Consider the following 136,777-nt stretch of genomic DNA (forward strand, 5'->3'; position numbering starts at 1 on the left):
CAGACCCTTAAAATCTCTACGAAACCGCTGAGCTTAGATTAAATATTTAAAAACATATCTTTTGGGGTTTCTTTTTCAATTTTTTTCCTTCCACCCTTCTCGGAAAGGTTAAAATAAAATAAAAAATGGAAAGATAATTATCTTTGAGGACGATTTTTAACTGATTTTTTTTTTTTTTTTTTCCAAGTCGAGGGACAAATTTTTTCACCCAAGAAAGCGTTTTCTTTTTTATTTTTCTTTCATGAAGGTCATTTTATAACCCCCGTTGAAAATAATCGTCTGCAGATTGTAGGAAATCAAAACGATTCAAGTTCCACGCGATTATTCATCTACTGTATTATATAATTTATCCAAATCTATATACATATACTCTGAAGTAGAAAAGAAAATTCGAATTTACTCCAGTGAGTTTTCATGATACCTACAATATATATGTATAATATTAGCATAACCTTACACAGATAATTTATAAAAAAAAAAAAAAAAAAAACACGCTATTGTATAATAGTGAAATTATTCAGCCTATAAAAACAAATCACAATCTTAAGGCTTAAATAAATTTTCACGAATACCTAACTATAAATTGGTCCTAATCACTGATAATTCGTTTGCGTTGATAGATCGTAAAAATGCAGTTTAATCGTGAATATTACACATTGCAAAGTGGATTAATCGTTGTAACTATAAATGAAAAAAAAAAAAATAATAAAAAAAGCCTATAATATTTTACTGAAAAGGGCCTGGATGTCAAAATTTTGTATACATCCGAACTGTGTATATATAATTATATACATATATATATATATATATATATACATACGTGATAGATGATAGAAAGTGAATAAATTAATAAATCGATTAAATATATATATAAAAAAAAAAAAAAAAAATGAATATTAACCGATAAATTATGAATAAATGTAAAACGATTTTTAAAAGCTGCGGTGTAAAAGACAGATATTCTTGAAGGAAATAAAACATGGTACGTTAAAAGAAATATACGTGAATTAGAATAAGAGAAAAAAAAAAACCCAAAATAAAAACAAAAACAGAACGTAAAAGATAATGAATTAAATAATTAAATAAATAAAATACTTAAAGCATAGATCGTGAATCGCGTCGTTTAAGCCACATTTGTTTTACGCTACGTATGTATGTACGTATGTAATATTTAAATGAAAATTATAAACGCGTAGGTGTAAAAGTTAAGCAAAGGTTACGTTCTAGTAAGTAATTAAAGCGAGAAAAAAAAAAAAAAAAAAAAAAAAAAAAAATATGATAAACTACCTAGTGCACGCGACAATATACTTAAGCACCGTTTTCAAGTTGGAAAGCAGGTAGGAGGAGGACGACGAGAATAAAAAAACAGAAAAAAAAAAAAAGAAATAGGAACGAAGCAAGAAAAAAAAAGAAAATCAAGGAAATCGAAATGAAGCGAGAGTGAAGAATGTATGAGAAAAAAAAAAAAAAAAAAAAAATCGAAGATTAAGAAGAAGAAGAAGAGAAAGGAGAAGAAAAAAGCTTTGAAACAGAAAAGATTAGGGAAAAAAAGTAACGTTACATCGCGATATATAAGTAAATACATATGATATATAAAACGTAAGGAATGTGAGGTCAGGTTTAAAAATAGAAAAATTTCCAACCCGCAATATGTACTATATATATAACAACACACGTGGTACACCTATTCAGTAATTGCGCGCTTTGCCTTTGACATTTTCCTTATTTGTCACTGTACGTATACGTACAGAATGGCGTGATATTATCAGCAAAAAAATTTTAAAAATAACAACAACAATAATAATAATAATAATAATAATGATTCTCCCTCCGACATTTTCGCATGTAATGTATAATATAATCCCTTGGACACATTGACGTCAGCGTTATAATAATATCTACTTATATTCACTATATTCCGAGCTCTGTAAAAGATTTTTACAACCGCAATGCCATGCGAATGCGTTGAAAGAAAATTAATCATCGTCGTTTATTCCGGATTCTCGTAAAGAAATTTTGTTTCCTACCATCGTAAATTATTATTATTATTATTATTATTATTATTATATTATCATCATTTATGAACGACGTATGAAAATTTTATAACCACAATAAATAAGGTACAGCAAGAATATGAAAAAATACGTTCAACCGTGTAATATTATGTTATATATATATTTAATACAGGCAGAGGTTTAAATGTTAGTTATTATATTGAAATTGTGAGTGAATATGCTACATGTGAATTAAATAATTGCTTAAAACGCGGAGGAGAATTGATTGGTGAAAAAGTCTAAGATTCTCTTGGCTTGTATTGTACGAGTTAAAATCATTTCGTGTTTTTTTCTAAAATTCTACTCGGTAAAAAACGAGGACCTGAATTTTTTCAAATCTTTTGTATTAAACCGTTTATTTTTTATAAACATATCAAGTCGATTGCGACTAGTTATTCACTAGTTATTTGTGAATTTATTTTCAGATTTGAAAAAAAATGGGCATTCGCCATCGACTTGAAATATTTATGAAAAAAAAACAAAAAAAAAAAAACGATTTAATAAGAAAATTTGAAAAAAAAAAATTCAGGTCACATTTTTTTACCGAGTAGAATGTCAGAAAAAAATGATGAAATGATTTTCAGATGGAGAGAAGAGAAAATAGAAATTAAGAAGACTAGAAAAAAAAAAAGGTAAAAATTGTATGAGATAAATGAGTGAGGGTGGGTAAAATGAGGGTAAAAAAAAAAAAAAAAAAAAAAAAACGCACTTCTCCTCAAAGTGAATTAACACGCGGAATTGAATGACACAGAAAAAAAATGGCTGAATAATTACTAAACACGCGACGCAATGGCCGAATTTCATCGCGAGTGTATATTACATTAATTATTATTATATTAGACGATATTAACAAATATATATATATAATACATATATATACATATATATTTGTGCTGTCAAATAACGATGCAATCCGCGAATGCATATCAATTATACGATAATCAGAATATTATATTTTATCCTCACGATTTAATTATATCACACCGAGTTTTTACTTACAATAATACCCACGTTAATTGTAATAAATTATTATTATCATTATACGCGAATTTGACCGCCTAGTTTGCTTGTGAATTATATATTAATAAAAATAAATTGCTAAAAGACGGATGATAAGATAGAAAAAAAAACAAAAAAAAACAAAAAACAAAGTACGTGAATACGTTTCGAATTACGATACGTGAAAAAATGAATAAATAAAAAAAACACACACACACACACACACACACAAAAATAAAAACAAACACAGTAGGATCGACGCGAATCCAATCTTACAACAATCGCGTGTAAAAAAAATTAAACAAAATAAAAATAAAAATAAAAATAGCAGAAAGAAAAAAATGTAACGAGTCGACGGATGCAGAGAAAAAAATCCGGACGGAGTAACCGCAGTTTCAATCATCGATCGCGACACGGGCACTGCCAGAACGCTAAAAAATCAAAATATCCTCTCGACGGCGAATCAAAATCCAATCAAAGCCGCTTTTCAGTTAAATTGTGAAATTGGAATTAATAAGAGTAATATTTTGGCGCTGAGCGCCACCGTTAGATTTTCACCTCTGACCAATAATGTTCAAACGATTCAACGTAGTAGCTATCGAATAATAATAATAATAATAATAATAATAATAATAATGGTTATTGGATGAAACGAAACGAATGGGGGAAGAAAAAAAATAAAATAAAGAAGTAAATAAGTTAAAAAAAAAAAAAAAACCTAAAAGTGGAAGAACAAATTAAACAGTACATTGATAAACAAATAAACACATACCAACAAGCCCGCATCAAATGAAAATAAGATAAATAAATAATCGATCTAGCCTAAAAGAATTAGAATAAAAATTCTATGAATAATAATACGTAATAGACGTACCTATAACTATATTGTTATACAACAAACCATATACATACCATAATGAACGTTGACGGTATAACAAGATATTCTATCAAATCGACTGAAAGTGAAGAAAATAAAAATAGAGAAACCGAAACTAAGTAAAAAAATGAATTAAAAAAAACAAAAAACCCTGAAAATTATAGTATAAAATGAAAATAAAAGTTCGAAGCAGTGCAAAGAAGTTAACCAAGTTTGGAACACGTTCAAGAGCGATACACGAAATATTTACGATACGTCAAAAGTGTAATAATTAAAAGAATAATCAATTTAGAATATATATATATATATATATATGCATCTATACTTGTGAGAAATTATACCCGTATGATAACACATGATATAATGTATAACACTCGCGATTATTATTATATATACCTATACAATTATTATTTGTATAGTAACCCGATGATAACAAGTTTAGCTGGTCTAAATGACAGGGGATTGTTTATATACATATATAAATATATAATATAATATAATATAAATGAATAAACAAATAAAAAAAAATATATATAAAATATACTATATATCAGACATACGTTATTATTACCATTCAATTATGTTCACACGATTCAATGATTTCACAGCGTTTTTCGTTCTTTCCTTTTCCCTTTTTTTTTTTTTCTTCTTTTTCTAAGCAATTCCAGTAATGTTATTAAGTATTAATTTAATACGAAAGTTGATAATTATTCTTTTCACTTCTATTCTTTGTATTCTTTATTTCTTTTTCTATCCTTTATATTGAAATAGTATGCAAAGAATAATTTTTAACGCTTACCCACTTACGTATAATGATATTGAAAAATTGTCGTTAATGCGTGTTTAAAAACTATAAATATTATATGTTATACGCAAGTTGTGTGTTATGATATATAATTATTAAGGAAAGAAAATATTTCATAATGTAGGTATAAATGTAAAATTTAATCAAGAAATGAAGACACGCGTGATCATCGTAGTTATATATATACATATTATGCTGTTTAAGCCTGTGAATTCAATTAAACGATTTCACTACGTTTTATCACGTTACAATTCTCCGTAAAAACATAATGAAACTCTTTAATTCTGCGTCACGCGAAATTGTTTTTTTTTTTTTTTTTTTTTTTTTTATTATTCGCAGAATCGTTGAATACGCGAAAAGGATTTAAAATTTACTTTCCACGGATCAAGATAATTGCAGAAATGAATTTAAAACTGATCGTTGGTTAAAGACGAGAGAGAATTAAGGAAAAAAATGTGAAACTGCAGTCGAATTTATTGCGAATTGATGAGTAATTTGCGATAAATTAATATATATATATATATATATATATTTTTTTTTTTTTTTCTGCATATACCGATAACACTTACGTTTACACTTCGTTTCAATAATAACATTTCCTATTAAATATCTATTACGTGCGTGGATCGTACATTGTTGAATTGAATATTATTATTTTTAAGAAAAATGTGAAATCGATAAATAAATAAATGAATAATAAATAGAAAAATATTAAAAATACGAACGGAGATAGATTCGACGTTACATTATTCATATACCTACTGTGCGTAAGTGAGATTTATATAGAAAATATAATATTCGCCGAGATGATGAAATATATATATATATATATGTATATATATATATATATATAATATATAGATATACCTGTGAATTGACCCTGATCTATAGCATAATAATACTAAGGAATAATATATAAATAATAATTTAGCAAACGACAAATGATTCCTGATTTTGTAAGCAGTTGCGAGTTATTGACTAAAATAATAATAATAATAATAATCAACATAAAGTTAACAACAACAATAATAATAATCATAATAAAAACGACGGTGTTTTTAATAACGATTTTCACATCTTATATTTCATTGTAACCGTTCCTGCACCTTTTCAATTATTTCGCTGTTCCAGAATCTAAGGTGGGTATAAAAATCTTTATTTGTTATTCAAGGTAGCCGATGTGCGATTATCTCGAAATACCTACGGCGTGGATGTGAAAGCAACCGAAGGTATTTGTGCAGCTGTTTACCCACGTGATTGGAGAAAAGTGAGAAAAGTAGAGAAGATAGATGGAGGAGGGAGAAGAAGAAAGAGGGTCGATTACTACGATTTGAACGGGGGTTTCATTTCTCAACCGTGTAAAATTGAACATGTAGAAAATTTTCTCGGCGCCATTGGTGAAAAAAGAAACAAAAACAAGAGAAAAAAAAAAAACGATGAAACATGAAATTTTTTAAAGTAAAATAAATAAGTCTAGATAGTTAAATTGACAATTGAATAAAATGGTCTCTAAATAAACAGACTAATAAGATTTCATCCTTTTTTCAACTAACCTGGTAAGTTTTTGTTTGATAGATTTTAACGTAAAGTTTTTTTAATTTTGACTTTGTAGATGACGACAGAGAGTTGATTTTGACCCTATTTTTTCTTGCGATTTATTTTTCCTAACTTTTAGAGCACCGCGATACCGCGAGTTTCACGTATAACTGAATTAATGTAAGTGTAATGCAAAATTATTACCTTATTTTTCTCACATTTCATTCCTCTTTGCATGATCTATTTTTGGAAAAATTTCTTTTTTGAATAAATTTTCTAGTGTTCCAGGACCGAATTATACATCGAATTATATATTAGTATTTTTATTCTATTTGACAAATGACAACGAGAAAATTTTCTCCAACAAATAATAAAAATCTTTTATGTTTTTCTTATCCACCCTGTAACGTGAACCTCCTGCAAAACACCCTTTCAACAAAGACTCATTGTCAGCGACTCATGCAACGCAGCTCGTCATCAATTTACCTACATTGGTTAAGTGTTTGCTTACGTATAACATATTTGCAGGGGTGTGTCTCTCCCTCTCTCTCCCTCTTCCGCCTAGGCACGACCCCCAGTCCTGCGTTCACCCTTGGGCGCGGTACCTCTTGGTGAATGAGACGGCGATCTATACCTAACACGCTTTTGCCCCTCGGCGAGGCGCCCACCCTTAGTACCAATTCAAGTTGATAAGTCGGCCCGATTTCAGCTGCGGGATGCGCCAGAGGAAGAATAAATAAAATTTCGAATCGCACGCGTGTGCATTTTTTTTTTGTTTTTTTTTCTCGTTTTTTTTTTTTTTTTTTTTTTTTTTTTTTTTTTTTTTTTTTTTTTTTGCTTCGTTCGTTCAGGTGGCGAAAAGTTGAATGGCCACAGGATGTGGAATCTCAAAATCATTTCAAGTTTTTTTCTAACATATTCTACTCGGTAAAAAACGTGAACTGAATTTTTTTCAAATTGGTTTTACTAAACAGTTTATTTTTCAGGGCTTAACACTGGTCGAGTTGATGGCGTGGAATACCCCATATACTTCGGCTTTCGAAAATCTTCTCCAGAGTGGTCACAGAATTTGGATTTAAAAATTCACGATACCAACTTTATTTTCACCTTCTTTCGTATTCCAAATTTTTTTTTTTTTTTTTCTTACGTAACTTATTTCAGATATCCGCGGCATTGAAAAATCGGCGAATCCGAGGCGATTCGTGACCTGCATTTATTAAAATCTATCCGACAATCATACAATCGCGATGAAAATTTCTCTGACGTGATTTGACGTGACGTCGAAAATTGATGATTCTTATTTAATTTAAAATTCTTACGGAACGTCATCACTCTCTCTCTTTCTCTCCCTCTCTCATTTTATTCGTACTCTCGTCCGACCGGGAGCAAAGGCCTTGAAGGGATTGATCGGAGCCGACATTCGCGGCTAAAGCTGAGTCAAGGCAGGCAGCGTCCCGACGCCGCGAAACTCCGTCGGAACGCCCGCGTTTATTATACGGTGGCGAGAATTTCCATCGGTTCGAATGGCGGAAGGGATGGAGATGAGAAGAGAAGGGAAGCGACGAGAGGTAAGCAAAAAAGACATGAGAAAGAATTTTTTTGTTTGTTTGTAATTTTTTTATGTTTCAGAGTGAATCTTCAATTTTTTTTACACATTTTTACGATTTACACGATTCTAAGTTGAATGACAAAAAAGTTTTTTTTTTACACCCCTTTGGCATTCGCGATATTTCGTAAAACCATCGTGTAAAAATTATTTGCCAGCTTTTGGGGCTGTGGGAGAAAGAAGAAAGTAAACAATATATAAAGATGTGGAAAACGAAGGCGATTTTCGGTCCTCGAATGAAGCGCAGGAGCTGAAGAGGAGGGAGGGTGGAAGGGGATCCGAGAATCCTGATTTCAATTAAACGAAGCTCGTTAATAAATTCACTTCGTTAATCTAATTGCTTTACCTCAAAAGCTTTCGCTTCGTTGTCAAGAAAAGCTTTACAGTCGGTCTCGAAGCGTTTGTCGATGCCCGCATCGTGAGATCTGAGCTTACTTATGTTTATAAAAGTAAAACAATTAGCACGGGATTGCAATGCTTAATTAACTCGTCAGAAGTTTAGGTCCATCAACGCCTGGCTCTGAAGAAGATAAGAAGGGAAGTTCAAAATAATCGGAGTTAAAGCTCATAGTTGTTGGGGAGAGTGAAATTGATACATAAAAGTTTAGGCTGTTCAAGTTATTAACGTGAGCGTAACTTGTCATTGGGGGTAAAAAAAGTCACCACTTTTGCAATTTTATAGCGACTTATCGAAGTAACTGAATTTACAAAATATGAATTTACTGCATTTCAGGCAGTCCGAAAATTTGCAAACAGCGCGATTATTCCAAAAAGTGAACTATTACGATGTAGATTTCTACTATCGACACTTATCGACACCTTACGCAGACTCAAACCCTGCTCTGCGATTTTGACCTTCGGGTCGGTACGGCAGAAGGTTGATCGCGGTGACGTCATCGTGAAGAAGGAATTGAGTCTGGGTAAAATGTCGATAAGAGTCGATAATAGGAATCTGTATCCAGAACCAGCCTCACATTACTTCTAATCATGAAAAAGTATAACCTGCACACTTCAGGTACCTAATGGCGTAACTTTAATCATTTCCATAAACGTATAGCGGAGAATTAATATTCAGACTTACCTCAAGTGATTACAATCGAAATTTGAGTCAAAGGAACCTGACACGGGGGTAGTAAAAAAGAAGCTTATGGGGTGATGAAAATCTGGCTAATTTCTTCTTCGAGTAAAAAATTCTTATGTATATACACATAAATATTATACTTTGGTATAAAAACGAGCCGCCACTTGATAACGAAGCGGAATTACTCCCGGAGTATAAAGCCGCCCGGTGCGAAAACTGTAATTAAACTAAGCTCAGCCAAAGACATTTTGCAAGAGAGAGAGAGAGAGAGAGAAGAGGAGAGAGGAAGAGAGACACTGTGGCATGCGCGATATAACGATAATAAAATTTGCTCTTTCTATCTCTTTGAAGCAGCGATAATTGCTCGACGCGGATGCAGAAGCGTCGATTATTTTCGCAAAATCGGTTCGCGAAACGAGGAAGAAATTCGATCGAGCATCGCTCGGTCTCAGGGTATCGAGCTGCGGCCTAATCTGCACGAGGTTGTACGGAAAAATGGGGCAAAGTGTGCTTTGACGGATATGCATGGCAGGAAATAGCTCTGACCTGAATCACCTGCATCGGTTATCGCAGGTTGTTTGACCCCCAGCTACACCCTATCGGCTTCGGTTATCTGCTGCTGCTGCAGGTCGCCGAAGTGGTTCGCGGAAAAATGCAGCCCAACAATAAAACCCTGGGAAAATATTAATTGAATTGCAGTTGCAAATAAGCAGTTTTTCTATATACTTATAATTGTGCAGCACCTATATTATGATACGATCTTCATTGTGGTTTGTCTCATTACTTATAGGGGATGGTGGGGCAAAGTGGGCACCTTAAGAAAATAACGCCTAAAATCAGAATAAAATGTTTAGTTTTTTAATTTAATTATACTCGAGTAAATAATTTCCGAATAATTTATATTTGATCAAAGTTTCAGGTGGTTAATTTTATTTTATATACCCATTGTGTCGGGGTTTATAGATAGATCATGTTGTGAGATACACGATGTAATATTACTGCGAAACTGAAACTTGAATACCTTTGGAAAAACGTGGTAGGTATTCCGTAAACCGCCCCTCGTATTCCGGCCGGATTAAACAATCAAGGGAAATCCTGAGGCGGGATGATGGGGCGGATTCAGTGTGCCTAAAAAATTCAGCATCACCGGGTCTCGCTTTTCCTCCCCGGGCAAACTGCCAGAGCAATCCAACTGCAATAACATTTACATAAGCTGAATTTACTGCCCGCGTGAATGACACACGTACTACACGCGCATGAATCATACGTCAGGAACGTGAGAACGGGCTCGAGGAAGGGGAGGAATTCACCCCTAACAACGTAAGCTCGGGACATCATAGAAATCCTCTTCTTCTTCTTTGCTCTCCTCTCCGATCGCGCGAATCGATAGATTTTCACGCAAAATATTCCAAGAATTTTTTACGCACGGACAAGCAAAACGGCGTTACATTACGATCTATGATCCAACATCAGAAGGACGATGGAAAGAGAAGAGGGATGGAAAAAAGTGGAGACCGGAAATCGTATTTTGCCTGAACGAAATAGCGATCATGTGTTCAATGTCCGTGTGAAAAGCGTTTCATCTGTACCGGAAACTGGAAACGATGATCTCAACCCTCTTTGTTCCCTTCTTGCGGCTGTTTTTTATTCTTGTTTTTCTTTAAACACTGACTGCGAGAAAATTGTTTCAGCGCCCCGTTTGCGGGGCAAACTTTTGCTCTAATGATTCCGTTTGGGCTCTTCGCGTTCCTGACACGGATCTACAAGACAAGCGGAAAAGTTTCTTCTGCACGTTTGGTACAGCGCACGCTATTCGGCCATCCAACCCCCTCGATTAGGGTAGAACTGCTGCCGGTAATTATCACCCTGACATCGAAACTCGGCACGACGACGACGGTTAAGGGGTAGACCCCAAGTGACGAGCAAAAAAGAGGGTTTTTTCGAGAATTTTTTAAATAAGTCTTAACTGTAAATATTAATATAAGCTTTGTTAGGCTTAATAAATACACTCTAGAATTACATGAAGAAAAATTTTTTAATCGTTTTAATCACTTTGTATATACGAAAAAATCAGTTTGAAAAAAGCAGGTCTGCGGTGTTGATGATTTCTCGGAGATGGTTAACCTGAAACCAAAAAATCGGACGGTTTTAGATTCAGCATGTTAATGGTCTTGGAATGATTCATACGTTTTTTCAAATTTTGATTTCGACTGCATTTTTTTTTTTTTTTTTTTTTTTCTTTTGCAAAAAACGGCAAAAAAGCGATCTTTTTCAACTTTTTAGAAAAATTTCCGGCATTTTGTTAATTTTGCAAACATCAAAAATCGTCTGATTCATTCCACGGCCATTGGCATGCTGAATCTAAAATCGTTTGATTTTTTGGTTTCAGGTTAACCATCTCCGAGAAACAATCAACACCGAAGACGTACTTTTTTGAGTAATGATTTTCAAAAACTCAGGAATTATCCCTCGTTACGTGGGCAATTTTTTTAAATCAAGATAAAAATATTCAGAAACTACAAAGAAAAAAAAAAAAAAAAATCGCAGGTAAAAAATGCGTTAAAAACGAAATCGTCGGAACTGCTTCGTTTGTTTACTTTGTTTCAATTCCGATTATGACTGACGTGGCCAAAACACGCGTAGAGTTATAGAAACGAGTGGTAGCTCCGGTTCCGCGTTTACAGTATTTTTATATACGGCAAGGGAGAATTTACGGCCACGCAACGAGCGCAATTATTGCACGGACACGTGATTTACAACAATTTTCACCGAGGGTTTTCACAATCAGGTGGGTCGGCACGCACCGCGTTACAGGCTGCATCATAACTGCGAAATGAGTGAGGAAAGCCGGAAGGTTAATTAAAATTTTCCGCACCCTCCCTCATCGAGGCTACAAAGTTACGTTTAATCTTTGCGCTGAATAATTGCAGCTGGCATGATCTGTGCGAAGAATGGGGGAAAAAAAAGGAAAAGTTATCGCTGAAGTAAAGAAGAGAAAGAAATAAATAAAAAAAAAAAGCAAAGTATTCTATCGATAATGAAATTCTGCTAGAAATTTTTCAAGTTTATTTTTTCCCATCCTTTTCTACCCTATTGATGAAGAAAAACTCCCCGAAGTTTTTCAAATTTTTATACCCAACCAAAAAAAAAAAAAAAAAAAAAGTATTTCGTGGAAAATTTACAACTTTTTTTTTCCGCCGGTGGAAAAAATTTGAAAAAATTCTAATACACGTTTTTCATAGGGTGGAAAAGGATTTAAAAAAAAAAAACAAAAAAACTTTCAGTCAAATAGAAAAGAGATCGGGTTCGAAAGTTGTCGATTTGGCGTGGAATGCCCCATATGTATATTACAAGGTAAAAGGAGAAAAGGGGATTTTTTGCCGAGTTGTGGGTCTTTTGCCTTGTAACAAAAGCCTCGATTGGCACTAGAAAATCCCGAGGAGGGTAGGCATGCCTTATACATATAATGTAGGCGCTGAACCGGACTGAATGAACCACTTATATGCCGCGACGCCGGCGCGATTCCATCAAACCCATTAATCAAGCCCTCCTTCAAATTCCCTTCGAGCCTCCCAACGTCCGTTTGAATTTCATCTCGAATTACAATATCGTTTTTCAGGCTGTTTGAATTCGGTGTTTTTTCCTCTTCTCTTCCCCTCTTATCGAACAGCAGCCCTTTCAATCAACTCTGGAGTGATAAAATTTTCAGTAATATCACAGCCGTCAAGTCAAAGTTTGAGAACTTCCTGCAAGCATATTGGGCACAAATACTCACGACCCTAATCGACTCTCGCATCGATTCACACAGCGACGCTCGTTAATTTTCCGTTTTCAAAAATCCCGCCCTGACGGCAAAAATTCGTTAAACTCAGACCGCGTACTTGATGCTTGGTCTGATCATACCGCTGCCGTTACTACTTACAAATAATACGCAACAGCACAAGCTCACGCAAAATGGGTGAAGATTTTTCTACTTGTTTTCTCTCTACTCAAGTCTGAATAAACAAGTTCTAGTAGGGGAAACTGGGGCTAGAAGTGACGGGGGTAGGTTGTTGCAATTGTTAAAGGGGGGGTTAAGGGTTAAATACTCTCCCCGTGGCCCCATCTTTCATAGTTTAGAAATCGTGTTACTATCATTCCAAAAGGGTGTATCTCAAAATATACCCCCTTTTGACTCTGCAGAACCAAATGGGGTGTATCAAAAAAGTTGTTTTTTCTCCAATCAACTTAAAAACGTGTACATAATGTATAAATCTGTGGAAAAAATGGACAAATCGTTTTTTTTTTTTCTCTTTTGCCATTCCATTTTTTCGAAGGTTTACACATTATAAAATTTTTCTTACAAGAAAAAAAATTCTTAAAGCCAAAAGGGCGTATATGAACAAGAAAAAAATGATTTTTTTTTTCAAATTTTGATACGCCCTTCTCGTTCTGCAGAGCCAAAAATTCTTTTGGCATTAGTAACGCGAAATAATAACCGTTTTAACAATCTACCCCTGTCATTTCTAGCCCCGGTCTCGCCTACATAATAATTTATTTTTACTCCGCCAGAGATTGCCTCGTGTGATATTAAAGATAATTATAATCTTGAGTCAACGTTAGCGACTCAGAGTGAATGGAATATCCGGAATTGAAGATGATTAGTCAGCCACTGTACATAGTGAGAGACTTAGGCCGGGATGCTCTTATCCGGAGTTCCTCTCTTTGGTTAAAAGTTGCCCCGAAGCCTTTAGAAGTTGAGTCTCTCTTAGGAGAGCCAGGTGTATATATATGTATGCATGAGGTGGGTTAGAGGACGAGTGGATCAGAGGGTTGCGCGTGACGCGCCGGTGGTAGAAAATCAGATTACATCCGTCTTTTTCTTTCACCCCTTTTCATTTTTTCCTCCTCCTCCTCCTCCTCCTCCTCGTTCACCTTCTTCCGCTTCTTGTTTTTTGCTTTTTCTTTTATTCTTTCTTTTCTTTTCTTTTCTCTTTTCCCCGCTCCGCCTCCTCTTCTCGTGTCTTTCCTTCCTTCCTTCCTTCCTTCCTTCCTTCCTTTCCTTCGGAGAGAGGAGGGCGACTCGCTGCGGGGTCTGGAAAAAGAGGAAACGAGGGATCGGGGGTTGAGGGTTGAGGGGGCGTTGAGAAGAAGTCGCGGCGAGGTGGAGGGTGAGGGTGAGGGTGAGGGTGAGCTGACAGGAGTGTCGCCCGAGGCCGTGAGCCTCGGGAAGGAAATATCGACCCGATATATACTTACTCTATACCTTATACGTAGTCCACTATAGTCTATGAATTGTGATGGTGTCCTGGTTGCGCGACCGCGTGTCCGCAAAAAAATCCCCCTCATCCTAAGGACGGACCCTCCGATACCCTTCGATTCCTCGGCAAATCCTTTTCCAGCCTATCAGACTCACCGGGTGTTATAATAAATATAAATATATATATATATGGGGTATTCCACGCCAACTCGACGAGTGTTAAACCCTGACCATCTCAAAATCATTTCACGTTTTTTTTTTCTTCTGACATTCTACAAGATAAAAAAGGTGAATTGAATTTTTTTCAAACATTTATAAGAAAAAAACGGTTCGAAAAAAAAAATTCATGTCACGTTTTTTACAGACTAGAATCTTAGAAAAAAAAAAAACATAAAATGATTTTCAGATGGTTGGAGTTTAACACACTAGTCGAGTTGGCTTGGAAACCCCCCTTATGTATATATACGTTGTTACGCTAATTTGAAACCGAACGTGTTGCCGGGAATTATTCCGTATCACATAGAAGTTTAGATTCTGCGGTGAAATTATCGGTTAACGTAACAACACGTCACATCACAATTCCTCCTTATATATATATAGTGAAAACAAACATGCGACACGACGGGTAACAACCCACGAATAGGTGGAAGGTATGTATTATACCGAATACTGTATACCTACCGACCCTACCGTCGGTTCGATAATTACCAGAGAATATGACGTTTCTGATTAATACGTTTCTCCTACTGCCTAATTGCCGAGGAACACGATAACTCGGCACAGCTGCTACACGTTCGACTGGCATCGAATCATCGAAACGCGTGTGCGGTTGTTACACAAAGTTCGGCAATTTAAATTGAAAATTTGCAGAAATCGGGGTTAAAGAATGGAAAACTGTGAAGAAAAGTTAGGAAACTTGTGCTTTAATGGGATGACCTGGTCAGTTTTAACGTTGTCCAGGGTGTCCAAGTTATTTGTGATAAGAATCATTATTTTATCCAGTTTCTTCTCATGTTGACAATAAATGATAAACATTTGTAAGAATTGGCTAGCTAGTACAATTTTTAAGAAGTCAGGGCTTCGTTGAAAGTAAGATTGATTTTTTCTCGCCAAATTAGTAAATTTTCATGAACCTAGGATAAAAATTATTATATTCCAAGTACGACATAAAATTCCCTGAGATTTCCACCTTTTTTTCTCTCATTCCATAATTTTCATGAATATCAGATATCAAAGTCCACGTATTTTAAACGCAAAGAGGGCTTTAACAGTCCCATTCTATACACAATTCTGAACAAAAAAAGACTCAAATCCATTTTTATTTCATGCAGAAATAAAGAAATGGCAACATACGTAGGGGGGGGGGGGGGGGGGGGGATTTAATCGGGGTAACGATTTGTCCGTTTCGTCGTGTAAGCCATGCCCTCACCTCTGAGTTGTGAAAAGCAAATTTAATGGTTGGAAGAGAATTTTTTCGACGTCGTGTGACTGCCGGCGTTGCATGCTGGGTATTATAATTCGTCGAGCCCCGGGTGATCGAAATTTAACCAAACACCAAGTATCACGTATACAATAAACATTACACGAGTTAAATTATACTTGCGTGCGATTCGTTAACCTGTCGTCGAGAAATCAGATCTACGTCGTGGAACATAGTAATTAAATAATTACTATATATTAGGGTGGCGCAAAAAAACCGACAATTTTTTTTTTTTTTTTTTTTCGAGTCTCGTGTGGCAAAATGTTAGTTTTTGATGTTTTAAGAGCCCACTCCAAAGGAAAGCTCGAAAAAAAAAAATTTTAAGAAGTCGCTCCAAATTTTTAAAAATGTCAAAAATCGTCAAAACATTAAATTGAAAAAATTATATTTTCAGTATTTTGTTTGATTTTTAATTCATGTCGTGGTGTATTGTTATCGATTCTTTCTTACTTAACGAAAGAAAAAAAAATTATGAAATTTTAATATGAATGTTAAAAGGTCGCTCGAAAAGATCTAAAGAAATGCACGAAAAAATTGAAAAAAAATTATGAGCGACCTTTGAAAATTCAAATTTTGAACTGAAACTTTCGGGAACTTATTTTTTTTGGTCTATAAAATTATACCGTAACGAGAAAAAAATTGAAAAAGAAAAATAATCGATTTTTGACGATTTCCGACGCTTTAAAAAATTTGGAGCGACCTCTTAAAATTTTTTTTTTCAGCTGTCCTTTGGAGTGGGCTCTTAAAACATCAAAAACTAAAATTTTGTCACACGAAACTCGGAAAAAAAAAAAAAAAAAAAAAAATAGTCGGTTATTTGCGCCACCCTAGTATACACGTATAATTCTTTTCGTTTGAATAATTTGAGTTTATTTATTTGTATTTATATTCTTTATCCGCTCGATCCGGATTACGAATGTCAATCTCGCTGAAATCTGCATGAATAAAAATTTTCAAACTGCGTGAAACTAACCGAATCACTTCGAGTTTGATTTTCACGCAGTGCACAACGTCGCAACCCCTACTATTGTTAGGGGTGGGGGTGGTTTCACGCATTCCGCTAGCGTCATTGATACGTCTTGTCTCTGCATGGAATCGATCCGGATCCAGGAATGAAAAATGTACTCCGAACACGCGGGTGTTTTAATAGGAAACTCGTTTTGTTCGCGAATATTGATATTGTTGTTGCTTTCTCACTCGGGACTAGAAATAATATTCAAAAATTGCCATTTTTTAAAATATGGAGTGACCTGTTAAAAATTTTTTTTTTTAACTGTCCTTTGGAGTGGGCTCTTAAAACATCAAAAAATAACATTTTGTCACACGAGACTCAAAAAAAAAAAAAAAAAATAGTCGGTTTTTTTGCGCCACCCTAGTATACACGTACAATACACCTGCGTGATATAGGTATAATAAATATATATATATATGCGATTCATGTCAACGAGAAAGTCCGGATTAAAAATTGACCGTAATATTTTATTATGACAATGTTCATATATAATATTTATTTTATTTGTGTTTTTCTTTCTTTTTTTTCTTTTGTTTTCGCTTCTCTTTCTCATCCTCTTCAATTCTTTTATGCTTAATTCGCTCTTTTTCGCACTTCTTTCATCCTTCATACACGCCATTTGTACTTTTGCGATATATGTATGTATAATACGCGTGTACGTAGTGTTAATCTTTTCTCCTCTCTTCCCCTTCTTCTTTCCATTAATAATAATACGATATAACAACAGTGATATACTTACAAGTGTTTATATATAATAATAATAATAATAATAATAATAATAATAATAATAATATACATTTATACCTATCTTACAGTAATATTCATTTCAATTACGAACAATTATCGATATTCGATAGATTCTTGTTGTTTCTGTTCTTTGTTCTTTTTTTTTTCCTACTTTTGTTTTTTTTTTTTTTTTCACGTCCTCCCACTAATCCGTATTATACGAATAAATCAGGCGGAAAAATTTAAACGCGGCGTGTATCAGATTCTTACTCTTTGTCTTTTTATAATAATTATTATACACATTTTTTTTTTATTAATTTCACCCACTTGAACTATTATTTTTAATATTGTTGTAGTTTTCGTTATCATTATTGTTACGTTATCACTTTCACTGCTGCACGTGTAAACCAAACATCGTTATAATCAATTATTTATTAATTAAGTTTACGAGTCTCTTATTATTAATATATCTACATGTAATATATATATATATATATATATATATATATATATATATATATATATAAAGGGATTGATTTATGCATAATGAAAAAAGTGAAAATATATTCAACACTGTATCGATTTTGTAGAAAAATAATAATGATAAATTCATATTATTAAGTATTAAATGACGGCTGAAGGGGTGGGGGCAGTGGAATAAGAAAGTTAACCTAGACTAGTGACATCATTTTTGAAATTTTTGTTGATTCTCTTATTTTCCCTTCATTCTCTCTCTTTCTTGTTTTCGATTCGCCATTACACGTTTTTATATGAATAATCCTATGTATTTGTTATTTAACGTTTTTCTTCTTTTTTCTTTTCTTTCATTTCATCTTGTTTATGTACTATACAACGCGTATTTGAGTCAACTTTCTCAGAAATTTTCTTACTTATATATATATATATATATATATACCATCTATACTACGTTAATTACTATATAATATTTTACAGAATTATGTACAACGTATTGTTTGTTTGTTTGGTTTTTCTTGGTTTTTTTTTTTTTTTTTTTTTTTTTTCGGAGTTTTGATTTTTCGTCATTTAAGTACCGATAGAAATTTTCACGCGTAACGATTTCACGCCGACGACGTGACCTGACGTGAGGATAGTATAAAGGGTGTACAGAATAATACGTACGTACCGTACATTTCCTATACGCGTTATCGTGAATTAAACTATATTATATACGCGATATTACATCACCGAGTATCGCCATTTCGTCGCGATATTTACTCGTGTAATTGTTTTTTTTTTTAACACAACATAATAACGTCATTATAATTATACTAATAATAGTAATGACATATATTATTATCGTACGTAAATTTTCTTACTCCCTGCATATATATATATATATATATATATATATATATATATATATATATATATATATATATATATATATATAATACAAAAGATTATCACTGTCAAAGTTGTTGTTGTTATTATTATTATTATTATACGTATCGAATAGTATAATATTTTGCGGTTACGTTTTTTGTACATACATACATACATACATACAAACAATATAATATAATATAATATATACGTATAATACGAAACGTACAGATACTTACACCGTAAAAATTCGCTTCGAATTAGCCAAAAATGATTTCCCTTCCTTCGGTTTCCCCTTAAACTAAATATTTGTTACGTTTCATTTTTTTTTCCCCGCAACGCGTTTTATATACCCCGCCATTTTCGCTACTCAATTAAACTGTTATCGATTCGTTTATCTATGTATGTATGTATGTATGTATGTATGTATGTATGTATGTATCCATTTAAATATACGTGTATATACGTATACACATACATATATACATACATATATAGGTATTGTTGTTTGAATTTACGAAGGACGTTGGGAAATTTTCGATAGCGGGACGCGCAGACGTGAATCCTATACGGCCGCTCTATATATAATACATATATATATATATATATAATATTCAAATTGTCAGGCACTCCGTTGAAAATATTCCAACAAGAATAGTTGATATTATTAATTCTTAATACCGATATTATTGTTAGTGTTACTATTATTGTTATTATTGTTATTATTATTATTATTATTTTGTTGATTTAACCTTAATTATCTTTGGTACCTCGAGTTCATCTCCAATCGATATTTCCACCATACGCGTAGAATATAGTTACAATATCCGCATACGTGGAGTCCGTTATATAGGTGAAACATTTTTATACGTACATGAATTTTTCCTAATTCCGTTCAATTTCATTTCATTTCATTCTCAGCAGTTTATTACTTGATTTAAATCCAAAGTTTGTGTGGTTTTCTCAAGGATTTTGTAACGATGTAAAATTTTCTTTTTCTTTTTTTTTCATTTTTGGCCGAATGAACAAGATTCGTGAGAAAGTGACTACGTATGTGTCAATGAAAGAAAAAGACGGACAATTAAGTAAATTGTATTTAAGAAAAATTGATACTTTATGCCAATCGTTGCAAAGATCTGTATATAACTATATACCTATTGAAATAATAATACATAGTTAGTAAAGATAATTACCTTATAGATTCATACAACTATCGAAAGAGAAATTCATGGCACAAAATCGGTCAAAGTTTTTTCAACTATTTTCATCACCCTCGCCTCTCGATACGCGAATAAATTTCCTCATCTCCGGATTTACACCTTAAATTCTAATATAGTATACATACTTACGTATATATATATATATATATATATATATATATATATATATATATATATATATATATATATATACTTGATTTTATTTACAAATTGATATTCTATAATTATGCTTGAATATTTTTCTCTTTTTCTCAGCTTCACGTGTGAAAACACAAATGAAAGATAAAGTAAAAGCTCGCACTGACGTAGCGCGTTTATATCATTATACCAATGCTGACGTTTTGCGATATATGTATATTCGATCGAGGAAAAACTGCCCAACAACAGAGAAAACGTTTCTGGCGTCTAATTTTGAGTAATAAGCGAAGAAATGAATACAAAAAAAATTACCAAAAAAAAAAAAGAAGAAAGGAATGGCAAACGCAATACCAAGAATCGATCGCTGAACTAATTTCCTCTTGAAAAGTTATTACACGCGTGTATGTTTGTCGGTATTATTATACACATATATTATTTGAGAAAGTAAATAGGTAATACCTACGTAGCTCGGCCGATAAGAAAGATCAATACAAAGCGTGAAAGTCCGGAAGCTTGTATAATCTCCATAAGAATATCCCCAAAGAAAGAGGAGAGAGAAAAGAAAACGAGAGAAGCAAAAAAAAAAAAATAAAATCATAATAATAATAATAATAATAATAATAATAATAATAAGCTAAGAATTTTCTTTCATCAGTTATACACGATCGAACGATCAGAGAGAACTAACTATATATAGTCGGTATGAAATTTGGTGAAAAGAGCTGTTAAATCCATTCATCTCGATACATAAATTTTTCTCACATAAAAACTTGACGGTTTAAAGATTATTAATAATAACAAAATGTTTAGATAATTATTTACAGTTATTATGTATAATAACAAAAGAACGAATCGTCGTTAGAAGAAGAGGAAGGTGGTGGTGGTGGTGAAAGGAAACAACAATTCAACCCCAACGAGACTGACGTCACTCACGACGACGAAGACAATGATCGTATATATATATATAATATATATATATATATATATAATATAATATAATATAATATACGTATGTATATCTAGAAACAGTACTTCCGAGTGGTAACTTCCGGTACCGGACTCAACGTGGGGGGCCTCCCCTCGCGGAGGGCTGCCCCCTCTTCTTGTCAGCCGTAGTAGTAGCTCTTGTTGGTCATCGTTCTTGGGTTTTCTGACGATCGGAGAATCGTGTGAAGGCTATCGGTGCCGACCATGTGATTGCCGAGGTCGATCCTGACGCCCCCGTGATGATGATGCTGTTGCTGCTGCTGAGATGTGGCGTGGATCGGCGGGGTCCCCATCAACCCCATCCTACCGTCCGAGTAGTAACGTTCCCCGTGAAGACGCTCGGCCAGTTGCGTTTCCGGAATCCTGTACAGGGGTTGAAACGGGGCTCAACGATTTCCGAAAGGAATCGATTTCTCATGATTTCTACCCGATTTCGAATCTAATCTTTAGTTATTCGATGAATCGCAAAAATTAAGTCAAGGTTTTAGGTTTAGAGGACCTTTTTATGTAGGAAATTAAATTTGACTTAAAATTTTTTGGTAAATTTGATTAAACGATTTTGAAGATCGTTCAATTCTGCTGAAAATTTCGACCAAAAACAATGTGATAGCATAAAATGGCACTGAGTTATAGAATTTTTAAATAAAGAAAAAAAGGTTTTTGCCTTACGTGTATTTTATATAAAAAATATTTTCACGCCCAGGGAAATTACTTAACATTAATATTAAGGGTTGTAACCTTCGAGATTTTTTTTTTTTTTTTTCTTGCCTTTTCGACATATCCAACAAAATTTTAGGTGGAGACAGAAAAAAAAAATTGACTAGATGAATACAAATCAGCTTGCTTGCTTGGAAAGAGGATAAGTGGATTGCCAGTGATTCCCGAAATCACGTGATTTTTTTTTTTTTTTTTTTTTTGCTCATTCCTCATGATTTCGTATACATTTTGAAAAATCGTGAGGAAGGCTGGTATCGAAAACCCTACGAGATAAAATATGTTAACGTAAGATTGTACCTCGAGTCCTGCATCGGAACGGCTACAGGAGTTGTGAGATCGATATCGGCGTCGATCTCCGAGATGTCGTCTGTGAATCCGTTCGGCAAGGCGTCGTTATTGGCGTGAAATTTAGCGTCTCTTTTAGCCCGATGTCGGCTGACCAATAATCGGCCGATAACCAGACCGAGGAACAGAAGTATCCCAGCCGTTACCGAAACGATTATGTAGAGATAGAATTTCTCCTGGTTTTCTGAGAGGGTTTGGAAAAAAAAAAAAAAAAAAATCGAAGAAAGAAAAATTAATAACGCATTTTTGGATAGTGTTATAAAATTTATGACGTTGATCAAGAGACTTGTTATTGTATCTGACGGGAAAGAAGACTCTGAAACTCTGAAAGGTATATATATATATATATATATATATATATATATATATATGTTGAGAATATGAATTCCTCATTATCGTTCAAGTAGACAAAACGAAATACGGAATACTCGTAAAGTATGCATAATCACTTGAGTGAATAATTCAATTATTAATATGACGATACAGGTATGTATGTATGTATGTATGTATGTATGTATGTATGTATGTAATAAAGAGACATTAGACTAGTTTCAAAATTCAAACACATGCATATAAAATCTACCAACTACTGAGAATACAAACGTATTATATGCTTATGTAATATTCACGTAACGTAATCATATAGAGTATATGTATAATAATAATAATACTGTAAGATGCATAACAGCAAAAATGCAAGCCAGATGTTTTTTTTATCTTGTTCTGCTTTTTTTTTTCTTATTTTTTTTTACTACCCGCATTCCTGATGTATATATAGAGGAGAAAATTGATCAGAAGATTCTACTAAAAGTATAACAATTTGTGAATAAGAAAAAATATACTTTCAATCGATATTACATCCAGCTCGGTGGATGACGAAGCGTGCGTATAAATTACAAACAACCCCCCCGTTGGAAAATAATGAATTCCACGTAAAGGAGAGACCAAAGGCAGTAACCACTCTTGGTTAAAATCAGACGACTTTCTTCCGATCTTACCGACGGTCGGTAAGGAAGTTCGCGACCGGTAACAATGGTTTATTCGCGACTCGTGGGCTAGGGGTTGTTTTGAAAATAGATCTTTTGATACTCACTTGATATGAAAGCGTAGGCATTGATCCACTCATTGAGATAGCCAACGACAACGCGTTCCTCCTCGGGAATGGCGTAGATAACTGTCGTGCAGTTTGTAGGAAAATCAGAGCCTGCGTCCACCGCCTTACTACTACCGCCCCTGTCCCCCAACATCATTCCGGGGGTGTCCTCGGTCGGCATTTGGTTATGGCTATGCTTGCGCTTTTTCTCGTGTGTACCGACCGAGCTCGTTACCTTCAATCGCGAATCCACTATCCCGCGACCCGACAAGGAAATGGAGAAGAGAAAAATAAACATAATCCAACAACTCCGATATTAACAAACATCTCTACGAGTTTAGGGTCTATTATAATCTTACATTATATTCTCAAACACATCAACTAAACGTCTACGTCTTTTTTTCAGGGTTATGTTAAAACTATATCCACCCTATATATATATATATATATATATATACTAGTCTGTACAGCTGATTTACAACTCAATTAGACGAATATTCGAGGAAAAATGATTGCTATTATTTGTTCAATGAGTAATAATTTTATGATTCCTATACGTGAATTAGAAAAAAAAAAGATCAGATGTGCGGTAAATTAGGTTCACTGTAAAATCTTTCGGTGCTTCGAAACGTTGCTAATAATATTTGATCGAGAGAAGCAGGAAAAGAATTTTGCTTGATTGCATTTAAATAGTGCGACAAATGAATTCATCGTATATGTTAAATACCTGTGAAAATGTCCCAGAATTGCAGAGGATTTTGGTCCGAAACATTCGAATGTTTTCTTTTCTTTTATAAGCGAGTATTTTCAAAAACTATTAGATTGTTTTATCTAATTTATTTCGTTCACAGGCCGAGTTGGTGCAGCGAGAGACGGTCGGTTTCACGTTCGTTTCTCCGTAGAAATACGCGAGGACAGAGATTACAGAGAGCCGTAGTAAGCAAGCCGTTATCTTCCCACACGTGAGTATAAATCAAGTCAATTAGTACCGGAGATAACAACCAACCACATTTGACAAACCAATTATAAGGCTTTCTTCCGTCTATCTAGTGACGACGGTAGAATTATTAATATTCTCAACCGAGATATTATATAATTATGAGCTCGTAATATCCGATGATCGAGGAAAAATCTTGACGCCGTTTATTGCTATTGTACATTTTTCATCGATTTATATACTTGGAATTTGTCCCTTAATTTTATTATACGACATGATTTTAAGACACGTCCGTCGACTCAATATTCACCGATTATACGAACTTCTTGTTATTCAATCGGAATCGAATTTACCGTTACGTATTGATTATTTAAAAATTCTTTGCCCTCCAAAAAGCACTGTAATTAATTGTAAGCCTGATACAGAAAATTTAGTTGCAATCGAAAACGGAAAAGCACAAGTGCGAAAAGTAATTATTATTGCGTAAGAATTTTACGCGGATGCAAAAAATTCATGCAAGGTTCGTGATCCCAATGACATTACATCACACCACAATGAGAAAAAATGGTTTCCACAATCTGCACGGATATGAAATTACGAATTGAAATGGTCACCTGCCTGCCACCAAGAAAGGAAGAAAGAAAGGAAAAAAAAAAATTCTCCGACAAATTATTTCTTCACCCGTGAAAGTACGACTGAGGAATTTTCGAGAACGCCTGTGAATCTGACCGTTTGACCATGGTACGTGCGTATCCATGGCCAAAGTCTGGCTGTCGGCCTCCGGGCAGACTTTTACATGAATTTGGTGGTATGGCGATTGATCGATTGATAGCCCGCAGGTGGAGAGTTCAAGAGGCTTCTGAAACAGCTGGAGTACGTTTGATATTGTGTTTGCCAGTATTTGGTTGAAATCCCTACGTTCGTTTAAACCCGGGGAATTTTAACGAGTTTCAGCCACTCGCGGATCGTTCATCATCGTCGCCACGTCGTCGCCGAGAACAAGCAGCTCCGAAGAGCGGGAAAGCGGGAAATGTTTAAATGCGAAAAAAATTGATAATACTACGACAAGACCCAAAAATCAGTAGTTTCCGAGGTACAGGCTTAGGACGAAAGGTGTTCAGATTTTTTGATATCCATGGATTTCGTGATTTTCGTGAATCATGCGGCTTCAAGAGAACTTGAAGTCGAACAAATCACTCAAAATACTGCGCGGCTGATTCTCAACGATAGGCAGAAAGCTGTGATTTATTCCATCAACGCATCGATTCCAACCATGAACTCGCTGGTTTACCGGAAGAAGGTGCGACGTCGGATTTGGTCCAAAGAACGAGACCCTCCGACTCTTGCGATGATCGACTTGCCCTGTTTTTCAGGCGTCTGCGGAGTCTCCGCGAATCGGTTGTGCAGTTTTTGAGTGATACATTTGATTTAAAGTCGCCCTCGAAGCTTCGTAATTCGTAAAAATCGCGTAATCCATGGATATAAAAAAATCCATGCAGCCCCTTCCGAAGTCTGTATCTCTGTATCTCGAAAACTAATGATTTTCGGGACTGGAGTCCTTGAGAACTTTTGATGAAAGAATAAGTACTACAAGATACTGAAAATCCAGGCAATTTGACCGAGAGCCAATTTCCACAAGGATTCTGCGGGGTCTTTTCTGATCGGCTTTGGCGAAGTAGATGAATGTGATAATAAAATTATTTAACTACACATACGAATATTACCGCACGAGTGTAACTTAAAGATGAGATTCAACGGAGAGGTTCGTTAAGGGAGAAAAATAATTGGAAGTTTGTCTCGAATTTTATTACATTTTTTACATCGAACCAAGCTCTCTTTACGCATATGCATTTTGTGAAATTAAAATTAGCTTCACTTCTGCACTTATTTAGTTAGAGTAAAAGATCAGAAGAAGAAGAAAGAAATCATAAATAAAAAGAAAAATAAAAATAAAATAACAGAGACGCGTGGAATTAAAAGACGTCACTTTATATCGCGCCTTGATGATATTCAATATCCCCGAGTTAACAAAAGATAAAATACAGTCAGACGTGTATAAAATCGTGCAAGTATATATGCACAGTGAGTGAATCCCCATTTCCCAAAGCCACGTGGATATTGATACTGCAAAACTCGCTTGCACCAGCAGCAGCAGCAGCAGCAGCAGCCGGTATTCATTCTCTTTTTCCCTCTCATCTGATTTAATTACCACTCCACTTTGATTAAACGCGCAGTGCAATGGTGAATTATTCAAAAGTTTGCTCAACTCGACTGGCCACCACGGCGGGCGTCTGCAGAGATTTTCCAGGACAAGAAGAGAGAGAGAGAGAGAGAACGAGAGAAACAAGTGAGAGAACGAGGGGTGAAAGAAAACTTACCGAGAGTTTGCAAATGGATGTATACTTAACTGGTGTATAACCAGGTATTACGTGCATATTATATATATATATATATATATATATATAGGGGAGGGGGTGCAAAAGGGGGTACTTAAGTAAACACTTATTTTTTCGACGAGTCAAATACGCTAGATCCTGTTTTTTTATTTATTCTTGAATTGTAACTAAAGAAAATAAAAATGATTTTCAGACGTCAGGGTGAGAAATATTTTTTTTTTTTAAAACATTTCAAAATTCAAAATAACGCTCAATAATGTTTATAGAATTATAAAAATATATGTATGTATATGGTAATGTGTATAAAAAATGAATGACTGAGATTGTGACTAGAAGAATTTACGTTAAGGAGAGAAAAGAAAAGAAACTATCCAGGGAAAGCGGGAAGAATAAGAACACGAAGAGAGTGTTCTCACAAATGAGAGAATCAAAAATTCACGTAGCGAGACCCTCAGCGCTTATTTGTACTTTGAAATTACAATTGCATACGTATATAACGTCTGTCGTCGTGAAAGAGAAGACGAAGACGGAAAAAAAAAAAAAAACAATCCGAAATAAAATTGAAATTTGACGTTATATTGTTTATTTTCATAATCCAATTGGAAAATGATGTTGATGTTCAAAAATTGAAAAAAAAAAAAAAAAACAACAGAAAAACTAAAACAACGTGCAGAAAAGAAAAATATTAAGAGCGAGTAAAATTGAAATCATTCAAAGTTGTAATTAAAAGGTCCGCCTCGCGTTCATCGTACCGATTCTCTTTCTCTCTCTCTCTTTTTCTCTCATTATCTCATTCTCTCTTTCTCTCTCTCGGGTGTTTCAGGAGTTAGACGTGAATTACTTGAGCCCGTAGGGCACTGAGGAATTCAAAGTTTAAACTAGAGAGTATCAGAAGGATCGAGTCGTTCCCGAAGTAAAAACCGGGCAGCGTTCAGAAGGGGTGAGTTTATTATACCCTTTTCAATCGGCACGAGTTGTGCGCGAAAATAGACGCGAAGAAAAAAGGAGTCGAAGAAAATAAATGGCAAGGAAAAATACGGGAAAAGAGTTGAAAACTTTGATAAAAATCCAATCCACTCGTAAACCCAACGATGAAATTAATCGTACAGGGGATGAAATTCGACGCGTGTTGTATAATAAGGTGGAAAAAAAAAAAAAAAAAATTCGATACACGCGAGCAGATCTCAAATTGAAGCCTCCTCCTCCTTCTTTATATTCTTAGGCAATTCAATAACGCCGAAATGACAAATGGAAATAAGTGGGACGGGATTAAAGTCACTGAATAATAAGGGGATTAAAAATCTCATTAATTTTTCCGGAATTAGCTGACTAACGGTTTCCGTTGAGCGAAAAACCTGCGTTAATAATAATACCCATAGAGCTGTGGGGTAAAAAATCGCCTTATCTTCCTCCTCGCCTATTCGAAACATCCAATATCGTTCTGGCTATAAAATTTTGCAACTCAATTTCATATCTTTGACGATGGATGTATATATATATATAATTATATTGTTATATTATTATATTATTATACAAAGGTATAAAATATATTTTATCGGTCTTTTCAAAACTTGCGTATTACCAGTTATATGTATATGGGGCATTCCACGCCAAATCGGACGGTTTGAAATATTTTAATTTTTGATTTCCTCAATTTTTTTATATTTTTTAGTACCCATCAAAAGAGCCTCTCTTATAAATTTTGAGATTTTTTTGATAACTTGTTAAAAAAGTATCAGATTACAAAAAAAAAACGCTCTTTGTCTAGTTTTTTGTTCATAACTTTCTTGATAATGGTCCAAATTTAATTTTTTTTTCTAAATTCTTTGTTTTTGGATGACCTTTACAGAAAAAAGTACAAAAAAAATATTCAAAGTTTGTTTGGTTGAGATTTTTGAGTTTTAAGTCTTGAAGCATAATTTTGACTTTTTTTGAAAACTTGATATTTTTTTCAACAAGTAATCAAAAGAATCTCAAAATTGATCAAAAGAGCTCTTTTTAGAGGTATTAAGGAATATAAAAAAATTAAGGAAATCAAGAATGAAAATTTTTCAAACCATCGGATTTGGCATGGAACGCCCCATGTGTACTGTACACCATCCCATTCGCTTTTATACCTATGCCTATCTCGTTCACGTCGTATTATTGTACGTATCGAAAAGAAAATTGGCGATCTGGTAGTAAATGAGTTTTCAGAGGGAATCAATCAACGTCTACGTCACGTTTTTCTTCTGCTTATGTCTAACTTGCATATTATCTAAACACAGGCACCAAAATCTTACATCGCAGAAAATCAATAGAAACTCGAACGAGGCAATCTAGCCCACTTTCGAAACTAATCAAAAATCCTGAATTATGATTAATCTTTGAAGAGGATGATTTATGCTAGCGATACTTGACAGGAAAGACAAACCTAATTGGTAAAAAAATGATCAGCAGCTGCGTCTGAGTTACGATAGTAATCATTGGAAAAAAAAAAAAAAAAAAACGGATGAATATTATGATTACAAGCAAATAATAATAATAATTATATTAATAAGAAGAATAACAGTAGATACAGGAATAAAAGTAAGTACGACGGAGAAATTGCCTCATAAATATTTCATTGTCGCAGCCAGCGTATGGCGGAAGGCTACACATATTCGTTTTCCGGAACGACGAGATCGTCGTCGTTGTTGCTGATGCGAGTAAAATGAGAAAGATGAGAAATACGAGGAAGATAAAGTGGGGCATAAGAAATTGATGCATCAAGGAGTAGACGAAGAATAAGGGAGAGGGGCGCGGAAACTGAGAATCGAATACACGACGCCGCACGAAAATAACCCGACAGTGAAGAATCGCGTCGAAGATGCTTCCGGAAAGTCCCCCTAATTTCTCACTCGAATCCGGATATATTTTGGAATTGAACCAAAAAATGGGCTGACTGGAAAAAAAATTGTGTAAGTAGCGATTTTCCTTCGGAAATCGTTGGGGATGGAGGTTACTGGGATTTGCACCCCATCGCTTAAACCTCCATTTTGAATTTACTGAACAACTCGTTTATTTTAAATTTCACAAAAAAAAAAAAAAAAAATGTTAATATCAATTTGATCGATATCAATTTTTCCCTATAAGAAATGGCGTAAAAAACTATTTTGGCTTGAGGTTAGAAAAAATGGTGGCAGTTTAGACCCTTGCGAAACTAAATCGATCCGAGCCATAACCCGGGGTTAAAGTGGAGAAGACCATGGCAGAATGAGAAGGGAGAAAAAGTAGAGATTTGTTCCGTTAAAAAGTGCAGCAGAAAATTTTTCCGGTTAGTCGTATAGCAACGTTCTTGAATTAAATCTCCGAGTCTTGGAGAAGAGAGATTCTCTTCCATTCCGCCTGCCTGCCTGTCGTTTTGAACAGATTATGCGCGAGGCTCACTGAAAGATTTCGAAATGCAAATAAGCAGCGAGCAGCAGCAGCAGCGAGACGAATCTGTGTAGGTGAAATTGTACAAGTATTTAACAAACAGAGTAGCTTTCGTAAGCCCTTTAATTGGCCAAGAGGAAAACGTATAAGCTCCCCGGATTCTCCTCCAATCTTCCGGTCGGTGTGAAATGAAGAGCCTAAATACCATCGTCCCCTACCTCTGCTTCGGCGTGGAAATTTTTTAGAGGAAGGAGATTTTTTTTTTTTTTGTCCTTTTTTATTTTTTTATTTTTCTTGTTGTTTCAAAAGATGGAGCAAAACGGAGTATCGAATACGAAACGGTAAGTTTGCCGGCGCGGCGCGGCGCGGCGTTTCCGTTATCGATATAATCGGAACATTATTTCTCGTATAGACGGTGAAATGGGATGCAGGGTTGGTGTCCTAACTCGCTCTAAATGCATGACGGTATCTTCCAATTTTACCAGGAAGATAGGATCGCGCGCAGCTCGGCGAGGCCATATTGGCGAGAACCAATTGGAGGCTATTTTCTCGCTTTAAAATCACCCTCTGTATATAAACATATGTGTACCTGGTATAGGTGGAGGGAGAGAGCCATAGAGCTAAAGGCCGAGAGGAATATTGATCATGACCATAACGATTGTCCCCCTTTGCCCGCATACACACATCGTGATATGGAAATGATAAAAGGAGATAAACGAGATAAAACGAAAAGCGTTCAAAATTTAAGATACGTAAATAACATAATACATGAAATATTAATTGTCAGTTATGGTGCGATATATTTAAAATCAAATTAAACCGCGGTGGCGATTGTATACGAAAGTGAAAGAGCCAGCAGAAAGGAGAAGAACCGAAAACGAAGGGAGGGGGGGGGGGGGGGGGGGGGTTAAAAGAAAAAAGAAAAAAAAATCGGAAAAAAGGGTAAAAGAAATTCAGAACGACGCGACGGCTGCGGAATCCGCAGGATGCTTCGCGTAATTGCGTAGAGATACAATGAAATATGAGCCAACAATATAATATACTATACTGTATACACTGTAGCTTGTAACTATGTATATATATCACAGCCACTCTTTCCGTGTTCAGGGTGTTTAATTAAAGCAATGAATTAAAAACCCGACTCTCTCTCTCTCTCTCTCTCTCTCTCTTGGTAAAAGTTGCCTTCTAGTATCCAATCTATCAGGCAGAAAATTAAGCTTCAGAATCACGTTGTATATATGACGTATATATTAATTTAAACGTCAAATATAAGTCAAATGATCATCTTTCGCGAAAAAAAAAAATTGTCCAAGTGCAGATTGGGATATGTATATATATATATCCATATTAATTAATGACAAACGACGAGACAGCTACTATAGGTATACAAAACAATGACAAATGACAACAACGATTAATCGTCAAGCAAACTCAGCGCATGCATGCATGCATGTATGTGTTCAGCCATAAGCCACGAGCCACAAGGATCAATCCGACTTTTAGACCCATAGAGCGAGAAGAATTAGATAAGAAGAAGAAGAAGAAGAAGAAGAAGAAGAAGAATAAAAAGAGGAAGATGTAACATAAGAAAAGGATATAATCCTCGACTTACCGTCATTGTTAGTTCTCGCCCTCGGCGGAGAAGAACTGACAGTCGGTCCATCCCTGGAACTATTATCTCTCGGCTGAGGCTGAGGACCTTCCAAGTTCGGACTGGGACTAAACTCGGCCCGAAAATCTGCCCTGTCGTAACCCTCCTCGAACTCGTTCACAAGATCCGTTTCGTCGGCTTCAACCGCCCCCTCGTACTGCTCCCGTAGCACTTTGCGAGGAACTGCGTGAGAAGAGTTATAAGAAAAAACATCGACGAATAATTATTATGATAAAGAGAGTCTCGTTGGTATGTAAGATAATGAAATACCGATACGAATCGGTTACGATTTAATTTAATATATTTCATTGTCACCCTTTGGGTCTGGAATGAAAAGTAGGTACCTAACAAGGAACATCGGTTTGGTATCCCCTTCTGATTTCATTGAGACTCGTGTATGTTGTAGAAAAATGAAAACCATAAGACACTAATTTTTTTCATCTGCGAAAAAACTTGATGAATTTCAATGAAACGAACCAACGCTAAAGTTTTCCTATATTCATTAAAGAAACATTTTACTCTTGGATTTCATTCAAATCATTATTGAAGCACGTCAAGAAATCACACCGTTGATTTTTCATTTTTGGGGGTCATTTTCATCCCCCTAAACAGTTTTGCCACAGATAAAAAAAATGTCGTATCTCTTAGTTTTCAATAAGTCTCAACACAAAATCAACGTAGGACACCAAACTGATATTCCCTCTAAGAAGAATATAAAAGATTATTTTCATCGATTGAAAAAGGTTGAATGAAGGATTACACATATAGACATATAAACGAGCCAACGAAATCTTTTGAGGAAACATCGCTTGAAAGGTTTAAAATGTGGTGGTGGTGGTGGTGGTGGTTCTAGCCTTTGCAGAATGGCGGCTTCCGCTACGATTCGCATTTGCATTGTTCATGTAGGTACACATATAGAGCCGGGCAGTAAATATGGAAAAGGAGCTTAGCCGATGTTCGGTAATTCGAGAAGCGGTTTAGGATATTAATACGATGATGTGGTTGAGGGGGGGGGGGGGGGGGGGGAGGAAGGACGACGAGGGGATGGGATACGAAGAAGATGAAGAAGGGCAGGGGGGTGGGGGGGTGGGGGAGGATCACGAGCGAGTTGATGCGACCGGTTAACGGGAGGATATGACGTCATGTATGATAGCGAGGCGATTCCGCCACCGCCGCCGCGCCGGATGACCACATCAACTATGAACCACTAAATTATGCCACGTACCTGCCGAGCACCCCTTAAACCCTTTCCCCAAAAACTCGTCTGTAGGATAATCTGATGGGATGCGATGATAATGATAATAATAACAAACGGGGGGTGGCAGCCACCCGGGAGTTTGATAACGTTTCGTTTCACGTAAACCTCCCCCCCCCCTCCCCCCCACCCCTCCAGTGGGGTGGTTTTCTTAGGTGGGTTTAAAGGTATAACTGCCGCCGTGCCGCTGCGGAAAACTAGCCAAGTGATATAATTCCTAATTTGGGGGTCGTTTGGTTAATGACGCGGGGACGATCAAAAGTTGTTACGGAGATATCTCGGGGGGCGTTAAAAGCCTCTCGATCCTCGCGAGCCAGGGAATCGCGAAATCGCGAAATCGTACCGACTCTGAAAGTCGCATCGGCCCGAAGAACGTCTGCAAGTATACAAACCCCGAGGTAAGACGACGGTGGTAGGTATATAGCTATATAGAATTTATTTATTATACGCATTTATCGAGTTCGTTTGATTGCAGGGGAAAGTTAAGCGGAAGCTAAAACGCCGCTGACTTTCTACGTAATATTGGTATCCTCTTTACGGAGTTCGGTTAACTTTGCAAATTGAGGAAATACCGAGCATCCCTTATACTTTCGTCGATTTTACTTTTCCTCTCTTGTGTATTGTGTCTATAGAAAATAAACGAAAATCAATTATTCGAAAGGAGTGAGAATTTCATCAAATTTCTGTGAAACTTTTTTTTTTTTTTTTTCTAGCCGCTTGAGACAGAACTTTGCAAGTTTCAAAGTTTACACAGAGGTCAACGGAGAAAGAATTTTTTCTTTTTCTTTCATATTTTCAGTTTATTACCAATTATTATTATTGAATAAAAGTAATTTAATTGTAAATCTGAAGTTTCTTTAATTGTTATTTGCAATGAATTTTGGAAAAAAAATGAAGAAAGGAAAAAAAAAAGATAAAACTTTATGCAATAAAACTGTTTTTACATTCATTACTTGCGTAAAACAAATCAAAATTTGTCACCTAGAACCACGCAGACCGAAAATTCGTGTTCACCGGTATTGTCCACAGCCGCACACCTGTGTCGGAAGTATCGATCGAGCCGAAAAAAAAGAAGAATCTCTTTAGGCCAGTTCGATGGGCAAAAACGATTTCCAGGTCCGCGTAAACGCGATTTTGAAGCCACCCTCCCTCCCCTCCCAAGCGAAGGATGCTGGACGAGGAGACACGGGCGCATGGCTTTGAGGTAACGGATGAAATTTTGTGCAAATTAGACTAGAGCGACACATCAAAAGCTTGAAAGCTTGAGAGATAGGTGCAGGTAGCTACGTGCGAAATAGAGAAGGACGGCAGCACCGACCGCAGTTTGGAGGGCCAGGAGTGTGTAGTTGGGCTAGCTATAGTAGGTTGGGGTTGTTACCTTATATATATATATATATATATACGCGCATTGCCTCTATTACTTCCTTCAAAAAATATATTGCTGTGACTATAAGGTGATTTGCATATGGGGTATTCCACGGCAACTCGTCATGAAATGAAATAACAAATCTGAGGTATAAAGCAAAACTGCAGAAAGGGTGAATAACGGTGACGAAAATTCAGATCGGGGTGAGAAGACGAGGGAATGAGAGAAAAAAAGTGAAGAAGAGAACGAGAAAAAAAAAAAAAAAAAAAGAAGAAGAAGGAAATCTTGAGGAACGAAATGAATGTAATAATCTTTGGTTTAACAAGATTCACGAGGTGCTCGAAACTCTCCGAGGAAAAACAAATAAAATAGAAAATAAATGTAATACGAAGGTACGAAAGGTAATAAAAGAATAAGAAAAACGTAAAGATCCCAGAAAAGTGTGAGTGTGAGAAAAAGAAAAAATAAAGGAAAAGAGAAGACGAAAAAAAAAAAAAAAAAAAAATCGTCGAGTCTTCGGAGGGAGGATGACAAAGTTAAATGCCAAAACATTTCCGTTTTTCTCACCGGAATAAGGTGAAAATGCGAGAAAACGATGAAGGGAATGAGAGGTGTGTAAGGGAGGAGCTTTCTAGGGACGGTTAAAAATTTAACAAATAAACTGGATTCAACGGAGAAACTTATTTTCACGTTACGTTAAACGTCGCGTGTCGCTGTGGGATGATAAAAAAAGTATAATACGGTTGATATATGTAAAACGTAACCGAGAAGAGTCAGAGGTGAAAAACAAGATTTTAATATCACGCGACTAATGGCATAAAGTCGTATGAGCGCCATCTTACAACTTTTTTAATTATGCGTTTTGATAATATTCTGAGCAAACGGTGAAATAAAAGATTTTTAAAAAAAACCGAAAAAAATTTTACACTCCTTTGCCATTAAAATTGCATTTTTGGGTTGCTTTTACACCCTTATGCCATTAGACACGCGATATTATTGACTATTTTTCGTTAGATTTTTTTGAAACGTATAAAAAAAAAAAAAAACCTCGTCGCGCGACGTCAAAATTTTACATTCATACGTCGGTCGCCCTTATTGTCAAAGAGGCCCTTTCAAGTAGCCGAGATAAAATTTGCATGTCTCGTGGACAGAATCGCGACGTTTCAATGTACGAAAAGTTGGTAGGCGTAGGTGGCACGAAAGCGGCGCAAAGTTCTAACCACAGAGTAACACGGCTCAAGCTCAGAGAAAGATAAAGAGAGGAGAGAGAGAGAGAGAGAGTGAGAGAGAGAGAGAGACCGCACTGCGTCGATCCGCATCCGTGAAGACGAGGAAACTTTCTTCGGTAGAGGGACATTTACTTAAACTTGCAAATATTCGCCCCTTATTTCCGTAATTTGCGTAATTCAGTTGTTGCCTGTCCCTCCCACCCTCCCACCCACCTTCCATCGTCGAAACCCGCAAGCAGACCGCAATTCGTTCCGGGGTTAAAACCGCGAGTTATAAAACTTTATTTTATTCTCTCATCTCCTCGTTCGCATAGCATTACCTCGCCGTTAACCTTTTCGACGACGATTTTCCCTCCTAATCCGTCGTTCAAACAACATCGATATATATATATATATTATTATCATCGCATTTATTTACTGTGAATTAACGTGGATTGACCGAGATATGGACCGGTTTCAGTAAACGAAATCATAAGTATCTTTCGTCCTCTCGAGAATGAATCGTTAATCGCCCCCTTCCCCCCTCCCCCAATCATCCAAAAAGCTATCGGCACCATAAAACGCAGAAGCTCCGGTCGAAGTCCGTGTCGAATTCGTCGAGATGAAGAGGGTCTTCATCTCCTAGATACGCGGCCAGCCATGGCGGGTCTCGGGTCTAAGGTCGAGAGATAGGGGGTGGCACGCGAACCCGAGAAGGACCCTGAGCTGTTATAATTATTCCCCGAAGTCCCATCAGCGAGAGATATCGCCGGGTGAAGCGGACCCCGCAGGTTCCAAGGGAAACCCTAAATTCGGGAGCCACTCGTGCTTTCGTTGATGCTATTCGCGCGCGGTAGCATGAGAGAAAAGCGCAGAGACCACTCAGCCAGACAGTGCGGAGCGATAAAGCCCGGAGATTCCGTCCTCGTCCTGCGGTTAATACTAGCGTGAGAAGAGAAAGAGAGAGAAAGAGAGAGAAAAAGGAAAAGAGAGGCGGCTTTAATCAAGGTCGAATCTACTATACATGGTCTAGCTGGTGAGTGAAAGGAATTCATTGACGAAAGAGCGGAAAATGACCGAGTGAATGACGAATTAGAGAAGTCGAATAGCTTGATGCGGTGCTTCGGGATCTGCGGCGCCTCCGCAACGGCTCCGCATACGTTTTATACGATCGCAACTCAGCGGTGCCGCCTTCCGTCTGACCATATGGGTCGCTGGTCCACTTGGAAGCTCGCGTCTCGCGTCTCGCGTCACGTCGCGAGGCTCGTCCAACTCGTCCGCGTCTCTTCCGCAAATAAAGTCCTTGAATAGGTTATCGATTTGCTATTTCGCGAGCAGTTTAAGCCGGATAAGGATCCCCCGGAGGATAGCCGACACGCGCGCAGGAAGCCCGTCGAATTGGCGGCCTGGAACATACCTTGTGCACCTTGTATATATATATATATATGTTGTACCGTACCTACACAGCGATGCAGCGGAGCAGGACTTTGGGACCAGCCTGCAGGGAGAGTAATAAAAAATGGAAAAGGAACCGAGACTCGAAGGATGAAATCGTGATTGTTTTTCGCGTACCAATATTCCGGCAGGATGGCGTTGGTGAAAAATGGAGTAAGAAAAAAGGAGAAAAGTGAAAAAAGATAAAGCAAAGGTAGTCCCGGTGGGTTCATAACTCTTAATTAAAATCCCCGATTCTTTTGTCTCGGGTCGAATATTCCGGTAAGTTGTAAGGAAGGTGGGTAGGTAGGGTGGGCAGCTGGGTATCCGCCCGTTTAATTAACCGGTTACACCTATATCTCATTGACGTGAGCTTTTGGAAGAAAATTAGGTCAGACGCGCGGAGCTTTTCCCCCGCACGTGATATAATTTTCGCGCGATATTATTGCAGACCTCCGCATGCCATCCAAGCACACACACACACATATGGACCAAGCGAAAGCACAGATTGTGTGTGTAAAGCATTTCACAGTCGGCGAAGAGAATACAGGGTTGGAGGGTAGTTTTAGTCTCATGCATTTCCAGTCGCCGCGCCGCAACATAATAAATAGATAAGAGAGTTGAGTTGAGTATAGAGTCGAAGCTTTCCCCCATGGCACCTGGTTTTCCATGGAAGTTTCGAAGGCCCGTTGCACCTCGACTTCCCCTCGGCAACACGTGTTTGCACACATTGTGTCCTTTTTACTGCAGCGTGCAGCGAGCCTCGCGTATATACATATATGGTACATGCTAGGCAAGTACGAGTGTAAGGTGTATTATATAGGGGTTAGACTCGACATTTACATTCGTATAATGTAATCTCCGTGATATTACGTGTCGCTCTGGGCACCTATTCGCGTACGAGGGGTGCGAGGCTCTGTTCCGGAATGTCGTCTCGTCGACTGTGCAGAATCAGATGGCGAAAAACTTTCCTGCGATAATTTCGATCATGTATATCGTATGTGGAATTCGTAATACGTGTACACATTATTCATTTGTTTAATGTTTGAAAAAACGAAAAAACATATAATTCAGATAAGTGGGTATGTAGCTACTCTAACGTTTCTCCTTCCCTTGAAATTCGTTTGATCGTAACGTTTGAACTACAGATACGTAAATATTCCTTAAGGTACTTCAAAAGTTTCGTATTTTCGCAAGGAATTTATGATAAAAATTTCATGAAAATTTCATGTGACCAACACCGTGAAAAAGAAAAAAAAAAAAAAAAAGAAAGAAACGCGCACTAAGTCGTCAAAAAATATTTACTTCCATTTCGCGTACGTCGCAAAGATTTTTATTATCAATAATTTTCAAGTAAACGACAAACAAAAAAGAAAAATGAATAACTTTGGAGCAAATTTGAAGCAAGATCGAAGATCGAATTGTCACGGAATGCCCCGTATACAAAATTGACACGTTCTATTGGGTAACGGTGGATTGTTTCCCCGTGTGAAATGAAAGGGCGACGCGACATCGTTTGGGGCGCATATTATACGCCTAGTTAGCCGGAGGGCGCAAGCTTCTTTGATCGAGTCGTGTTTCAAGTCTCTCGGTAGTCATAGGCGGTTGGGCATAAACATCCCCTGTGGCTATCGACCAGATCACATGACACGCGCGGTTAAATCCCCCAGGCCATGGTCACGCCGATTACCGCAGCGATTCAGAGACATGGGAGGAGGGGTGGTCGAGGGGGAGGGGGGGGGGGGGGGATGAAAAGAAGGGATAGACGGGATAAAAAGAGATACGCCGATCAGGGGTTGGGGAGAGGGAGGGGGATGAAGGGAGCAGGTGCAGCTGGCCAGAGGCGACGAGCCGCGTGAGAGTGATAATCAACTGATCTCCGGGAAGGCAGACACTTGAGGAAGCGTCGTGTGCACTGGCTAGCGAACCCATCCACCACCCATCGCTCGATTAATCATTTCGATTCAATTAAGCACGCTGGGTATATACATGTATATTAGGGTGGCGCAGGAAAACCGACTATTTGTTTTTTTTTTTTTTTTTTTCTTGAGTCTCGTGTGAGAAAATGTTAGTTTTTCATGTTTTAAGAACTCACTCCAAAGGACAGCTCAAAAAAAAAAATTTTAAGAGATCGTTCCAAATTTTTAAAAATGTCAAAAATCGTTAAAAAATTATATTAAAAAAATTATATTTTCAGTATTTTCTTTGATTTTTAATTCATGTCGTCGTGTATTGTTATCGATTCTTTCTTACTGAATTGAAGAAAAAAAATTTATGAAATTTTAATATGAATATTAAAAGGTCGCTCGAAAAGGTCTAAAGTAGTGCATCAAAAAATTGAAAAAAAATTATGAGCGACCTTTCAAAATTCAAATTTTGAATTGAAACTTTCGGAAACTTATTTTTTTTTTGTCTATAAAATTATACCGTACCGAGAAAAAAAAAAAAAAAACGATTTTTAACGATTTCTGACGTTTTAAAAAATGCGGAACGACCTCTTGAAATTTTTTTTTTTTTAACTGTCCTTTGGGGTTCGCTCTTAAAACATCAAAAACTAACATTTTATACTAGGTAAGCGCTTTGAGTCGTAGTGACGTAAGTATTCTTAGCACTTAATATTTTATATCGATTTTTTTGGACGTTTTTTTTTTTTGGAAGATCTATATCGTTAACCGAAGGCTTGATTGATGTACCAAAGGGGTTGTTGTTCCACGAGCGGGGTATTATAACTCAAAATATCGGTTGGTACGTCGTCGGTAAGTATCTATCCAAGTTTCTTCGATACTTATCGCCCTACAGGAGTAAGGAAATTTATGAAGTTTTCGCTGCAAATGGTTGTGTGCATGGCGGCCCGGTGGAGCCTGTAAACGGCGATATATTAAGCAGCCAGCTACTCCCTCGATACCACCCTTACACTGACTACGCGCCGATATATTTACTTTGTAGAGGACTCTCGCGACTGGCGCAGCTCTTTCTTCTATTAGCCACCGAAAGAGAAAGAGAGTCTGGCGGTTTATAGATCGATCATCAGGGTTTACGTCACGCTACCCCTGGAAAATGATACTTTATTAACGCCCGGATATATATATATATATATGTATATATTAGGGTGCTGCAAAAAACCAAATATTTTTTTTTTCTAGTCTCGTGTGACAAAATTTTAGTTTTTGATGTTTTAAGAGCCCACTCTAAAGGATAGTTTAAAAAAAAATTTTTAAGAGGTCGCTTCACATTTTTTAAAACGTCAGAAATCGTCAAAAATCGATTTTTTTGTTCTTAAATTTTTTTTCTCGTTACGGTATAATTTTATAGACAAAAAACAAATAAGTTTTCGAAAGTTTCAGTTCAAAATTTGAATTTTGAAAGGTCGCTCATAATTTTTTTTCAATTTTTTGATGCATTACTTTAAACATTTTCGAGCGACCTTTTAATATTCATATTAAAATTTCATAAATTTTTTTTCTTCAATTCAGTAAGAAAGAATCGATAACAATACACCACGACATGAATTAAAAATCAAACAAAATACTGAAAATATAATTTTTTTAATTTAATTTTTTGACGATTTTTGACATTTTAAAAAATTTGGAGCGACCTCTTAAAATTTTTTTTTTAGCTGTCCTTTGGAGTGGGCTCTTAAAACATCAAAAACTAAAATTTTGCCACGCGAGACTCAAAAAAAAAAAAAAATAATCGCATTTTTTACGCTGCTGGTAAAGCAGAAAAAAACACCCCCACAAATCTCCTAATAATTTTACAGTCGATCTTGTTCTTTCTTTATCTGCTTTTCCGCTTAAAAATTTATATAAGTACGTTGAGTCAATCCCCTCCCTTCGCCTCGATTGTAAATCACCTACATCTTTTTCTATTTACATAAATTGGATTAAATTTCTACCCGCGACGATGCTAATGTCGGATATATTATTGACACAGAATTTCCATTCTTTTTCTGCTTGCGATTTTTACGGTTATAGTAATGACTTTCGGACGTATAACGATTCCGTGCTGTCTAAACCCCCGCAAGGGTGGTGAAAAGTTTATAGGTTTTTCGAATTGATCGAATCAAATTAAATCGACAGTTTAACAATCTTGAACCGTCTTTTTTTTTTAGAACAAATTTAAACGCAGGCGACCCTCCGGGCAAAGACGATCATAATAATCCGAATTGATTCAAGAACCGTCGACGCCCCTCAGAAACGCCATGAAAATTCTGCGTATCGGGCCTGTCAACCTGTCTGAAAATCAACAGCATTCAAGTTTCATTCTCAATAATTTTTACGCGGCTTCGAAATTTCAAGCGAAAAATTCTACCGCGCGTTTCCCAATCAATTTGCTCATATTTCCACTTCCGATGATATTGAAATTTTCTTCATCTCTGCTGACAACCGTGCACAGCTGCAATATTCGTGGGACAGATTTGATTTTTTTCATCAATACGTACGGGAAGGCGTATTTTTATTTATATATATTTTTTCATTTCGTCGCTACCAGCCTTGAGCTTACACGCATGAAAGAAATTCAATTCAATTCAATTCACAAGTCAAGCAGCAGAGAATTTATTGTCCAAAATGAGATCGTAGCATAAATTCCAAAAGATATTTTCTCCTATTTCCTTTTCTTTATCCTGCAACCATGAAAGTTCCGAAGAGTTTTTCTACGGTTCGAAGCTTGCGGAAATTCTTTTTTTTTTTTTTTGTATCGTTGTTACTTCTAAACCTATCAAGTATCGATTCTTTCCTCTATATTTCTCCGTTCAACTCATATTTCATAAAATTTTTCAATATTACCCAAGAATCATTCCGTTCGCCGTAAAAGAATATTCGATAATTACTCGCGAGTTCTTGCACCTGCACATTGCAATTACGAAGCGAAAATTCCTTTCCTCCATCCCGAAAGAAAGGGAAATGCGAAAGAACCTTATACTATATTCTCTTTTCTTCTCTTCACTTCTCCCTCTGCAGTATTCAAGTCCGACGGAGTTGGATTTAATTCAAGAGTTGAAAAGCTTTCGGCGAGTTTTAAGCACATCCCGCCTCGAAGTGGTGAGCAAACAACCGATGGTCAATCGAACAAGTCAGTTCATTCTAGCATAACGACCAACTACTTTATAGAGCCTTTTTCGTTTTTATCGCTTTTCCTTTTCCATGGTAAAAAATGTCGGAAAAACCGTATATGAAAGCTCAATACCATGCAATTTCGATCGAAAGTCAAATAACGTATCTCGAAAATCACAGAGTGTTTTAATGAAATATGAGACTCGATATGAACATCCCGAATTTTTTGTACATCTTGCATTACGGATAAAACGTATTTGATTTGATTTTATTTATTTTTTTTTTACCTTTTTCTCGCCGAGGGAAGCAAGGAATAAAAAGCGCGACGTCTGCCGACTGCGAGTGGTTCGTAAATTGAGAGGAAATATTTGCTTCTCGTTAGCCACGTTACACAAATTTGATTTCACGAGGCCACCACATCAGCGAGCGAGAGAGCGAGTCTACGGAACATCCTGCGCAAAACTGTACATATACGCTTGTTACGCGAAGTAGAATATTATAATGATGGATTCTTGGCAAGAAAGGTTAATGCAAAGCGGCTTCCGCTTACTCGGGGTGATGGTATAAGGTGCTCTGTATGTATATAGTATACGTACCCCTGTTAATACAACAAGCTTCTAACTCGGTGTAACAATTACAAACTTAATCACAATTAATCACCCTCCAGGATCTAACAAATCCAGGAATTAAAACGACCCGTACAATGTTGGTCTACAAATGTGTAGATATATCAAAGACCTGAAGCAGAGTCAAGAAGCGATTAGCTGACACCATGTAACAACGTTATTCTAAAAAAGTATTTTCCTTTCTCGCCAAGAGGAAATAAACAGATAACTGGTTTCGTATAGTGAATGGATAATACAGATCCACTATAGTCCGACTTTATTGCCATTAAATCGCTGCGAAATACTCGCTGACAAGGTAACCCGATAGATACAGATACGAGGAATTGGAATTGTTACCTGAACTCTCGACGACTATCGAGTCTCGCAGACTCCTGGAATCGCAGACGTTGCCTATAAGGATGACTACCGACTATACTCACTTAAATACGACAACGAATGAACGAAGCTACAACTCCCTCTTGTCGTCGAATCTTTACGCGCCGAGTGCGAGTAGGTAGAAAGATGTATACCTAGATCCTAGATCCTAGAGCCTAGAGTCTAGACCTTGGATTTATAGAGAGGAGGAATCTCGCTGAGGGTCTCGGGGAACTACATTTCCCGCTCATAAAAGCGAGAAACGGTTTCTTTTCTACTCCTATTTGGTTTCGTCTTTATCGCAGGTATACAGAGATAAAAGAAAAAGATCTGGATGAAGATGAAGACGAAGACGAAGACAACGTAGAAAAGAAAAAGGCGGAGTAGTAAGTTTTTTTCTTCTTTCTCCGAGCCGGCATATGTCGTCGAGAGAGACAATCCGAGCGTTATGTACCAGCAGTGACGTAAAGGATTTTCTCCACTAGACGTTCGTGGAGGCCAGCACGCAGCAATGATTGGTGGGAACTGAATAGCATTCGGAAATGATGAGGCGGAAACGGCGAGTCTCACGGTTAGTTCTAGAGGCCAATTAGAACCGGCTTCGGTCTGGTATAGTTACAGGTCAGTGGGTCTTGATGGTTTCAATTCCCAACGCTAAATGAACGCGATAGTCTAGCCCTTCTCCTTGCTCCCTTCTCCGTCCCCAGGGACCGACCGGGATCAAGGTGCAGGAATACCCGGATCCAGGGATCGTGCCTGATGGAGGAGGAAGAGAAGCCGGCAGCTTCCGGACGGCGCATCTTCGTCATTAAGGTTGAAAGACAGAAAAGGCTTTACTTAACCCCTTCTTCTTCAAGAAGAAGTGTAGATAGTGCTCGACGGCAGGTTAGCCCGTTCCGCAGAGAGATCAACCGAAGGGTTTTACGACCGTCTCTACATGAAACCACCGCACCACGCCGCCCCCGATTTACCCGGATGATATCTAGATCTGCTCCCTCAAATTGGCAAAACTCCAGGATATTCGCCCCGCTTTCTATACCCCAGCAATTTTTACTCCAATCATTTCTTTTTCTTTTCTTTCTCTATTTAGTTTTCTTCAACAAGTTTATACATTCATTTCCATTCGCCCGTCGGTTCATTAGTCAAGAGCTTGTTCCATCCCTTGCAGTGCTCCACCTTATTCAACGATTCGAAAAACAATTCAGTAAAAAAAAAAAAAAAACAATGCCTCCAAAGATTTTACCGACCGGATGGAATTCCTCTCCGAGAGTATCTCGTCAACCCTGATAAACATGGATAAACCCAGTGTCCCAGGGCAGCTAATTGAGTTTGGAATGTCGAAATTTTGGTTACACCGGTTGGTATAAGAGGACTGCCGGAGATCTTGTGCGTGCCGAGTCAAGTTGTCCTCCTCGAAATAGGCAGGCAGGTGGACCCCGCCAGCGTGCCATAGTGAGGGTATATCAAAGAGCAATCAAACATCGGTCTGCTCGGTACCAAAGGGAAATATCTTAATTATGCAAAGCTGATTACGGTACGAAATATCAATGCGCATTGGTGAACCAGGGTCGAAGCGAGATGAGCTTATGTACGTATGTATACGTATACTTGGCTTGATATTGCGACTCCGCGTGGGTTGAACGGATTTGCTTCGGTGACCTGGTCCCGAAATCGTCCAACACTCTCTACAAGTTTGAAACAGTGATCAGCCGCATCTCGTTTCCGTCTCTCATTCTCATCGGACGGTATATTCTCGCCGTTGAAACGATAACGATGAGGAAGATGCGGAAGAAGCACGTAGGTAGGTGGGTACACTGATAGGAGAACGGGGATAAGAGCTTCCGTCTTTCGAGTGTCTATCTCAAAATGGTTGGATTCCGGTCAACGGATATATGAAGACTCACCGCAAGTGTAGACGACCTTGAGGTAGACCTTGCTGTCGGCCCTGCAGGGGTTTCCAAAGGTCTGACTATTGGCGGCAAGTAGACACCTCCGTTTCCCATGGCAGAGGTTCATCACCCTTTCCGTAGCGTGGCTCATCAGGCAGGCTGAAATTGATTACAGAACATGTAACGGTTATTAAGGAGACTTGCGAAGGTAACCGCGAACGCAAGCTCGTCGAGATGAAAGCATGCAGCCTGCAACGTCGATCGAGTTGATTGTGAGACGAAGAGGAAAGGAGAGAGGGAGGGAGGTAGGCGACATGGACAAGCAGTCCGGTCCCAGAGCGAAGTCACCGACGATTGGAGGCCACCAATTGAGACTTGACTCCAAAGGACCATTAGGGTGACTCGATACCGAGTACGGTCCATTGTTCCTCATTGTCGTGGATCTTGAGTGTCCTCGGCGGTAAGAAGGTGAGGAGAAGTGAGAACGGCTTCGTCGAGATCCTACCTCGAAAGAGTTCGTCGAGGGTGAGAGAAATGGGGCGAGAAGAAGGAGTTGCCGGGTAGCCGGAACAGGTAACAAGGTGCCCACCACCCCGCAGCACCTTCCTTTGGTTCTCCTTTGTCAAAAATTGATCTCACGCTACCCTATCCCTGGCCTCGGACTCTCTCGATTGCACGCTACCATGACATCTAGCCATGGTCGTCCGACCACATAGTGGTTCCAACTACTTACTTTCATCTGGGACACCAAGTGGCTGTGGACACTGAAGAGACTCGTACTGGGTCCTGCCGTAAGCTGCACTGTAAATGGCTACTCTGCTTCCGGGGTTGCAGACAAGGTTCACAGCGTCGTTTTCGCAGGCAACTTTGCTTCTGAATTCATCTGTAACGAGTAAAGGGCGAATGGATTTTAGTGATGAGATCGACTTCTACAACGCATATACGGTGACAATTCGCAGAACGTATTTTGGTATTTATGCATAGTCGGTTTACGATTAGCCTGTACATCTGTGGTTACAGCTTTTTGCTTATAAGACAGTCTGTCGGGAGCCGCGTCGTGTAGACTAATTTTGAGTTCGTTCTTGCGAATAACGTACGTCTGCAGTGACGTTGGCAGCTATAGCGCCGGGATTATAGTTGCCTGAAACACTCGGCTGAACCACATCTGCGTCTATTCCAACGCGTGTGTTTACGTCTAATACACGACGACGGATCAGGGGTTGGCGTAGCTTACACTTCACTTCACACGTGACAATTTTTCCCATTTTTATCCTACTTTGATTGTCTGAAAACTGCGACACAGGTGTCCAACCCCCTGGGATTACCAATACAATATTCAATAAATCCCAAGACAAGACATAAGAATGATTATAAAGGCAATATAAGAAATGAGAAAAAATAGATTGAAAACTTGAGTCTCTTCTCCCTCCCTTCTTCGAATCCTCGTTGATCCCTCTCGCCTAACGACTCGAGGAACGCGAGTCGTAATTTCGAGGCCGTGATTAGCGATTGGTAATTAAACATTGTCCTGCAGGGTGGAATTGGTCGAGCAGTTGTACGGGGGGCACGAAGCTCTCTCATGGCGTAGCAATATGTCAGCGGGTGAGCAGACGTGCACCCGGTGTTGTACGTGTCAAAGTTACCACCAATCCTGTGGCTGGTAGATGGAGAGGTGAGCGGCGGCTGCCGAGGGCAGACCAAAAGCCGGACGGTTGACATGACCACCGCAAATTCGTTACATCGTCAGAGATCGCCTCGATACATAGCACAGTCCATATGCCGTATGAGGCATTCCACGCAAAATTATCAGCCGACGTACCAAAAATTTTTTAGCATAACGTTCGTCAAGGTCTCCGATTTTTTTTCACACTACTTCTTTGAAAAAAAAAAAAAAACAAAAAAAAAACAGCACACGATAAGGGGGTCTCAATATTTACTTTTTTTTTTTTTTTAAACTCGCAATTTTATAATTTTTATACAGTTTTATAGACTGCTCATGATGATTCGTAACTTGACAGTAATAATTGTCCGCAATTGTACGACATACTTACATGGTCGACACTTGTAGGCGATTTCGATGTACTTCGGTAGACCGGGGCAAGGATCACCCTGAAAGGTTTCCGGGCTGGTGTTGAATTTGCACTGGCGTTTCTTCTGACAGGCTTCCACGACAGTCTGCAACAGGGAGTACTAACGCGTCACTCAGACCACCCGTTCAACTGGCTTATCGGTTCATATACGCGTATCGTTAATTGAACAATATATACGGCCAGTGAGGAATTTCCAATAAAATCCCTTACTTCTTCTTTTTTACTTTTTTTTTTTTTTTTTTATTGGCAAAATAAAAATCGCCTTCACCGGCAGCGAATTACGTGAAATAATATTGGATTAATTAACTTTGCTATAGGCATGCACAACGGCGGTTTGCGCCCGAGGGTGGAAAAACAGTTATATTACAATTCTGCATAATGTGTAATTATTATGTTTAATTGAACGAAACCACCGACGTTGTTCGATATTGGCAAATTATTAACGAGCAGCGTGAAATCCGCTTCTGATTTTCAATTTCATTAGCACGTAGGTATAACCAACACAACCTCGTGTATGGAAGTCGACGTCACATGCACACAATTTTAATGCTCACTCAAGTGTATTATTATACGTTCCGACATTATATTACCTGGTACATATATAATGAGTACACCCATGTTGGTACGCGTGTAACGAGAGTAGGTACCTTTATAACAGGATGGAAAATTTTTCCCTCAGAAATTACAATACTTTCTACAGCACGTTTGACAGGTTATATTTCGCATCGTCTCGATACGATGTCCATGCTCTGATAATTTTTCGATAAAATTTATATTTTCATTTATTTAACCAACGTACATCCACCCACGTGTAAGAGTGGTGCCTTTGATTTGTTTTCATCTTTTTCTCGTCACGTTCGTTTGATCAGGACGAGAGAGAAGAGCACTTTAAAGCAGTGGAAAAATTGGTGAGAAAAAAAAAAAAAAAAAAAAACAACGAGGTATGAAACAAGGGAATAATGGCGAGTAGTGAAGAGAAGCTGCGTAGAATTCTGTTTGAAAAAACTTTGAACAACAAGCCAATGAAAAATAGGCGTGTATATGTGTGCGTGTATATTTAGCTGGAGCACAGCAGCTGGCTTTACCTATCGATTTCGCTTGAACCTCCTTCGTCTCCGTAATCAAGGAGGTACTCGAACCTCTCTTCCGGTATTCGAAAGCTGTGGTTCTACCCTTAAAATTTCTCGATAAAGTAAACAAAATTAGAACAATCAGAGCGTGTATTTTTTTATATAACCAGAGATGTTTTAAAGCATCCGGAGAAAATGAGTGAACGTGTAACTCGATACGAATTGGAAAACTTTTTTTTTTTTAGATATAATTGGCCCGGGAATTTCTGCCTCCTCGATCACGATGAGAGAGAGGCGATAAAATTATACGTGGAAAAATGTTTCTTGCATACAGGTGAAAAAAAAAAACAAAAAAAAACGAATAAGCCGCGTGGGTGTAATTCAAATGAAATACTTTCCATTTAGCGTTATCCAAATTCAAAACAACGCGAAAATCTACCCAGCGGGAAATATCTGGTTAATGATAAAACAACATCGTTGAAGCGAGAAGAGCGGATGTAGAAACGAACAGGCAAAGAACAGACGCGTGGATTCGCCATTCGCTCAATAATGCAATTTGATAGCTTGTAGAGTGACCAAATATGCACGCAAACGTTCCCCCTGAATTCCGGGGTAGGTTTTAACCCATTTACATAAGATATTCATTCATCCCTATGCCTTCTAGATCGCGCCAAGTAGATCTTAAACATCGAAAATGTCTGCGCATGGCTTTGCCTTACTTTTTCACTAAGAACACTTGAACCAGGTGAAAACGCTGACTTGTATTATTGAGAAATGTATATTCAAGCGATATATCGCTAAAAGAGAGGAGAAAATTATCGAGAGGAATGGGAATGGAAATCCCGAAACATGAATGATACCCGCGGGCTTTTAAGCGAGAGAGATCTCGAATCGAGCTCGTCGACACGTTTCGGTGTAAAAACAGAAATGCGAGAGAAGATGTTACGTGACGAAATTGCGAGGGAGTGAAAATCGAGTTTTCATCGTTATATCGCTTTCCTCCTTTCCAAGGACTACGCTATAATTCTTCGATCGGCTAGCTGCTTTACGCCGGATTATACCCCAACCGAATTTCTTGTCTTTCTTTTTTTTTTTTTTACCTTTTTCTTTTTTACTTCATTTTTGCCAAAATTATTTCCTCCGAGGTATGAAGGTATGTAATAATGATCAAGGCTTTCCAAGGGCACAGAATTTATCGGACAATGCTCGCCTTTGGACAGCATTGAATCGTGAAATACGAAATTGAGCTTTCTATCTCTCTCTCTATCTTACTCTTTCTCTCTCTCGACAGATAGACGGTTCAGTGAATTCCATTGTACGGTATTCTATCAGCTATGTATGTCATATATAAATTGTTACGTATATAGACACAGTACAAGAAAATCTCTATAATATATAAACGATAAAAAGCAAGTTCTCTGAACGAAGAATAAAATAAAGGAACTAGGGAGAGAAATTTTTTACACAATTTTCGAAAACGCGAGTCGCAATTTGTATGAAACTAATAATCACCCCCTTCGATTTAACTTGTTCGAAAGAAATAAACAAAAAAAAAAAAGAAAAAATTACAATAATAATAGTAATAAAAACGGAAATGAGAGAACGAAGAAGTTGCCCGATAATAATAACGAGACGGAGATTAAACTTGACGATAATAATAAGATTACGAAGAAAAGGAAAAGGAATTCACATCGATATCAAATTAAGTTTTTGCTACCGATAAATCGTTGGATGAATGAGGAGAGAGGAATAGGTGGAGAGAGAAAGATGACTGAAGTAAAAGTGAAAAAAGTTCGACAAAAATTTACTCTGCAAACTCTGCGAGGATTGTCGAAAGCTAAAAAGAAAATCAAATATCGAAGCAGTTTGTAGAGTTCGTAGGAAGCCTCGAGTTTATTGATAAAAAATGATCAATAGAAAGGCTGATTGAGTTGTGCAAATAGAGAATGAAAAGTCAAAACAAAATTGGATAAATCTATTCGAGATGGGTATAATTCAGCTGGATATTGTCAGCGTGCAAAAAATGGACGATGAAAAAAAAAAAAAAAAAAAAAAAAAAAAAACAGCTAAATCAAGTTGAGTAAACAACAAGAAAATTCTACAGATCTAGTCTTTTCTAATTTGCTCAAGACGCAATGAGATTCTCTAGAGTGTATTTTACATACGATCCTTGAAATAATCAAGTCGAGCAGGGTGCAGAAGTAATAAAAATGAAAAGGGATGAAAGAAATTTCTCTCCACGTAACCGAAGAAAATCGTTTCAACGGTTCTTTACAAGCATCCTGTTTTTTTCCCAAATATAAATAACATCGAATCGATGAATCTTGCGAAACCTTCTTCATAATCAATGGGTTAATGCTCGCTCCTCCACTGACAATAAAAATTCGCCAGAAGCTCGCTTTTCGACGAAACGATCGAGGCCAATGACCGTCGTCCGGGTCAGCCGAAGGATCTCGCGTTATTTGTTGTAACAGAATTTATAAGGGTTCGAATTTACAAGGGTCTTCCCTTCTGTTCTCTGTATCGTCGAGAGAACTGTACGAAACTAGCACGCCTACGCATCCACCATATCTGCCAATGTGGAGATTTTCATCCGACAAGAAAAGGCCCTCTTGTATATACCCAAGACTAGAGGGTAGAAAATTTATGAACATCGAACCCTTCGGAAATTAAATTTCCCCAACAGAGCGCAGGTATAGGATACATTCTGGGAAACAATAATCCACCAAACTCATCTAACGTTGAAAAGTTTTTTTTTCTAGAAAATTCTTCAGATTCTCCCCCCCCCCCCCCCCTCGCACTCCTTTCCTTCAAAATCGAATTGATTGAGAATATTTTTTTTTTTCACAAGGAGGACATATTCCGTACACGAGTTGCGATGGCAAGTAGGTATATACATATATATATGAGGCCAGTTCTATGTACAGATTCCGATACCGACATCTTACCGACACAGCTTAGACACAAACCCTTTTTTCGGGTTGAGGTTATTCTGAGACTAGTCAACTTTATCGATTACCATAATTTATTTTATCATCAACGGTTACTTTTTACTTTTATCTACTGTACCTTTATAAAAGTGTCGAGACGTGTCGATCATAGAAACTATAGTAACGTATATTTTTCCGATACTCGGAAAGATTGAAAAAAAGGGTTTGCTTCTGAGCTGCGAAACGGTTAAGAATGTCGGTAAATGTCGGTAACGCGATCTGTACGCAGAATCGTCCCTCCGTAGGTATCTACTACGGTGAGAATTAATGTAAGAATAATATATGCACCGCCATGAGACTTACCTCCAGTGCTTGGGGCCAAAGGCAGGTGCGAGTCGGTTCCTTTTCCACAGCCTGCGGACTCGGTGTGCTACATTTAGTGATACTTGCCACCCCTGCTCTTCCGTACTGAGCCAGCGTCACTGATATCGTTGTTCCCGGAGGGCATCTCAGCGTCATTGTTTCTTCGTCGCATGCCGCCCGTTGGTAGGTCTTCAGTGTGCCTGATAAAAGGGCTGCTCGGTTATAAAGTGACGGGAAAACGTTTTTTATTAACGTATTGGTTGTTGTTTTTTGTTTTTTGTGTTTTTTTTTTTGTCGTTTACCCAGCGAAGCAAAAGATAAGCCGGCAATCGTTTCGCGTCAGCGGTGATGAATTTATTGTATGTAGTTAGTTTGTTAGTTAGTCGGTAACAATGAGCAACAATTTAATTACAAGGTATATTGGGCGGTGAAAAAATTGGTTGAATAATTTTATTCCCAATGCGTAGCGGACCGTATTTTAACCCAGGGGTGAATGTTTGTTTGTTTTTTTTGTTTTTTTTTTTTATGCGTTCGGGACGGGAGTGTTTAAAAACCCCAGGGGTTGGAAAAAAAAAAACAGAGGGTCAGGGATTATTCGATGTATCGTGTTGAGATTAATTGTATACATCAGACCATCACCAATCGTTGACAATTTCACCATCACCAAAGTCACAGGACAGACACAGAGAGAAAGACGATCACGTTGTCCGTTTCCCAGGATGATGAGATACATGAAAATAAAAAGAAAGAGAAAATTGTAATTAGTTTATGCGTTTGTATACGGCTGCGGCTGCACACGGCGCAGGATCTTGAAGGCTGAAAAATTTACCAAGTTAACAATAACTATACACATTCCCACACATCCAAACACACACACACACACACATTAATGCTGGGTCGGAATAGGCTTTCTCTTTCGATAATTCAACTTTAACTGACAAAACTGTGTAAAGAGAGAGTGAAAAAAAAAACAATTATTTCCACGCCTGCATGAAAAATTGGGCCTTTCGAATTCAGATGCGTATATAAATATATATATATATACATAAGTTATAATAATGTAATAAACAAATTCCATTATAACTTGGGCAAAGTTACGTCATGTATACATACGTATACATGTAGTAGTGTATAGAGAAGTGTAAGAAAGTTATATGGTAAAAAGTACGAGGGTTGCTTTTATAGAGAAAATAACTTGTGAGAATTCTACAATAATATTTCTACTATATTTTCATCGCCAATTTACAATTCCTTCTCTACATATTATTTTTGCAATTATCATGTCTACGATGTTAACCGTTTTTTCATTTGTTTTTATCAATGTATAATTGGATTATTATTTATCAACGATATATCGTATATATATATATATGTATTAGGGTGGCGCAAAAAAACCGATTATTTTTTTTTTTCTGAGTCTCGTGTGACAAAATGTTAGTTTTTGATGTTTCAGAAGCCCACTCCAAAGGATAGTTCAGAAAAAAAAATTTTCAAGAGGTCGTTCCACATTTTTTAAAACGTCAGAAACCGTCAAAAATCGATTTTTTTTCTTTATTTTCTTTTCTCGTTACGGTCTAATATTATACACAAAAAAAAATTAAGTTTCCGAAAGTTTCGGTTCAAAATTTGAATTTTGAAAGGTCGCTCATAATTTTCTTCAATTTCTTGGTGCATTTCTTTAGATCTTTTCGAGCGACCTTTTAATATTCATATTAAAATTTCATAAATTTTTTTTCTTCAATTTAGTAGGAAAGAATCGATAACAATACACCAAGACGTGAATTAAAAATCAAACAAAATACTGAAAATATCATTTTTTTTATTTAATTTTTTGACGAATTTTGATATTTTAAAAAATTTGGAGCGACTTTTAAAAATTTTTTTTTTAGCTGTCCTTTGGAGTGGGCTCTTAAAACATGAAAAACTAACATTTTGTCACACGAGACTCAAAAAAAAAAAAATAGTTGGTTTTTTCAGAGTCTTCCAAGGTGGAGAATCGCGAATTATTTTATTCCCTTGACGGTCTAACATACGCTTCGTACGTATACCCTCGAGTGATTCTCGCTAGGATTTCCGCGCCTCTTCCTAAAAGGGAATATCAGGAAACGAAGACGAGTTTCGGTTTTCAAGGGTTCTCGGCTGAAGCAATAAACACGAGAATACACGGAGTAAAGAAAGAAGGCGCATGTTTCTAAAAGTGGTGTTTAGTTATCCAGCAGAGGGAGCATAGCGGCCCTTTCGTGTATACAAGCGCCGTATGAGTTACGGCTGCCAGGGACGTCCGTAAAGCTCGGCAAGCCCCGGGCAGCTTTCGGATAACGCGTCGAGTCACGAGGCGAGCTTACATCCGCCATATTATTAAAATCCCGACTCTCCACTCGACCTTTATGCACGTATCGCATGTATTATACCTTCCCGTAAAAGATTCTCAATGGAAGGTCACTAATAATGTCGAAATCCTTTCGAATCTTTCAGCCTTGAGGACCCCCCCCCCCCTCAGAAACGCGAATACTATTTAAACACCATGTGAGATAAAATTGTTACCGGAAACACAGGGTGTAAAAAAAAACCAAAAAACAAAAAAAGTGTCTGGTCAGAAAGTCCTAAGGATAAGGAATTTTGTGAATTGGGATATTACTGGCGCAACGAGTTTCTTTTTTTTGTTTGTTTGTTTGTTTGTTATTTATCCCCATCGCTCTTCTTTTTCCCGGCTTTACCTCAAATTCTAAACTTCCCCACACGACAGGAGAGATCAAGGATGTGGAAAATTCGGGGCAAAGGCAAGTGGCTGAGCATAATATGTCCCCGTTTTATACGTGAGTGCACGCGCAATAAAGTAAAAGCATTAGGAAAATGGCAGATCATTGAATTTCGGTAGACCGGATCGTTTCACGTTGCGCGTTATTAGTTTGCATAATTGGAAAATAATTATTGACTGGAAGAAGCTGAGAGAAAGAAAATTTTTTATTTATTTATTATTTTATGTAAAAATAAGTTATATTTAAGGCTTGATATTTATTCGATACTCGTACGCAATCATAAATAGCAGCGTTTGACCAATAATCTTTAGTTTCCGCGTTACTTTGTTCGTTTATAATTTTCATAAGACCGAAAATTTCATTTTCCACGACAGCTTATCAGAGTATAAATAACGCGATTAAATTCACTTTCACCTTTATCGTAGGTAGGTACGTTTAGTACCAAGTTAATATACCTACATCTATAGCTATACACCCAGGTTTCAACGCGACGTGAACTTTGAAGTTTGTTGTAATATAAATTATGTGGCGGGATGCGCGCATTGTGTGCCAGGCTACCTCGCACGGGGGTTGTAAATACAAAGTATACACTTTCCGTCACGTTTATCAGCATCGGAAGTGTGCATATCGCCTCTGCCTGTGGATCGATATACCAAGAACGGTATTGTAACGAGAATTTCCTCATGTTTTTAATTTTTTTTTTGTTCATTTTCATTTATTTTCAACCCCCTTATCGATTCAATCGATACCCACTCACGCGACTGATTTTCGATTTTTAAATCTATTACAGCTGTACGAGAATAAAGAGTAAAAATTTTGTTTCTTTTTCTGCTTTGTGCGCCGCTTGTTTCAAACCCAGCTGATTTGAATTTGAATTTCGCACACCGCAGAGCGATTCAAATTTCGTTCCCTATATAAACGAGACAAAAGAGCCAAACGATTTCGAACTGGTAATTGGATTAATCGAGGCTGTATCGCCGTGGGGTGGGTAAAATAAACTGAAACCCCTTCTCTCGATCCTTTTGGTGGACGAGGAGGGTGCGAAATTATCATCCCCTTCACCCCTCCGCGTTTGTATCAATGTGAATAGCCTGCAGTGAATAGGCCGATTACGCGAGTGCATAAATGTTATATTGCAGAGGAATAATAATAACGAAAACTTTTTCTGTATAAAGTATTTTTACTTTTTTTTTTTTTTTTTTTCAATGGTTTTATGTGTATAATCTATATGATGCATATATATATATATATATTTTCTACACAAAGTAATAAAACTAACACGCTGTACGTACGCGATGCTTCCCGTTTTACGATATGCAATATCCTTAGTAGGTAAGTCACACGTATAATTTGAGAATATAACGAGAATATTGCTGGCTCTACACTGCAAGGAAATATCAGGGGTGAGGTTGAAATTCCAAATTTGAAACGTTCGGAAAAGTGCAAGATTTAGAATTTTTTTTGTGGCAAAACTTACACGGTAAAGAAATCAAACAAAAAAATCTGACGAAGCATCTAAGTTTCGAAAGTGCGAGAATGAGAAAATATAATTTCCTGTTTCCTAATATTTTGATTTCCTTACTTCAAAATTTCACTATACTTTTCAAATTTCGAACTTTAATCTCGCCCCAATTTTCACAACCCACTGAATCCGAGTGATTCGACAGGCGATTTTTTATCCTCCGAACACTAATTAACTCCTCGAAATGACAAGTACGCCGTTAACAAAATTTTTTTTTTTTTTTTTTGTTATTTTAATTTTACTCCTTTCACTTAATAAAAAGTTTATACTACAAAATGAAAAATCTTAGGACATTCTACGTATAATTTTACAGATAACGACTTAATTAAAACTGTGTATATGACACTGAAAAAATTATTATTAATTTTCATTATTATTAGTTATTAGTAGTCTAGTAAGAAACAACAACAACAACAACAGCAGTAACTTTTCCGCATAGTTTATTATTTTATCAAGTTTCTTTTCCCCCTCCTCACGGGGTAATTGATTTATCCTCGTATACAGGTTCGGTAAAATTAAATTTCCCACATCATCCGATAAATATCTCGATAATCGAAATAGAGAGAAGCGTTATTAATTCGAGAGCGAGATAAAGACAAGCCAAAAGCTTCTGCGCCACTGCAGTTTGGCTAATTCACAGTAAACCAGGCCTGCAATCATAATTTCGTTGCAATTTAGCCTTAAAAAATATCGGCGTCACATCACGGCGTGACGAAATTTATCGCTCTGACTTTCCACAGTGTCAAAAATTTCTCCGCCTCAAATTATACACCCCCGCGGATGGATTCAACCCGAAATAAATGCGACGAGTGAAACGAATTTTCGGATTATACGTACACCTGCACGAGCCGGTTTGACGCGCTGATTTATGAAGCAGAAAGCAAAGAATTGTCGAAAAATTTCGTCACCGGTATTACAGTTGCAATTTTGAAAAAGAAAATATTATTCACCTGCTATTAGATTTTCAAGGTACAAAAATTTTTTCTATTTCTTAGTTTCTCTGAGTTTAAAAAACACGATGACCATACTAATTTCCATTCACAAAAACTTACGTTTTATCAAACTTTTATCTCACACGTGATGAAATACAACTAAAAATCAATCCGATCCGTGCGAATATCGTTAGATACTAATACCATCAATACCGGTGATCTATTTACTCATCCCCAAGTGAAACTTGTTACCAAAGCGTGCATAGAACCCGTTCTCAGCGCAAGCCCTGATCGGTAACGTATTTAGTTGTATCCGGTCGTCGTGGGTGGGGGATGGTAGAGAACCTGGTTCATCGAATTATTGGAAATTTTGCAAATACGAAGCGGGTGGCTGACGATGAATCCTGCATCAGAGATATATTGATCGAACAGGCATACGTATATAAGCATAGACTTGATTTTCAACAAATCAAATTTGTTACACGAATTAGAAATTGCTTCGTGTCAAGGTGTGAATTCCGCATTTTGCTTATTAACGATAAAGCTGAGATCGGAAATTAAAAAGTAGCAAAAGGACAAAAAAAAAAAAAAAAAAACATCCCCCCCCCCCCCCCCTCCTGCCCCCAATTATGCAATTCACCTTCACATTTCCGCCGCGTAATCATTTCCGCTCCGAATACGTGCATTGTTACATCTACATCTACACCTACTCGTCGCTCATTGTCAGCTGCACAAATTAAAACAATTAGATTATTATTATACACGTTCGTTCTATTTCTCTCTCCTTCTTTCGTTCTCTGGCTTGTCAAGAGAGAGAGAGAGAGAGAGATAGAGAGAGAGAGAGAGACCGAGACAGAGAGATTGAGAATTAAAGAGTTTTTGCCGCGATTGCAGCGGATTAAACGAGTGACGTCAGTGGACCGTTAATTATATAACACGTGGGATGCGAGAGTCTGCGGTGAAATATGCATTGAATTTTTTGTTTTTACTTTTCTTACAAGGTATTTTAGAGTCTCGTTCTCTATACGGACCAATTATTTAAACGTTTCATTTATTTTTTCTTGTTTCTTTTTTTTTTTTTTTAGAGCATCTCCGACTGCGCACAATATCGAGGTAATTTCTGTATTACCTACCGTCGGTAAAACAGCGGCTAAATACTTAGCTCAAGACTTAGCAGCATCTGGTTATAATGGCACAAGAGGCTGGTATATAGGTATAGGTGAGGTGCAGGCTAAGCACATCTTTGCGGGTTCGTTAGCTCGGTTTAATATTTAACTCTCTTGTGACTTTTGACCTGAGTCGTCTGCATGCTGTACAGGCATTACACGTAATACCCGCATGTGCGGGGAAAGAGCTGAGAGACGATGCAGAGAGAAGGAGAGAGAGAGAGAGAGAGAAAGCAAAAAAAAAAAAAACCTATTTCACATCAACGCGATGCACCTGGAAAGAAAATTATAACAATAATCTGCAATGTCGGAAAGATTGTAAAACTGTTTAAATAGCGCGCCTGTTACACGTAAATGAAATAAGAAAGTAGGGAAATGCAAGTAGTGTAAGAGGAGGAATAAGTTTCATTGATTCCCACTCTGCGAGAAGAGGCCAAAGAGTCGACATTTTTAATCAACACCTCGTATAGTTCAGATTTTCAATCTGTTTGTATATTTTAATATATATCTAATTTTACAATCTATAGTTACATTTTTATTTTCATTTTGTTTATTTTTTTCCCAAAACTGTTGACGACGGTACAGCAATTTCGAGAACCTTGTTTCTAACTATCAAGAGTGAAAAATCATCTACGAAAACGAAATCTGTATACGAAAACGTGGAACAACGACTTGACAATATCCGTTGTTATAATATTTACTTCCTTTTTTCACCAAAGTACTACAAGACCTGCTTGGACAAAAATGAAGAAAAGTAAAAGCTAGTCAAAAACAAAAAAAAAACACAAACCCTTGTTGTTCAAAGTAAAGACTAGGCGGTAAAACATTTGTCGAATTAAATTTGAAAACGAACAACTGTACGTAAAAAAAAAAGGCGTATTTGAATCCTGCGAATTTATCAAAGAAAAATCAAACACGTATACAGTTTGTTTAAAAGGAAAGAAACTCACTAAGAATAATTGGTAATAAAACCAAAATTGACTGATTTTTCATCTTAAAATACATGCCCAAACAATTTTCTTTATAATTTCAAACTTGTATTCTTAACAATAAAATCTCTTGCGATGAACAAAAATCGTTAAAACACTTTTCACCGATCTTCGAACGTAAGTCCGCATTTTCATATATACTGGCCAAACTTCGAAGAACAAAAAAAGAAAAAGAAAAGAAAAAAAAAAAACAAACAAAAATTAAAAACTAGAATAAAAAACTTCGACAAATTGTGTTTGTCCCTCATCTGAGAATCTAATTCGTATGAGAAAGGGTGAAATTTTCGACCCTAAGGATCATCCCGGCAGAAGCGTGCGGGACTGGATTTCGTCGGCAAAGATTAATCCGACCAGAAGCTGTGGTGGTGGTGGTGGTGGTGGTGGTGGTGGTGGGGGTGGGGATGGGGGGTTATCTCTTTGGAAACTAAATCAAGGTGAATTACGAGTGTGCGGAAGGATAGTGTAGGACCCCTCGAATTTCCATGGTACGTAGTGGTATAAGCTACGTGGGTATGTGTGTATGTATAATACTAGGTATAGATATACACGCGAAGAAGACCGAGGAGCCACAGGATGGTTTCTAAACTCGTGCAGGGTATCCAGCTACTAGACCATAGAATAGGAAGTCTAGGTGGTCGTCCGGTCCACCCCCCGGGGGAATGGATTTAATTAAATTGTTTTTAAAGCACGACCATTTTCGCGAATGCGTCTATGAATATTAAACCTTGATAAATTAGTTTCGTAAGCAATTTCACCGCCTTGGAAAATATCGCCTCCCCCCCCCCCCCCCCTCCCCCTCATCCATCTTTATACACCTACCTTGTGCAGGTGTTACTCGCGTGCGACGCCCTTCTATATATATATATATATATATATATATATATGTATATATGTATATAAACGCAGCCGCAAGTCGCACGTGAAAATTTTCTACGCACCGCACGCGACGAGATGTTGCGACGAGGGGCGAATTCCTCCGACTGGCTGAATTATTCATTGGTCAAGTTTTTTTCTTTCCATTTTTTTTGTTTGTTTTTTTTTTTCTCTCATTTTGCTTTCCTTTCTCTCTCTCTCTCTCGGTTTTCTTTACCCTCTACGTAACGTAACGTATTTCGACAACGGACAAGCACGAAATATACTATATCTGATTAAAGACTGTTGTGTTAATTTTAGTGAGAAGAAACACGAAATTTCCGCACATGTATATATATATGTATATTAGGGTGGTGCAAAAAGACCGACAATTTTTTTTTTTTTTGAGTCTGGTGTGACAAAATTTTAGTTTTTGATGTTTTAAGAGCCCACTCCAAAGAATAGTTCAGAAAAAAAAAATTTTAAGAGGTCGCTCCACATTTTTTAAAATGTCAGAAATCGTCAAAAATCTTTTTTTTTTCTCTCGTTATGGTATAATTTTATAGACAAAAAAAAAAATAAGTTTCCGAAAGTTTCAGTTCAAAATTTGAATTTTGAAATGTCGATCATAATTTTGTACAATTTTTTGGTGCATTTCTTTAGATCTTTTCGAACGACCTTTTAATATTCATATTAAAATTTCATAAATTTTTTTTCTTCAATTCAGTAAGAAAGAATCGATAACAATACACCACGACATGAATTAAAAATCAAACAAAATACTGAAAATATAATTTTTTCAATTTTATTTTTTGACGATTTTTGACATTTTAAAAAATTTGGAGCGACTTCTTAAAATATTTTTTTTTGAGCTGTCCTTTGTAGTGGGCTCTGAAAACATCAAAAACTAACATTTTGTCACACGAGACTCAAAAAAAAAAAATAGTCGGTTTCTTTTGCACCACCTCAATATATGTATATATACGAGTATGAAAGACATTTTGCAAAAATGCTAGTTAAAATAGAAAAAAAAAAAAAAGAAAAATCAACAACATAGTCAATACTTGTACACGTGATTACTTCACTGACGTATTTCCTACTCCGGGAGCATATATCTGAAAAAAAAACTTTGTCACCCTTTAAACCGCATAAACTATAAATCGTTACCCCGCAGACGTAGATTAACAATGAATTATAATTACAACTGATATATTCGCCCGAGGTGGAATTCGCAGGCGTGGAACGCGGCGGTCGGAGTGGAGATATTATAATGTTCGAGCTAAATTTGTCGGGCAAAAAAGAAAGAGAGATAAGCTCGGCTGGCTGGTGCAACCCGTGTGATTTCTCTCGGATTGTCTATTTATTGCCAAACTCGCCGGAATTGTTTTGTTGCATCGTCCACCTCCCGACGCGGATTTCCCTCCATTTTCCGAACAAGGAATATAATAAATGTTATCGCGCATTTGAATGGATGTGCGGATCAAAAACTGCACAATTTACTCCCGACTGGTTTCTCGCTCTTTTGAGATGTCCGGTTGGAGGCGAGACGAATAAAAAAATACAAAAAACAACAAAAAAAAATTAAAATAAGCAAATTTGAAATGGAAAATGTATAACGCGAAAGATAGAGATAGAAGTAAATGTGGAAGTGTGCCGCGTGTCGCATGTGAGGGGATTTATTTGGAAAAATGGAGGAGCCTAACCGACGGAACTAATTGGCGGCGAGAGAGGAGGCAGCTTCCTACTATTCCTGCAGCAGAGCCGAGTAGCTCGAGATCTTTGTTAGAAATCTCAATTCTATAAATACGAACACACAGACACCGCGGTTCGGGCGGGTTAGAGATCCCCTGTCATTGCATAAATATATATATATATGTATACCTACACATGGAAAGGAATTCTTGAACCAAGGAGAAAGATTTTGTTCGAATTAATCCATTTACTTCGATCTGGTATACCTTGTTTGTTCCAAACGCGATGATTTCGATTCAACAATCTCGATTCGGTTAGTTCGACGAAATGATTTAGTCGAGCGAGTTCCTTGATTCGACGAAAGCCTTTCTCGTCGCGATCGAGAGGAGTATTGATTCGAGCGAACCTTTTCACGTGCTTCCGAAAACCAGTCAACTAAACATCATTTCGTTTGGAGTTTAGGCATTGTTACCTCCAGGTCGCGTGTTCGTTGACGGAAACGATCAGGTACTTTAAATAAAATAAGTACGTCAATCTGGTGAACAAAAAATTTGCATCGATCGAACGTCAAGCTTTATTGATCCAACCGGAGCTTGCCTGGCGTAACTGGTTGAATCGCTTGCACTAATTTGTTTACGAGGTAAAAGAAACAAGACATGCTTTGAAACGAGTAGAGAATATATTCATCGTAAGCATCGGTATTCTGGTACTTTGAACGGCTTCTAAGCGGTTAACTTTCTCGCTAGTAAAGTAGCTTCAGAGATAGTTGTAAAATCGTACATATACAGCAATAAGTTTACGGGTTTTAACCATCAAATATCGGGTAAATCCCACAAAATTTTGTGTCGACAGAATTATAAATGATATTATTTGAAAAATACGTTTCGTGGGTTTGGCTAACTCCAATGTCCAGTCGATGCAAAAGATTTTTGTAACAACAAAATTCACTACCTGTTTCAACTATTGAACTCTCGACTCAACAAAACATGAAATAAAACAAGCTCAATTTATTCCGACACAACAATGTCACATTTTTAAAACAAAACAATACAGAACCGTTCAATAAAATTTTTAGTCATTTGAACCACACATTTTCTTGATAAAAAATCCACATCATCGCACGAAACTCGAGCCATTTTACTTTGAATAAATTGATAGTCACCATGCTCATTCAAAGGCTTGATTCGATTCTATATTAAATTGTCACAAGTATTTTATTGAATTAGTAAGTATCATGTTCGCCACGTTTGACTGTACGATTTAGTTTAATCAAAGGAACATCACTTGGCTCAAATAATCATTTCCCTCCGTGTACACCCATAAAGTATACATATATCGGTTCGCTTTAATACACCTAATAAAGGACAGTAAAAAGCACGTGAGAGATCAGCGTTTGCATGCCGGCGACGCGAATGACTCGCGATAAATAATCGATGAAGCGTTAGAATGGAGGCTGATGCAGTCACGTCGTTATTAAACGTTATACCTTTGTCCACATAACGAACTTCGGAGACATAATCGATGATTTTATCAACGAGCCGGAACAGAAATGTATATATAAGACACGTATCGGATATCGCGCTGCAAGAAGGCTATATAATTGACGAAGATCGGATCTGAATGAAACGTTTCTACTCGAATGAGAAGATCAAGTACGAGGACAGAAAAGGAAATTTATTCTACTTTGTTCGCTGCAGATCGTTGTTTTACTGTTAGTTGTTCACTTTTCGTTCACTGTTTCATGAAAAGAGAAAGAGAGAGAGAGAGCTGATCACTCCGGAAACGTCGTAATTCGCAACGAATCGGGTAATTTCAAGTAAACCAATTTCTGGACCAGCTTCACTGTATATATAATACCTATACCGGAACTGCCACTGCGGCATGCAGTACAACTTCTCACAATTTTATTGAATCTAAAGCGCGTCGTCGCAAAGTCGTTAAGTTTAACTGCACCCTAGATAGTTTTGTAACTTGTAAGCAATCGACATTTATAGACGAGAGTTATACGGACTATACAGATAAACCGAACCTCATATATATTCTACCGACGTCTCAATATACGAAAAGGTCGAATTTACCTGCAGCGAGTTGAAAATCTACGAACGATTTGTAAAAATCGGAGCAAATAACATATCGAAAAAAATTGGTGAAAAAAAATCACAAATTCTCTTTTCTCATCTTTTTGAGTTTTTCTTTTGTCTTTTTTACTCATCTCCGAATACGTAACCTCTCGATAAAAATAGAAACGTGTCCGAAAATTTTTTTCGACTAGCAACTCGTGCCGCACGATAAATCATCTGACGTATGAAATTCGAGTAAAACTTATTCGTGCGATCGTTAAGAGATAATAATAATAGTTTGAGATACGCCAACAGGGTCAGGATGTCAGTCCAGTTATACAAGAATCATTAATTCATCCAGTTTCATCTCATGTAGAAAATAAATTAAAAACAAAAACATACAACAATCATACGAACAAGAATATTCTATATTTGACTAAAGCACAGCTGATTGTGAGGTAAGAATAAATTTTTTCCCTTCAAATTGTTAAATTCTTACGAACCTAGGATAAAAATTGATTATATTCCAAATACGACATGAAATTCCCTGATGATTCCTTGATTCCATAATTTCCATGAATACTGGACACGTGGAGGGTTAGAAGTCCGTGGGCACGATGCATACGAACATCTAACAAGTAGGGTAAGAGAGTCATCGTCCGATTTGAAAAGGGATTCGAAGGAGTTGCGTTTGCCTGGCATTACAGGTTGGGGTGAATGGGGTGAATGGGGGCGGTGTTTGGCCCCTAATTACAGCAATTAATCACCAGCTTCGATGTTAAGACAATTTGACAGATAGGTGTAGGTGGTAGCCCACAGAGACACGAGCGGTGACATTTCACGATGACGCAGCGCGTGTCTAAGCATATTTGCTCGTTATCTATCTCGCGTAACTTGACTCCCGTCACCATCTAGGCGTTATTATACGAGTATACGAGAAGGTATACCAGACCTGAGCTGTGGTTCAAAGTGCTGCTGTGTGTGTGAAGAAGGCATCAATTGTCAAGACCCGCGTGCGAAGTTATAACATATTCGTAATTTTGAACTTTTAGTTTCTCTGTTTTCGGAGAAAAAAAAAGAAAGTGTTATTGTAATCACAACGATATTGATGAAATTTCAATGATTCTGGTCTCAATCGACGTGGTTTTTCCAAACTTAGAATTCAAAAAAATCACATTTTGGCCTTGATTCTTTCGCTACTTTTTCAATCATTTCAATAACGAAATTCCAGAAAATCGAAAAAAATCTGACGATATCTTGCGAATGGATTAATGGATTGGATGGAATGGAACGAAAATTGGTACCGTAAAATTTTTTTTTTTTTAGATTTTCAAAATTCAAATTTGGCGCACTCGATAAGGTGGAAAAAAAAACAAACAAAAAATGAAGCTAAAAACACTTGAGTGTTGATGAAAATTGGTAATCCTCGGTTTGTTGGGTGGGCTGATGACGAATCTGAAGTCAGATTGCAAAATTTAAAAATACAATCAAATGTGTTAGAAAAAAATCTAAAAACATTCCAATTGTGATAGAAATTAATAGGCGGGAGTTTTTTGGGTCACCGATAACGAGTCCAAGGTCAGATTTCCAAAATTCGTAACTGTGGATCCATTACAGTGGTTCAAAATAAAAACAATTGTCAGATTTTCACGTAACATGACATCTAAGGGTTTTCAAATCGCTAATCACGAATCTAAATTTCGAATTCGAAATTCGAATTGGATATTAATATTTTGCCATTTCTCTGAGTTGGAAGCTTCAGAAAACCGAAAATTCAAGGGCTAGCTGAGGGTCAGCTTAAAGCAGTTTTTAATTGTTTAAATCCAAAAGGAGATTCAATCGAAAAGAATTTTTTTCTATCTTTGTCCACATGAATATTATTAAGACTAATCTTACCCTTGGTTTTCACGGCTATACATATACATATATATGTATATATGTATATATTGTATACAATATATCCCGCGTCTATGTAATACGTTAAGCTAACGACATGACGTTTCGTATTTCGTCAGCGTTACGGGCAAGTTGATAATTGACGCGTAATACAAAGCCCGAGGGAATCGGAGCGACTCTACTGTGCACATACGAATGTACCTATATGTAGGGTATAACATATACATATATATAAAATGTATATATGTACCTACTCCACAGAGTTGACAGGTCTGGACCACCTGACTTACGGAGGCAAAAATAATGCCGTCTTCTCTTCTGCGCGCGGAATTGCTCGCGGGGTCTTGCCGCTTCATAGAGACGAAATAGATAGATAGATATATAGATAGATAGATAGAGGGAGAGAGAAAAAGTATAGAAATAAAAAAAGAGGCACGAAGTAGACGGCAGGAAATGAAAGAATGAAAGAATCAACATCGAATTCTTATTCTAGTTTCTTTAAATCTATACATAAAGATTTTTCTTGCATGGTTTTTGAGTTAACTATAATATAAATGCATCGTCATAAACACTCGGACTGAGATTCAATTAACAATCAGAGATCGTTAAACAAATTCTTCATAGAAATTATTTCCTAAAAAGTAATGATCGTATGGGGTAAAATAATAAAAGTTTTTTTTTCTCTCTCTCTCTCTCTTTCTCTCTCTTCTCTCTCCCAACATACAGCGTATCTCACCTACAAGATATAATTAATTATACAGCTGTATAAATTTTACGATATAACGTTATTCAGCCCATTTTCTTTTTTTTTTTTTGAGGCGCGCAGGTCCGAAACCGAGGATTGAAGAACCCGCGTTTGCCCAACACCTGTAAACATTAATTCCAGGCGTTTAGGGCCTGCTGTTTAGTACCCCGTCATATTTGGTTAACATACTAAACGATCGGGATGAGCTAACAAGATTTCAAGTCGACCTCGATCCGGCCGCGTTTCGGAGCGGCATGGCATCGCAAAGACCAGATAGGACGTGTGTAGGTGCGCGTGTATGATTAGAAGTTGAAATTAGATAGATAGATATATTAAACTTTTGGAGACATTTTCGCGGTGGGCAAGTTCGACGTTGAATAACCTGCTGCATGCACGTTGTCGGGACTTAAACACGACTCTGCAATTACCATCGGAGCATTATAGTTTATACTCGTGCAAAGTTTGTCCGGCGGTTCCGGAAATTCCTGGGAAAACTAGATGTAGAAACGTCGTGGAACACGTATAACCTATATCGAGTTACATCTATCGAGTTTCGAACTTTAAACTTTACTCTTGCCACTTATACATACATGGATAGTACAGGACCCCTGCAAGCCGGAAACAGGATCTTTGCCGAGGAGCTTGCAAAAGAACGAACTTAGAGTAATAAGGGTGTATATTTGCGGACTGCAGACACGCCTCGCCAACGTTTGACGAAGTTCATTTGCTTCTATGTTGCAATTCGGGGTCGTCCTAAATGAGGTGTGTTTTCAAATTTTCATTCTCCCAGGGGCGTAAACGCTTTCAAATTGTTAAAAAACGTAAATTCACTGAAAATTTTAGCCATCCATATGAACTCTAAGATGATTTGCGTTGTGATCGAAGTGTTTGATAGAAATAACTTTTTTCTGCTCATTGAAATTTGACAATTAGCCATTAACGAATATACCGAAAATACTGAAAAGTATATATTTTTGTCGAGAATTAAACGCTTCACAAAAAAGCTTGCAAAAGAACGAACTCAGAGTAATAAGGGTGTATATTTGCGGACTGCAGACACGCCTCGCCAACGTTTGACGAAGTTCATTTGCTTCTATGTTGCAATTCGGGGTCGTCCTAAATGAGGTGTGTTTTCAAATTTTCATTCTCCCAGGGGCGTAAACGCTTTCAAATTGTTAAAAAACGTAAATTCACTGAAAATTTTAGCCATCCATATGAACTCTAAGATGATTTGCGTTGTGATCGAAGTGTTTGATAGAAATAACTTTTTTCTGCTCATTGAAATTTGACAATTAGCCATTAACGAATATACCGAAAATACTGAAAAGTATATATTTTTGTCGAGAATTAAACGCTTCACAAAAAAGCTTGCAAAAGAACGAACTCAGAGTAATAAGGGTGTATATTTGCGGACTGCAGACACGCCTCGCCAACGTTTGACGAAGTTCATTTGCTTCTATGTTGCAATTCGGGGTCGTCCTAAATGAGGTGTGTTTTCAAATTTTCATTCTCCCAGGGGCGTAAACGCTTTCAAATTGTTAAAAAACGTAAATTCACTGAAAATTTTAGCCATCCATATGAACTCTAAGATGATTTGCGTTGTGATCGAAGTGTTTGATAGAAATAACTTTTTTCTGCTCATTGAAATTTGACAATTAGCCATTAACGAATATACCGAAAATACTGAAAAGTATATATTTTTGTCGAGAATTAAACGCTTCACAAAAAAGCTTGCAAAAGAACGAACTCAGAGTAATAAGGGTGTATATTTGCGGACTGCAGACACGCCTCGCCAACGTTTGACGAAGTTCATTTGCTTCTATGTTGCAATTCGGGGTTGTCCTAAACGAGGTTGTTTTCAAATTTTCATTCTCCCTGGGGCGTAAACGCTTTCAAATTGTTAAAAAACGAAAATTCACTGAAAATTTTAGCCATCTGTATGAACTCTAAGATGATTTGCGTTGTGATCGAAGTGTTTGATGGAAATAACTTTTTTCTGCTCATTCAAATTTTACAAGCCATTGACGAATATACCGAAAACAATGAAAAGTGTATAATTTTTTTCGAAAATCGAACGCTTTACAAAAAAGCTCTGGTGTATAAAATTCGTAAATGAAAACGTTCATATGTAAATCAACGAATTTGATTAAACTTCGAGCGTTAATTAACATATGAACGCTTTAATTAACGAATATTATGCATCCGAGTTTTTTCTAGCGCGTTCAATTCTCTCCAAAAACATATATTTTTCTTTATTTTCGTTAAATTCTTCAACGATTTGTAAAATTTCAAAAAGGCAAAAAAAAAACTTCAAGATAAGAGAACTCGAATTTTCCGGCAATAGTTTTTCATCAATTTAAACGCATTCAAGTCCGTGCTGGGAGTATAAAAATTCAAAAACCACCCTATCAAGTACCACCCAAATGTTGCATCATAACGATGCGCAAATATCGACGAAAATTGCGCGCATTGATATTGCGCGCTGCATTGCGCAGGCATTACGGAACACCGGAAGTATAATGTGTTCGCGGTAATTGAGAGACCGCGGATGAAATTCCTGCAGCATTCGCGGTTTCTCTGATGAATTATGACCCCGGTTCTGGGTGTTGGGTGTAAAAAGCGAAACAAAAACAAGTAAAAAATAAACAACGAACGTTTGATCCGCTTCTCTGACAAATTAACGAGGACGTCGAATTCCCTCCGCTTCCGATATTTAAGGGTACGATTTTCTACACGTAATAAAATATCGATCAAATTAATTCCTGACGAAATTCCGATATTCCCGAAGATTTTTCCGCGACTTTTAAACCCTCAAGGACAATCGTCACTGAGTTACGTAGGGCGAATGCGTTTGTTCCTGACGTTGCGGCAAGGAGGAGAATAATAATCGAGCCAGCACATCGGCAGACGTCCAAGAGATATCCGAGAGGTCGTTGAGCCTATCGCGATTCCCTCCCTCCCTCTCCATCTCTCTACTTCTTTCCTTCATCCTTTCCAAGAGATGTACAATAAATACCCATCAATTGAAGATCAATGATATCTAGAGTCTCTATCCATCATACCGGAGCTACTTTTGTTGAGAAAATGGAACTCACAGTAAAAAAAAGTTGAGAAGTGAATTTATGACAAAGTCAGGAGTTGCGAAGGGCAACAAAGTGTTGGTGGGTGAGTATATGTGTATGTATACCTACGACAGTATAGGAAGCAACGGAGGGTAAGAGGGAATCGGAACAGGTCGACAGAAAATAGAATCACGGGGTATGTATAGCCGTGCTCACGTGCCTCTGTGTGTCTCTCTCTCTCTGTGTCCGTAGACTATTGCCAAACGGTAAAAACAAATATATTCCTAAGGAACTTGGCGCGCGCGTTTAGCGAGTTATTAACCTCCAAGAATATACACAAACGCGATACCTACGATACCAGACGAGTAGATTGGCGGGACCGGACTGAGGGGTCTAGACATTTTAGGGTAGCAGACGATATAAATGAGAAAACAGTGAGAAAGAATCGTTTCGTTATTATATCGTCAAATTTTAGTTGATCCAGATATGGTTTGTTAATTAGATTATTATCAAAATTCTACTACCGATCATCACTTGGTTTAACTTAAATTTGATAATAATAATAATAAAACATTTGTTTCACCATATCCAAATGTATATACATATATAGGTACGTCTGTTCTCATCATCAATGGAATAGTTATAAAAATTAATGAATTAGTCTGCAGGCTTGAGAGGCTACGTTGTTACAACGATATCATCGTCAGCACTACTCGAGTCTGGCTAATTTGAATAAACTATGATAAGACAAATTAACCCACGTCTCTGTACCGGCGTTTATAATTAATGGATACGAAGTAAGGTAACATGGAGACGATGATTAACACAAGACAATATTATTAATCCCGTAATCATTGATCGTGCTGCAAACGGAAATTAGTTGAACTGCAGATTTATTTTCTCTGAATTTCTTTCCCATCTTTCTTGCTTCATAAATTGAATTTCGTCGTTTGGAGATTGGTTTTCGTACAGAACGCCCTGTATGTAACAGAGCCTCGAATACACTGAAGAGAGAGAAGAAGAAGAAGAAGAAGAAGAAGAAGAAGAGGGCGAGGAACGCGGAGCATTCCCTAATTCGTGAAGGTTCTAAATTTAAAACTGGTTGGCTCTGATTCACGCGGTTTCAGGGAGGCCATGGAGCCCAGAGAAACAGCTGAGCATGGCGATTCGATCATCTCTCGATGCTCGTGCTCGATGAATCGATAACTATCCATTGCATCCTGCAGGACATGGATCGACGGTTTTTCCGCCCTAGTAGTTAAAGTGCCCGGTGCGTAAATCGGCGAGCGAAGATTGTCGGAGAATAAAAATTGAGGTAAATTGTGAAAGTCGGAAAGCAGTTTGGGGGGGGGAGGGCAGGGGGGAGAAATTCAACAGCCATTCGAGAGGGTTTCGCCTTGCTTTCCGAAACAATAAAGATTCGCGACACGATCAGGGCTGAACCACACAGTATAAATATTTATGGGGTACCGAGAATCTAGCGACTGGCTTTTAACACCTCTGCATGGCCGGTGAGGGGAGGGGGGGATGAATTCACCCTGACGATGAGCGGGACGTTTTTCGATAAAAAACTTATGGACGACGACGACGACGACGACGACGAAAAAGAAGAAGAAGAAAGGATGAATATTATCAGACGAGCGGCCTCGTTCACATTCATTTCGACGAAGCGAAGCCCTCGGAGAATCGATTTACGTGGATTTGCCGACTTTTTTTTATTCCCTTTGGCCGATACGTCAGTCCCGAAGAACCCGCGGGGACAGGCCATGGACCGAGTCGTAAAGCGAGGGTTACTCGGCCGTTTCTTCCGTCACCGCAAGCGTTTCTCTTCCTTTTCTATCGGTGCCTATACGTATAACATCAAGGATCCAAGATGGTGTTGAAGAGGAGTAAGCGGGTACTGCAGAAGAAATTTCCTGGTCCACTTGAGACAATTTTGAGAGGCGAACTCTCGCGAAGGAATCTTTGTTGACGAGCTTATTCAGGCAGGTGGAGACGGGGTGGATTTGGCACTCCGAGTAATCCCCAAGGACCTCGGAAGAACTCGAGAGGAGTCGAGTGCTCCAGAGGAAGGACGAGAAAGACGCCCACTTCCTGCTTCCTTGATTCACTTTTTAATTACTACCCCAGTGGATCGCTTCATCCCTTAGCCCTCGAAGCGCCTGATATGGATAATTGACTTTTCCCAATCCGTATCCGAGGTTTAATCCAGCAGGGATGAAGTGAAATCGGAATCGTTAGAGAAGCTAATTGCAGAGTGAAAAAGTAGTCCCTATCAGTAACCCGGATTCGAATCGTTTGTAATTAATTACGGCGCGTGGCTGAAAATTGGAACTGATATCGTGGGAAAACGTCGAGCAGTCAGCGGGACAATGCCAGCAGGGAATCGGGAACGAGAGGAAGAACACGTTTCTGGATGAGGGGGGAGATCGTCCCGGCAGAGAATCCGAGAGTCTCGTTCTTGTCCTAAGCAAAGACGAGACCCAGATTGACGGGCAGACCGAGAGGAAGGGAAGAAGGGGATCCAAGATCCAGGATCCAGGATCCATCGTCCGGCAAACGGAGTCTCCTCGAGAAGGAGAAAGGAGGGAAAACGCTGTCCTTTGTCCCTGTGTAATTAGACTCTGAAACTATTGAACCCCTAATCAGCAGCAACTGAAGAGCAGTGTGCTCTGGCCGCTTCATCCCCCGAGAATAACAACGGTTTCGAACCAGCTCGAAGCCAGTCCTCCCCATTGTTCATTAGGAGATACGGATCGAAACGAGAGACACGCCGGAGGACGAGAAGCCGATTACCAGCGACACCAACCCCAACGCCCGACGCCCGCGCCATCCAGACTAAAGGCTCGACTGGAGATGCTTTTTCTAGCTTTCGCAGTAGCCCTGATCCTGATAAAAATCACCGGCGGAGAGGTAGATTCGTGTGGGAAAAAAGTTCGGATCCATATTTTTGTCTATGAGATCGTGGAAAGAAGTAAGATTGACAAGATTGAGGGACGGGGTTAAAGTTCCAAATTCAGAATTATTCGGTGGCGAAACTTGTAGTAAAGAAATAAAACTTGAAGGGTACAACAAAGTTGTCATTCCGATGGATATTCCGAAAATTCAAGTCTTGATAGAGCAAGATTTTGAAAATTGAAATATACTCAACGCGTGGTTGTAAAAAATGAGAAAAACCGAAAATCGAAATGGCTAGAGAGTATCAAAAATTCAAAACAAAGAAAGATCAAAGTCGTGAAATTTCACCGAGCCAGAAAATTACGGAACTGAAAATCTTCGATCCTTCGAAATTTCGATGTTTCGGATTTTGAAATTTTTTCACTCTCAAAAATTTGACACCTCGGACTTACGCCCATCTAGCATTTAGTCCTTTCGAACTTCAATGTTTCTTCACAGTTTTCGCCACGAAAAAATCAAAAATTTCTCGTTTCCAGATCTTTTCAAATTCGTAATTTCAACCCCGACCCAAAATTGATGCCACGGCAACTTCCTCTTCATATATGTATATTTCTTCGTTTCTGAATAATCTATTCGTTGTATAGACGAAAAAATTCTGTAACCGTTTGGAACGTGGATTGATTCTGTATTAAAGACACATTAATCAGATACATATTCGAAGTGTTTCGAATTCGGACTCGTCCTACTTGCGTATCGACGGCGAGTATTTTCGGAACCCGACGAAAGAAAAAAAAAAATAAAAATAAAACAAGCAAATGAATAAAAACACTATTCAAACAAATCAGCGAATAAAAATAACTCAGAACGAATTTACCGGTGAAAAAAAAATCATCGGACAGTTTTTTTCATTTAATCATTCACCAAAATTTCGTTCCGCGAACAGCAGTGATTGAGTGGACAAATAACGAGTACCTACATTTCACCCGTCAACGAATATACATACATATATATACAGGCTATACAATCGGCGAACACGACGACGACGACGACGACGATCGATTTTTGCTCTGACACTCGATTTTCGTTTCAACAATTAAAAGAGTAATAGAACAATCGCTGTTGAAGGGTAAAAAATTCAGGACCGCGTGAGTTGAATTTGTTTTGTTCTCTTTCTTTTCTCTTTCTTTGTTCTACTTCTCGAAATTTCGTATAAAGTTAAAGAGACTTAGAACTTACTGTTAGAAGTCTTCTCGATTAAATGTTATATACATTAAACCGCAAGTCCTAAGACGCCACGCAGTAAAAATTGTTTAATGCTTTTCCTGACAACTTTGTCACGTGTTCCTCTGAGGTAAGAAAAATACGAGAAAGACAAAGAGAGAAAGAGAGGGTGAGGCACGGCTGGGGGTGGGGGAGATCTCCGGGTCGGAAACGGCCCGCGGAAGAAGGTGACGGAGACGAAGGAGGCCTTGAAGAATTCATCGCAGTGCGTGTAGCCGCGGAATATCAAGCCTGCAGGGCAGAGACCAGCATGTCACTTTATATTTAGCCGAACCGTCGTGCTAATAATATGGACATTGTTGGTCCAGGGTGGCGGAGGGGCGAGGAAGCCGAATGAGAAATAGAACGAGGGAAGCGCGGGACTCGCTAGTTTCGTTCAACACACACACACACACACACACACACACATACACACACAATAATAACATACTCATGCATATTCAAATAAAATTCGGTCTGGAATATCGATAGATCGTTGCCGATCGAGAAGAAGCCCACGAGTGGGAGTCAAAAGTTGAAAAAAAAGTCGATATTTTGAATAGCTTTCAAGCATGTGAAATTGATACAACGAAAGATTTTGAACAATTTATTCTTCCTTATTTTATTTTCACATGTTTGAAATTTCGACATATTCACCCTTTCAAGTTTTCACCCCCACCGAAATCCTCTCGCCTCTTTTCCTCCGCCTAACTATATCAATTCGTCCGTTTTCATTATTCGTCTCTTTTATCCCATAAGTTTCATTCCTTTCTCCCCCCTCCATACCAAAGCCGCCACTCCTGGCAGGACGAGACTTTTCCGAGGCAGAATTATATCGTTCAAGATCAGGAGTCGAGTGGTCACGGCGATTAATCATGCGAAAAAGGGGTGAGAAAACGGTTGGGAGGAGCGGGGAGGAGGAGGAGGAGGAGTAGTTAGAGGCTCCTGAGATAAGACAAGGACGGTGCAGTTCTTTTTTCTTATCCTTTGTTGTTTTTCTTTCTTTTTTTTTTTAATCTAACGCTCCTCTTTTTATCTCCTCAACCCTCACCCTGCCGTCACCTTATTTTTTGTGTTAAGAATAATGGTTCAATTTTCCACTACCCTGGAGCCAAAATCCTCCCCCAAGGATATTTTTAAGAGGCTTTGGGTCCCTCCGCGCGACACTCTTGATGACCAAGGCTCCTAGTATCCTAGCATCCTACACTGATATCGTGTACGATACTTGGCATCAAAACCGTGACCCAGACGTCGCGGTCGTCTGATTCGATGTCACGTAATTGCGTTGAATCAGATTTTAACCCCCGTGGACACCGAAGTACGTCAAACGGTTGTAAAAGTAAAAGTGAAGAAAAAGAAACAAAAAAAAAAAAACAAACAACAGGGTGGAAATAATCTAGGAGCGAGGTGAAAAATTTAGGACGAAGGAAGGATGGAACTGGACGTCACGTTATAATAACGGATTGAAACTACTGGCAATGCACCATGGATTTGACTAATTTATAACATAATAAAACGAAGGGTACACCATTAGGGTGGCGCAAAAAAAACGACTTTTTTTTTTTTTTTTTCTGAGTCTCGTGTGACAAAATGTTAGTTTTTGATGTTTTAAGAGCCCACTCCAAAAGACAGCTCATGAAAAAAAATTTTAAGAGGTCGCTCCAAATTTTTAAAAATGTCAAAAATCGTCGAAAAATTAAATTAAAAAAAATTGTATTTTCAGTATTTTGTTTGATTTTTAATTCATGTCGTCGTGTATTGTTATCGATTCTTTCTTACTGAATTGAAGAAAAAAAATTTATGAAATTTTAATATGAATATTAAAAGGTCGCTCGAAAAGATCTAAAGAAATGCACCAAAAAATTGAAAAAAAATTATGAGCGACCTTTCAATATTCAAATTTTGAACTGAAACTTTCGGAAACTTACTTTTTTTTGTCTATAAAATTATACCGTAACGAGAAAAAAAATTAAAAAAAAAAAAAAAAATCGATTTTTGACGATTGCTGACGTTTTAAAAATTGTGGAGCGATCTCTTGAAATTTTTTTTTTTTCAACTATCCTTTGGATTGAGCTCTTAAAACATCAAAAACTAATATTTTGTCACACGAGACTCAAACAAAAAGTCGGTTTTTTGCGCCCCTCTAATATATATATATATATATATATAACCGAATTCTGCGCGTATTGTATTCCATGGTGTAATTAATTTCACGAGGTTACCTTAGCCAGAGTGAGCATGTAATATTCCAAGCATACAACCGCTATGGTGGTGGGGGTGTGAGGGGGATTCGATTTGTCCATGTACAGGTGTAATGCCTACCTACTCGAGATATTCGAGAAACGTGGCGGAGGGTGGTTTGCGCAGGATTTAGGGGGAGTAGGAAAGGTTTTACGCCCTTAAGTACCTCGGTCAATATTGATTATATAAAAGTGATGTAATCTCAGAATTAATTGCCGTTGAATTTCCAACAGCTTTAGGTATATATGTATAATGATCTCCACTCTTTATTAAATTGTACCTACATTCGATTCACCCTTATCCTAAACCCACAAATCTTTCGGTCCTGATCCAATACCGAGATTGAAATTATTCATTTTTCATTTACAATCGGTAAATTTCCAGTTTACACACGTGACATTATGTATATACATTAGGGTGGCGTAAAAAAACAGACTAATTTTTTTTTTTTCAGTCTCGTGTGACAAAATGTTAGTTTTTGATGTTTTAGGAGCTCCCTCCAAAGGACAGTTAAAAAAAAAAATTTTAAGAGGTCGCTCCACATTTTTTAAAACGTCAGAAATCGACAAAAATCGTTTTTTTTTCTTGTTACGGGACAATTTTATAGACAAAAAAAATAAGTTTTCGAAAGTTTCAGTTCAAAATTTTTATTTTGAAAGGTAGCTCATAATTTTTTTTAAATTTTTTGGTGCATTTCTTTAGATCTTTTCGAGCAACCTTTTAATATTCATATTAAAATTTCATACAGTTTTTTTTTTTCAATTCAGTAAGAAAGAATCGATAACAATACACCACGACATGAATTAAAAATCAAACAAAATACTGTAAATATAATTTTTTTAATTTAATTTTTTGACGATTTTTGACATTCTAAAAAATTTGGAGCGACCTCTTAAAATTTCTTTTTGAGCTGTCCTTTGGAGCTCTGAAAACATCAAAAACTAACATTTTGTCACACGAGACTCAAAAAAAAACAAAAAAGAGGCGCGGTTTTTTTGCGCCACCCTAATATATATACTACATACAAATTTTCTAATAACGACACGACGTTTTATACCCGCCAAAAGTTAGTTCTTGATAAATTATTATTATTATTATTATTATACCTTGAGAAAAATCGATTCGTAAAGGAGAGATGAATAGAAGCTGAGAGTTGAAGGATAGGTTCACGTATACGTAATCAAAGAAAAGTGAATTGGAGGGAAAAAAAGGTTAGAGGATAATGAAAAAAAAAAAAAATTTATACCGTGTATGCGTGTGCGTGCGTTTTTGTATCGTGGAAAGAAATAGCGTTTATACAGTCAACAAGAACTCGGAACGCTTTGTCGACAAACGGACCACCCCGGAGTGCTCGAGAGATTTTCAAAGGACTGAAAGGCACGTTTGATAGGCGGAATCCTGAACTCTCGTATTTTTCTGATCTTTCCATATATATCATATACGTATATGGGGTATTCCATGCCAACTCGACCAGTGTTAAGTCCCAACCATCTCAGAATCATTTTATGTTTTTTTCTGACATTCTACTCGATAAAAAAGGCGACGTCAATTTTTTTTTAATGAGCCGTTTATTTTTTATAATTATTTAAAGTCGATTACGAATCCCCAGCTTTTTATAATCTTGAAAAAATTCACCTCCCGTTAAGAAAAACGTGGAACGAATTTTTTTTACCATCTTTTTATCACCTGATTCGGAATTTTTCAACCGAAAATTTACAAGTAAATTGACTCTAATTTGACGCTCACAATTTCATCCTGTGTTAATTTTGGGTTTAAAAATTTATAAATTTCGAATTAGGTGATGAAGAAAAAAAAAAAAAAATTTGAAAAAAAATTTACGTCATTCACTGGATTTTTGAGAATTTTTTCAAACCTGCCTCTAGGTTGAGTGTAAATTAAATCTATATGCATCTTTATATCCCATAAATTAACAGCGATTAATTTTGAATAGTTTTTCGGACACGTTGGCGTGGCTCGATTACGTATAGAACTAACATACTTGCAGACAAAGCTTTGCATTTTTAGCGAAATTTATTTAACCCTGGTAGGTGCGTTGCGTGTGCTTTTCCTGGTAAGAGAGTCTCCTTCTCCCACTCTGTCTCTCTCTCTCTCCTCTTTCCGTGAGCGCGTGCTTACGACAGGATAAATATATTGCCACCATTTACCAGATAAACCTACACGTGTGTATTATACAGTGTATGTGTATGTGCGCCTTGCTACAACTACTGAATGTTTAAGATCACCCTTAATACCTTAGACTCGCAGCCCTCTTTTTCTTATTTATCCCCTGTTTTAGATACAGCTGATGGCGCAACCCCTGATCTTCAACGTTCGCTTATCTCGAAACTAAGAATTGTATACCTATACATTGACATCGCGATATTATAACAAAGATTTATTTCTTAAATTTATTTCCAAGATCAAAACGCTAGTATCGAATTAATAAATTTTGTGAAAACTTTTGGCGGTAACAGCTGCTGCTATGGGAACAGAATGAAGAAAGAAAGAGAGAAAAACGATGAAAAACAGACTTTATACTTGAAAATTTGTTAATTCGGGTTCTTTGGCTGAAGAGTGTAGGTAATTCGGCGAGACGAGAGCGAAAGTGAGAAAGAGAAAGAGTAAAAGGGACAGAAGTATTATCGGATTACCGTTGTTATGCCGAGGGTTTAGCTGGATTTTAACTCGTAGCGTTTTTCCCTCGCTTTATTCCCATTTTTCCATATTTTTTTTTTTTTTTTTGGTCCACTCCACGTTTGCGCGTTTTGGGGGGGCAGGGGGGGAGGGTAAAAAGTCGCGGGCGGGTAATTATGATGAGAGTAGGTCCGACGAGTATGCCTGTATAGGTGTGTAAAAAAAAATAACAACCCTTGAGTAAGAAAAGGTAAAAAAAAAAAATAATTCGGAGGAAACGGGTGGAGAAAAAGAAGAGGGGATGATGTTTGCAAATTTTCACGCTGCGTTTTGGCGTATAATAACGATAATAATAATAATAACTAGGGTAGGTACGGAACATAATTTCAATTAATGAAGACCACCTAAAAGCGTTGGATGATGTCGTGCGATTAGCTTGTACGAGTCAAGAGCTTAATATTCAAGTGTTTTGCCTGAGGTTCTTTGAAATTTTTTCATCCCCTTTCTTTATTGTTTGCTCCTCTCCCATCGTCGAAAAGAGAGAGAGAGTTTTTCCTGCTATTTTCCCTTTTCTAGATGAGATACAAAAATCGAAGAGACAAAAACCGTTGCGCGCGTGCTGCTACTGCTGCTGCTGCTGGAGAAGAGAATGATTAATTCACGGAAGAAACCCGAGTAGGTAGCTCCTCCTGCCTTCGACACCCCTTTTATCCTGACTCCCTTTTCCGCTGGGCGCCATAAGACATAAATCAAGCAAAAGCGGCGCGTGGCGGTAAAGCAAATTGAATGAAAAGTAAAAGAGAAAATAAAAATAAAAATATGAAATGATTAAAGAAGAAGAAGAAAGGAATAGAAAAAAATAATAAATAAATAAATAAATAATATCCTGCTGCACTTATACTGGGTGAAAAATATAACAAAAGAGTTCCGGATCGTTGGGAGACGAGAGATTTTCAAATTATCATCAACGAGACCCATAATGAATAAGTATATTATATAATATACACTCTATTCTATAGGCAGGTTGAAAGAAATTGAAGGTATATTTGTTACAAGTATAACGTACGCAGGTTATAAAAGAGAGGAAGCTGAGAAGAATATCGGAGCGACAACCCGAGGGATGAAAATCAGTTAATAAGATCTTGAGTACACATAATATTCTCTTTTCGCTTTAAAGATCAACACCGTTAGCAAAGACGAAGCTCCTTTCGCCGGAAGCTGAGAGATGAAGATTTTTCTACTCATCATTAAACAGGATTTTCCATGCTAAGAAAAACCCGAAATTACAGAGGATATTATAACGGATCGTTTCAACATTTACTTGAGACTGTATTAAATTTGATAAATCTATTCCTCGGTATTATGTGTGTAAAATCGTTTAGTGAACGTCTAAATTAACCGAATTTTATAGTCTAATTTTTTATCTAAAATTATTTTCAATAGATTATAAAATTAATTCTTATATTAAAGTATATTTTGATATTTTTTTTTCTTTCGTTATTCTTCTCTCTCTCTCTCTCTCTCTCTCTCTCTCTCACTCTCCTAGAGTAAACGATAAGATATCGGATTTCGAGAACCGGTGCAAGTGAAGCGAATTAAATACTGATACAAGCATGAATCGAAACGATATTAACTTTTCCAGTGATATGCTTTTCACGTTCTCTTTTCCGCCTCATACCAGTCTCGAAATATACTTTCCTTTTCCGTATCCTTCATATCCTTCGTTCTCTCTTTATCATTAACTTTTCTCAAGTAACGAAACTTTTAATATTAACCTTGTTATTATTGTTGATGTAAACTGAGGATGAATAAAGAAGTAAGGGAAGAATATATATTTTTCTTTTATTTTCTTTTTTTCTTTTCTTCTTCTTCTTACCCTGGTAAGGAAGAATTTCAACGCAACAAAATTATCGTAACACGTTCATCCGTCCATCCATAAACCCTCTTGTAAATAAATCGAGCAAACTATTTATTAATGTAAAAATAACACTTTTTCCTTTCCCGAATTAAAAGGGGTTTCGATTTCTTAGCGACTCGCCTAACTATACAAATAATTACTAACGAGTATATAAAAATGTTACAAACTTCGATATTGTAAAAATGTTCGATAATTATCAGTAACGAATAGATTTTTCAAGCCGGTTGAAGTTTCGTGCTCGATCGCGCGAGAATCGTTCACCTTCTTAAATCATACCCGCCAATCCTCGATTACTGTCTCCCCCTACATTTTTTCTCCCTTATAGTATTTTGTCCTTGTCATACGTTCCCCGCGTCGTCAAGAACACGCGAAACGTTGAATTAAAAAACGACCAACGCTGTAATTAGCTGATGGAATAGGTGCGGCGAGCCACAAGAAGGGCGACACATGCGTTCATTCGTTCGTTCGTTCGTTCGCTTTTACACAAACTGATATGTTTCATCGAGAACAAAGGGTCTTACGAGGCAGGGGGGGGGGGGAGGCTACACAACAGACGGGAAAAAAAGGGAGAGAGAAAATATCAATTTAAGACATAACACGTGCGAGACACGTGTCGCAGGTTGATATGACCCTTCGAGTCATAATGGTACTTAATTAAGCCTGATTACGATAACGAATCTGAAATCAGATTTCAAAAATTTACTTTTTCGAATCCCGAAAACCCCCGTGCGGAAATATTTTGTTTAACCTCCTTTGATCAAGTTTAAAATTTGTATCCACCATATTGGATCCACAGTCTTAAATTCTCCAAATCTGAGATGAAAACCATACAATATTATCTTGTTAAAAAATTTACCTCAGCTCAATAATTAATCTGTGTCTCTCAAAGTGCGAAACCATCGTCCACTTTTCAATGTCACATCCTCGTGTTTTACCTTCTTGACTAACTACTCGTTATTATAACATACGAACTAAATCTCTCACTATATAGCGACAGCGTCGATTGCGACACTTGGAAATCTTCGAGAGTGGAATAAAATAAGTAAATAAGTACTATGAATAAAAAAAAAAATCGCGGGGGGCGGGGGGGGGGGGGGGGGGGGGGGGGTTAAGGTAAGGTAAGGATTTAAAGTGACTTCAACCTATCCCATCGCCCACGTTGCCGCAGACGTTGGCCTGCGGCACCCACGCGAGTTTCTATTCGGTTTCCCAACTGCTTCCTCTCTCTCTATATCCACGCCACCTTGGCTCTTATGTAGATATGTACAATGTACATACATACATACATATCGTAATAGCTGCATACGTGAACCGCACCTGTGCAGCTGGTGTGCAGGTACCTCCGGGTGTTTGCGCATTATGTAGCGACAAAAGCATCTCCTTAGAGTATTCCATCATGGAAACGCAATTCGGAATCAATTTGTTCATGCAAATGTTGTCTCCGTAAAAATTGACAAACATTTACGTATGGGTAAACGTAATGTGCAGAAATATGCCACAAAGTGTTTCTAAACTTCGAATTCAATGCCATCTAACGAATAACTAGCATCTAATTTCCGTTCTTACGAAGACATTCTGTCATACGAATATCGAACAACAAGTACAAATAAATATGCACCGACAATGCGGAGCTAAAAAATCTCCCAACGAAACGTTATATTTGAACTTGAATTCGGAATGAAATTCGAGCAATCTCGTTCGTTGTTGATAACGTTGTCGGGAGATATAAATGTCGCGATATGTTATGCAATATTGTAGCAGTTTTATTTAGCGTGATATTTTTATGCCCTTTTTTTTTTCTTCATTTTTCTGAGATAGGCCTCTTGGTCAGAGATATTTCGGGGTTATCGTTACGAAACAGCGAAATGAATAATCGAAAACTCAGTTTTAAGCGTTTTTTAACTGGTTATTTAATACCTTTGGTAATTATAATCACAATAGAATATACATACAATTAGGGTGGTCCTTGCTTAGGGTGTTGACGAATTCCCCCCCCCCCCCCCCCCCCCCAAGTCAACTTCAAATAATTAAAAAACGATTGCCTAATTTTTTCCCATTTTTACATCAACTCTTTGAAGAAATAAATTTTTTTTCCTGGCTAGATGTTTCATTGCAAGATTAATAACGTTAAAAAAAATCTGTAACCCCGAGGTTTTATCGGGCAGATAGTCCTGCTATCTGAAAAACAGATACACACCATCGTACGAGGGAATCTCGACGAACTACACACCTTCGAGGCTTGACCCTTTTTTTTTCTTTTTTTTTCCCTTTTTTCATCCAAAGGAAGCGCAATTCGTCTAGATCGTTATCTCGGTAGCTTATTTCATACATCTAATTCAAATAGAAGAAGATCCTTCGATCTATTAATTTATCTTTTCTCTCTCTCTTCGTATTGTCCAAAACCAAAATTGCTGGATCCACGTCTACAATCTTGTGATGACTAAAAACTTGCGTGGAAAGCCGCGATTATATTTCCACCCCCGGGGTTTGGTGAGGAAGAAAAGTGTCGTTTGAGGACGGCGCGGCGGCGGGGATTTTCTTTTTCAGCTTTCTTACACGGCGAGACGAAGGCGTGATAGTTCGCGCCTGAACTTGACGTCATATATATTACACACATATATATATATATATACTTATACACACACATATATATATTTCTTTCCTTCACTTTTCTTCTTCTAGTCTCCCCCCTCTGCACACACCCACATTATATATCCGCAGCGGCCTTTCTTGCCGGCCCGCCTTCCACAACGAGATTTACCGACTCCAAAGGATCTCATATTATACGCATACATCCATAGGTATACATACATACACATACATCACCCCACGTGGTAATACGTGCTCGTTGCACCGCCGAATTCCCAACCCCTATTGACTTTGAATAAATCAACCCTGTAGCCGTCTCGTCTTATCGGATCCTCGCTGGTCATACAAGACCAGCGGAATATATAAAAAAGAAACTGGCAAAGAAATAACGCGGAATGAAATTTCGAAAAAATTTTTTCCTCGCCACCTTCTCAGACGTTTTTTTTTTTTTATCTTCTACCAAAATCAGCGCAAAAACCAACTATCGGGATCGTACATCACAATAGTCTAACGTGGCTTCCGATCATTGAGATCGGAACAATCACTTTTTTAGAAATTTTGATTGAAATTAACAAAAAGGAAAACAAAATATGCTACAAAATTGAAATTAAAACTACATTGTAACAGGTAAAACGACCTGGTCTACATATAGTTGGAGGCAATTCGTAAAGATTGTCAAGTAACTTCCCGCAGTGTTAAGAAGTTTCACGTCTCTCTGCGGAATGATATATATATATAAAGCTGGCACTCTCTTCCCTGTCTCTCGCTCACTTTCGGAAACAAACATCCAGAAGAGACCGAAAAGGAATGGAGGGGGGTAGAAAACTTGGCCTCACGATTTACCAAAACCGACAAGACGCGAGAAGACGCCCACAAAAGCAAACAAATCTATCGAAAATCTATGTATAATATAACGTACAACGAAGAAATATTTCACATATAGAAGGGGAATAAAGATATTCAAATTGAATTCGGAGACCGCACATACGACACATATACACGGCAGCCTCCCTCCCTCCCTCCCTCCCTCCCTCCCACCTTCCCGTTTCTTCTGCCAATTCAATTTCATTCCTAATATCTGCACCCCAGGAAGACGACGACGACGCGCCGCGCGCCACGAGCGAGTTCCGCAGATGCGACGGTTCTCCTATCGTGTCACGTTCGCTTTGAGAAGAATCAATAAAAATTCATCCCCCTTTTTCCACCTTATACCGTACACCCAGACACACACCCCTCCGCGTTTCACTCTTAGTGAATTCTCAAAGAATTCTAGATTCCTATACATAATGTATACGTATACATATATACCTGTAACGTAAGAGTCGAGGAATGAAAGGATGAAAATAAAATGAATAAAAAAAAAACAATCCCCCCCCTCCCCAAAAAAAAAAAAAAAAAGAAGAAATCACGCAAACGGAACAGACACGTCGCGAATCACTTGCCGCTGGAGGCAAGGTGTTCGTGGGAAATATTCTCTTTCGTGATCGCGAGCGCGTGAATACAGCTATCAGCTGTATACCTGTGTCCATAAGTTATGCACCACCAACCCCTGGAGGAGGGGTGAGGTGAGGAGGCGTTGGTAGCCAGCGATGAAAATCAGCGCTCAGCAATGGTCGGACTGTGGTTTCTGCTTCCCAACTGTGGTCACCGTCGAGCTTAACAGAAGTTCAGGGGTCGGAGGGCACGCGACGCGGGGGTTAAAGGGATAGATACATACATATACACGTGTATTGTATATATATATATATATACGTGTGTGTATACATAGGTATGTATGTACGTTCCCATTTTACCCCATTAGACAAATGATACCGCGGCTTTTAGCTAACGCGTTTCCCTCACGAAAGAGGTAGGAAGGCTAACTGGAACTCCGCAAGCCTTTATCAGCCTCACTACGTATAACCAACGATCCGTACGAAACTGCAATGCGCTGCTGCAGCAAGCTGTCGTGTGTTGTAATATGATGCTGCGGTGTGTACTTCGAGGTGAACGAAACGAACCCACATGATAATTTTAATAAACGCCTAAAGTCTGGCAAAGATGGAGATGATAAACGAATATGTATATGTTATACAGATGGAATTGCAGTTTCCCTCCATTCATGATCCCTCAATAATATATATATATATACCTTTTTCCTTCCACGTTTTATGTACCGTACTTTTGCCTCCTCCCTACGTTCCTACCACCTCCCCCCCCCCTTCCCCGCTTCTTTTCTCGTCGGGTTTTTAATACACTTTATGACCCCGAGGAGGAACCGCGGCAGCTCCCGAGGGATAAGGAAGCTGCGTCGTACGCCCGCGCTTTTAGTCGGGGTCAAGGGTAGCTCGAGTCGTTGTGTATATAACGCGGTGGAAATGTATAGGGAATAAACAACGAGATAGCGGTAGGTATGGAAGAGAGTTCGAAAGAGAGATAATCCTGCAGGAATTAAATGAGAGCCTCGAGTGGTGAAGGTGGAGAAGACGGAGATCGAGGGGGTGGAACAGGCCGGATATGGTTTACCGGATTTTCCGGGGGTGTAAATCAGCCGGCAGAGGAAAAGGCAAAAGGATTTTCATCCCCCGGTGAACCGATAATGTCACGATTATATACCTACTAGGTATAATGTTTTCGCGTCACAGGTAGGGATGTAAGGTATCTCGTACATCGATCGGCGACTCGTTTCGTATTAAAAAGAACGAGTAACACGTACAAAAATGGGTATAATATAAGGGGATGGCAGTGTAAGAAGCTGCGGGATGTAGAAAGAAGTGGAAAAAAATAAATAAATACATTTTTGATAATCTACATCAAGTATAACGTAACTTGACCCTTTGAGTAACAAATTTTTTTACCGAGTCAATTTTTACAATAAGAATAGTATTCCATAGTCCTTGGAGTCTAACCTATGTATCAGTTAACTAAAAAACTGCAAAGAAATACGTTAAAGTTCTTTAAACGTTCAAAACCCACCATTTAGTGATCCTAAATTCGATCGGATCTCCTGAAAAGATCTCTGATCCAGAAAAAGTATATCGAAACATTAATCGGCGTCGGATGTCGCGTCAGGTATAAATAAACGATTAATGAATCGAGGTACAGATCCGAGACGGAAGTTAATTCAATCATTTCAATAATGCAATTGAAACTGACGTCCAAGTCGTGAAGTGACGTGACGTGACGTGACGTGACGTTCCGCTGTGCTACAGGTTATGAAAAAAGCCAAGAATCGTTTCAAGCACGACACAAAGTGCATTTACCGCAGAGTACAACCACACACAGAGACAGAAACGCACGTATGAATGATCGTATATCTCGAGCTGTGACTATACTAGGAAAGTTGTCAGCCCGTTAGCAGTTCCAACGCAATGTGGTTCATGCACATTGCGACGTAGACAGGTTTATTTTCTTGGTAATTGGTGGTGGGAAACGTTCAGAGTTAGGTACATACATCGATTAAACTGCAGCTCGCTCGTCTCTTGGTCGGGGACAAAAAAACCTTCCGTCAACTACAAAGACTCGTTTCACCGTTACGAAGACTATCGTTTGAAGAAATTGGAGCAGGTCACCTGCCCTCCAAAAAAATAAATAAATAAACAAAACCAGAAAAACGACCGATGACGGTGCATTATTCCCACGATTCTTGGTCTCTTGGTCTCTTGGTCTCCAAAAAGGTGTTGGATATGAGTGGAGAAGAGACTTGCCAGCCCATTTGACGACGATCGCGTTCGCCGACGAGTCAGTCGGAGAACATCGCATCCGTGCATGTTATCGGCGTGACGTGTGTTCAACGGTAAAAAGAGAGTCAAGTCAGTCTTTCCCGTTGTCGGCGGGTTTATTCAACACCTTTCAGTCAGCTCACGCACTTTTGGTCCCTGAGCAGATGGTATCTTCCGCTCGTCGTTGTTCTTGGAAATGAGCGAGTATATACGCCGAGAGAGAGAGAGAGAGAGAGAGAGAGAGAGAGAGACGCTAGACGCCGATCTGTAGGAGAGAATGAGGAGACGACTTGAAGACGTCTCTTCGGTGTAAGTCTCGACAGTCCTCGAGGTTATTACACAGCGGAGAAGAGATGAGCGGAGGGAAGTTGAGCGATAAGATGGAGGAGGAGGAGGACACCCTCCACTTTTGATTTCGGCTTTTGAATCTGTCTCATTGTCAGATTAAGACTGTGTTTTCACAACGCGATATTCAATTGTTTTAGTCTTTACTTTCCATCGGTATAGAAAAAAAAATAAACAATAAGTATAAAGAGGGAGTGACTTCCGTAGAATCAACATGGTAGTAAAAATTATTTACCTACATCGTTTTTTTCATTCCCCCGTCAAACCTTTTGTTTATTCCTTTTTTTTTTTTGTTCTTTGCTCTTTTATTTTCACGTACCGAACCCATGCAGGTATAACCTACAACAGTTTACGAGGAAACCGCAACGGTTGGTCACGATCATGGTGGGCCGACGCGTTCTCCATCAACCCAACCCTTTTGCGTAAGCCACACAAACACATTTTTTCCATCATTTTATTTCCCTAAACTTTGAGCGAACGAAAAGTTCCTCCCAATTTCTGTCTGGAAGGGCAAACTTTAACGGATAATACAATAAATTACGTACAAATGAAAAAAACTTGAAGAGTTTAATTTACGAATGAAAAATAATTAATACAAGATGAACGAGAGAAAGAATGAGAGAGTAAAAGACTGTCTTTCGTTTTACAGTATTACTCTAAAAAGTGAAAAAGTGTTAAAAAGAAATCTTTCTATTCTACCTGTGGTGCTTCTGCACAAAGCTTTCCGTTTTTTTTTTTTTTACTTTTTTTTTACTCTCTCTCTCTCTCTCTCTCTCTCTGTCTGTCAGTCTCGCGTTCTCTCTTTTCTCCTCCTTCCTGATTTATTCCTGAATCCCAAGTCCGTCTCTTTCAGTCGGTTAAGGGGGCCATTGTTGTACAACCGCGGGAATTTCAAAGTATGAAAGAATTCGCGCGACATGAGTTTAGGGAGGGATGAAGAGGGTTGGGGGGAGGTGGTTTAGAGGGTTTAAACCTACCTCAGACAGAATCGTCAAAAGAGTCTTGAACAAAGCCGATAAACCGCTAGAAATTCGATGAAAAAGATTTCCCCCTTTTTTTTTCTTTTCTACCCCGATCGACTTAACTCGCGCGCACGATATTCTCTCGGCTGCTGCTGTTGCTGCTGCTGCAAAAGGGTTCAACGGGAGTTCTTTTCACTGCACTTTCCCGCCTCGGTTGAGTTTCGTTTATTTCATTTCATCGTTCCAGCATCCCGTGCACTATTCATTCAAATATTTCCTCCAGACTTTTATTTCAAACACTGCATCTTTTGTTCATCTGACTTTACATTCTTCTCCATTGTGTGCGCGCAAACTCGCGCAATTACTCTTCGTAGGTTAAACAACGGTTGGAAAGATGGCCTTAAAGTAAAAATCGTTGCAACTTTGCGTTCGATTAAATTTAGAAACAAGATCTTCTTCGTTAACGTTGACATGAGAGAAAAGAAAGCAAAAAGGTAAAATCTGCAGTTTTAGCTGGAACTGGTCGTCAAATTTTACGAATCCTTGTACGTCGAAACCATTCCAGGAATCGGTGTCTAATTGACGAAAAGCGGCGAACTCTGCGAAGGCAAAACTAATTTCTCGGCGTTAGTCGGGCCGAGAGTGAAAGAGAGTCTTGTTCATTTTTTACTTTTTAGTTCCATTTGGTACACAGATTAACTCTTTTGTTTTCGTCAGCCGCGCAGCGTCATAGACGACGTCGACGACGACGAGAGGCAAGGGTGCAAATATTTAAATTAGAATCAGCGTCGAGTGAAGTGGATGCGTTTGGCGATCGTTTCGCTTAACGCGAGCTTGCACGTTTTTTTTTTCTTTGCCCCCCAAAGTACGTATATTACATTGAGTAAAAACTATCAACGAAAAGAAAAGAAGCAAAGTCTAAAAACTGTTGAAATTGAAAATAGAATGAAAACTTCAAGAACATGGAAGTAAATTGATTTTATGACGTGTAATTGAAGAATAATAATTTCGCTCGAATATCTCGTCCGCATGAAATCTGAACATTTTTACTCATTTCGTAGGTAATTAATAAATGTCTTCTGAAAAGTTTTCCAAGAGACAAGTACCCGTCCGTGAATTAGAAAACTTGCATAAAACTATCCCCCGATTATTCGATGCGACTTCTTCGTTCTAACGGGTATACGACGTGAAATTTTGAACGTCGAGAAGACGTGCAAAGGATACTGGCGGTCAGAGTAAAATTCCCAAGCCAGCAATTAAAGGACGTAAGAAGGTCCGAAGGGCGACAGCCCGACTCGACGACACCCGACACCCCGGCTTCAGCAAAGCCGCAGGACTCTACATCAACAATAAGACGCATGTTCCTCGTTCGCGAAGGACAAAACTGCACTTCTCTAGGGGCGTCGTCGTCGTCGTCGTCGTCGTTATATTAAGTGCGTGTCGAACGCGAGCCGAGCAAAACTAAGATGCCCTTCCTCCTTCCTTACACCGGCGTCCCATCCCCATAACGCGGTCATAAATGTCGATGAAGAGACAAAAGGGAGGGAAGAAGGACGAGGGACAAGGGACAAGGGACAAGGGACAAGGGACAAGGGACGGGGCGAAGGGTTAGTCCCAGGCTTCCCGCAAACGGGAAACGCGAAGTAGGCGCTGAGTGGAGTGTAAAATACGATACTTTGGAGGAAAGCTGCAGGCCGCATGTTACTCCGGGACACGACGGCAGGCACACGTGTTTTAGATATTGTTCCTCAGTCGGACCGTGAAAGTTTGAAAAAAAAAAAAAAAAAAAGGAAGAAAAAGAAGGGGCACCGTTCCAGAGAATTTGGGAACGACGACCATATTATCTGGTACCAATATATTGGATTTTAAAGATGTTTTTTATTTTTTTTTTTTTTTATATTTTTTATAAAAGTTGCAACAGCTGAAGTCTGGGATATACGATAACGTTTCCCGAAGGAAAACTAATCTGATGTTTGAGATAAAAAAAAAAAAGAACGAAGAATATACGCGCGTCTGCGGGTAAGTTTGAAAGGAAGAATCTCAACGTCAGAGTGCAGAAAGTATGTATTTATGTATATATCGTCATTCTGAGGGAGGGGGGTGTTAAAGTTACGAATTTGAAAAGTTGCGGAAGCGCCTTATTCCGAATTATTTGTCGGGTGAAACTTGATGTTAAGAAATGAAAACTTACTCGAAACTTGGTGATGTTTCGTCAAAGTTTGATTCGGTTACTTTAAGTTTCACCAGCAAAAAAAAAAAAAAAATCCGAGTTTGTCGCTTACGGAACTTTTCAAATTCGGAGCTTTAGTCCCAGCCCTTCGTTTGAGCGAAAATAATATGACGGAAGCGAGCGAAGGATTTGGAACAGTTGAAAAAAAAAGAACGTACAGCCAGGTGTTTAGGGATTCAAAAATTGGAGGAAGGCAACTAATCACCTTTCACCCCTCCTGTTCCTTCCACTACGCTACCTCGTGGGTGAGGTAATCGAGTAACGATGTTATCGCATTGAAAAAAAAAGGACCAACCGAAGGGTGGGTTGGCAGGATGGACGATAGCTTTCTCGATTCGCGCTCGAACGCGACGTCCAGCTACCCTTTGAAATGATCAAACAGCGGCCATGGTTGGTGAGGTGGTAGGAAGAGGCGTATGACAGGGTTGAAAAAATTGTAATCCAGATCAATGAAAAGACTCGGAAAAAAAAAGGACGGCAAAGTATTTTGTGAATAATTGAATCGACGAGCAAATAGCTGTAGCTATATGTATACAGCTGGTGAAATTGAAGCCAACACCCTGCGGGGCTGCTTTGAAAGAGAAAAGGAAGGAAAAAGGGAAAGAGAGACACGTGATATTGGAACATAAGGAGAGCTTTCAATGCTTCGCGTCGCTCAGGATTTTGGGGATGGGGTCCTTCCCTCAAATGCATAGAAAAAGGTCGCCCACGCCCCACTAAACAAAGCAATGAACTACTCGCCCGAAACGACGGGATCTTCAGAAGCAGTAAACCAAAGTATCCACAGGTCGTAACTTATGGCGAGCACGTGTCGCGAGTAGTCCTTCTCCTCCTGAAATTCCGTCAGGCTCGCCTGCATTTTCTCCGTTACGAAAGCTAAAGTCTCTTGTATGTGTAAGTACCGTAACGAATCAAGGCTTCAAAAACGACTCCGAACGCAAGTGGCTTCCACGTTTAGTAGGTACAGTACACATGGTTAATAAATCACTTTGTCTTTAACAATAAGACTCGATGTAGAAACTTAAAACTTACGATCCTTACGACGATTCAAAATTTCGCAAAATAATTCTGTACAATCTCGATGTACCTACGCGATGAGAGATAATTTTTCACAAAATGATACTCGTGTCGCTAGAGAGATCAAATTTCCGCTCCATCGAAACCCGTTTTAACTGCAGATCGGCCGGTTACGATATCCGCTGTAATAATAACTGCGATGAAACGCAACGTTTGCTTATCGCAAAAATCAAATTTAAATTATTCTCAACATTGTCAAAGTTCGATCAGAAGAGGGGGGATGAAAAAAAAAAGAGGAACAAAACTTCCTCGCCGAATCCCCGCGTTACGATTTCACGGGTAACATGACTGAACGTTATCAGATAACAGACTGGATGCTGCGCCGCTCAACTGCAAGAACGGGCAACTCGTAAAATCGCTTGAGCATATAGGCAGAACAGGATAGAATGGGTGGGCGGAGTTTCCACGGTGACGTGGATGGATCAGATTAAGTTCGACCCAATAAGCAGAGTGACGCGTTACTTCCGCGGCTGATTCAGACAAGCGAAATCCCCTCCCTCCCCCACCCCTAAAGGTACCTACCCTACCGACCTTATAGAACCAACGGGCAGGCAGCACAGCCACTGATCGCCGGATATCTAGGGGTGATTAAAGAGAGGTGGGAGGGGGGGGGGGGGAGGGGGGAGTAAAAAGTTGCGCTAGAAAAAGCTTGAGACGATATAAAAGAGAAACAGGGATAGAGAAATAGTGAGAAAAGAGGGCGAGGGAACGAATCACTGGCGACAATATGATGAACCGTTTCAATTTCTTTCTCCAATTACTGGGTAAGTTATGATCATCGTTTTTTAACCTACGTTCGCCACGATCTTGCTGAAATAACAAAAAAAAAAAAAGAAACGGTGTACAACCCCTTTTAGTCAAACATTATTGTGCTGAGTCGACTTTTGTAACAAGATGGTGTATGAATGTGAAATTAGATTTTGAAAATTCGAAACATTGGATCTAATATTTTGGGCGAAAATTAGAGATTAGATCTAATACGGTGAAAAAACTGTGTTTTTGGGGTCACTGATTTGATTCGCTGTACTGAAGTTTCAAAAATGCGTAAATGTAATTATTCGTGTTTTTAAATTCATTTGTTTTTAACAATATCAATTTACATTGTACCGCAATGATTACTCCTGTTAGTTTACTATCAGAAACAGCAAGAAAAATGGAAAAGAAAGATTGTTTAAAAATATCCAAAAAATGGAGATAAAAATACTTTGCCACTATGATTGAAAAGGATAAATAAAAATTTCCGAGATAAAACTTGTCGAACCATTTTCGAAAATTTGAAGAAACGAGATTACTGTAGAACACAACGTTCTCAAATATCAGTCTGACGCAGGCCAGGTCAAACATTTGCATACGTATATACCAAGTGGAAGTTGGCTTCTGATCCTGCGAGTCTGACAAACCTTCAGAGAGTAGAGGTATACACGTAGGTATTTATCTACAAGGGAGCTCAAAGTCGAGAGACTACCCAGCGACTTGAAATTAGTTTGAGAAGTGATTCACGTCGTCCACATGTAGGCACTCTGGCACATTGGACCGTTAATGACCGACGAGGCATGTAACTTGTGTACACTAACGTTAAACCAAAGTGAGAAAAGGCCAATATCGATACAGCGACGTGGAAGATCAGCGAAAACTGCTTCCAACAACGACAGGGAAAAATCATCGCGGATAATTTCACGACCCCATAAATAAAAGTGCGGATAAAAAATTAAATCCCCATAACAAAGCATCTCTCTGCGGGACAATATCCAGAGAAAGGTTATATGAAACGGTAGAGAAAATAGGGATTCGTTGGGCGTGGGTAAGGGTCTCTAAAATTTCGTATTACACTCGGAGTAAGGGTTATCAATTTTAATGTAATATCAAGGGTTCCGCGGGGATGGTTTTTTACCTACATCGATGGACGCACACCTACAGGTGACATGAGAAAACAGAGTTAAACTCTTTTTAAATGTACAACGGTGGAAAATAACCGTCGGAGGATAAATAATTCATCAAGGGTTGAAGTCGGTGTGTAGGTTAATGTGGAGAGACCTTTAGGTGTATACTGTTAGTGCTTGACGCCTCCTTTCCCACAGCAGCCAAACACACCCCGCGAGCAATTTAACCTCAATAAAACGATGAATGCTTGGATATAATTAAATAGTAATAATCTGTTAGCCTGTCTGACTCGTTCTCGAGCACTTTAAGGGATGATCCTGTCAAAAACGCGATATAAATATCACTTCTTATCTTGTAATTCTCGGATTAAATTTCTGACAGGTCACCGAAGTTTTTGTGTCTAATAAGTAAAAAGTAATAAATATTCCGATGAGGTGAATGAAATTTCGTGAGACAAGCGATGCCAGTAAACTCCGAAATCCGAGTTCTCGATTAGCGAGGTGAGACGTCAAGTTTAATTTAATTAATCAGACAAGACTAGCTTCGCAATTATACCGCAGATTTTCCACCAAGGCATGCCATTTCCGTTTGCGAGTATATCCCATTCCATGATATGATGCATGTGAGAAGAGAAGGGTGCAAATTGGCCGAGTAAATATTTGCCACGAGTCGTATGTCGGTCTGCGCTATAGATATACCTCATGGGGCTGCACCAATGGCGGTATGTCTTCTTGGCACTGACAGAGAGATGCATTCTGGGAGTAAACCGAGACAGGTGTGTGGGTGCAGTGTGCTTGGCAGACTAAACAACGACGAGGATTACGACGATACGAGCTAGGCTACGTCTAGGCAGCAGACGTGTAGCGAATTTTGTTTGTTCGTAAAAACGGCGCAAACACGACGCTGGGTGTGAAGCATGAGCTTAGAGAGCAACGAGGGTGAAAAATGCGAGGGTGCAAATACAGTGGAAAACAGAGGGAAGAACGGAGATAAATCGGGAAGCAAAGGAAACTGCGGTACGTATAGTATAGTAGGTATAACGCAGGGTGAAAGGGAGGAAAATAACGACGAACACCGTTAAAACCCCTAGAATTTCTACTAATTCAAAATTCATGGATACGTAGGACGACGTTGATAAAGGAAGGATGTAGAACGTGCTTTTCTCTGTATTCTCACTTAGTGATCGTCTTAGGAGTTTCTGGCTTACCGCGAGATCTGCAGAAATCTATCGGGTGATAAATTATTTTCTAAATCTAACGCACACGTTTGTTCTTCGCAGAGGGATGTTTTATCGGGTGAAAGACGTATTAAGCGCGTCAATGTATATACTATCGTGAAATAATAACGTTTCTTTTTCATGTGGTTCAAGTTAGTAACGTTACTTTAACGATTCTGCATGTTTGGGAAAATCGTTGCTACGCAGATTAAGGGTTGATAGGTCTGATAAGCTCAACTGGTCAATCGTAAAAAATAAAACATGTTCATATTTTGAAAAGCTAAAATCCCTGAAAGTTGTAAAAAAATTGCTCGATGATTTAGTTCATAATGTTTAACCTCAACATAGATCTTTTTACACAAGTTTTAAATCTTCGAAGAGAGAACAATCTCTCTTGACAAATAGACGAGCGGATTGTAATATCCTGTCATACAGCCGAAATGTGAGAAGTTTACGAAAACGATAATCTGATATTCTCATTATTACTGTTTTTCCATTTTTTTTTTGTTTTTCTTCTTTAATTCCAGTTATTTATTTATTTATTTTTTTTTTTTATCTGGTTTCCTTCAAAAACTGTCAAGAGCCGGGCGGTTAACGATAAAGGGGCGATGACGAACAGTTCAATTAGGGGATGGATAGAGATATATTAATTAAGGAGGCTGGTGTACCTACTCGAGGATGAAAATTACGAGGTGAAATATGAGGAGAGAGACCCTCTCGAGACGTTGGACACTGTGGGGTAAGATTAATTTAAGGGATGAGCTGTGAGAAAGATCGAAACGCTGGAAAGAAGAAGAAGAAGAAGAAGAAGAAGAAGAAGAAGAAGAAGAAGAAGAATAAAAGTACGACGGTGGGAGAAGAGGAAGAGATACGAGAAGAGGAAAAGGTTCGTGTTGAGGATAAAAAGAAAACCACGATGAGATCACGTGACAGATGCGAAGAACGAAAATGAAGATTTTCGAGAGCACAATTAGACGATAAGAAAGAATTATCTTTTAAATCATGGGGGATCTGTAAATACTTTCATCCTTTATCAAAGTATGCGATATAAATTTTATAGTTATAAAAAATATATATTCTATAAAGTTTATAGAAATTAGACAACTCGTTACTTTTTTACTATCTCTCTTTTTCTCTTTTTCTCTTCAATTTCAGCCGAAAGTTTAATTCTACCGCAGGACTCTCTCATCGTCTTAAGATCGAAAGAAGCAGAAGAGAGAATCACAACCTTATGTTAAAATAGAAGAACCTTCTTCTTTAGCATTCTTTCCACAAGTTATTCCGGGGAAAACAAGAAACCAACTCCTAAAGTGAATTCTAGTAGAAATTCTTTGTCGTATTACTGCAGATATTCCCGCGGTAGTAATCCGTGGTTACGGATGTGGAAGAGGAGCTGCGTAATGAGCCGATCTATTGTTATTCAAAGAGTTCAAACAACTTGCTATCCAACTATTTTTATTACCATACCTAATTCTTTTCCTTCCCGTGGAAAAAGGACTCGGGACGAAACGAAGAGAAACGTAAAAACCGTTCCAACAACTCGTCCACAGAGTGCCACTCCAGGAGCAAATTCTATGTAAGAATACTCGACAAACAAGAACAAGAAGAATAAGAAGAAATAAAAAGAATAAGAATAACGTAGAGGACAGTGAGAGACAGAGAAGAGAAATGATTAACCAAGCGTGTGCCAGGAAGGTGAATATTTAATCCATGTTTTTCGTCATAGTTTGCGTTTTTTTTTTTTTTGGTTTGTTTTTTTATTGCATGTATTATTAATCGCTGAACTCGTGAGTCACAGTAAGTAACAAACAAGTACAGAGCTCGTATCGTGGCCGAACAAAACGAGCCGTCGAATAACACGTGTGCTGATATAAATCTTAGCCACACGGTTGAATCGAGTCAAGAGTTAAAAAAGTAACGTGCGAGCTGTCGAGGTTAGGCGTTAGGTCAGACCTTCGCCGTCGCTGCCAAATTTGGTCTCGGTCAGCCGAATGACGATGAGATAGGTGCTCGATACTATTTGGACAACGAATAATTCTCAGAGGCACGTCCTTGAGGTCAACGACTGGCATGTATGCAGAGACGCACGTTGGGCCCTTCTAAACTGGGCCCCGAAGATTATCGGGCAGAAATTACGCGTTAATTTAAACCGCCAACAACGCCAAAGTTCGGCGGACCTGCTTGAAGGAACGAATTTAAAGGATACAGAGAAACTACTTATGCTTTCGTGTATTATTCTCTCAAATATTTTACGCTTTAATGATACGTGAATAAAAAATGTCGAGATAATGAGGCAAAAAATTTGGTTGCGGGGGAGGGGGACGAGGAGGAATTTAATTACCTCTCTCGTGGATATAGACGCGTGTATAACAAGTTCAGAGAGAGAAAGAGAGATAGTGCGGCAAAACATGTTGGAAATATTTACACAACGTTTTAAAAGTTCGGAAAGAAGAAGAAGAAGAAGAAGAAGAAGAAGAAGAAGAAGAAGAGAAACAAATGCCACACATGTTTACTCAAGGCTTAAGGCGACAATCCGGTAAAGAGAGGGTCGCAATTCGAAACACGTGAGGGAAGAACTTCCCTTCCTGGGTGGTCTCTCTCTTCTATTTCATGCGGCGCGATAATGCCCTTTCCTTTCAAAGTTAAGGGTTCCAATTTTTACGCCTCCGTCCCTCCATCCCTAGATCCCTCCCCCCACCCCCCGCGTACAAAAGGGTCCTTCGTCGCGCAGGCACAACCCCTAGAGAAAACTACCACTTCGAGAAACGATCAATTTTTTTTTTTCTTCTTCTTCTTCCTCCCTCGACGAATTTCAAACCAAAATAAGTTTCTGGTATATGTATATGTATATGTATACATATATATGTATAGAGATAGGAGTAGATTAGTCGAGAAAAGTTCTTTCCAATGTGAAATTCAAATTTGTGATTATGAAAATATGACCATTTTTTTTTTTTTACTTTGGATCACTGTAATGCATCCATCGTTAAAAAACATTTTGGAAGTCTGATCTTGGATTCGTTATCTGTGGACCAAAAGACATCCGTCTACCAATTTCTACCTAAATCGGAATATTTTTAGATTTATTTTTTCACCATATTGAATAGCCATTTTGGATTTCACAATCTGACTTCAGATTCGTGATTAGCCACCAAACAAATCGACGAGTACCAACTTTCGTCAACATACAAACGTTTTTAGTTTTTTTTTTTTTTTTTTCAATTTATCGAATACGCGAAATTTAAATTTAACAAATCTGACCTCAGTTTCGTGATTATTTACCCAAAACACCTCACGATATCAATTTTTATTCCAACCCGGTCATTCCTTCTCGAGACATTATCATTTTCATTTAATTCTTTGGAATTTCGTTATTCAAATAACTGAAAAAGTACAAAATTCTTCAAATCTAAAATCTAATCAGTTCTAAATTTGAAAAAGCCGCATCGATTGATACAAAAATCATTGATACATACGTACACACATACACAGACAGACGTTCATCCGAAAATGATTGATGGTGATTTTCTAAACTTCGAAATTCTAAACTTTTCACTATCGGTGTGATAAGAACAGTATTTTTTTTTCAACAAAAACAGAGAAACGGAAAGCCGAAGATTCCTGGTTCGTCACCTTAATTGAACCTGACACAATTACCTCAGGTAATCAATACGTCGGGATGCAGGTGAATGATTAGGGATTCGTGAAAGCCGAAGCTAAAACACGAACACATAGCCCGAGGCGCGTGACCGGATATACGAACACACGTCTTACTCGCGGTGTTATGCAACGGAATCCACTTACCGAAGCATAATTACACGTCCCGCACGATCTACGAACCATATTTGACGGTGGATGGATGGACACGATAGATTCACAATTCTACGCGTTGGAAATTCTTTATCAGAATATTATATTCATGAACGAAGGTGTCATCTTTGGCCGTTGACAATTGGCATGGAATAGAATGGGAATTTAAGTGAGAAAATTTCAAAAGACCATTGAAAAAGGTAGACATCGAAGAACAATTTTTTGGAAAATTGCATAACCGCAGCCTGACAGTACGAGCAGGAGTTATACCAACGATTCGACAAATCTGCATGGGAATTTCAAGCTTGATATACCAACGTAGAAAAATAAAAGCCACGTATCAACGAAATCGCTCCATCAAGTGGGGCTCAGCTACGGTTGTTATCCCGTGAATAGCCCGGGTGCACCGGTGTTCCAGAATAATCCAAAATTCAATTTAATTTGAATAACGACATTTAAAATCTGGTTTTGATTAAACCACCCGATTAACCTGACAAGCAGAATTATTTTATTCCTAGCCATTACCCCGTTTTTCATTATCCTCGATACGTTGGACGATTCAAAAATATTTAATCAAACCCGTGGAGAACAACACTCCATCCAATTATGATTAAACGAATTTTCGTATAAACAAAAAAAACAAAAAAACGGATAAAAATAATCCAATCACAGAACTAACGATAAGTAGTACAATGCCGAAAAAGTAGTTGAATGCTACGATATTACTTGGCAAATGTATATATATATATATATATAGTTTAACAAGAAGTAAAGATTTGCGATTTGTTTTCTTGTCGGTGAAATTCTATGTGTATATTATATATATTTATTGCCATCGCTATAAAGAGCTCGATAAAATACATCCGTGGGCAATATCGACGAGCGAGTGACGCGGCGATATCAGCGATGGAAAAGCGACTCGCATTTTTCCTTTTTTTTTTCTCCTTCTTCTCAAGTGATCGTAAACCGCAGATCGTGGATAACCAATTTTGCCGGTCCGTTCCTCTCTCGTTGCCGTTTGATTGATCCGCGATGATCCTGACGCAGGCACTGCGGGACTTTCTGCTGAAGACACGATCATCCTTCAGCGAAGCAGTCTGCAATAATCGGCTCCAGGATGTCGGCAGCAGCTCCGTAGATCCTCGCGAAGAAGGAATAGATCCACAATCACTTTGAAAAACTTGAGTCGCATTTCCCACCGTTAATGTCACCGTGACAAGCCCGTCAATTATTGTCCAATTTTCTTCAATTTCCCACGTCGTTGGCAGCTCCACCAATCGAGAATGATGTTCCAGGCAGCACTCCGTTAGTAATGCTTCCAAATTCACGCCAGGCTGCGACACCAGAAGCCGCACCTTCTTCCGTCGGATGATGTGTCTTATCAGGCTTTTTATATATAAAAACGTTGACTCTAAATTCGATCTAAAATCTTTTCCCAAGAATGTCACCAACTCAAGCAAATTACTTATTCATTTTTTACATCATTAATTATTATTAACCATTCAACGATCCTCTCGAGCATCGTATTTTTTATACATTTCAGTTCCCAGATTTAACCTACTTGCAAAATTTTACCAAGTGTAGATATACGAGCACTTTGGTACAGATAGACTCAAGTTTTATATCCGAACAAAAAAAAAAATGTCAGACTTGAAATCAAGCTTGATATTCCTGCAAGTATGTGTGTGTAACAAGATAAAGGTGAAACGTTTTCCGATAAACGATCGTAATTCACCTGAAGTTTCAACAGCAAGGGGGGGGATGATAAATAAAAAAGGCGGTAAGTATGTATTGGAATGAAAATACATCCGTTATATATATATATATATATGTGTGGCTTCACGGTTCGTTCTTACTGCAATACCACAATTTCCGAATTCAAAAGTCTAGTGAAATACGGAGGAGACGTTCTTTATTTGTGTCGACTTGAAGGAGAACGGAGCAAGCCCAGGGCGAGAGGTATGCAAGTCCATCTCCCTCCCCGTCGCGCCCTTTTTCTCGAGAAATTTATGAGATAGAAAAGTTTTTAAAGTTTGCCGCGCGTCGTGGAATCGCGCATCGGGTAAAATCACAATTTCCGATTCTCGAACGTGCCAATTACATTAACAATTTATGGGGTATTCAAACAGGCGAATGCTACGGGGTGACTTTATACCTATGACGCGAGGCGACGCGACGCTACGCGCCGCCGGGGTGAAACCAACCCCCAAATATAGCTATTCGTCATTTAAATATATGATCGAACGACGTCGCATCTGAATCGAAATTATTCCAATGCCTAGGAATAAATCCAATTTATACGATAATTCGACTATCGCTGTTTCTCTCTATGTATATATATATATATATATATGGTATTCCTACGTAAAGTCAGACGATATATCCAATCAGTTTGAACTAGACTTATTCTCTCTTTTGTACAAATATAATACAAACTGAGGCGGAAAAACCAACAAGGGAAAGAAAACGGCTTATCGGAACAGAGAACATTGAGTGGAAAAAAGAAAATCGTTCGAAAGCTGCGTACACACGAATAAAGGAGAGTAAATATATATCGCGTGTATCGCGGAGAAAGTCCGACCGGCCCAACATTAAGGGATGAAAATGAAAAGCTTCGGAAAGCTCAGCCTGCAGTGGGAGAGGCAGAGACGAACGAAGGAGGATAGATCCACATGGACTTTCCTCGTTACAAGGCAACGGTGGCTCGAGGTTAATTTATAGCGAAGGCCTCGCGGTCTTCGAGTCTATAATTTGAACGCCAGACACGCCCTGAACCCCATCGTCGTCGTTTTCCCTCTCCCCCGGCAAGCCGCCGCGTGTGAAAGCATAAGAGGGTGAATAAAAATGGTATTAAAATATTACACCCGAATATGGAAGGTGGTGAGGGGTGGAAACGAGGCGAAGGAGAAGAAGCAGAAGCAGAAGCAGAGACGAGGGTGGAAAACCTCGGGCTCTTCCACCCCTCCCTTCCTCCTCCCGTTCGCGTGCATTATGCACACGCTTACACACCGCGCGCGGCTCGAAGCTTCGAGAGCCGGTGATCAAAGGAGTTTGGGGTTGGGCGCGAGGTGTGTAATAACATCGAGGTGGTGCCCACCCTCGCCTTGGCCCGTTTCCCGCGCTCCGAGACGTTTTAATATTAAAACTTTTCTGAATAATTTACGTTACCCAAATTATCCGCCGTTACGTGTTGCAGGCACATCAGGAGGAGCAGCTCGACGGCGAAGCACCAGGTAGCGATCATGATGGTACCACTGAGCGTTTAACCACGCCGTTAAAATATCACTAAAACCACCCCGCCGCCAAGGCCACGCATTACTTTCAAAAACGGTGGCCAAGAGACCCGAGAACCAGACTCCAAAACACTCCACTACTCCATGGACCACTCTTCACTCCACTCCACTCCACTCCGCGTCTCGATTCTTTTTTCTTTTTTTTTTTTTTAGTAATCTTTGAAATAAAATTATAGTTCCAAACAACGAGGAGTATTATTACTCGTCATCCTTATTAATAATCATCAAGGAAACAAAGCACCGAGAAATTCAATTTATTTCCATTAAACTTTCTACCACAAGGGATGGGGTAGATCCGTAAAACCTTTTCCTAAATTTTTGTCACTTCGAAGCGATAAATTAACGTCTCGTTCACCGTGAGCCCCGAGAGATGAGACAAATACCTGAGAATTTATCTCCCCGCGGTTGGTTGTGCGTAAGGCGTCTGTTATTTGTTTCTAAGGTCGGTCGAGTCGCGTCTGGAATTAGAGGCCCTCCGGAGGATAAGAGCAACTGCGTGAGGAGGGAGGAGGGTGGAGGGAGGAGGAAGGAACGGCGCACTTCTCTCCTCACTTCACTCGCTTCGCACACACAACAACACAGGATTAGATCGAAGCTTTCCTCTTGTTTATACGACGTTTGGTGGTTGCTTATAGACAAAAGTGTGCTCGGTAATGTATCGGGGATTATCTCTGCTGTTGTGAATGAACCACCGCGCGGTTAACAGGTGAGATATTTGCACACGCACACATCAACAAATTTTTGTTGTTATTGTTATTATTATTATTATTATTTGACTTTGAATTCGTAGCGTGTCTTATCGACGACTCGATAACTCCGGAATCAATAATTTTTCACACCCCTGCACGAGGACACGTTTATGTTAATTTTTAGATCAGTGTAACGGCTCATCGTTAACTTGGCACATCATTATTGAAGAATGAACGAAGCACGGATTAATTAAGTAAAGCACTCGAAGATCATGGTAGAATATTTATCACCGATCAGTATAACTCGACGATCTCATATCAATGCAGTTTTTCGATTATTATACAACCACGTTTGCGATTTATGCTTCGTTCCACAATTTTTTTGGGACTAAGATTAATTCTCTTTAATCTTCTTATATTTTTTCCTCTGAGATCACACTCGTTGATCACAATGTGTACTCTATTTTTTTTTCTTTCTTTTTTTTTCTCACAGCGAATGAAATATAGAAAACGGAAAAAGAAAGGGGGGGAAAAAAAAAACTTTTAAGAAATTTCCGCACTTTTTATACTATATACCAATGACTATCACTTTTTAATCAAACTCACTAACCGTCGACACCGAGATTATTATTAAGATCTCAGGGGATCACGATTACATATCTGGTATATGAGGAGGGGACATATATCGAGCGTGTTGGGAAGTTGCGCAGCGTTTACGTGCGTTCGTCGAGACGGTCGGCGCGCGACTGAAGCCCGACGGGGATTTTAAACCTGGCACGGAATGTGACGTCACGCGACGAGAGCGCGCGCTCAAACGACGACGACCCGCGAGCTGGATGACTGACTGACTGACTGACTGACTGACTAACTGACTGACTGATAGGATGAAACCGACCAGAGGCAGAGGACGATTCGACTTTGCCGCCAGACGTGGAACTGACACATCCACGGAGAGCACAGCGATTCTTTTGTTCCGTTCTTCCCGCCGATTAAATTTGATGGAAAAAAAGAAAAAAAAAAAAAAAGAAATGAAATCACAAAAAAGAAATATTCGACCGCGTGGGTAAAAAATCGAGTCAAAACGCTGGAATTCGTACGTAAATTTCTGATTACGGGTTGAAGTATTTCATCCCTTCGTGAAATACATGTACCGGGAGGGGGGAGGGGGGGTTAGAAAAATGTAACTAAACATAACGTCCCAGCAAGTCCACCTTAGGTTTTAGTTATTTGTTGCATTATTGTTAGTGAACACGGTGAAAATTATTATAATTTTTACATTTAAATTGTTAAATTAAAATTCAATTTGTACTTTGTACTTTTTTTTTTTTTTTTTCACTTAGTGAAACATTAAAAAGTGGTCGAAACAACTCAAAAATTTTAGGGGATCTGCTGAGACACAGTTTTGTTTTTTTTTTTTTTAATGATAACTTGATTTATAGAATTTAGAGATGTCGAAAGTTTAAGCATGAAGAAGTGAGAGAATAGAAAAGTCGGAACACAAAATGCTGAAGTGTAGAATCGTTAGAATTACTCTCGATAATTGCTGCTGTATGTTTCGACCTTTCTAAATTTTGTCTCTATAATTTTCGTTTTTCTACACATATTTAGTTTCTGAAAATAAGTGAAAATTCGTTATTCCGATCCTTCTAACAATTGGTAATTCGATATTCGAATGAAAAATTTCGAAATATTCCATTATATCCGTTAGATAGTTTTTTTTTTTTTTTTTTTTCTCCTTTTTCAATTCAATGTTTGTTAACAACTGTACAGCGAGTTGGATTCCGCGTGACGTCACAATGTTAACATTGTAGTATACCTATATCTACGGACATTGTGACGTCACGCGTCAATTTCAAACTGCTATATCTTTGTCGATGAACATTGATTAAATTGAAATAAGAAAAAACACGTGTCAATTGTTTTTTGACGTTCTATACAACGAATATAATTAATTCTAGTTTTTCCCCCCAACCCCTTACTCGTCAGTCACCGCTACAAAAGCGAGAAAAGTAAATTAGAAACCAAATTTTCTTAAACATCACTGAACAAGTTCTTCTCTCTCGAGATAAACTCGGGGTGAAATTGAACTCCTGCGAAGCCGTGAGTCGAAATCAACCGGGGGTGGCTGAAGGAAGAGGGCTGCGTGGCTATCAAGTGCCGAGGCGGGCCATGTGGGCCTAAATTGAAGACAAGAAGGTCTCGAAATACCCGGAGTAACTCGCGTCTGTTTGAGATAACGGCGTTTAATTTTATTTATCCGGTTCCCGGGGGCGGCGCCGGGAGTTCCTCGGGAGGAACGAGTGTGCCGAAAACTGCAGGCGCCGGGTGAGGTTACTTGGTCGAAATGAACTTCATTCCACGTCTTTCATTCTCCTTCGCCACTTCCGTCCGCGAGTAACTCTCGTGGGTGAATCCGCGTTGATTCATCCATGCTTTTTGGGTCAAGGGAGGCGCCAGCGTTCACCATTGATCATTGCGTCACGCGTTGGATCGTGAACGCGCGATCTCACCTCCGGGAAAATAGAAGAGAGATAACGAATTTCGCTTGTCATGTCGGGTCGGATACAGGTCTGTAAAACTGTATTGCACGTCTGCAGTGGAAGATGAGCTTGACGAATGAAACACCCTCGTTACTCGGTATTTGATCGTCGATTAATTAAGCCTGTTTGTTTGAGACAGAAGCTTCAAATCTGGATAACGATAAGCCAACTACAAAGTCTGTGAAGCACCGATAGGCGGTAAGAAAGAACGCGAGGAAGCGTAAAAGAACGAATTCAAGCGAGATTTTTTTCATTGTTGGAACATCGCTGTGTCTACAGAGTACGAAAATTTCTTTCTCGTCGCTTCTTTTTTACTGACGGAAAATGGGAATCAGGGCTGAGTAATTAATATAAGCTGGGGAAGAATTTAAAAACTCTTTTGCGCTTGAGAAAATTCGAGATAGAAAACTGCTCGAGAGAAAAAGAGAGAGAGAGAGAGAGAAAAGGAGAGGACAGAGTGAAGGATGAAAGACCTCCTCGCCTACTTTGGAAGAGTTATGCACGTCTGTGCAGTTGAGCTCGTAAAGCGCATCCTCTCCTCCCTGGCAACGCCTCTTCCTCATCCTCCTCCTCCTCCTCCTCCTCCTCCTCGATCCTGCACCACGTTTTCTAGCTTGACTTGCCGAAAGTTTCTGTCTGTTTGTTTATTTATTATCTCTCCGTTTCCCCTCTTTCTATCTTTCTTTCTTTCTTTCAATTTCTCGTTATTAGATGAAAATGTCAAGTTTCCGTGATCCGAAAGCGCCTGAAATCGCTTCATGCTTATATCAATGACTCATCTTCTCTGCGAGCAAAGGAGATGAGCGAAGAAAGCGTACACGGATTAGGATACTACTAATAGGGCTATCAGTCAACTCTTGAAATAAATATTTGAACGTTGACGGAGGTGCGAAGTGGTAGCTGTTCGGAGGAAGGAAGAAGAGAGAAAAACGGACGGAGGAAAGAGAGGGAGAAAAACCAACCAGGAAGATAGAAAATTCGGAGAAGAATTTTCCAGGCGACCTGTTAACGTGTTGTAATTGTAACGAACTAGACTAGAACAAACAAAATCGCGCACTGAATTGATTCACTTGAACAGCTCAAAAATCGAACTTCTGACACGAAATGTAACGAACCATGCAGACGTTAGAAATAATAAATAATTGGGTTTGTGAGCTTGAAAAAATGTTAGAGTTTAAAGTCGGAAACAAGACTGTTTTCGAAATTATACTTAACATTGTTAATTTTGAAAGCTTTAATACGTCTTTTACATATGATGAATACTAGATCAAAAAGGGGGGATAAACGAGGGAATTTATTAAACGCAGTTAGAGTGAGTGAACAAATGAAGAAATAATGATATTCTGTACTAATTGACGATGAAATGAAACGCGTGAAATTTTAACCCTCTGCGGTTTTCCTGCGGAAAAGTGAACTGGACGAGTGTACTATACATATACAAGTAATTACGGATAACGAATGAAAATGTAAATTGAAAAGGGGCAAACACGAAGGCGCACGAAATGCGCAAGGCGAGCATGGAAATGAAAAATGTTCGGAAGTCTATTTTCGACCAAGACACTGGCGGCGTAAACGGATCTCGCAGTCTTATAAACAGAACCGTATCTCTTTCTCCTCGAGCGTTACGCGTAGCGCTCGGCGCTACCAAGAGCTGGCGGATCGCGGTGTTAAAGCAGCATCAAAGAAGAGAGACGAGGAGGAAAAATGTCCGAGGATCTAGGCGGTTGGGCTGAATTATTAACCTGAGAAAAAATGCCCGCTTGATAGCTACCGAATTACGTAATTCCAGTCTTTGAACTTTATTCCTCGACAAGTTTTCGTCGAAGGAATTCCACGAGGAAAAAATCCGAGCCCACAAACGGACGGTCATTTTTCTCACAGGTTCTTTCTTTTTATTCTACATGCCTGCAGTTTTACGGACCTGCGTCCGTGGGACCAAAATATCGGGAACATGGCTCTTGACTTTCCTCCTTGGAAAACGACGGCTTGGAAATAAAAAAAAAAGAAATGGGCCGATTGAAAATGTCGAAAAGCCAGAGTCAAGGCGTTGCTGTGGAAAACCATGTCCTTGGGGTTAAGGTGCACGCATTTTACGTAGAATTTTCGAGCCAAAGACAGCAGCGGAAGAAGAATAAGAACCAGATTCCAGCAGCAGGAATATCTTGAGACGGAGGAAAATTACTTCCGCGGTTAATCTCCGGTTCGAAAAAAGGACCTTTACACTCGTCGATATCGTTTCTCTTATTGTCACACGCGTTTCCGCAATTCACGTCGTACGTCTTCGGCAATTTTCACGCACAGAACCGTATGACCTGCTGCAGAAATAACTGTCAAGTTATTTTCCTTCATCCATCAAACATACATCATCCCCTCTGTCTACACCTACGATATGTATTTTCATTTTCTTTTTTTTTTTTTTTTTCACAGGAATTAGGATCCGAGGGATAAAAAACCGAGGCGGAATTATGAAAAAAATATTCTCTGCATCGGCAGGCGTGTACAGTCCCAGCACTTTTACCAATTGCTCGACAAAGCTCGTCACGATACTTACTCGGGCCAGGTTAAAAATTTATCACGGGAAATGAAGCGCGCGATATTTTCCAGTGAAACGGGTAGATATATAAGCGAAAAATTCTCTTTTAAAAGGGACGATCCTGTTTTACGGATTGCTGCGCGTTAAAAGCGCGAGGTAACAAAACAAAGCAGAGAAAATGAGGCTGCGCGATACTCGATGGTTGAATTTTTGTACGCTTGAATCGGTACTTTTTTAATTAATTCCTCACGCGATAGTCGCAAATTTGACATTAATGCACAATTTATATACTCGTTAGGTGACAGAGATTGCTTTGAATCTCCGAAAACATCTTAAAATTATAAGTAATATTTTAGATAGGAATTTTTTATCTCAAAGTGTTTCAAAACTAAGAAAAAAATTCATCTGAATCGATCGATTCCACTTTATCTTAGTTTACTTTGTTTAGGAAACTATTTTCTACAATTTCTCACCAACAATTGATTTTTTTTTTTTTTTTTTTTTTTTTCTTCACAATGTACAGTTGAATACTGATATTTTTTTCATACATATTAATGATAATAAAATTGAATATTGGACAGCAAAATGTTGTTACGAAAAAATTCTGTCCCAGAGAAGTTGTGGAAAATAAGTGACTGGCCAAAATGAGTCAAAGTGGAATGAAATCGATCTAATCTGATGAATTTTTCTTGATTTTAAAACGCTTTCGAATGAATAATTCATATCTAAATTATTGCTTACAATTTTGAAATGTTTTTTTCTGTAGATTGAAAAGACTGAAAGTTGCGTTGAACGGTTTTGGGCGATGCTTGGATTCGACGGCTGATAATCGCGATGATGCAGGGAAACTAGTCAGCTGTCGAATATCCACGCTTATGGCGCGAAGTTGATAAACAGCCGCGGTGAGTTCGGAGGCTAATATCGACTCCCCGAAGTTGCGAAACTCCTGAATTTGGCACACGCCGCATGTTTCGACCACCGAGAAACTGTAGTTGCCGAACTTCCCGTTTCTCGGTTCATTGTTCCGCGAGAAACAGACCGGTGTTAAGTACAAAATAAACGATTTTTCGCACGCCTGTACTTCACAGGTATCCGATTCTCCGCTTTGCCTAAATTTTCATTCGCAGCAAAGCTCGAGCTTCAGAATGACGAATAAAAATATAGCATATCGCACGCATATATATATAGAATAAATAAAAAGAGTTGAATTAATGGATTTTGATTTTTTTTCAACAAGCATTTTACTGGCGCAAACCGAGCGCGATCTCAAATTCTATCCTTACCGAGTTCTTATCGCGATGTAGAATTTTTTACACGTTCGTGTAATAAGCGTGTTAAACCTTTCCAAACTGACTCCAGCGAGGGTAAAATTTTTTCAAATGACGTAATTCCGTTCAACGCGGATCGTTTTCGTTTTTTTTCTGTTCTTTTTTTTGCTTTTCTGCTTTCAATTTTCAATTTCTCTTTCTCTAGCGAACAAAATCCCGTTGAAATTCGAGCCCACGTCGCGTCTGAATATCCGTGCAGTTTTATTTCGCTGACAGTTTGCGAGCTCGCGTCAAGTGCTATCCGTTACACACGTCTAGCTTATACCCTGTACGTGTGTTTCACGCCCCACTTACTCGCAGACGCTGTGGAGAACTAAGTTTTTATCCTTGTCCTCCGTCTCCCTCCTCCATGTTTACCGCGTGCGTGCCTGCGTGCGTTCGTCTACACGCGTGACGACGCGTAAGCGCAAAGTGCGCAATAAAGAGGGAAAAAATTGTGACCAGCATGCGCTAACGGAACCACCGATTTACTTGTGAGATGTATAAAATAACCGTTTGCATGAAGGCCCAGCATTGTCTTATCACGCATGCACTGCATTAAGCTGTTCATTCCTGCGGCGTGAACGCAGACATTTACGATTATGCTGTTCGAAGTGACAAGGAAGGTTCGATTTTATTTTGTAGTAATAAATTTTTTTTTAGTATCAGCCATTAAACACTTTCAGGGGGTGAAACCACCCTCTAAAGTACGGCATGTCAAGGGATGATTTGGCAATTTGACTCACAAGTATGTAATGTTTTTTAACCAGTTGAAGTGGAAAAGTTTTTCTCATAACGAGAAGAGAAAAATGTAATTTTTTCGATTGAAAAAAAAAATCAAGTGTCGCTTAGTTTTTAGTCTACTATATCATGTTACAAAAGGGATGAGATCGGAGAGATCGAACTGAGATGCCTTTTAACCACGCTTACTTGTAACCCTCTCTAACATCTCTCTCTCTCTTTATTTTTCACTCTTTGAGCGCAGATGAAGAGGATTTCCCGAGGAAAAAGACTTGGATCGAGATAATTGGTTCCCGTTCTCCTGTTCCTTGTAGTGCGCATCGGGAAGGAAACCAAAAGACGAATGTCTCCAGAAAGGGAGTATAAAAGCTGGAAGGACAGCGTCGCTCGCTTCAGGAGTAATTTAGTAAATTAAGCAACCCTGTTGCTACCAATTTACATCCGGGCTAACTTTTCTTTCGTCTTGTCTTTACGCCGCGGTTCTCTTCTGTCCCGAAGCTCTCTTTTTCCGCGGAGTTTCTTCCTTCCTTCCTTCCTTCCTTCCTTCCTTCGTTTGTATTTATTTCCACGCTTTTCGCCCCGGCAGCTGGGTGTCGACACCCCCGAGTCTGGCTTCTGGAATACTCATCCTAGACGCCCGGCCTTTTCGAACGAGATGTATATATTTGTTTGTCACGTTGTCCTCTCCCCCCCCCCCCCTGGTGTATAGGCGCGCAAGCAAAATAACACAAGAATAAATAGAAGAGACGGAAAACCAAGAACCAGACAGAATGCGGTGCGGTTAACCGTATTTACCCCGGCGCGGCGTCGCGACGCCTTTGCTCGCTCGCTGCAACTGCGGGGGCAAAAAGCGTCGCAAGAGAAAACTGCAGCCGCGTGGTGCTGAATTCAAGATTCAATAATGATGAATATAATCGTCGCTGCTGTAACCAGCTGTCATCGTTTCAATTTAAGTACGCGATGAATCAATTGGTAGGTACGCAGAAAAAAAAAACTTAAGCTCTCTCTCTCTCTCTTTCTCTTGCGGTTGATTACAGGCGATTTAGACTCTTTTTTTTTTAAACTGGAATCGTGAGAAATCTGTAGCAAGAAAAGTTGAACTCCTGTCCTCTCACGTTCTTTAATTTCGGTTTTCCTTTCGCCTTTGAAAGATCTTTGGGGATTTTTCCACTCGACGTTGCGTAGAAGTGGAAAGAAAAGACAAGACTTGACCGGCCACAGCATCACGAACAGCGTTCTTGGATATCTCATTTCCGCAGGCCGTACCTTAGACCAGAAAGAGGAACAAGGAGTCGATTATCTCACGTTACTCGACGCGCCACGCCCCCTGGCATGAAACTGTACTTTGTGCTTGAGGAAAAAAAAAAGAAAAAGAAAGAAAGAAAGCGGAAGATAGAGGGACAGGAAAAGAAGAAGAAGAAGAAGAAGAAGAGAGGTAAAAAAGAGAAAAACGCGGCGAATCTTCAAAGGCTTCGCAAGTTGACGATCCCCAGGCACTGGCGCCCGAATCCCTCTCAGCCTGACAGCCCAGCTCGCCAATGTCAAAGGCATACCTTCGATAAATAAGTTTATATTCCCCCAATTTTTCCTCCCTTCCCCGCTTCTTCTGCCTTGACTCGTATCTTATTTTCATGAAACCCCCGAGGAAAGGGCTGCGGAAAGTGAGCGGGTCGACGCGTCACTCATCCAGCCAAGGTGTATCATGGTCATTGAGTAATGGGGCAATGGGGCACCGATATTCACCCGGTTCGATATAAAAATGGTCGATTGAATCAAACGAGGGAATCAAATTTCACGCCGGATTAATCGAACCTCGACTTTGTCTACGTATAGTGAAAGTAGGTATACGTAGAAGAGGAAATAAAGAAGAAGAAGAAGAAGAAGAAGAAGGGAGGGAAAATAATTGGGGAAATGATAATCGAGACACCAATTTTCCCGTTGTATCTATCACCTTGCGTATATCAATGTCGTCTTTGGGTACATGGTATATGGCTGCCCGTTAACCCCAGCGATCTGCACACGATAAGACGTCCGGATCGATTAATCTTCACTAATTTTCACCACCCCGAGGTTATCAACACCTCCGTCCTCCGTGACGCGATCGCTTTCCTGCGTTTTGTGATATACGGATTATACTCGTACGCGTTGTTAGGTAAGAGAAGAGCAACCATTCACGTATCTAGATTGTTTTTTTCTTCTCAAAGAAAAATAACTAACAACTTTTGTTAGAACAACACGATTATAATCACACCCTAATCTCAGAGAAGATACGATAAGAATCGACGGTCTAATTCGAATCAGGCTACTACTGTACGTACATCAGGCGTGAAGAAAGAGGAAAGAGATCTTTCGATGATCCAGACGTTTTTGTAACGTAAAAAAAAAAAAAAAAAGAATTCGAATAATGAAGAAGAGATTTCACGTCTCTCGTCGAGTGCCAAGACAATGATCCCCTTCATCAATCTAGCCCTACAGGAACCCTTCTTCGCAGCCTCCGGATGTACGCAGAGACTTCAGGGTCGCCGATTGTGAGTCACCGACTCTGACCCTGGTCACTGAGGGAGAGAAAAAGCGGTGGTCCTACGGGGTGGTATTGAAGGACGAAGGTCGGCAAGGCGGGGAAAACGAGGGAGAAAAAACTGCCCGGTCGTTTCTTGGAAGGGTGCATATAGTCGACTGGGTGCTACGCGGTATTATTCCAGCGAGCATGATACAGTTGCACCCTTGGAAGCGCTTCCGGAGTTTCGACCCTTAATCTGGGATATGCCTAGACGCCGTGTTGCGTCGTATTAGGGGTAGAGCCCTCGGTGCGAGGGGGTTGAAATCGAGCTCGAGCCTCTAGGAATATGAAATGCGTTTCCTCCTTGGCATCGCTCATCAATCTTGCCACCGAGTGACTTTTGACGGACGCGTCACTCGGTGGCAGCAGCTTCGGGGTTCCGGAAATTTGCAAGGCGAGGATGGGTGTTGGAGTATCGCATCGATACGAGAAATTAGAGGCTTCTCCTTATTGGGGGCCAGATGTTGCGAGCCGGAAGTGGCCAGCCTGGCTGCGAACCTGAACTAATCGATATTATTCACTCGGGGTAATCGATGCGATTAAGATCCGGTAACCCACTGGCTTCTGCGATCTCAAACCGGCAGATGGGCGACGGGTGCGAAACGAGCGATGCCGGGAAATGGGCTTCTGAATTTTGATATACCTACCAACCTTATTGCCGGCGAGGTAGCAAACGAAGCCGTTGGGGTAGCGAAGGAGAAAAGGAACCGGACGGAAGAGAAGTAATTCCGTGTAAGCCGTTATTATGCGACAGTGGGTACCGTCTGTATGAGGCATTCCGTGCCAACTAGACTAAGTTCTAGCCTTGCCGGCTCGGGAGAGTTTTTAGTTTCCGAAAAAATTTCGGTAACATATTCCGAAAGCATATTGTGGTTTATTTATTTATTTATTTGTTTTTTTTTTTTTTTGAATATTGTAAAATGATTTTCAATCGTTGGGACAAAAAAAAAAAAAAAAAATGATCGCTCAAACAACTGTAACAAAGAAAGTTGCAATTTTTGATCGTATGTTCGTTTCAAACGGTTCAAAAAATCACCCTACGAATCTATGATTGTATTTTTGAAATTCCGGAGATGCTAATTAGCCTTAAAAAATTTAGTGACAAATCGTTTTCCAAGAAAAAAGAAAATGTTCTTTACCAAATTGAGAACGGTGCGGTGAAAACTGGTCGAGTTGGCATGGAATGCTCCATGTATAGTACTGGGTCGAGGAGGAAGGAAGAGGAGGAAAAGGTGGAAGAGTAGAGTAGGAGTAGGTAGAGTATAACGTAATTGCATGCGTCGTGTGTGTGTAGGGAGGGTAAGTATGTCGTCATCGTTTCTCCTTTTTCCTTCGTTTCGTCGTTTTATCTCGTTCCTCGCATTATTGTACCGACCGACGACGTCGTCTAACAAAGCGGGGATTTCGCGGGGGAATTTCAAATTACGAAATAAAATAAGAGAAAAACAAAAAAAGGAGAATAAAAGCTGCACCCTATCCCGTTCGCACTTGTCCGTCGGTAATACGTTATAAATACAAGAATGAGAAAAAGTTTTTCGAATCATCTACGCGACCTTTTTCCTCACTTAGAAAAAGTTAAGGGGAGGACGGGGCGAGGGGGGATGGGGGGGGGGGGGGGGGAGTCCAAAATCATACCTATTTTTGGCAATTTTTTTCTTTTTTTTTATCAAAGAAAATGAAAAAACTTGAAGTCATTTAAGTTTAAGGATTCTATTATTTATAGTTTCAAGAATGATTTAGAATTTTTTCGTTGGAATTAATAAAAAAAATGGTGGTATGGCGAATAGAAATAGCGAACGACGACGTTTTCGATCCGGTGGCGTAGATTTCTCGGTCAATTTTTATCCGATTAACTTGAAATTTGACGAAATTATTGAAACTTGCTTATAGATTCAACGTAGTGGCTAGATTTTTGAATTTGAATGCCAAAATTTTTTTTCTAAAGATTTGTTTAAGAATATTTTGGTCGAAGAATGAAATTTTTTTGTTCATAATTGTATATATTTGAAAGAAAATTTCTTTTTTTTTACATTTTCATTAGGAACTCGAACCCGAAAGGTGTTTGTGACAAAAAAAAAAAAAAAAAAAAAAAAAATGTTCTTTCGACTTTCGACGATTTTCTTATTAATATCAATGAAGAAAGTTGTAAAACGTTCTTGAAAGTATAAATAACTAAGCACTCAAACTCAAATTACTCCGAATATTTTTATTTTCTTAAAAGAAATATAAAAAAAAACTCCCAAAAGTAGACCGTCCAAGCTGCACTCTCCCCTCATTAATTGCCCCCAGCAGCGTGAGGGGAGTTTCGCCGATTGACGCGGTTCTTTCAACTTTTTTCGCTCGTCTCACGCTCCCGTAATTTATATATTTCAATTTTAAAGTTAGCACCTTTCCCGGCCGGCTGCTCGCCGCCACCTTCCTCCCTTTTATAACGGCTACAGAACGCACGAGTCTGGAGGGTTGAAGCCTATCGTTCGACCCTCATCAACGTTGACGTATGCAGCAGCCATCGATTCTAGTAGAAAACTATTCCACCGTCGCGTCGGCCCGCAACTGATTCTCGGTGGAATTCTTTTTCTCAAATAAAAATGAAAACTACCCTGCAATGTAAAAATCCAGCATCAGACGGTGATTTTTCACTCTATTCCTTATCGTCTGTCTCACCATCAACACGCGTTCTAAATATGTATACCGTTTGCAAAAATAATTCCAGATTCGTTTTTATTATTTTTTAAGCTCATTCGCATCGCGATCTTCCTAATGCAATCCTCCCCCCTTCATTCGATTCCCGCGCTGTAAATTCTGACTCAATGAAAAGCGGTGCTCGACAAATTCGTATCCCGGATCGATTGATTATCAACAATTCTTCGCAAGAGGCTCGATCGACCCCGATACATACATCAGCCTGCGTAGCCTGAAGGCTTACCAACAGATCTGAACCGTATCGTTTACAAAGCCAATATCTATACGTACGCCTTGATGCGTAAACACGAGAGCTGGAAAATCCCTGGGGTATAGATCTTTGGAGAGAAAACACGGATGGGGGGGGGAGGGGGATGAATTGGAAGTGAATTGATTCCAATAATCACGAGCGCACACCCGTCTAATTTCTTTATTCAACCCCCCCCCCCCCCCTCCCACCCGGTTTTCCTCGTAGGTCAGAAAACCGCGGTTTTTGTATAGTTGAATTTATTCGTTTTTTCCGATCGAGCAAAATTAGACCTCTGGCTGGATGATCGATTCCGTTTGCAGACTGCGAATCTCGGAGGAGAATTTTCCCTCTAGGGTAAAATGTTGGGAAAAGCTTGTGCATGATCGCTGTGTCGTGTTTCGGTAGAAAAGCCCGACTGATTCTCACCTCTCTTATTTATCATCATATGCTAGGGTGCCGTGAAAGTATGATGGATGAGTGCCGAGCGAGGGTCGCATTGTCCCATTCATTACAGAGTCAATCAACTACGGTTGTTTGCACGGAGCTTAGAATCCGGGAATATTATTTGCACGGAATAATGCTTGTGGTGAAATAAATAACGGTGCTTACTAATTTTGAAATATCTATTTGCCCTCGTAATAAAACTATATTCATTTCGATCAGGTCTAGTTTTTGTGTTACAGCTACTATATACCATTAAAATTAAATGTTTATCGTTTTGATTTACAGTTCTAGATTTATGGTGGTTTATTATTTATTGTAAGTAATCAACTGGTATTTTTAATTCAATATAAAATTTTAATGGTATATATAGTAGCTGTAAGATAAAAACTAGACCTGATCGAACGAAAATAAATATGATTTTATAACGAGGGTAGACAGAATTTAAAAATTCGTAAATACTTTCCCCGTTACAAAATCATGTCAACCATTGTAATTAGGACGGATTTAATTCTTGTCACCCGTGAAACAGAGGTGGTGAAAAAAAACGTAGGGAATGGTTGTTTGTAGCTGCGGTACGGGGTTCGAGGGCGTCGAACGAGACGCTAATTCGCACGAGGACCGCAAAACTAGGAATTGCGGTGACGGCCAGAGTTAGCCAGAGTGTCCAGAGGCGACCGCTACAAGGCTTGAGAAGCGACAAACCTCGAATTCCTTAACCACCAGCCCTCGGAAATAAACAGAGTAAATTAGCAGGAGCGTGAAGAGGGGATTAAAGCGGATGGATACCCTCGCGGTGATCTTGAAAAGTTTCGCCCTTCGAATCCCAAAACCACCGTAAGGATAGAGGCACAAATCAACCGGAAATGAGGATAATCTACTATCGCTTGTATCTAACGTGATTCAGCGAACGGTTTATATCCGGCTTACTGGTCTTATCGGGGATGTTTTAATCGCGAAATTTGACTTCAACTTTCCTTCCCTCATGGGCGACATAAGGGATGGACTTCGGACACGTGTCCGAGTCGTTAGAACCACCAGCCTCTCGCCCATCCCGAGGGATTCGATCTATGCGTCTGATCGATTAAACCGACCGCAGATGCGGACTGAATTATTAACTGCGAATAGGTGGATGGAATAGCTGTTCCATCCACTGTAAGGGGGGGAGGCGAGAGTTGTCAGTGTGGATAAATTAACTCGGCGTGTAAAGCACGATGCGTTACGTTTTCGTGGATTGTTCGTGACTGTCGAAAACTGGGCTAGCTGCGGAAATCCTGGATCTAACGGCGTTTTCGAGTTGTTGAAAAAACGCTGAATTACAACGCCAGGCAAACGTTCGCGGGGGATGAAGTTAAGGGAGGTTTTTTCAACAATTTATTGTCCGAAAAATATTACACATAGAATTTTTATATTTCGTTTATTTACCAAGCGGTCTTTGTTGAACGTGATAATATTTTTTCAACTTTTAAAAAACATGGTACGGTGCGACGAAAAAATCAAACACACTTTTACTTTGTACAATATTGCGTACAAGTTGGACTGGAATTAAAAAAATTGAAGAAGAATTAAAAAATAACAAGCTAGCGGTAAAGTTTTTTGTAAAAAAAATTTGCAGGTTTTTTTTGTTCATAATATAAAAACGTTTCGATATTTTTCGATAATTCTAGTTCAAGTAACGAAAACGTTTGTTGTATACGTGCGTAAAACAAATTTCATAACGATTGCTCATATCCAGAGCGTTTAGGAGCACTTTCGTAAACTTAGAAAACGTGTTTAAAGTTAAACTAAACTTTATGTGCAAATAAAATGAAAAGTTTCACACCAACACCTAATCTCTTCTATGCCAAGACCATAGACTACACCTTCCTTTTCTTCAAAAAGTTCATCTCGAACTTTTTCACGCGCACCTTATCCCCTTTTGTTCGCCATAATTTTTTCCAATTCTAAAATTTGCTGCCGGAATTCTTAAGCTTTGGCTATTTCCGATAAAGAAAATTACGTACTTTCTTTTTTTTTGTGACCGAAAAAATTACAAAAATCCCTTAAGGAAAACTAAGCTCAGATTTTCACGCTTTGTTCTCGTTGTCCTGTTGTTGCAAGCATGGCAGCAGCAGCAGCAGCTGAGTAAAGTCGCGGAGGGGAATTTTTATCAGGGTGGAAAACTGGCTGCAAGAATAAATAGTACGAGAAAATGGCAAGCGAGCCGTGTACCAGCCATATAAATAAGGTACTTCCGCACAATGCAAAGAATAACGGCACGAATACGTCGACAACGTCGTGTACTACGTATTACACAAAACTCTGGAAACTCGAGGCTTAAACATGGGTCCTAGTTGAGATTATACAACATATGAATTTCGTGCAAATTTTATTCAATATTCCAGCTTTCACCACCGTTTTATGGTTATTACTTACTATGTAATCCTTATTCGACGTTTGTCACGTTGCGAATCTATGCAGAAATAGAAATCATCCGGGAGACGTCTTGTTATCGGCTGAATCGAGGAAAATGAAGAATTGAAAGAAAGAGAGAAAAAAAAAAACAATTGTTCACCAGAACAAGGACGCGTTTACAGAAACAAAAGGATTTTTTTTTTTTTCCTTTTCTTCTTTTTGCAAAAGTACAAAAGCTAGGCGAAAAATTTACGCACGCTTCGCAAATCCTCATACGAACACGCGCATATATATCGTTCCAGTATTCACGCATCATGTGGTTCGAAAAATTTCGACGGGTATAAATATACGGAGCGTAATTCCATTCATCGGGTAAATTATTCAGGTTGCATTTTATTCAAATTTTTCGACACGGTTGTTGTTTTTTCTTTTTTATTTCTTTTTTTTTTTTTTTTTTTTTCTTCACTCTCTACCTTTTCTTCCATTCATTTTTATTCCGCCAGGGGCGTTTTTGGATTTGTGTTTTTTCCTTTCTTTTTTCGTGCTTTAACCACAACTAACGCGGTTTATTCGACAGCGGAGGCGACTGAAAAATTCATGTTGTAAAACTGAAAATCGTGAATATGTGTGTATATATGGGGATGAAGCTACCGTAAAACGAGGGATCGTTAATAGCATTAAGCCGAAATGAAAATAACAGGACCACCGTGCTTCACGCCGAGAGCTTGCGGAGGGGTAGGTACGTAATGTTTTTTACTCGATTAAAATCCTCACCACGTTTTTGGGGGAGGGAGGAACGGGCGTTGGGAAAACCGTTTAAGCTCAAAAGTGAAAATGGTTACCTACCTACTTCATATACTACTTTTCTTCCAGCGGGCTTTCAAGACGCGCTCGTGGAAGTCGCTAGAATATTCAAGTACCACTTAAGAACTTGGAAGAAAACGCTCTGCCATCTACAGGCTGTACAACTTGCGTATCTTTAAAAATCGAATTACCCTCGTTTTTCTTCTATTTGATTCTGGAACATCTCCTCCTTCGTTAATACCTTTTCTATATGATATTTCAAGCATAACTGGTGATGGAAGAAGAAGAAGAAGAAGAAGAAGAAGAAAAAGATTTTTTGCTTGACTTTCACCAACGGTACAAGAATATCAAAAGCATCTTATCAAATCTGGGACGTTGAAAGAAAGAAAGAATATGCAGAAGAATAACAATTACAGGAAACAAAAATAGAGAGAGAAAGATAGATAGATAGATAGATAGATAGATTATATGCATTATGCCCTAGAACAATTTGAGGCAAAATGAATACATACACAAGTAAGTTTACTAAAATATAAAAATAGACATTTATGAGAATAACAATAAAGTAAAAAATGAACCAAATAATCGAATAAATATAATAACATATTGAACGAAGTATGTATAACTAATAAAATAACAAATACAATAGAAGTGAAATAAAAATAAAACTAAACTAACAAGAGATTGTTGAATTGATCGACTGATTTTTATTCACGCTTTGGTTATAACCTACAACACGTAACGTGAAAAGAAAATGAGTTTTAAAAATCGTGCAGAAAAGAGATCAATATAAATCAAGAGTACTTATGATTAGAGAGAGAGAGAGAGAGAGAGAGAGAGAGAGAGAGAGAGAAAGGGAGAAAAAGAATACCTTGTTCATAGAAACGAACCATAAATCCAACTTCCAGTTTTATCGCACTGAGAAAACACACTCGCAAAGCCAGAGGTGCAGCCGTTCATCACTTAAACTGTAATTATAAAACAAGGCTTTCGCGTGCAACAGAGGAACGGAGGTGTCTCTGGTCGATGTTTCTGCAGAACCTGGGACGTAAAATGCGCGTAGACAATATCGCGAGCTTCCCCCTCCCCCCACCCCCCCTGCCCTTGGGGGTTCGCCGAAGCCTCCGAAAAGCGTCTCTGCAAACGCTGCCAAAGTTTCCGACAGCCCGAAAGATTGGCTGTAAAGCGGAGGAAGAGGGAACACCGGTATCACTTCCGGCAGATCATTACTCGCCCAATTAAGAAACAGACTGGATGTCAGGCGAAATTTTCACCGAATTCTTTTGAAAGCGGTAATCAAGAATTTTGGGTCGCGTTGAATGAGGGATGGTCTCGGGTTCTACAGCTGGCTCGTTTTTTTTCATCACCGTTTTTGCCACTTCATCGGGGAAAAGGAAAACGTAGAATCCTTGTCGAAATTGGCTGAATTTTTAGTATTTTATAATGCATATCCTTTCGATGAAAAGTTTTCATGGACACAAGTCACAAAAATCATTAGTTTCCGAAATACAGACTTCGGAAGGGGCTGCATGGATTTTTTTATATCCATGGATTACGCGATTTTTACGAATTACGAAGCTTCGAGGGCGACTTGAAATCAAATGTATCACTCAAAAACTGCACAACCGATTCGCGGAGACTCCGCAGACGCCTGAAAAACAGGGCAAGTCGATCATCGCAAGAGTCGGAGGGTCTCGTTCTTTGGACCAAATCCGACGTCGCACCTTCTTCCGGTAAACCAGCGAGTTCATGGTTGGAATCGATGCGTTGATGGAATAAATCACAGCTTTCTGCCTATCGTTGAGAATCAGCCGGGCAGTATTTTGAGCGATTTGTTTGACTTCAAGTCCTCTTGAAGCTTCATGATTCATGAAAATCACGAGATCCATGGATATCAAAAAATCTGTACACCTTTCGTCCGAAGCCTCTATCTCGGAAACTATTGATCTTTGAATCTTGTGTCAAGAACTTTTGATCGGGAGGATATGTACTATAACATACTGAAAATCCAGCCAATTTCCATAGGGACCCTGGGGGTCCTCTGCGCTTGGCTTGTAAGCCGACATTTTCTGACAATTTTTTCTCCATTCTTATTTTCCTCCTCGTTCCGGCGACAAGGAATAAGCCGCAAAAGCACAGCACGGAAGCGAGGAAAGAGTGCAAAACTGAAGAGCAAAAAAAGCTCCAATTTAATTGAAACTTTCGAACCTGACGCAACGGACAAAGACTGAAACAGCAGGGCGGGCGGACGGCAAACCCTATGAATTATTCAACCACGTTCAATAAATTCCGCTGGGTCAACCATTGTGGTCAGCTGGTCAGCTGCAGTTGCAATTCCAGTTTCAGAACAACGGCAATCCGTTTGGACTCGTGCAAAACTGCGTATGAATTCACCACCGCAACCTCCTCGATCCTTTTCGACAGTGCGGATCAGGCTTCAAAGAAACGAGGATAGAAAAGAGCCCGAAACGAGGAGAAAGGGAGGCCTGAAGCCTCTTCACGAATGGATGTGTAAATAATCCATCGCCCAGGGTGCGTCACGAGGTGCACGAATACGTAAACCAGAGTTTCCCCAACTTTATATGATCCCTCCGACTTCGCGCTTCCTCGACACAGATCTACAAACACACAACCGACTTAAGGATCGAGTGTGTATAACGCATTCCGGAAGATGAAAAGCGGTCCTCTTTTTTACGCGGTCGTGGTTCGCCGTACGCGGAGACTCGAGTGGAGAAGAGCAAAGGAGGAAAGGATAGGAGCGAAGTAGGTGAAGAAGAACTCGAACGATCCGTAAGATCGTCTCGTTGGCACCAAAGAAGCGGCGAGGCGGGAAAGGAATGGGATAAAATAAACATCTTTTGAGCCGAGATTAAAGGTGGACTCCGTGCCTATTATGCACCGAGTGTCTTGAGATAATATTTGAATTTAACGAAAGTGTTAGGGCAACAAACAAATGGTTAGCTAACCATCGTGGCCCGAGTTCGAGCTGGAGATAAGCACCTAAATTCCAAGGTCTTAAATCTTTTGGTACCTAATCGCTGATCCGTGGGGTCTGCATGGAAACGCCGCCAGAGCTCATGGCGTCAAAAATAGTTAGTCCAGGTACACAAGCGATGCTTAAGGTGCTTATAAAGACTCGTTGTACACCTCGAAAACGCGGGGATGCAAAACGCCTATACCGCTTGAGCGATCAGAGTGAAACTTGGGCAGGTAATGCCTTACTTTGGCAAAAAGTGGAGCGTCTTTTTACTTTTTTGAAATTTGGAAAAAATTTTTACAGATTCGTTACCAACCATAGAAATTGACCAAATTTTCACAGTTGCACGGAATGGATTGAACTATCCGGAATGATGCCACTCGGCGGTGATGAAACACACATTTTGAGCCCGGTCCCATGAGATTTGATGGTGAAATGACGAAATGGCAGCTGATCTGGTTTTCGATCATGAAGAACGCCAAAATCTCATTTTGGTGACACTTGTTACCGATCTTTCACGCCTGCCGGTAATTTTTTACCGACATTACACGTATAAATTACCGACATGCGCGTAATGTCGGTAACAAATGTCGGGACACAAGAAAGATTCAACGACTTTTGAAGGACAAGCAAAATTCAAAGTCGTTTCCAGGACCACTGAACACCATGTTTTATAGCCAAGGGTAACCGGCTAATCAAATCCTATTATTTATTAACAAACATTATTCACTGTACATAGTACGAACTTCTGTGAGATTTATTTCAGCCAGACGAGGGATGAACCTCTTACAAGACACAACAGAATGTGAACAGGATTTTAACCTACGATGCTCCACTCTCTAAAAAACTGCCGGTCACCCCGGCCACCGGCTAATTTTCGAAGTAAGAATCGTGTTCACAGTCGGATGGTGATAAATAGTAGGATCGAATCGGTCCGAATGGATGAATTCCAGAAGTCTTTGCCTTGTGGAGGTGCACATGCATGGGACCTACATATACGTGCATGGCTACCACTGACATCTTTCACCGGGTGGCAATAGTTCCCGTTTCCGCTCTCCCTTGATACTTATCCTCGATCTTCGCTATCCTCCGTTATGGCTTCGCCCCCCCCCCCCATCCCTCCCATCCCTCCCTTCTTTACTCACCACTCGGTCCTCGGATCCTTGGCTCAAGGATCGAAGGATACTGATGTGAGAAAGGGTCCGGGTCTGTAGTGTCCGTGCCCACCGCGCAAGGAATCCTAATACATCGTAGTTCACCGCAAGCTCGAGCTTTCAAGGTAAATGTGTGGACGGTAGACGGAAATACGTAGCGATACAGCAGCCATTCACTCGGGACGCACACAAGCTAACGTAGCGATTTATGATTTATTGGACTACGGTGGGGTAGGAGGTGGGGGACGAATAGGGGACGGACGGAAGGAGGGAAGGGAAGAGTAACAAGAATTTTATTGGGGCAGTATAAGTAATCAGTTTTTTTTTTTTCGAGAATCCGAATCCCGGCGAAAGTTGTAAATTCTTGTTATATTTTACTTTTTACTTTTTTACTTCTTTTTTCTTTTTTTTACGGACAAAACACCGACTCTTTACCTCCCTTCCGCATTGAAATTTCGACGTTAAATCAAACAAGTTGTTTATCTCCCGTATATCGTGTTATTTGCATTTTTTAGATTGCGTAAATATTTTCAAAAACACACGCGCGTTTTTATTCTATATTCGATTTTCTGACCCCTCGATGTTTCGTGAGAGACAAATTCGATATCTGGCAGAAAATCTTCAGCTCCGAACGCGCGTTGTTACAAAATTAATTAAGCTTTTTCTTATTTCTGTTGTTGTTTCGCAGAATAGGAGACAGCGAACATGAAAGTCATAAGTATGAGAAGGTGCTTCATTTAATCAGGAAAAAGTGACAGACTTTGACAGCTTCGAAATTGATTTGGGGCTTAAGGGGTTATGTCTAGTCAAAAATTTTCGACAATCGATTTTTTAATTTCACTTTCGTAATGTAAATATATTTCAGTACACGCACAGAAAATTTCATGTCGATCCGACAAATATGCTCCGAATTACACGCACGATGGTAAAGACGCCCCGGAGCGTTTGAAAGCGAAATTTCTGAAACTTTGAACGCGTTTTTCTCAAAACCATGTTTTCAAAAATGAAGAAAATTTCTCGGAACCGACTGAAACGATCAGTTTCAAATTTTTACACAAGACTTATGAAGATATTTTTCAGTCCTTCATCGAAAGATTTTTCTCACCGATAAATATTTTTCATTTTGTAAAACGAATTGAGGCAAACATTTTTACGGAAAATGAAGAATTTTTTGTTTTATTTTTTTGAGAATCCGCCGTTTTTTAAATAATTTATAGTTTACTTGTTCGTTCGATTGAAGATAATATCTTATATTAACTAAATCTTTTTTGTTCTTCTACTCACCCTAAGACGCCTTTTTTTAGAGGTGCGTTATTTTTACAAATAAAATATATCAGAATGAAGTTCATTATTACCCCAATATGTATGTAAATTTTTTAGAAATAAATTGAAAGATCTCTTCATGGAAAATTCTTGAAAAATCCCTTTTTTCAGCCTCCTTATACTTATACGATATAATCCCTTTAAAAAAAGCGGCTCGCTGTACCTTCATTCCGCGGACAGCAAACACCATTTTACTTATACGAGCTGCTTTACGCATGTAGAGTGCAGCACACGTGTGCAATACATATGTCTGGTGCATGCAGTCGGTGCTTCGTGGTGGCTTTTTTCCGCACGGTAGCGAGGATTATATGTTTTAAAACCACGGCGTTAAATTCTTCCGGCAGTTTTTCACCCGCGTCAATTCTCTCTCTCTCGTTCTCTTTTTTATTTTATTCTCGTTTTTCCAAGAGCATGGCGTCCGCGCTTACCCTCGCGAAAATTCATCACTGCAGACACTGAATACTGAATTAGTAACGGAAAACAGAAAATAAAATAAACATGAGAGTAAAAATGAAGTGAGAAATTTTTTTTTTTTTTTTCTTTCTACATTTCTTTCTTCTTCTTTTTTTGCGTCGAATAATTAGCGCTATTCAAACTGGGATTATACGAGATGCTCTTTTCCGACACTTGCACATATCCCTTGAGGAATAATTCCCCTGCGTCAAGAGCGAAAAAAGTTTCGTTTAACGGTATAAACCTGCAGAGGATGGTGAAGCGCGCGATACGCGATTTATAAATAATTCAAAAGCCCGCAACAGCCCGAGGAATTCATTCACGAATTGTTTCTAACGCAAACTATATGCATGTATAATACGTATACATATGTATAGACGTAGAGCTCTTCCTCGTTGAATATATTCTACCCCGCGTAGAGTATAAGTAAACGTACAGCAGGGTGTTTCGGAAAAAATAATTTATCTTATTTTTCTAAATTACAAGTTAATTCGTATTAAATTACAACTATTTCATGAAATTGAATTAATAATTCTTCGACACGTGAATTGATATTCACGATTGACGTAGGTAAGCAAGTGAAAAATTTTTTAGTCACGATACTTGGTGAATTTAAAAATTATAAATAAGTAAAAAATCAACTGAACCCTTTCCTTCAAACTAGCCAAACTTTTTATGAGATGCAATGTCAAAAAATGGTAAATTGTTTTTTTCCGAAACACTGTTAATTGTACGGTGTAAACTGTAACTGCGCGAAAGAGAAAGAGAGAGAGAGAGAGAGAGAAAGTGGCACAATGAGAAATGGAGCTAGAACGGCGAGCGACAATATTGTGCAATTTTATGAAAGTGCAGTATATCGATTATTGAAATTCCCTTCCACGCTCAGCGAAGCTGAATCCTCGCCGTGGATTCAGGGAGAGTAACGTTTTGTGCGCACTCGACTGTACTTTCGGGGGCGTGTATATTATTAGTTCAGAAGCCGTTTAGAAGGCCATAAATTTCACGGGCACGGGCCCATTCGACGTTTCGTGTTTCACTTAGTTCGTTTGAACCCAGGGGGGAAAATCTTAGAGCCCGTATGCATGAATGCAACGGGTACCAACTGCGTAGCCTTCTTTTTCTTCCTCACCCGCTGCATTCGAGTCGAGCGAAACGACCGACGAAGCAATCAAGTCGTATCAACTTTTTAATTGGCTAACCCTGGAAGTGAAAGCCCTGAATGGAAAGCCTTACCAACGCACAAAGTCTTAGATTTTAAGCGGTACTATAAAATTTTATTTAGCAAAAGCTCACCCATGGCACGATGATCGTCGTAGAAAAGTTATGAAAACACAAAACTTGAACCGTCTTTTCTTGATTGATGCAGATTTCTAGTTCTAGTCGTCGATCATTCCTGATTATCGGATCTGCAAATAGAAATACAGTTTATTCTCCATCGGTAATCTCAATATCATCACTTTTTATCTTTAGGCTTATATATAAGGGAACAATGATTATAAAGTTTTTAAATTTTCAGAGTTTGTTTCTATCATTACGAGCAACAACTCTGCCAAGTTTCAAATCGATCCCTTGATTTACACCAAAGTCATACGAAACGAAATATTTTTGAAGTATTTTACATTTAAAACTTTTGGAGCTTAGAGCTTTGAAACTTTGCACAGATTTTTTCCTAAACGATTCGGAACAGATCTGGGGAGCGTCTCAATGAAAATATTTCCAACCCCCAATTAAGAGCTACCCTAATCTATATATTAGTGTATTTTCTTCATATTTTTTAAGGATAATTTTTTTAATGGTTAGTAAAATTTTCCGAGTAGCACCGTAAAAAAAAAAAGAAAAAAAAATACCGTTAAACAAACCAAACCACTCTAATTTAATGGGGTAAGAATTAATTAGTGTTGAAAATTGCACGATGTAAAGTATATACACTAAGAATTTCAATTACTGAGATAATAACAATATTAATGGCAATAGTAAGCTTGCCTGCATGACACGAGAGTGAATGAAACGGGGCTTTCATCGGTGCAACTAAACCTGAATCGCGCTGACGATTTCCATGGTGGTTAAGCCCAAGCGAGTTTCTGGGAAGGTGCATGGCACGAAGTGAAAATGAGGCGTTATACGCAGGAGTAAGGGAGGTGAGAAGGGGGCCCTTTGCAATTTAGAGTTTTCCCATTAGGTATGACGTACTCTTCTCGGTGGAAAAGTTGAAGGATAAGAAGGAGGGAGGGAGGGAGAGAGAAAGAGGCGAGCGCAACCAGGTGATATTGCAGGAAATAATTTATTATGAAGAAGAAAGACGGACGGACCGACGGACGAGCGGGAAAATCGTATTGACGACGTGGACCCCCGTTCGTTAGGGGAAAAACGGAAAAGCGCCCCTCTCGATTCCTCTCTTTATCTCGTTCTATCCTATTCTGGAATCGAAAACCTCCCCGCCGAACTGCCAAAAGAAGATAAAAAATGTGATTTATCTAATGGAACCGGGCCGCAGCTCCTCATCCGTTCGCATCGCTTTACGTCATAACCTAGAACCATGATGGATACACTCAGGGTGCAATATGCTCCACCTTCTACTCCTTCTCAGAGGAGGAGGAGGAGGAGGATTGAGTATAACGAGGAAACAGTGGCTTTGGTTCGCGGAATATGATTTAATATAAACGTGTCTCGAACTGCGCTGTCGTCGAGAATTGAGAATATATATATATACAGTGGAATGAGAAAATTATGCCTTATCAGTGACGGTAAAAGGTAACAGATATGGCTGTTCGAATCATCGTCTGTTTTTCCAAGTGACTGTACAGTGACGATGATTATTGACCTGAAAGGTTGATGGTCAGGAAAGCACCGTCTTTTGTTAGGGGAAAAAACAATCATCATCAACGAAGAGGAATCTGTGTTTGACTCTCTCTGGGTAGCTTAATTTCGTAAAACGAAAGGCATGCCTAGAAATCGATCACACTCGAAAATGCTATGAAAATTGTTCCCAAGAGCGATCGCTGAACCCTAAAGGCGATGCGCAGAGGGAGAAGCGCCGATAATTGACGCTAACTTGACAGAGAAATTATGACGAAAATTTAGCATTTATCTCCCGCAGAGCGTGTCATATCCGAGGTGCAAAAAATATCCTCTAACTTGATTACAGACGATGGAAAGTAAGAGCTGGTTTGTCTTTTCTCAGGGACGAAGGACTTCGCAGGGTCCTTGTGGCTGGATTTTCAGTATTTTGTAGTACATATTTTCTCCATCAAAAGTTCTCGGCGCAAAATTCAAAGATCAGTAGTTTCCGAGATAGAGGCTTCGGACGAAAGGTGTACAGATTTTTTGATATCCATGGATCTCGTGATTTTCATGAATCATGAAGCTTCAAGAGGACTTGAAGTCAAACAAATCGCTCAAAATACTGCCCGGCTGATTCTCAACGATAGGCAGAAAGCTGTGATTTATTCCATCAACGCATCGATTCCAACCATGAACTCGCTGGTTTACCGGAAGAAGGTGCGACGTCGGATTTGGTCCAAAGAACGAGACCCTCCGACTCTTGCGATGATCGACTTGTCCTGTTTTTCAGGCGTCTGCGGAGTATCCGCGAATCGGCTGTGCAGTTTTTGAGTGATACATTTGATTTAAAGTTGCCCTCGAAGCTTCGTAATTCGTAAAAATCGCGTAATCCATGGATATAAAAAAATCCATGCAGCCCCTTCCGAAGTCTGTATCTCGGAAACTAATGATTTTTGGGACTTGTGTCCATGAAAACTTTTGATGAGAGGATAAGTACTTCAACATACCAAAAATCCAGGCAATTACCCCCCAATTTCAACAAATTAATGCTCATATTTCTGAGGCGAATAGTTCGACCCAGGTGGCACACGTATCAAAATATTTGATAAGCTCGAGGAGCGGACGATGGGTTGGTATAAATATCCGGGCGACGGCGTCGGCGTCGGCGTCGGCGTCGGCTCTTGGAGCAAGTTACACAAACCCCACGCGAGTTAATCCCCTGAGGTGGTGTGGAAGCCAACGTCCTCGCAATATCTCTCGGGAATATATCGGATAATATAGGCCTTGCCACGGTCAACTGGTGGGCCAATGTTCCATTCCGTGGCTCTCAAGCTCTGCTCCCTGCCGCAGAGTCCCAGAGGGTCGTACCCTCGAATATCAGTGAGTTTATTCCCGGGCATGCGCCCGTTTCCTCCAGCTTGTCTCTGATTTTTCACTCACCCTAGCATAGCGGTCGGGACTCATTCCGTTTGGGTAAATTGCACGAATTGAGTAGCATCGCGAGTATCCTCGTCGATTGTCAGGATGAATTAATCTCTTTTTCTTAATCATCGTTTTTCTCTCTCTCCAAAAATGGAAGAATACTGAATTTTTGCTTGTGGTCTTGACTGTAATGACGATAGTAAACTGAAAGGTGAATTCAACTCTGCCTCGAATTTTGACTCGGTGGATTTCTGTTCGCAGTGAAAAGCAGGGAATCGCTTCGAGATTCGGAAATGGGAATGAAAATAATGATCCCCCTTTTGTTGTGCAAGGGAGTTGGAAATCGGGATACGGAGTTCCGTTCGAGAAACAGAGTTCCTACCCAGTGGCAATGCGATTATACGTATCGCCGAAACGAGGGCGAATTGAAAATCATTCTCACTCTCATTGTAGTTATTATCATTATTTCACATTAAACACTGTAACATTTATAAAGTGGAATTATCGTCTCAGTACATCTATACCTTGACGACGCAGGTAACGCGAGGAGGCGAGGAAGCTTGACGTCATTTTATTACCAGGATATTCCAACGTCGTAGATTATAAATTCAGAACTGGAGAAACGACCGGATTTACTTTTAACGCGATGCATCCAGTCTCGAATTGTCATGCACGGATAAAAATGAAGGCAGGTAGTCAGGTACCTACCGGCTTAACAAGTCGTTAAACAGCTTGAAGACCAGGCACAAGAAAATGGAGGAGAGAGTACCTGAGGGGAGGGTAGAGAGAAAGGGGAACCAGAGGAAAAGAGCAGAATACATTATAACGAGAACTTTGACGGAACAACTTATCCACAGACGATACCACCTACGAATTGAAACTGTATCATGCTTTCATTTTCTCTTTCTCTCTCTTTCTCTCTTTAACGTCGCACAACGAGCACCAAGAAGATGTTTTTCCTGAAATTGCATGCAGCCGTTTTGCTCTAGGAGCTTAGATCGTGTATTGTTCTTGTAATAATATGTGTGCTACATGTCAGGTTTTGGCTTTTAAAAAATGATTCAGTCGTAATGAGGTATAGTCCGTGTCTTTATTGCTGTGATAGCCTGCGGAACAACAGAGTACTTCATGTCGAGCAGCTAGATTACTCAAGAATCTTCATTATCATTAATTTCAAATAAGGAATAATTTCGTGAAAGAAGATTGGAAAAATTGACTCTGGTCTTCAAGATTTCGTCATTTAGAAATTTCACCTGTCCACGTGAACACGTTTTAATGTCAAAAAAATAGAAGATATGTGTAAGATTGATTCCTGAGAAAAAACCAATAATTTTCTAATCAAATGAAAACAGCCATAGCTTATGTATAAGGGTGTCGCCAGTTCGTGACTCCCGAATATAATTAGTTACTAACTGTTCAAAGCCTCAGGGGTAGATATTTTAATCAAGAAACCGGCCGGCACGTGGCGCACAACCTACACGAGAGCAAACGATAACTTGTAAAGAGGTTAGCAGTTTGAAATTCGAAAGTGGATAAAAATTAGCAAAATATGAGTCGTCTGATCTCGGCGTGTAATAATTGCGGGATTTTTGCATTCGAGCATCACTCAGCGCTCTTTTTTCCAGTTTCTCGATCCTCCCCCGTCAATACCTACACGAGTTATCCGTTTCCGGTAATTATATTCAAAACTCAAAGCCAGAAGTCCGGTTCGAAATGGGAAGAAGGATGAAGGAGAGATGAGGGAGGAGGGAAGAGATAAGAGATAAGAGAGGGTGAATTACGCGTGTTCTCCGAAATGCGTGTACCTACCCTCGTAAAGTGCGCAAGCACTGGGTCTCCGGTTTGGGTAAACTTGTTAGAGAAGACGCCTAGTTGAATATTTTGCCTCTGCGCTGGAAATTTTATTGCACGGTTGAGTGCGTGCTAAGATGCGTGCTGTAGACCAGCTTGTAAATATATATATATATATGTGACTCCATGTTTCGGGGAAGACACCCTTAAGATACACTCTGCACGCGCGGTACGAAACGGAAGGGATCCCGAACACAGTTCCGGAGTCTTGACGAAATTTGACGAGGAATCGAAAATACTGAGATTCGTGATTTTCCATTTTTTCATTCTCTATCTTTTTCTTTCTACTTCCTTACTAAAAAAATACTTACAACATTTTCTCTGCGAACGAATGAATTTCCTGAAAGTAATCCTCGCGCTGGCTGTCCTCTCGACGGCTTTCAAAGCATTATTCGTTTGATGAAAACCTATACTTAGTCACCTTTGCAGAGAGCGTGCCGACTGGCGCTGAGAGTGGTGAAGAAGAAAAAAAAAAAAAAATGATAAGTAACGTGACCGATCCGTCTGAAGTATAACTATAACTATATAACACTAACGGAAGTGAAGTTTTTGAAGAAGAGTGAAAGCGTCGATTGATAAAAAGTAGACGCGCGGAAGTCGATCTTACCAACAAACTATTTCTTCTACTAATTTTGAGACTAAAGATATTATGTTTAGAATGAAAAAAAAAAGAAGATAGATGTCAACGCCCAAAGTCGTTGCCAGATGTACGCAGAACGAAGAACGAAGCGCTAAGGAGTGTAAAATTATGCGACGATGGGCCTGAGGTGGGGAAGTTAATTCTTTTAAATTAAAGGTAATAGAATTTTATACGCTCCAGGCTCCGGACGTTATTATTATACCTTCATCACCGGCGGCGACGCCTCCGACGCTCCGGAGTCTCCGAAAGGCGGCTTTGACGGCAAGTATACCTGCACTCGAGGTTAATCGGCCTCCATACAATCCGAAATAGCTCGTCATTCGACCCGTCAAAAGCAACCCTCGACCGCCCTGAGGTCACGCATGACACCCGCAGGCCCCGGGTAAAGAACACCGTCGCGTTCCCGATTCGGTGAACAAAATGTTTCGCGGGACGCGAGTGGTCAATTTCTTTTCCCTAGGGACACGAGAGTTAAGCAATTGTCGACTGCGCATGCGCGAATCAATCACTTCACATCGCTGAGATAAACTGCTACGGAAAGTACGACTTTTCATCCATGTTTTGGTGAAAAAATAACAAGAATTTTGAAAAACACGATTCTGTGGTTGAGAGGATGATATAATCATAAGATTGAGTGAAAAATGAGGCAAAAGGAACGGAGGAACAACCGAGTAAAACACCGACGGAGAAATCCGAAATCCGAAATCCGAAATCCGTGTAATTCGGGGAGAAAATTTCCGTCCTTGCGTTTTTTACCGCCGGTATACCTACAAGGGTAGAGTGAGATGAGCGAGGATACATGTAAGCCCCTCCCTTCCCTTCCCTTCCCTTCCCTTCCTCTCCTCTCCTCTCCACCAGTCTCCATTCTCGGCAGCACGCAAATGTAAGAGGACTACCGCGTCCTCCGGAGACATGCCCTCGCATAGCGCACAGGAAGTTCGGATTTGAAACAAAAGCCAGTTGTGTGGAGGGAGGAAAGGGAAGAGGGGGGAGGGAGGGAGGGAGGGATAGGGATAGGGATAGGGACAGGGAGTGAGAAAGAGCCGGGACGGCGAAGAGGGATGAGTGGGCACGGGAGAGACAGAGGAAGCTACTGGCTGAGGGTTTTCTCCGGGCGGCTCTCTCCTCTCTCTAAGCTCACAGAGGCTTGTTAAGAGGAAGCCGAAAAACACTCGTTAAACTCCCCGCTGTAACTTATAGCTCCTTAGCAACCGCTGCGGAACGTGGAGAAGAAGAAGAAGAAGAAGAAGAAGAAGAAAAAATGAAATAAAAATAACCAAATAAGAGTAAAAAAATTTCTAAAATAAAAGATTCGAGAAAAAGGAAACCTTCGACTTTCCTCGGGATGAAAAAAAAAAAAAAAAAAATCGAAGAAGAAACTCCGGAGGAGCAGACGACACGCATGTATTTATACGTTGTACAAGAAGGAGGGGAGGGGGGGAGGGGGGTACAGACACACGCATGCTCTATAGGCTGTACCTATCTAGAGAGGATTCCTCAAGTGTCGGGAAATTATTAGACCATTTGTTTCATATCTGAAGAGAGTGGAAAACGGAGAGGAAAAAAAGAAACGAAGAAAGAAAAAAAAAAAAGGAAGCAAGAAGTCACCCCAAGGGCAAAAACTGTTTTGAAGAGGGTTTTCGTACGCGTCTGTCTCTCCGTGACAGGGTCCCTCCGGTTGTTACCTCGAAACCAAGTTGTGTGTATGTATATGCCGAGATGCCAACGAGGATGCTGCTTAACTTCGAAATGACGTTAAGCTGCTAAGGTTATTAAGAGCTGTATAAATGCCGTGGGAGTGTTCAGCGCATTCATCACTATTTGAAATCGCTCCGCAGTGCCGTTGGATTCTCTTTCTCTACACTCATCCCTGCACAGCTGGGCTCAGCAGCGTTTAGCTGCCCGGTTTTACGCCGATGGTATACTGACTTCGCTTCCACCTCTACATGCATAGATATATGTATGTATGTATGTATGTATGTATAGGTTATACTGCTCCGCGAGAGGCTCTCTTTGTTATTCGAGATTTAACTTTCGTGTGTAGGGTTGTAAAAATGTAACCCCAAGAGCCGTTACCAGGTTTCGGCGAAACGCCGATGCCGCGGGAAAAGGTTGCGAGATCCGCTGCTGTTTTATTCAATGAACGAAACCCCCGCAAAAGTAAAACGCGCCTTTTACTCCGGACCGCAATAACGAGGATGGAGTCTTTCGGATTGCGAGAAATAATTCGACCGAACATCCTTTCGTTTCGTTCGTCCGAAACACACGTAACGTGCCTGAAGAAGAACTCTTCAGGCTTATGGTATAAAAAAAAAAACAACGAATCGCCTCGCCATCCGGAATTACCGACGTTAAACCCCCCCGTTGAAGATTATCGCTAACGAATGCATGTCTCTTGGGTGAAATGCGGTTGATTTCATTCGACAAAGGTCTTGAAATGAATGCCAAGCGAGGTTATATTTCCTTTATAAGCACGTTAACGACTCCGTAGGGGCGACCAGGAAACCGGAAGGGGGGATGTAACGAGGCACTGCGTCGATAATAATTAATGAACGCCCACATACCATATAGATTGTTCCTCTATTAGCTGATTCAGCGCACGAAACAAATGACACGGTAATACCGGTCCGTCCGGGCAGCGGGGTATAAGCATTAGGTAAAGTTACAAATAACATCCCATTCATTTCCACCCCATAAAACCGCCCTTCCATCCCCTATGTAACGTACGTTGTACGTATATGTCCGTCCCGTACTTATACTGATATACGTTCCCCTCTCGTGCTGCAACCACAAGACGGACAGACAGCGGCTCGAATAACGCCCGGCCGGTCAGATAACCCCCATAATAAGGCGGACATAGATTTAATAGATTTATTGACTCGAACAAGGGATTAGGGAGTTTCCATTGATTGAAATATATTGGGCACCGAGCCGAGTAGATATATGAGACCGGTTCTGCGTGCAGATTCCGCTACCGACGTGTTACCGACGTTTTTAGATGCTTCGCAGCTCAGACGCGAACCCTTATTTCGAACGGAAGTTATCTATCATCGATAAAGTTGATCAGTTTTGAAAAAAAAAGGTTTGCGTCTGAGCTGTGAAGCGGTTAAGAATGTCGGTAACACGTCGGTAACGGAATCTGTATTGACAACGATCGTCTTTCTCGTAGCAAAACGGAGGTACTGCAGTGCAGAAAATTCCACCACTTATTTTTACACACTTTCTTCCTTCGGCAGGGGATGACGGACTGGGATTTCGGACATTACCAGGTAATATTTCGCCGTGGTATGAAATGAACAGTTTCAAGGCCACGGGTGGATACAAAGCTGCAACCACCGTTTCTACGCTGTATAAATCCGAAGTTGGGGTGACACCGTTGCGTGGGAGAGAATAGAGAGAAGCGAGAATCCGCGGCAAAGACAATGAATTTTCCCTCCCTTTGCATAATGGATGACGGGACAAACTGTCGGGTCCATCTTCGTCCCCCTTCACCTCTCGCCTCTCGCGTGGCTTCTTCTTACCGTCCCGCAACGAGAAAATCCCGTATTCTAAACGCAATCTACGGCTCTGGACACACTCGTTCAATTTTCATTTACTCTTGATCGCGTCTCAGCGTTTTCTAGTTTCTTTGGCTGACGCGCTCTTTTTCTCTATTTTTTACTTCACTTCGTTTGCGAGACAATCGGCGGGAGAAAAGACCGAGCAGATGGAGAAAATAATATTAGGAAAAAGAAAAACCATTCGCAATGTCACATCGTCTGCACGTCGGTAAAAATACCCCCTGTAGACACCTTAAGGAAAGTCCTTAATTCTTATACAGTAACTTTCTCTTCTTTTTTGACAATTTTAGGCTTTCTCGCCCGAGTTTTTTCCCCCCCTTCTTTCCATTTCGTTACCGTTCATTCTTCGCATTCCTGACGACGATGGTGAGGTTTTTTTTTTTTCTTTCTCCCACCCTTCGATCTTTTCTTACCACTGTTTTCAAACGTGCCGCTAAATGCTTGACGATTGTCGAACGATGGTGAAAAAAAGGTCGAAGGAAAGAAAGAAAGAAAAAGAAAGAAAGAAAGAACCAGAAAGTCATTTGGCGGGCTAACAAAAGTCAAAGTAAAAGTAAAACTCTGCTAAAATGTGTAACCTATAGGTATATATAATCGTGTGCGATAAAAAGTAGGAACAGAAGAAGGGGTATTATCGCAAGGTGGAAACGTGGAAGAAGGGAGAATAAGGGGGCTAAATTGTCCGAGTAAAAACATCGTCGAATTAACTTTCTAGTCACGGGCGAATTCACGCGGGCAGGAAAGTAAAGTAGAGCGAAAGAGGGAAACGGTTTCATTAATATTTATCTTCGGGGGTGCCTCTCGCCTTACACCCGGACAAGACAATCTCGGAGACACGCTTCCAGCTCATTCATATTGCACCTCTGAGAGACGTTCATTCACACGCCCTGAAACGCTCGAATTCAATACAGGAGACCCACAGCTCGCACGGCTGCTGCGGGATGAAGACGCGTTTCCCCCCCTCCTCCAAATGCATCAGATTAGAAGAATCCATCCCCCTATGATTATTGGATAACGCAGGGTTTAATCAACCCCTATGTGTCCGTGCGGTCCCACCAAATTATTCCATTCCCCTTGTCCCTCCCGGGTTCCGCCCCTTTGTTATTTACGGATTTTTAACAACGCGTTGACAGATCCTTAACCCTTAATTTACACCGTAGTATACGGTGTCATTGTGATTCCTTCAGGTTTACAGTTTTGTGTTAGAATGCGCGGCGTGAAACGAAACCGTGTTTTATACTTCTGACGAAAGGACGATAGAAGTTTTTCTCCAGATTTGTTTTTTAATTTCCATGCCCACGGGGCTTAAGCGCTTTCAAATTGATAAAAAAAAAAACATTCACTGAAAATTTGATCTTTCCACATAAATTCTAAGAATTTCTTATGGAAATGACGTGGGAAGAACTTTTTTTTCTTCTTTGAAATTGTACAAGTCGTTGAGGAATATACGGAAATTAATGAAAAATGCATATTTTTATAGAGATTCGAACTCGCTACAAAAAGGCTCGGATGCATAATGTTGGTAAATGAAAGCGTTCGTATGTTAATTAACGTTCAAAGTTTAATCGAATTCGTTGATTAACATACGAACGTTTTCATTTGCGAATATTATGCATACGAGCTTTTTTCTAAAGCGTTCAATTCTCGACAAAAATATATATTTTTCATTATTTTCGGTATATTTGTGAACGACTTGTAAAATGTCAAACAGGAAAAAAGTTTTTCCCATTTTATTTCCATCAAATACTTCACAAAGCGATCACAAAGCGGATTATATTAGAGTTGATGCAGAGAGGTCAAATTTTCAGGGAATTTTCATTTTTATCAATTTGAAAGCGTTTAAGCCCCTGGGAGCATGAGAATTAAAAAACATCCCTATTAAGGACCGTATTATTATTCCTCATAACTGCATCGTGTCTGGAATTCTTTATACTAAAGTATATATTTATATACATATATATTAGGGTGGCGCAAAAAAACCAAGCATTTTTTTTTTTTTTGAGTCTCGTGTGACAAAATGTTAGTTTTTCATGTTTTAAGAGGTCGCTCCACATCTTTTAAAACGTCAAAAATCGATTTTTTTTTAAAATTTTTTTTCTCGTTACGGTATAATTTTATAGGCAAAAAAAAAAAAAGTTTCCAAAAGTTTCAGTTCAAAATTTGAATTTTGAAAGGTCGCTCATAATTTTTTTTCAATTTTTTGGTGCATTTCTTTAGATCTTTTCGAGAGACCTTTTAATATTCATATTCAAATTTCATAAATTTTTCTTCTTTTATTTAGTAAGAAAGAATCGATAACAATACACCACGACATGAATTAAAAATCAAACAAAATACTGAAAATATAATTTTTTTAATTTAATTTCTTGACGATTTTTGGCATTTTAAAAAATTTGGAGCGACCTCTTAAAAAATTTTTTTTTTTGAGCTGTCCTTTAGAGTGGGCTCTTAAAACATCAAAAACTAACATTTTGTCACACGAGACTCAAAAAAAACAAAAAGTCGGTTTTTTTGCACCACCCTAATATATATATATACAATATATATATATGCTTATTTACAAAGTATACGACCAACGAATGGGGTTACATAGATACGGTTATATTGGGCAATAAAATTATTCACCGCTGGTTGTTGGTTGCTTCTATATGCGAGTATGTAGCCCGT

General features: G+C 39.0%; 1 protein-coding gene and 1 long non-coding RNA gene across 5 annotated transcripts; one reads left to right on the forward strand and one right to left on the reverse strand.

The window, feature by feature from the left end:
- The first annotated feature begins 14,724 nt into the window (after window positions 1-14,724).
- Window positions 14,725-25,711, forward strand: LOC124414913. The gene is made up of 3 exons (XR_006930083.1): window positions 14,725-14,736; window positions 21,581-21,585; window positions 25,522-25,711. It is a non-coding gene; the product is annotated as an uncharacterized LOC124414913 (long non-coding RNA).
- LOC124414906 (protein eva-1 homolog C-like) lies at window positions 21,134-101,095 on the reverse strand. 4 transcript variants are annotated; one of them, XM_046896063.1, is made up of 9 exons: window positions 100,884-101,095; window positions 51,279-51,478; window positions 46,877-47,015; window positions 45,559-45,708; window positions 44,841-44,984; window positions 31,601-31,822; window positions 23,260-23,511; window positions 22,119-22,350; window positions 21,134-21,467 (listed from the first exon to the last, which is right to left on the reverse strand). In XM_046896063.1, the coding sequence occupies exons 1-9, from the start codon at window positions 100,957-100,959 to the stop codon at window positions 21,224-21,226; spliced, it is 1,659 nt and encodes a 552-aa protein (XP_046752019.1). In that variant the 5' UTR covers window positions 100,960-101,095; the 3' UTR covers window positions 21,134-21,223. The 4 variants fall into 4 exon arrangements, with proteins under 4 accessions (XP_046752019.1, XP_046752020.1, XP_046752018.1 ...); XM_046896064.1 differs by having other exon boundaries at window positions 46,877-47,000; window positions 51,279-51,490; XM_046896062.1 differs by having other exon boundaries at window positions 51,279-51,490.
- Window positions 101,096-136,777: the final 35,682 nt, after the last annotated feature.

This window comes from Diprion similis, chromosome 14 (assembly GCF_021155765.1).
Source record: "Diprion similis isolate iyDipSimi1 chromosome 14, iyDipSimi1.1, whole genome shotgun sequence".
Taxonomy (NCBI): Eukaryota; Metazoa; Arthropoda; class Insecta; order Hymenoptera; family Diprionidae; genus Diprion; species Diprion similis.

Coding starts and splice junctions, on each gene's coding strand:
- LOC124414906 (XM_046896062.1), bottom strand. CDS start 100,959: ATGATCGCTACCTGGTGCTTCGCCGTCGAGCTGCTCCTCCTGATGTGC. Junction 44,985..45,558: donor ACTTGGTGTCCCAGATGAAA/GTAAGTAGTTGG, acceptor AATCAATTTCAG/CCTGCCTGATGAGCCACGCT. Junction 21,468..22,118: donor GTTCCGATGCAGGACTCGAG/GTACAATCTTAC, acceptor ACCCCTGTACAG/GATTCCGGAAACGCAACTGG.